Source organism: Silene latifolia, unplaced genomic scaffold (assembly GCF_048544455.1).
Source record: "Silene latifolia isolate original U9 population unplaced genomic scaffold, ASM4854445v1 scaffold_106, whole genome shotgun sequence".
In the NCBI taxonomy this organism is placed as follows: domain Eukaryota; kingdom Viridiplantae; phylum Streptophyta; class Magnoliopsida; order Caryophyllales; family Caryophyllaceae; genus Silene; species Silene latifolia.
Genome location: NW_027413125.1, coordinates 488,067 through 632,245, shown reverse-complemented (window position 1 = coordinate 632,245; position 144,179 = coordinate 488,067). Strand labels below are relative to the sequence as shown.

Below are 144,179 nucleotides of genomic sequence, written 5' to 3'. Positions count from 1 at the left end.
ACACAACGAGTCACAAGGACTAATAAACAAGGACAAATAGTTCACACAACGAGTCACATTTACTAATAAACAAGGACAAATGGTTCACACAACGAGTCACAAGGGCTAATGAACAAGGACAAATGGTTCACACAACGAGTCACAAGGACTAATGAACAAGTACAATTGTTTAACACAAGGAGTCACAAGAACTAATGAACAAGGACAAATGGTTCACACAACGAGTCACATGGACTAATGAAGAATTACAATTGTTTACATAACGAGTCACGAAGACTAAAGAACAAGGACAAATATTTCACACAACGAGTCACATTTACTAATAAACAAGGACAAATGGTTCACACAACGAGTCACAAGGGCTAATAAACATGGACAAATGGTTCACACAACGAGTCACTTGGACTAATGAACAAGTACAATTGTTTAAGATAAGGAGTTACAAGGACTAATGAACAAGAACAAATGGTTCACACAACGAGTCACATTTACTAATAAACAAGGACAAATGGATCACACAATGAGTCACAAAAGCTAATGAACAAGGACAAATGGTTCACACAACGAATCACATGGACTAATTTACAAGTACAATTAATTTAACACAACGAGACACAAGGACTAATGAACAAGGACAAATGGTTTACATAACGAGTCACAAGGACTTATGAACGAGGACAAACGGTTCACCCAACGAGTCAAATGGACTAATGAGCAAGTATAATTGTTTAACCCAACGAATCACATGGACAAATGAACAAGTACAATTGTTTAACACAACGAGTCACAAGGACTAATGAACAAGGACAAATGGTACAATTGCTTAACATAACGAGTTACAAGGACTAATGAACAAGAACAAATGGTTCACACAACGAGTCACATTTACTAATAAACAAGTACAAATGGATCACACAATGAGTCACAAAAGCTAATGAACAAGGACAAATGGTTCACACAACGAATCACATGGACTAATGAACAATTACAATTGTTTAACACAACGAGTCACAAAGACTATTGAACAAGGACAAATGGTTCACACAACGAGTCACAAGGGCTAATGAACAAGGACAAATGGTTTACACAACGAGTCAGAAGGACTAATGAACAAGGACAAACGGTTCACCCAACGAGTCAAATGGACTAATGAGAAAATACAATTGTTTAACACAACGAGTCACAAGGACTAATGAACAAGGACAAACGGTTCACACAACGAGTCACAAGGACTAATGAACAATTACAATTGTTTAACACAACGAGTCACAAAGACTAATGAACAAGGAAAAATGGTTCACACAAGGAGTCACATTTACTAATAAACAAGGGCAAATTGTTCACACAACGAGTCACAAGGGCTAATGAACAAGGACAAATAGTTCACACAACGAGTCACATGGACTAGTGAACAAGTACAATTATTTTAACACAACGAGTCACAAGGACTAAAGAACAAGGACAAATGGTTTACAAAACGAGTCACATGGACTAATGAACAATTACAATTGCTTAACATAACGAGTCACGAAGACTAATGAACAAGGACAAATGGTTCACACAACGAGTCACCAAGACTAATGAACAAGGACAAACGGTTCACACAACGAGTCACAAGGACTAATGAACAATTACAATTGTTTAACACAACGAGTCACAAAGACTATTGAACAAGGACAAATGGTTCACACAACGAGTCACAAGGGCTAATGGACAACGACAAATGGTTCACACAACGAGTCACATTGACTAATAAACAAGGACAAATGGTTCACACAACGCCTCACAAGGGCTAATGAACAAGGACAAATGGTTCACACAACGAGTCACATGAACTAATGAACAAGTACAATTGTTTAACACAACCACTCACAAGTACTAATGAAGAACGATAAATGGTTTACACAACGAGTCACAAGGACTAATGAACAAGGACAAATGGTTCACACAACGAGTCACATGGACTAATGAACAAGTACAATTGTTTAACACAACGAGTCACATGGACTAATGAACAAGGACAAATGGTTCACACAAAGAGTCATATGGACTAATGAACAATTACAATTGCTTAACATAACGAGTTACAAGGACTAATGAACAAGAACAAATGGTTCACACAACGAGTCACATTTACTAATAAACAAGTACAAATGGATCACACAATGAGTCACAAAAGCTAATGAACAAGGACAAATGGTTCACACAACGAATCACATGGACTAATTTACAAGTACAATTAATTTAACACAACGAGACACAAGGACTAATGAACAAGGACAAATGGTTTACACTACGAGTCAGAAGGACTAATGAACGAGGACAAACGGTTCACCCAACGAGTCAAATGGACTAATGAGCAAATACAATTGTTTAACACAACGAGTCACAAGGACTAATGAACAAGGACAAACGGTTCACACAACGAGTCACAAGGACTAATGAACAATTACAATTGTTTAACACAACGAGTCACAAAGACTAATGAACAAGGGAAAATGGTTCACAAAAGGAGTCACATTTACTAATAAACAAGGACAAATTGTTCACACAACGAGTCACAAGGGCTAATGGATAAGGACAAATGGTTCACAGAACGAGTCGAATGGACTAATGAACAGGTACAATTGTTTAACACAACCACTCACAAGGAATAATGAACAAGGATAAATGGTTTACACAACGAGTCACAAGGACTAATGAACAAGGACAAATAGTTCACACAACGAGTCACATGGACTAATGAACAATTACAATTGTTTAACATAACGAGTCACGAAGACTAAAGAACAAGGACAAATAGTTCACACAACGAGTCACATTTACTAATAAACAAGGACAAATGGTTCACACAACGAGTCACAAGGGCTAATAAACAAGGACAAATGGTTCACACAACGAGTCACTTGGACTAATGAACAAGTACAATTGTTTAAGATAAGGAGTTACAAGGACTAATGAACAAGAACAAATGGTTCACACAACGAGTCACATTTACTAATAAACAAGGACAAATGGATCACACAATGAGTCACAAAAGCTAATGAACAAGGACAAATGGTTCACACAACGAATCACATGGACTAATTTACAAGGACAAATGGTTAACACAACGAGACACAAGGACTAATGAACAAGGACAAATGGTTTACATAACGAGTCACAAGGACTTATGAACGAGGACAAATGGTTCACACAAAGAGTCACATGGACTAAAGAATAAGTACAATTGTTTAACACAACGAGTCACAAGGACTAATGACAAAGGATAAATGGTTTACACAACGAGTCACAAGGACTAATGAACAAGGACAAATGGTTCACACAACGAGTGACATGGACTAATGAACAAGTACAATTGTTCAACACAACGAGTCACAAGGACTAATGAACAAGGACAAATGGTTCACACAACGAGTCACATGGACTAATGAACAATTACAATTGCTTAACATAACGAGTCACGAAGACTAATGAACAAGGACAGATGGTTCACACAACGAGTCACATTTACTAATAAACAAGGATAATTTGTTCACACAACGACTCACAAGGGCTAATGAACAAGGACAAATAGTTCACACAATGAGTCACATGGACTATTGAACAAGTACAATTATTTTAACACAACGAGGCACAAAGACTAATGAACAAGGACAAATGGTTCACACAACGAGTCACGTGGATTAATGAACAAGTAAAATTGTTTAACACAACGACTCACAAGGACTAATGAAAAAGGATAAATGGTTTACAAAACGAGTCACAAGGACTAATGAACAAGGACAAATGGTTCACACATCGAGTCACATTGACTAATGAACAAGTACAATTGTTCAACACAACGAGTCACAAGGACTAATGAACAAGGACAAATGGTTCACACAACGAGTCACATGGACTAATGAACAATTACAATTGCTTAACATAACGAGTCACGAAGACTAAGGAACAAGGACAGATGGTTCACACAACGAGTCACATTTACTAATAAACAAGGATAATTTGTTCACACAACGACTCACAAGGGCTAATGAACAAGGACAAATAGTTCACAGAATGAGTCACATGGACTAGTGAACAAGTACAATTATTTTAACACAACGAGGCACAAGGATTAATGAACAAGGACAAATGGTTCACACAACGAGTCACATGGACTAATGAACAAGTAAAATTGTTTAACACTACGACTCACAAGGACTAATGAAAAAGGATAAATGGTTTAGACAACGAGTCACAAGGACTAATGAACAAGGACAAATGGTTACCACAACGAGTCACATGGATTAATGAACAAGTACAATTGTTTAACACAACGAGTCACAAGGACTAATGAACAAGGACAAATAGTTCACACAACGAGTCACATTTACTAATAAACAAGGACAAATGGTTCACACAACGAGTCACAAGGGCTAATAAACAAGGACAAATGGTTCACACAACGAGTCACTTGGACTAATGAATAAGTACAATTGTTTAAGATAAGGAGTTACAAGGACTAATGAACAAGAACAAATGGTTCACACAACGTGTCACATTTACTAGTAAACAAGGACAAATGGATCACACAATGAGTCACAAAAGCTAATGAACAAGGACAAATGGTTCACACAATGAATCACATGGACTAATTTACAAGTACAATTAATTTAACACAACGAGACACAAGGACTAATGAACAAGAACAAATGGTTTACATAACGAGTCACAAGGACTTATGAACGAGGACACGGTTCACCCAACGAGTCAAATGGACTAATGAGCAAGTACAATTGTTTAACCCAACGAGTCACATGAACAAGTGAACAAGTACAATTGTTTAACACAACGAGTCACAAGGACTAATGAACAAGGAAAAATGGTTTACACAACATATCATAAGGACTAATGAACATGGACAAATGGTTCACACAAGGCACTTGGACTAATGAACAAGTATAATTGTTTAACACAACGAGTCACAAGGACTAATGAACAAGGATAAATGGTTTACACAACGAGTCACAAGGACTAATGAACAAGGACAAATGGTTCACACAACGAGTCACATGGACTAATGAACAAGTACAATTGTTTAACACAACGAGTCACAAGGACTAATGAACAAGGACAAATGGTTCACACAACGAGTCACAAGGGCTAATAAACAAGGACAAATGGTTCACACAACGAGTCACTTGGACTAATGAACAAGTACAATTGTTTAAGATAAGGAGTTATAAGGACTTATGAACAAGAACAAATGGTTCACACAACGAGTCACATTTACTAATAAACAAGGACAAATGGATCACACAATGAGTCACAAAAGCTAATGAACAAGGACAAATGGTTCACACAACGAATCACATGGACTAATTTACAAGTACAATTAAGTTAACACAACGAGACAAAAGGACTAATTAACAAGGACAAATGGTTTACATAACGAGTCACAAGGAGTTATGAACGAGGACAAATGGTTCACCCAACGAGTCAAATGGACTAATGAGCAACTACAATTGTTTAACCCAACGAGTCACATGGACAAGTGAACAAGTACAATTGTTTAACACAACGAGTCACAAGGACTAATGAACAAGGACAAATGGTTTACACAACATATCACAAGGACTAATGAACATGGACAAATGGTTCACACGAGGCACTTGGAATAATGAACAAGTATAATTGTTTAACACAACGAGTCACAAGGACTAATGAACAAGGATAAATGGTTTACACAACGAGTCACATTGACTAATGAACAATTACAATTGCTTAACATAACGAGTCACGAAGACTAATGAACAAGGACAAATGTAACACAACGAGTCACATTTACTAATAAACAAGGATAAATTGTTCACACAACGAGTCACAAGGGCTAATGAACAAGGACAAATAGTTCACACAACGAGTCACATTTACGAATAAACAAGGACAAATGGTTCACACAACGAGTCACAAGGGCTAATAAACAAGGACAAATGGTTCACACAACGAGTCACTTGGACTAATGAACAAGTACAATTGTTTAAGATAAGGAGTTACAAGGACTAATGAACAAGAACAAATGGTTCACACAACGAGTCACATTTACTAATAAACAAGGACAAATGGATCACACAATGAGTCACAAAAGCTAATGAACAAGGACAAATGGTTCACACAACGAATCACATGGACTAATTTACAAGTACAATTAATTTAACACAACGAGACACAAGGACTAATGAACAAGGACAAATGGTTTACATAACGAGTCACAAGGACTTATGAACGAGGACAAACGGTTCACCCAACGAGTCAAATGGACTAATGAGGAAGTACAATTGTTTAACCTAACGAGTCACATGGACAAGTGAACAAGTACAATTGTTTAACACAACGAGTCACAAGGACTAATGAACAAGGAAAAATGGTTTACACAACATATCATAAGGACTAATGAACATGGACAAATGGTTCACACAAGGCACTTGGACTAATGAACAAGTATAATTGTTTAACACAACGAGTCACAAGGACTAACGAACAAGGATAAATGGATTACACAACGAGTCACAAGGTCTAATGAACAAGGACAAATGGTTCACACAACGAGTCACATGGACTAATGAACAAGTACAATTGTTTAACACAACGAGACACAAGGACTAATGAACAAGGACAAATGGTTCACACAACGAGTCACATGGACTAATGAACAATTACAATTGCTTAACATAACGAGTCACGAAGACTAATGAACAAGGACAAATGGTTCACACAACGAGTCACATTTACTAATAAACAAGGATAAATTATTCACACAACGAGTCACAAGGGCTAATGAACAAGGACAAATAGTTCACACAACGAGTCACATGGACTAGTGAACAAGTACAATTATTTTAACACAACGAGTCACAAGGACTAAAGAACAAGGACAAATGGTTTACACAACGAGTCACAAGGACCAATGAACGAGGACAAATGGTTCACCCAACGAGTCACATGGACAAGTGAACAAGTACAATTGTTTAACACAACAAGTCACAAGGACTAATGAACAAGGACAACTGGTTTACACAACATGTCACAAGGACTAATGAACATGGACAAATGGTTCACACGAGGCACTTGGACTAATGAACAAGGACAAATGGTTCACACAACGAGTCACATGGACTAATGAACAATTACAATTGCTTAACATAACGAGTCATGAAGACTAATGAACAAGGACAAATGGTTCACACAACGAGTCACATTTACTAATAAACAAGGATAATTTGTTCACACAACGACTCACAAGGGCTAATGAACAAGGACAAATAGTTCACACAATGAGTCACATGGACTAGTGAACAAGTACAATTATTTTAACACAATGAGGCACAAGGACTAATGAACAAGGACAAATGGTTCACACAACGAGTCACATGGACTAATGAACAAGTAAAATTGTTTAACACAACGACTCACAAGGACTAATGAAAAAGGATAAATGGTTTACACAACGAGTCACAAGGACTAATGAACAAGGACAAATGGTTACCACAACGAGTCACATGGATTAATGAACAAGTACAATTGTTTAACACAACGAGTCACAAGGACTAATGAATAAGGACAAATAGTTCACACAACGAGTCACATTTACTAATAAACAAGGACAAATGGTTCACACAACGAGTCACAAGGGCTAATGAACAAGGACAAATGGTTCACACAACGAGTCACATTTACTAATAAACAAGGATAAATTGTTCACACAACGAGTCACAAGGGCTAATGAACAAGGACAAATAGTTCACACAACGAGTCACATGGACTAGTGAACAAGTACAATCATTTTAACACAACGAGTCACAAGGACTAAAGAACAAGGACAAATGGTTTACACGAGTCACAAGGACCAATGAACGAGGACAAATGGTTCACCCAACGGGTCACATGGACAAGTGAACAAGTACAATTGTTTAACACAACAAGTCACAAGGACTAATGAACAAGGACAAATGGTTTACACAACATGTCACAAGGACTAATGAACATGGACAAATGGTTCACACGAGGCACTTGGACTAATGAACAAGGACAAATGGTTCACACAACGAGTCACATGGACTAATGAACAATTACAATTGCTTAACATAACGAGTCATGAAGACTAATGAACAAGGACAAATGGTTCACACAACGAGTCACATTTACTAATAAACAAGAATAATTTGTTCACACAACGACTCACAAGGGCTAATGAACAAGGACAAATAGTTCACACAATGAGTCACATGGACTAGTGAACAAGTACAATTATTTTAACACAACGAGGCACAAGGACTAATGAACAAGGACAAATGGTTCACACAACGAGTCACATGGACTAATGAACAAGTAAAATTGTTTAACACAACGACTCCTAAGGCCTAATGAAAAAAGGATAAATGGTTTACACAACGAGTCACAAGGACTAATGAACAAGGACAAATGGTTACCACAACGAGTCACATGGATTAATGAACAAGTACAATTGTTTAACACAACGAGTCACAAGGGCTAATGAACAAGGACAAATGGTTCACACAACGAGTCACAAGGACTAATGAACAAGTACAATTGTTTAACACAAGGAGCCACAAGAACTAATGAACAAGGACAAATGGTTCACACAACGAGTCACATGGACTAATGAACAATTACAATTGTTTAACATAACGAGTCACGAAGACTAAAGAACAAGGACAAATAGTTCACACAACGAGTCACATTTACTAATAAACAAGGACAAATGGTTCACACAACGAGTCACAAGGGCTAATAAACAAGGACAAATGGTTCACACAACGAGTCACTTGGACTAATGAACAAGTACAATTGTTTAAGATAAGGAGTTACAAGGACTAATGAACAAGAACAAATGGTTCACACAACGAGTCACATTTACTAATAAACAAGGACAAATGGATCACACAATGAGTCACAAAAGCTAATGAACAAGGACAAATGGTTCACACAACGAATCACATGGACTAATTTACAAGTACAATTAATTTAACACAACGAGACAAAAGGACTAATGAACAAGGACAAATGGTTTACATAACGAGTCACAAGGACTTATGAACGAGGACAAATGGTTCACCCAACGAGTCAAATGGACTAATGAGCAACTACAATTGTTTAACCCAACGAGTCACATGGACAAGTGAACAAGTACAATTGTTTAACACAATGAGTCACAAGGACTAATGAACAAGGACAAGTGCTTTACACAACATATCACAAGGACTAATGAACATGGACAAATGGTTCACACGAGGCACTTGGACAAATGAACAAGTATAATTGTTTAACACAACGAGTCACAAGGACTAATGAACAAGGACAAATGGTTCACACAACGAGTCACATGGAGTAATGAACAAGTACAATTGTTTAACACAACGAGTCACAAGGACTAATGAACAAGGACAAATGGTTCACACAATGAGTCACATTGACTAATGAACAATTACAATTGCTTAACATAACGAGTTACGAAGACTAATGAACAAGGACAAATGGTTCACACAACGAGTCACATTTACTAATAAACAAGGATAAATTGTTCACACAACGAGTCACAAGGGCTAATGAACGAGGACAAATAGTTCACACAACGAGTCACATGGACTAGTGAACAACTACAATTATTTTAGCACAACGAGGCACAAGGACTAATGAACAAGGACAAATGGTTCACACAACGAGTCACATGGACTAATGAACAAGTAAAATTGTTTAACACAACGACTCCTAAGGCCTAATGAAAAAAGGATAAATGGTTTACACAACGAGTCACAAGGACTAATGAACAAGGACAAATAGTTACCACAACGAGTCACATGGATTAATGAACAAGTACAATTGTTTAACACAACGAGTCACAAGGACTAATACTTAAGGACAAATAGTTCACACAACGAGTCACATTTACTAATAAACAAGGACAAATGGTTCACACAACGAGTCACAAGGGCTAATGAACAAGGACAAATGGTTCACATAACGAGTCACAAGGACTAATGAACAAGTACAATTGTTTAACACAAGGAGTCACAAGAACTAATGAACAAGGACAAATGGTTCACACAACGAGTCACATGGACTAATGAACAATTACAATTGTTTAACATAACGAGTCACGAAGACTAAAGAACAAGGACAAATAGTTCACACAACGAGTCACATTTACTAATAAACAAGGACAAATGGTTCACACAACGAGTCACAAGGGCTAATAAACAAGGACAAATGGTTCACACAACGAGTCACTTGGACTAATGAACAAGTACAATTGTTTAAGATAAGGAGTTACAAGGACTAATGAACAAGAACAAATGGTTCACACAACGAGTCACATTTACTAATAAACAAGGACAAATGGATCACACAATGAGTCACAAAAGCTAATGAACAAGGACAAATGGTTCACACAACGAATCACATGGACTAATTTACAAGTACAATTAATTTAACACAACGAGACACAAGGACTAATGAACAAGGACAAATGGTTTACATAACGAGTCACAAGGACTTATGAACGAGGACAAATGGTTCACCCAACGAGTCAAATGGACTAATGAGCAACTACAATTGTTTAACCCAACGAGTCACATGGACAAGTGAACAAGTACAATTGTTTAACACAATGAGTCACAAGGACTAATGAACAAGGACAAGTGGTTTACACAACATATCACAAGGACTAATGAACATGGACAAATGGTTCACACGAGGCACTTGGACTAATGAACAAGTATAATTGTTTAACACAACGAGTCACAAGGACTAATGAACATGGATAAATGGTTTACACAACGAGTCACAAGAACTAATGAACAAGGACAAATGGTTCACACAACGAGTCACATGGAGTAATGAACAAGTACAATTGTTTAACACAACGAGTCACAAGGACTAATGAACAAGGACAAATGGTTCACACAATGAGTCACATTGACTAATGAACAATTACAATTGCTTAACATAACGAGTTACGAAGACTAATGAACAAGGACAAATGGTTCACACAACGAGTCACATTTACTAATAAACAAGGATAAATTGTTCACACAACGAGTCACAAAGGCTAATGAACAAGGACAAATAGTTCACACAACGAGTCACATGGACTAGTGAACAACTACAATTATTTTAGCACAACGAGTCACAAGGACTAAAGAACAAGGACAAATGGTTTACACAACGAGTCACAAGAACTAATGAACGAGGACAAATGGTTCACCCAACGAGTCACATGGACTAATGAACAAGGACAAATGGTTCACACAACGAGTCACAAGGACTAATGAACAAGTACAATTGTTTAAGATAAGGAGTTACAAGGACTAATGAACAAGGACAAATGGTTCACACAACGAGTCACATTTACTAATAAACAAGGATAAATTGTTCACACAACGAGTCACAAGGGCTAATGAACAAGGACAAATAGTTCACACAACGAGTCACATGGACTAGTGAACAAGTACAATTATTTTAACACAACGAGTCACAAGGACTAAAGAACAAGGACAAATGGTTTACACGAGTCACAAGGACCAATGAACGACGACAAATGGTTCACCCAACGAGTCACATGGACAAGTAAACAAGTACAATTGTTTAACACAACAAGTCACAAGGACTAATGAACAAGGACAAATGGTTTACACAACATGTCACAAGGACTAATGAACATGGACAAATGGTTCACACGAGGCACTTGGACTAATGAACAAGGACAAATGGTTCACACAACGAGTCACATGGACTAATGAACAATTACAATTGCTTAACATAACGAGTCATGAAGACTAATGAACAAGGACAAATGGTTCACACAACGAGTCACATTTACTAATAAACAAGGATAATTTGTTCACATAACGACTCACAAGGGCTAATGAACAAGGACAAATAGTTCACACAATGAGTCACATGGACTAGTGAACAAGTACAATTATTTTAACACAACGAGGCACAAGGACTAATGAACAAGGACAAATGGTTCACACAACGAGTCACATGGACTAATGAACAAGTAAAATTGTTTAACACAACGACTCCTAAGGCCTAATGAAAAAAGGATAAATGGTTTACACAACGAGTCACAAGGACTAATGAACAAGGACAAATGGTTACCACAACGAGTCACATGGATTAATGAACAAGTACAATTGTTTAACACAACGAGTCACAAGGACTAATGAATAAGGACAAATAGTTCACACAACGAGTCACATTTACTAATAAACAAGGACAAATGGTTCACACAACGAGTCACAAGGGATAATGAACAAGGACAAATGGTTCACACAACGAGTCACAAGGACTAATGAACAAGTACAATTGTTTAACACAAGGAGTCACAAGAACTAATGAACAAGGACAAATGGTTCACACAACGAGTCACATGGACTAATGAACAATTACAATTGTTTAACATAACGAGTCACGAAGACTAAAGAACAAGGACAAATAGTTCACACAACGAGTCACATTTACTAATAAACAAGGACAAATGGTTCACACAACGAGTCACAAGGGCTAATAAACAAGGACAAATGGTTCACACAACGAGTCACTTGGACTAATGAACAAGTACAATTGTTTAAGATAAGGAGTTACAAGGACTAATGAACAAGAACAAATGGTTCACACAACGAGTCACATTTACTAATAAACAAGGGCAAATGGATCACACAATGAGTCACAAAAGCTAATGAACAAGGACAAATGGTTCACACAACGAATCACATGGACTAATTTACAAGTACAATTAATTTAACACAACGAGACACAAGGACTAATGAACAAGGACAAATGGTTTACATAACGAGTCACAAGGACTTATGAACGAGGACAAATGGTTCACCCAACGAGTCAAATGGACTAATGAGCAACTACAATTGTTTAACCCAACGAGTCACATGGACAAGTGAACAAGTACAATTGTTTAACACAATGAGTCACAAGGACTAATGAACAAGGACAAGTGGTTTACACAACATATCACAAGGACTAATGAACATGGACAAATGGTTCACACGAGGCACTTGGACTAATGAACAAGTATAATTGTTTAACACAACGAGTCACAAGGACTAATGAACAAGGATAAATGGTTTACACAACGAGTCACAAGGACTAATGAACAAGGACAAATGGTTCACACAACGAGTCACATGGAGTAATGAACAAGTACAATTGTTTAACACAACGAGTCACAAGGACTAATGAACAAGGACAAATGGTTCACACAATGAGTCACATTGACTTATGAACAATTACAATTGCTTAACATAACGAGTTACGAAGACTAATGAACAAGGACAAATGGTTCACACAACGAGTCACATTTACTAATAAACAAGGATAAATTGTTCACACAACGAGTCACAAGGGCTAATGAACAAGGACAAATAGTTCACACAACGAGTCACATGGACTAGTGAACAACTACAATTATTTTAGCACAACGAGTCACAAGGACTAAAGAACAAGGACAAATGGTTTACACAACGAGTCACAAGAACTAATGAACGAGGACAAATGGTTCACCCAACGAGTCACATGGACTAATGAACAAGTACAATTGTTTAAGATAAGGAGTTACAAGGACTAATGAACAAGGACAAATGGTTCACACAACGAGTCACATTTACTAATAAACAAGGATAAATTGTTCACACAACGAGTCACAAGGGCTAATGAACAAGGACAAATAGTTCACACAACGAGTCACATGGACTAGTGAACAAGTACAATTATTTTAACACAACGAGTCACAAGGACTAAAGAACAAGGACAAATGGTTTACACGAGTCACAAGGACCAATGAACGACGACAAATGGTTCACCCAACGAGTCACATGGACAAGTGAACAAGTACAATTGTTTAACACAACAAGTCACAAGGACTAATGAACAAGGACAAATGGTTTACACAACATGTCACAAGGACTAATGAACATGGACAAATGGTTCACACGAGGCACTTGGACTAATGAACAAGGACAAATGGTTCACACAACGAGTCACATGGACTAATGAACAATTACAATTGCTTAACATAACGAGTCATGAAGACTAATGAACAAGGACAAATGGTTCACAAAACGAGTCACATTTACTAATAAACAAGGATAATTTGTTCACACAACGACTCACAAGGGCTAATGAACAAGGACAAATAGTTCACACAATGAGTCACATGGACTAGTGAACAAGTACAATTATTTTAACACAACGAGGCACAAGGACTAATGAACAAGGACAAATGGTTCACACAACGAGTCACATGGACTAATGAACAAGTAAAATTGTTTAACACAACGACTCCTAAGGCCTAATGAAAAAAGGATAAATGGTTTACACAACGAGTCACAAGGACTAATGAACAAGGACAAATGGTTACCACAACGAGTCACATGGATTAATGAACAAGTACAATTGTTTAACACAACGAGTCACAAGGACTAATGAATAAGGACAAATAGTTCACACAACGAGTCACATTTACTAATAAACAAGGACAAATGGTTCACACAACGAGTCACAAGGGCTAATGAACAAGGACAAATGGTTCACACAACGAGTCACAAGGACTAATGAACAAGTACAATTGTTTAACACAAGGAGTCACAAGAACTAATGAACAAGGACAAATGGTTCACACAACGAGTCACATGGACTAATGAACAATTACAATTGTTTAACATAACGAGTCACGAAGACTAAAGAACAAAGACAAATAGTTCACACAACGAGTCACATTTACTAATAAACAAGGACAAATGGTTCACACAACGAGTCACAAGGGCTAATAAACAAGGACAAATGGTTCACACAACGAGTCACTTGGACTAATGAACAAGTACAATTGTTTAAGATAAGGAGTTACAAGGACTAATGAACAAGAACAAATGGTTCACACAACGAGTCACAATTACTAATAAACAAGGACAAATGGATCACACAATGAGTCACAAAAGCTAATGAACAAGGACAAATGGTTCACACAACGAATCACATGGACTAATTTACAAGTACAATTAATTTAACACAACGAGACACAAGGACTAATGAACAAGGACAAATGGTTTACATAACGAGTCACAAGGACTTATGAACGAGGACAAATGGTTCACCCAACGAGTCAAATGGACTAATGAGCAACTACAATTGTTTAACCCAACGAGTCACATGGACAAGTGAACAAGTACAATTGTTTAACACAATGAGTCACAAGGACTAATGAACAAGGACAAGTGGTTTACACAACATATCACAAGGACTAATGAACATGGACAAATGGTTCACACGAGGCACTTGGACTAATGAACAAGTATAATTGTTTAACACAACGAGTCACAAGGACTAATGAACAAGGATAAATGGTTTACACAACGAGTCACAAGGACTAATGAACAAGGACAAATGGTTCACACAACGAGTCACATGGAGTAATGAACAAGTACAATTGTTTAACACAACGAGTCACAAGTGAAGGAAATGTAGATTCATATACATTTTAACATACTCATATATGTCTAAAATAATTTGTCATAAAATTAAAACGGATTTTATGCATGCAAACAATAATATAAAAGAAGAGAAATAATGTCCTTACATTCAATATTTCGGCTATATTGGGCACAAGAGAGATCACCTTTCTCTCTTGTTCTTGAGCTATTCCAATGGATGAACAAGATCTAAGTAGAAGATCTCTCCCCAAGCTTTATACCCAAGGCTTAACACTTAATCTAATTAATATTATAAATACTAGTATAATATTAATCTAGTGAAAATTGAACCAAAACTTTTATAAAAACACTCATATGTTTCGGTTTTTGTGAGAGAAGAAGAGAGGATTTTTCTTCTCACTAGAACTCTATGTTTTGGATGATGGAATTAGAATGAATAATAATACTACACTTAGTATATTATTAGGTAAAATTATAAGAAAAACAATGATAGTTTTTCTTCCCAAAAAACGTGTAAGAGGAGTGCTATTGGGGAGCCAATGCATGGTAAATTTGTTCTTCACAATGAACCATAGGCTTGCATGGCTAGTGACTAGTGCAATCATCATGCCTTCCACTAATTACAATCAATATATAATTAGCTCAATAACCCTCTAATTTTCGGCCCACTTAATAATATGGATTCCATATTATTTTTGTCAATTGTCAATATGTCACATGTCATATGTGACATAAATTTGTTATGTATTTTTAACATATTAAAAATCAACGTATTAATAAAAAATACGTCACATACAACAATCGACTTAGTAATTTCATAATTACTTGTGCCAAAATATTTTACCATTTATAAATCACAACAGATTGTATTTATAATAATTCATTCAATTTAATTGTTACATTAAACAATTATTTCATCCGAGTAATGATACAATTCAATTACTCAGACCGTATCTCATTTAATCACATTTCAATTTGATACGTAAATTTTACTTCAAAATCGTCCGTCAATTTTCAAGTAATTTAATTAACTCGCAACATTATACGATTAATTAAATAATCAATTAAGTGTATTGCCCTTTAGGTATGACCTAGGGGTCAATCGATCACCACACCTGCACGACGAAGAATGTCAAACTCTAGTCACCAATCATTACCGATATATGTTGACCATTGATAACAATAATTACTTCCCAATTGTATTCTTAAAATGAGATTTAATAATGATATTTAAATCATATGATCGCACTATTGTTGAGGACACATTTCCCAACAATCTCCCACTTGTCCTCGACAAGTGTGCGTCACCAATTCTCTTGTCCTATTACTATCTCCCACTCAATGCAAGGTGTCTTTCAGGTCGTACTTGCAAGTGATCATATCGAGAGTGGTTTCCTCGATCTGGAGAATAACTGATTGACCGGATTTATCCACTCTGGATACCTTCCGAGCGTGGCCACGCATTTCCAGTTCATTACTCCTCGAGTGGCCCTGAGATATTGTTTTAACCCTGACAAGGGGATGGACAATTCCTATCGCACTCATTCCCTTCGACTAGCCACAGCCATCATAACCCAAAATATGCCCATTTGACCCCATTTACGAAGGTCGTAGTAACACAAATCAAAGTTAATCTGAAACTGTGCCATCTTAGGTGAATAGTCTTTAGTCAAAAGAATCGACTCATTTGAATACTATAGCAGCTCTCGCCACGACCAGGCTATATAAATTTGCCAGAACTCTATAAGCGGTCATAAGGCCCGACAAAATGTTCCTAACATCTGCCTATGTGATCGACTAGTCATCTCACATGACTGTATGGCACTTGAACTTGCCATCAATCGCATCACACTCTAGTCACTTCGAGACGTCACCTCATACAAGTGACTATGGGCGAATACAATGTTAATCCGTGTTCACTTTAACGGGGTTCAATTGTCTCTACAACCCGTTTGGATGTGACAAAGTATAATAAAAGAGTTTTAAAGATAAAACTCGAACGACAAATGCGATTATCACACATGAATAGTCAATGCCTGATTACTATTCCATGTTCTATAATCTGATTTGATCTTGTACGTAGTTGTTTATTTCAATTCAATTGAAATGACATGACTCATCATGTTTAGCCTTTGAGAAGGCTTTGGTTAGTAGGTTTTATCAACTTCTTGTACCTTACTCAACCTTACTACATACTCGTTTTCCTTTGTAATGTATACATTTGCATTACAAAACTTTCCGAGTACATGTCGAGATTCAATCAAGACATAGGCCCTCTAGCCTAAGAATAGCTCCCACTGTTTTCACAGTGTGCGGGACTCATCCTTTTGCACATCTCATGATTGCAAGTGTACTTAATTTCCGTTATAAATATCTCTCATTGTTCTTTATTTCCTAGAACGATTCTAGAAAATCTACTTCTTAATTAACATTGCCACAATGGTATCTTAACCATCCTAATGTGTTTTGATTATGGTTTTGTCGGAAACCATGCGCAATCTCAATTGTCAATTGTCACTTGTGTAACACCCTTACACAATATTGCATCATAAACACTTTGCATCATAGCCTTAATGCTTCTGCAAGCACTTAAGGGTAATCTTTATAGCTCACTTGGTAAAGATTACTTAAATTCGATTTTGAAAACAATTCAACATACTCAAAGCATATGAAGTGTTATACATCATTTCTTTTTAATTGATTCGCAGCGAAGCAAATGAAATCAATCAAATATGTTCAATTTAATTGAACTAGTCATGAATCTTATCAACATAAGACTTCTTACTGACGCTAATATCATGTGAATTTATCTTCATAAATCCAGATATTCAAGATGTATTATAATACTCCAAAAGTCTCATATCATTCGCAATGATCAATATGTCATCCACATATTGGACTAATTAAAAATTCCGTAACTCCCACTAAACTCCATGTATAAACACAACTTCTCGACTTATCGAGAAAAGTTTTATCACATGATCAAAATGTTGACTCCAACTCATTTATGTCCTACTTAAGATTCTCTCTTAGGTATCACATTATCTTAGGATTGCAAGAATCTATAAAACTCATGACATGTATTGAATACATTCCTTCTATTGAAGAAGTGAGTTTTAGATTCACTCGCTATGTATTTCATAACCTCATAATGAAACACAATCCCTAAGAAGATCCAAATAGACTTAAGCATTTCAACTAGTGCAAAACCCTTTGCAACCAATCTTGCTTTGAAATATCTCTTTATTAGTGCAAAAACCCTTTGTCACTAATCAAGCCTTTTATTTCGGATTCTCATGGCTCTAAGCCTTGTATTGAGTTGTGACTTGAACACTCTTATGTAAGTCATATGTTCATTACTTTCCTGAAGTAATCAACTTGAATCAAACAATTTCTTTGTAAGTTATAAGCTTTTTACTTTCTTAAAGTAGCATGAATTCATCATTTTTAACAAGTGACGAATTTAACCTCCTAGGTTCTGAAGAAACAATGCCTTACACAAAACGTCTCATGTAGCCAAGAAAGACCAGTTTCTTGCGACATAACATTCTTTGTGGCTCTTGAATAATTTCTCCCACTCTGTCTTCTAGAAATAAACTTGTATTTTAGAAAGACAAATGCTTCACGAGCCAAAAACCCGTCGTACTCGTGATAATTGAAAAAAGGGAAAAATGAGCATTTGTTTCTTGTGAAAACTTACAAACATGGTACCCTTACCATTTCATATCTCATATGATTCGATTTAGTGGAAAAATAATTTAGACAAAAAATGATAATATCCCCAAAAGGATCAAGTAACTCAAAGTAACTTGATTGAAATCCAAACCATATCGAATAGCGTTTGATTTCTTATCCAATCATACATTATTCCATAATGCGTGCTAAGAGAGATTAACTTGTGATTCTATATCACATTTCCTTTGGCTTATATCAAAGTCTTCACTTTGATAACCCCATCACGACTAAATCGTGATTCCTTGAACTCTTGAACCTCTTCAAAGATTTCTCTATTTACCTTATTAAGTGAACATATTAGTGTCAACTTAAATCGTTGGTAAAAGATGATGATCAAACTATTTTGGATTTATGATTTATAACCTCGATCTCCTTTTCAACCAAAAGGCACGAGACATCTTGCTTTGAATACAAGATATGCATATACCATTAACAATCTAATGGTTTCAAGAGTACTCGATAACTCTTTGCGTTCATCATTCCAAAATTTTTAAGGTTTAATCTTGGGTTGCCAATTTTGAGTCTTGCATCATCTTCATGATATATTATTCTAGTTTGGTTTAGAATATTATCACCTTCATAATGGGCTAGCCATATATCAATTCGTGGTGTAAAGGGTCACAAAAGTGAAACCTCTTTTGTATCTTTAACAAATTGTATTCTTATTTAGAGTTTATGTACTTAATAGTCACAATTAAGTATAACTCCAAACCCAAAAACTAGATTGAGTACACAATTACTCTATCCCTCAATATTATTGTTGCTAGTCGTCATATTCTAATCATCCTATGTATCAAGTACAATGATGAAAACCTCCACTGGTTTCTAATATTGACGAAGAAGTACTAGCAAAATTTATGTCAATCATATAAACATTTAAAGAAGAAGATCCCATTAGATGTCCCACAACTAACTTGTTGATTCTTCAATAATTTGGGGTAGTTTCCTTTCTCGTGTCCAACATTTAAGACAATGGAAACTCTATCGGTTGGGATTGATAGGTTTAGTATCGTTATTCTCAACAACTTTACCTTTAACATTACCTTGTATCAATTCCATTATAATCTTTACTTCTTGAACCTCGTCCTCATCTTAACGGTTTAAGAGAATGCTCCCACTAAATTCAATGAGTCTTTGCTTTCAGAAACAAAATTGAATTCATGAAGATTGCTCTTCATTTGTTCGTTTTAGTCTTAAAACTTTCATTGAAGTGGTTGCGTTATTTTGGTCAATTACGAATTCTGACAAAACTAATTACCAAAACAATTTATCGCTTCAAGGTACTTAATTCAATTAAGTATATGAATAATAATCCATTGTAAGTAGATGTGTTAGTCAAGTATCAAAAACCTGTTTGATAATGAATAACTTTAATCTATACTCTTTGCAAGAGATCCTTAGCAATGGTTCATTTGAGGTTTTAGAAGCAAACTCATTTTTGTCTTAAGTTACGATGTTTTAATGGAGATTTGAATCAAAATCGAAAAGGATATCGTATATGAATTGTGGTAAAGAAATAGAACAATATGATAACGGAATAATGGAAAACTTAACATTTATCGTTTTAATAATACTTGTAAATAACAAGTAAAGCATTTACATAGTGACCTCTACCCAACTATGATAAATGATTCCAAGACCCAAATTCATATCAACTTGGGCACGGTAGGGCCGATTCATCCCTTATCAATATAACTCGGTGGATTAACGTTTAATCGATTCTACTTTTAGAACTCTTGGTCGATAATATTACATTAACAATTATCTATAGCCCAAAACACATCCGACAAGGGCACGGTAGGGCCGATACATCCCTTATCAGAAACTTTTGTTGAGTTCAATCCAAATTTCGAATAAATGTGTCCATGATCCAAATCCACATCAACTTGGGCACGGTAGGGCCGATTCATCCCTTATCAACATGAATTCGGTGGATAGACATTTATCACCCACTTCCCCTACGTAACAAGGTTTGTACCCCGGTAGGGCCGAGTGCACTCCCTCGCGAAATAGGTTTTCATGGTTTCTACTATTTGGTAAGGCTATATCTCAATTAATTGTTTTAGCGAGAGGTCATGTCAATTTATTATCTATCACGTTTTAAGTGAACTAAAGCGGTGAACTACGATAATTCTAATTGACACGGTCGATGAACTCGATAAAATGACGATGCATGTTTAGTTATGGCGATTTAGCAATGCATGTGACATATAAATAAAATGCAAGCATAAAAGAATAAATAAATCCTAGTATGGCCTTTCCTAAAATAGAAAAACTCTTTAACTATTACAAATTCGGAAACCAACTCCATTGGTCCCTTGAACTTCGGTTGTGGCACGCATCTCGATGTAACACCGTCTTTATGTATCGCCATTCTTGAAGAAATCCGTCTTTAGGAACTCCGGAATGAATAAAATTACATAATAAATTACATAATTCCTATTATACATTTGTAACTAAAATAAAATAAATCTATTAAATTACAAAACGGTGATACGAGATCACAATAAAAATTACAACCGAATCGATACTCCCATACATTTCGGGAAATACCAATTAAAATCTAAGGCCATACTAAGTAAAATTACATAATTCAAAATTACATAAATTAAAATTATGACAATCATAAAGAAAAATGCAGCATTATAATATGTATGAACATGCTCAATTTTTTATGCTAAATCGCCTTTTAATTAGCCAATATCATATATTACTCGGTTTTTACGGATTTGCGTGATTTCAACATTTTATAATCACAAAAATACATAAACTCATATTTATGCATAAGTTAATTACCCTAACCTCTTAGGACTCAAAATATAGTCTTCACTAATAATTTGACCATAATTAACTTTTATTTACAAAATTGTTCATAAATGGGCCAAAAAATACAAAATTAAGCTATTAAACTTCAAATAAATCCAAAAATTCCAAATAAATTCAAAATTTGAAATTTAAATTCATGAACATTCTGGAAAAATTCCATGACACTCATAATGTTCAAAATCTTAGGTTAAAAATTTCGAAAATTTTTCCGGAAAAACAATGTTGCGGTTTATCAATTTATAATAAAATAATCATAAAAACATGGAAAAATTATTTTCACTAACTTTTCAATTTTAGATCTGAAAAAGATAATAAAATGCAACATTATACGTTTTTCCTAAGTCATAGATTATATTTTATTAACTTTCACTAATAATGTCACTATTTATGCCATTTTTCTTCAAAAATTCATAAATCATGCTAAAAGACTTCTTTATAGCCAATTATTTTACACACATCTTGTAAAATTGCATGTGACAACATATAAGATTTCTATGACCAGATTCGAAATTTAACTCATATTAACCTATTTTTCTCTTAAATCCATATTTAATAATGAAAAATTCATTTTTCGAGCATAACAAGTGCAAAAATTATGAAAAATTACAGGTTATCTCAAAATAATATGTGTGACAACATATCCAAAAACCAACTTAAAATTCGAAGTATAGCTAATTTTCGACCAAAAATGACATTTTTACTCATAAAATCACATTTAAATGCCATTATTATTAAATATGAACAATAAAAATCCGAAAAATTAACCAAAATATCCTAAAACACTTTAGGACCAGAAATATTAACATGCATGTAATTATTTCGTGATATATCATAATAACACAAATTTTACAAGTTTTATTTTGTTATTCATATAACTCGGAAAAACTTTTAACCAATTTGCATGCAAACAACCGTGGCTCATGATACCGATTGAAGGAAATGTAGATTCATATACATTTTAACATACTCATATATGTCTAAAATAATTTGTCATAAAATTAAAACGGATTTTATGCATGCAAACAATAATATAAAAGAAGAGAAATAATGTCCTTACATTCAATATTTCGGCTATATTGGGCACAAGAGAGATCACCTTTCTCTCTTGTTCTTGAGCTATTCCAATGGATGAACAAGATCTAAGTAGAAGATCTCTCCCCAAGCTTTATACCCAAGGCTTAACACTTAATCTAATTAATATTATAAATACTAGTATAATATTAATCTAGTGAAAATTGAACCAAAACTTTTATAAAAACACTCATATGTTTCGGTTTTTGTGAGAGAAGAAGAGAGGATTTTTCTTCTCACTAGAACTCTATGTTTTGGATGATGGAATTAGAATGAATAATAATACTACACTTAGTATATTATTAGGTAAAATTATAAGAAAAACAATGATAGTTTTTCTTCCCAAAAAACGTGTAAGAGGAGTGCTATTGGGGAGCCAATGCATGGTAAATTTGTTCTTCACAATGAACCATAGGCTTGCATGGCTAGTGACTAGTGCAATCATCATGCCTTCCACTAATTACAATCAATATATAATTAGCTCAATAACCCTCTAATTTTCGGCCCACTTAATAATATGGATTCCATATTATTTTTGTCAATTGTCAATATGTCACATGTCATATGTGACATAAATTTGTTATGTATTTTTAACATATTAAAAATCAACGTATTAATAAAAAATACGTCACATACAACAATCGACTTAGTAATTTCATAATTACTTGTGCCAAAATATTTTACCATTTATAAATCACAACAGATTGTATTTATAATAATTCATTCAATTTAATTGTTACATTAAACAATTATTTCATCCGAGTAATGATACAATTCAATTACTCAGACCGTATCTCATTTAATCACATTTCAATATGATACGTAAATTTTACTTCCAAAATCGTCCGTCAATTTTCAAGTAATTTAATTAACTCGCAACATTATACGATTAATTAAATAATCAATTAAGTGTATTGCCCTTTAGGTATGACCTAGGGGGTCAACTGATCACCACCGTCTGAAACAAATCAAACCGAGAAAGGCCACATTTCACCCGGTTTTGGACCTTGCACTAGATTGAGGTCTAACATGAATTCCGTCTAAGAAGTCGTGCCATTTTCCAGCATGGGATTAATCTTTGGTGAGTTTGGGACGTTTTTGTGTAGGAACTTATATCCCAAAGCCGTTCCTATCATAGAGTTTGCCAAGCTTTTTGAACCGCGCGCAATCAGGACCATGGCTGGAACAAGCTTAGTTTTTTGTGCATTATGTCGCTATCAACCTTCCTCTTTTGAACCAACAAAGCTCAAGGGACTTTATGGCTGCAACAAGGACTCTTACACGGTTTCCTCAAGCCCCATTTCAGTCCATATAATCATAAATAAGAAGTTGAGCTACAAACAAGGAAGTTTGGACTATTAGTTTACTTTCTTTGCTTTATGTCCTTTTCATTTCAGATTTGTCATAGTCCTTGGCTGCCGTTTTTCTTGGTCTTTAGCTGCTATTTTTGTGGCCCTTAGATGTAACTAGTAATCAAGGGTCAAGATTGTAAGCCTTGGTCTATATAAACCAAGCTAAACACTTGAGAACTTCAGATTTGAATGAACATTAATACAAGTGAAAACCTAGTTTTCTCTCTTATAATTCTTTGCTTAGTGCTAGAAGAACCTCCTTTGCTTAGTGCTAGGGGCTGAGTAAGTTCATTGCTTTGTGCTTGAACCAACTCTTAGTCTTAAACCTTGGCTTTGTGCTTGGTTTAGGTCATATCCCCATACTCAATCCTTAGCATTTGGCAATCGTTTTAGCACTCAAATTCTGTCCAATTTCGAGTTCTTAGAGTTTTATTCCAAATTGTTATCAGAGCTTTGGTTAACAACAAAATCCTTTCTTTGTGAGTTCATTATACCCTAACCACATTAAAAACACAAAAAACAACCATGAGTGAAGAAAGGATTGCTGGAATTGAAACACAAGTTACTCAACTTTCTGAAAAATGTGATTTGTTGCTAGAATCTCTCAATGTTATCATGGCTAATATTCCAACACCACCACCAAGAGGAGGACAACCACCTAGAGGCAGGGGTAGAGGCCGTGGCTTCATGGGTAGAGGACGAGCTCATGGTGGCCGTGAGGAGGAAGAGCTTTCTGATTCGGAGGAGTCCATGGCCGAGGCCTTTCATGGAGAGCCCAACAAAGACTTAAAGGTAGAAATTCCTGATTTTCATGGTAGTTTAAATCCCGAGGATTTGTTAGATTGGTTTAGGACCATTGAAAGAGTCTTTGAGTTTAAAGGTTATTCTGATGGCAAAGCTTTTAAAGTTGCAATCTTGAAACTCAAAGGCTATGCTTCCCTTTGGTATGAGAACTTAAAAATCAGAGAAGAAGGGATGGTAAGGAACCTATTAAGTCTTGGTTAAAACTGAAAAAGAAGCTTAATGAGAAGTTTATACCTAAAGAGTACACTCAAGACATTTTCATTAAGCTCACACAACTTAAACAAGACCAACAACCACTTGAGTCATATCTTAGAGACTTTGAACAACTTACTTTGCAATGTGAACTCAATGAGAAGCCCGAACAGAAAATTGCTAGATTTGTTGAAGGGTTAGATACTAAGATTGCTCATAGGGTTAGAATGCAACAAGTATGGTCCTTTGATGAAGCCGTTAATTTGGCTTTAAGGGTTGAGAAAATGGGTAAAGGGAAGGCTACAACCACCAAACCAACCACCAAAACCGCCACTTTTAGACCCCCAACCAGTTTCAAAATTAATGAACCACCCTCTCAAAACAAAACCACCATACTTGACAAAGGAAAAGCAGCCGAAACCTCACAAAAAAAGACCATGCCTCTCAAAAAATGTTACCAATGCCAAGGTTATGGTCACTTTGCCAAAGAATGCCCAACCAAGAGAGCCCTTAGTAGCTTTGAAGTGGTTCATTGGGGAGATGATGAGATTCTTGTGTGTGATGAGGAAATGGAGGGAACGGACCATGAAGAGGATGATGTGGTTATGCCGGATGCGGGTCTTAGCTTGGTTACTTGGAGAGTGATGCATACCCAACCCCAACCCTTGGAAATGGATCAAAGACAACAAATCTTTAGGTCTAGGTGCACCATTAAGGGAAGAGTTTGCAATCTTATCATTGATGGAGGGAGTTGTACCAATGTAGCCTCTAGTACTCTCATTGAAAAGCTATCTTTACCCACACAAGACCACCCTAGTCCTTATAAATTAAGGTGGCTTAACAAGGGGGCAGAAGTTAGAGTGGATAAGCAATGCCTTGTAACCTTCTCCATTGGCAAGAACTATTCGGATGAGGCCCTTTGTGATGTTCTACCTATGGATGCTTGTCATCTTCTTCTTGGGAGACCTTGGGAGTTTGATAGGGATTCGGTACACCATGGGAGAGACAACACTTACACCTTCAAGTTTGGCTCAAGAAAGGTCATTCTAACACCACTTCCACCCGTCCTTAAGCATACTACACCACCATCCATGCTTGAGCCTTCAAAAGAGGTATTATTGATCAATGAGGCCGAGATGCTCCAAGAGTTAAAGGGTGATGAAGATGTCTATGCTCTTATTGCAAAAGATGTGGTTTTTGGGCAGAATGTTTCACTTCCTAAGGAGGTCCAAGAGCTCCTCCAATCCTATGAAGATGTGTTCCCAAATGAGCTCCCAAGTGGCTTGCCTCCTCTTAGGGGCATTGAGCATCAAATTGATTTCATTCCGGGGGCTACATTACCAAACAAGGCTGCCTATAGAAGTGATCCTAAAGCTACTCAAGAGTTACAACAACAAATTGGAGAACTTGTGAGCAAGGGCTTTGTGAGAGAGTCCCTTAGTCCGTGTGCTGTCCCGGCCCTCTTAGTGCCAAAGAAAGATGGGTCTTGGAGGATGTGTACGGATAGTAGAGCTATCAACAACATTACCATCAAGTATAGGTTTCCCATACCTAGGCTTGATGACATCTTGGATGAGCTTAGTGGAGCTCAATTGTTTTCAAAGATTGATTTAAGGCAAGGCTATCACCAAGTAAGAATCAAAGAAGGAGATGAGTGGAAAACCGCATTCAAAACAAAGCATGGGTTGTATGAATGGCTTGTCATGCCATTTGGTCTTTCTAATGCACCAAGTACCTTCATGAGGCTCATGACCGAGGTACTTAGACCTTATTTGGGCAGATTTGTGGTTGTTTACTTTGATGATATCTTGGTTTATAGTCCTTCCAAGGAAGAGCACCTCAAGCATTTGCAAGTGTTGTTTGAAACTCTTAGGGAACACAAGTTGTATGGCAAGCTAGAGAAGTGTTCTTTTATGCAAAATGAAGTCCAATTCTTGGGCTTTATCATTTCTGACCGTGGCATATTGGTTGATCAAGAGAAGGTTAAGGTAATCAAATCATGGCCTATACCTAAGAATATCACGGATGTAAGGAGTTTTCATGGGTTGGCATCATTCTATAGGAGGTTCATCAAAGATTTTAGCACACTTATGGCTCCTATAACCGAATGTATGAAGAAAGGGGAGTTCAAATGGGGAGATAAGGCTGAATCATCCTTCAATATTATCAAAGAGAAGCTTTGTGAGTCTCCTATTCTTACTTTGCCAAATTTCAATAAGTTGTTTGAAGTTGAGTGTGATGCTAGTGGCATTGGCATTGGGGCTGTCCTTGTTCAAGAGCACAAGCCAATTGCTTACTTTAGTGAGAAATTGAGTGGTGCCAAGCTCAATTACTCAACTTATGATAAGGAGTTCTATGCTATTGTTCGGGCCTTAACCCATTGGAGTCACTACTTGAAACCACGACCATTCGTCCTACATTCTGATCATGAGGCTCTCAAATACATTAATGGTCAACACAAGCTCAATCATAGGCATGCTAAATGGGTGGAGTTCTTACAATCCTTCAACTTCTCAAGCAAGTACATAGAGGGGAAAGATAACATAGTGGCTGATGCATTGTCTAGGAGATTCATTATGTTGAGTTTCATGGAGCAAAGGGTCCTTGGGTTTGAGTACATGAAAGAATTATATGTGGAAGATCCGGATTTTAAAGGAGAATGGGAGCTCCTTCAATCTGGCCAAATCAAGCTCAAGAGCAAATACTTGGTTCAAAATGGGTTCTTATTCTTTGGAAACAAGTTGTGTGTGCCTAGGGGACCTTATAGAAACTTATTGATAAGGGAAGTTCACTCCAATGGTCTTGCCGGGCACTTTGGCATTCAAAAGACCTATGACATACTCCAAGAGCAATTCTATTGGCCTAAGATGCTTGGGGATGTCCAAGATGTGATCAAGAGGTGTGCTCCTTGTCAACAATCAAAATCCTATTTCCAAACAGGCCCCTACACTCCTTTGCCGGTTCCAAATCAGCCATGGGAAGACATAAGCATGGATTTCATTGTTGCTTTACCAAGAACTCAAAGAGGGAAGGATTCAATCATGGTGGTTGTGGATAGATTCAGCAAAATGGCTCATTTCATTGCTTGCAAGAAAACCGAAGATGCAACTAGTGTGGCCGAGCTCTATTTCAAAGAAGTGGTCAAGCTACATGGTATTCCTAAGTCCATTGTCTCGGATAGGGATTCCAAGTTCATGAGTCATTTTTGGAGAACCTTATGGAAGCTACTCAAAACAAGGCTCTTGTTTAGCACCTCCCATCACCCCCAAACTGATGGGCAAACGGAAGTCACCAACAAGACCTTGGGGAGGATCCTTAGGTGCACGGTTGCAAGGTCATTGAAAGATTGGGACCTCAAACTAGCTCAAGCCGAGTTTGCCTTCAACCGAGCCCCTTCCACAACCACGGGCAAGTCTCCATTTGAGGTGGTATATGGCGTGAATCCTATGATGCCTACTGATTTGGCACCCATCAAAAGAAATACCATTGATTATGATGCTAAGAAAAGGGTTGAACAAATGCTCCATGTCCATGAACAAGTCAAGAAGCAAATTGAGAAGGCTAATGAGGCTCACAAGGCCAAATCCAAGGGTGTTAAGGGAACCAAAAGCTTTGAACCCGGAGATCTTGTTTGGATACACTTGAGGAAAGAAAGATTTCCAGGAAAAAGGAAGAATAAGCTCATGCCTAGAGCTGATGGTCCATTCGAAGTACTTGAGAAGTTTGGGTCCAATGCATACAAGATAAACCTTCCCGGAGAATATGGGGTCCATGGAACTTTCAATGTTGGGGATTTAAGTCCTTATTATGAAGAGATTGAGGAGGATAAGCTCGAGGATTTGAGGGCAAATCCTTTTCAAGAAGGGGAGATTGAAACAAATCAAACCGAGAAAGGCCACATTTCACCCGGTTTTGGACCTTGCACTAGATTGAGGTCTAACATGAATTCCGTCTAAGAAGTCGTGCCATTTTCCAGCATGGGATTAATCTTTGGTGAGTTTGGGACGTTTTTGTGTAGGAACTTATATCCCAAAGCCGTTCCTATCATAGAGTTTGCCAAGCTTTTTGAACCGCGCGCAATCAGGACCATGGCTGGAACAAGCTTAGTTTTTTGTGCATTATGTCGCTATCAACCTTCCTCTTTTGAACCAACAAAGCTCAAGGGACTTTATGGCTGCAACAAGGACTCTTACACGGTTTCCTCAAGCCCCATTTCAGTCCATATAATCATAAATAAGAAGTTGAGCTACAAACAAGGAAGTTTGGACTATTAGTTTACTTTCTTTGCTTTATGTCCTTTTCATTTCAGATTTGTCATAGTCCTTGGCTGCCGTTTTTCTTGGTCTTTAGGTGCTATTTTTGTGGCCCTTAGATGTAACTAGTAATCAAGGGTCAAGATTGTAAGCCTTGGTCTATATAAACCAAGCTAAACACTTGAGAACTTCAGATTTGAATGAACATTAATACAAGTGAAAACCTAGTTTTCTCTCTTATAATTCTTTGCTTAGTGCTAGAAGAACCTCCTTTGCTTAGTGCTAAGGGCTGAGTAAGTTCATTGCTTTGTGCTTGAACCAACTCTTAGTCTTAAACCTTGGCTTTGTGCTTGGTTTAGGTCATATCCCCATACTCAATCCTTAGCATTTGGCAATCGTTTTAGCACTCAAATTCTGTCCAATTTCGAGTTCTTAGAGTTTTATTCCAACCGTCACACGACAGTAATGTCAAACTCTAGTCAGCCAATCATTACCGATATATGTTGACCAGTTGACAGTAACAATATTACTTCCCAATTGTATTCTTAAAATGAGATTTAATAATGATATTTAAATCATATGATCGCACTATTGTTGAGGACACATTTCCCAACAACAAGGACTAATGAACAAGGACAAATGGTTCACACAATGAGTCACATTGACTAATGAACAATTACAATTGCTTAACATAACGAGTTACGAAGACTAATGAACAAGGACAAATGGTTCACACAACGAGTCACATTTACTAATAAACAAGGATAAATTGTTCACACAACGAGTCACAAGGGCTAATGAACAAGGACAAATAGTTCACACAATGAGTCACATGGACTAGTGAACAACTACAATTATTTTAGCACAATGAGTCACAAGGACTAAAGAACAAGGACAAATGGTTTACACAACGAGTCACAAGAACTAATGAACGAGGACAAATGGTTCACCCAACGAGTCACATGGACTAATGAACAAGGACAAATGGTTCACACAACGAGTCACAAGGACTAATGAACAAGTACAATTGTTTAAGATAAGGAGTTACAAGGACTAATGAACAAGGACAAATGGTTCACACAACGAGTCACATTTACTAATAAACAAGGATAAATTGTTCACACAACGAGTCACAAGGGCTAATGAACAAGGACAAATAGTTCACACAACGAGTCACATGGACTAGTGAACAAGTACAATTATTTTAACACAACGATTCACAAGGACTAAAGAACAAGGACAAATGGTTTACACGAGTCACAAGGACCAATGAACGACGACAAATGGTTCACCCAACGAGTCACATGGACAAGTGAACAAGTACAATTGTTTAACACAACAAGTCACAAGGACTAATGAACAAGGACAAATGGTTTACACAACATGTCACAAGGACTAATGAACATGGACAAATGGTTCACACGAGGCACTTGGACTAATGAACAAGGACAAATGGTTCACACAACGAGTTACATGGACTAATGAACAATTACAATTGCTTAACATAACGAGTCATGAAGACTAATGAACAAGGACAAATGGTTCACACAACGAGTCACATTTACTAATAAACAAGGATAATTTGTTCACACAACGACTCACAAGGGCTAATGAACAAGGACAAATAGTTCACACAATGAGTCACATGGACTAGTGAACAAGTACAATTATTTTAACACAACGAGGCACAAGGACTAATGAACAAGGACAAATGGTTCACACAACGAGTCACATGAACTAATGAACAAGTAAAATTGTTTAACACAACGACTCCTAAGGCCTAATGAAAAAAGGATAAATGGTTTACACAACGAGTCACAAGGACTAATGAACAAGGACAAATGGTTACCACAACGTGTCACATGGATTAATGAATAAGTACAATTGTTTAACACAACGAGTCACAAGGACTAATGAATAAGGACAAATAGTTCACACAACGAGTCACATTTACTAATAAACAAGGACAAATGGTTCACACAACGAGTCACAAGGGCTAATGAACAAGGACAAATGGTTCACACAACGAGTCACAAGGACTAATGAACAAGTACAATTGTTTAACACAAGGAGTCACAAGAACTAATGAACAAGGACAAATGGTTCACACAACGAGTCACATGGAGTAATGAACAATTACAATTGTTTAACATAACGAGTCACGAAGACTAAAGAACAAGGACAAATAGTTCACACAACGAGTCACATTTACTAATAAACAAGGACAAATGGTTCACACAACGAGTCACAAGGGCTAATAAACAAGGACAAATGGTTCACACAACGAGTCACTTGGACTAATGAACAAGTACAATTGTTTAAGATAAGGAGTTACAAGGACTAATGAACAAGAACAAATGGTTCACACAACGAGTCACATTTACTAATAAACAAGGACAAATGGATCACACAATGAGTCACAAAAGCTAATGAACAAGGACAAATGGTTCACACAACGAATCACATGGACTAATTTACAAGTACAATTAATTTAACACAACGAGACACAAGGACTAATGAACAAGGACAAATGGTTTACATAACGAGTCACAAGGACTTATGAACGAGGACAAATGGTTCACCCAACGAGTCAAATGGACTAATGAGCAACTACAATTGTTTAACCCAACGAGTCACATGGACAAGTGAACAAGTACAATTGTTTAACACAACGAGTCAGAAGGACTAATGAACAAGGACAAGTGGTTTACACAACATATCACAAGGACTAATGAACATGGACAAATGGTTCACACGAGGCACTTGGACTAATGAACAAGTATAATTGTTTAACACAACGAGTCACAAGGACTAATAAACAAGGATAAATGGTTTACACAACGAGTCACAAGGACTCATGAACAAGGACAAATGGTTCACACAACGAGTCACATGGACTAATAAACAAGTACAATTGTTTAACACAACGAGTCACAAGGAATAATGAACAAGGACAAATGGTTCACACAACGAGTCACATTGACTAATGAACAATTACAATTGCTTAACATAACGAGTTACGAAGACTAATGAACAAGGACAAATGGTTCACACAACGAGTCACATTTACTAATAAACAAGGATAAATTGTTCACACAACGAGTCACAAGGGCTAATGAACAAGGACAAATAGTTCACACAACGAGTCACATGGACTAGTGAACAAGTACAATTATTTTAACACAACGAGTCACAAGGACTAAAGAACAAGGACAAATGGTTTACACAACGAGTCACAAGAACTAATGAACGAGGACAAATGGTTCACCCAACGAGTCACATGGACTAATGAACAAGGACAAATTGTTCACACAACGAGTCACAAGGACTAATGAACAAGTACAATTGTTTAAGATAAGGAGTTACAAGGACTAATGAACAAGAACAAATGGTTCACACAACGAATCACATTTACTAATAAACAAGGACAAATGGATCACACAATGAGTCACAAAAGCTAATGAACAAGGACAAATGGTTCACACAACGAATCACATGGACTAATTTACAAGTACAATTAATTTAACACAACGAGACACAAGGACTAATGAACAAGGACAAATGGTTTACATAACGAGTCACAAGGACTTATGAACGAGGACAAACGGTTCACCCAACGAGTCAAATGGACTAATGAGCAAGTACAATTGTTTAACCCAACGAGTCACATGGACAATTGAACAAGTACAATTGTTTAACACAAAGAGTCACAAGGACTAATGAACAAGGACAAATGGTTTACACAACATATCACAAGAACTAATGAACATGGACAAATGGTTGACACGAGGCACTTGGACTAATGAACAAGTATAATTGTTTAACACAACGAGTCACAAGGACTAATGAACAAGGATAAATGGTTTAAACAACGAGTCACAAGGACTAATGAACAAGGACAAATGGTTCACACAACGAGTCACATGGACTAATGAACAAGTACAATTGTTTAACACAACGAGTCACAAGGACTAATGAACAAGGACAAATGGTTCACACAACGAGTCACATGGACTAATGAACAATTACAATTGCTTAACATAACGAGTCACGAAGACTAATGAACAAGGATAAATGGTTCACACAACGAGTCACATTTACTAATAAACAAGGATAAATTGTTCACACAACGAGTCAAAAGGGCTAATGAACAAGGACAAATAGTTCACACAACGAGTCACATGGACTAGTGAACAAGTACAATTATTTTAACACAACGAGTCACAAGGACTAAAGAACAAGGACAAATGGTTTACACAACGAGTCACAAGGACTAATGAACGAGGACAAATGGTTCACCCAACGAGTCACATGGACAAGTGAACAAGTGAACAAGTACAATTGTTTAACACAACAAGTCACAAGGACTAATGAACAAGGACAAATGGTTTACACAACATGTCACAAGGACAAATGAACATGGACAAATGGTTCACACGAGGCACTTGGACTAATGAACAAGGACAAATGGTTCACACAACGACTCACATGGACTTTGTGTGAACCATTTGTCCTTGTTTATTAGCCCTTGTGACTCGTTGTGTGAACCATTTGTCCTTGTTTATTAGTAAATGTGACTCGTTGTGTGAACCATTTATCCTTTTTCATTAGTCTTCCTGACTCGTTATGTTAAGCAATTGTAATTGTTCATTAAGAACAAATGGTTCACACAACGAGTCACATTTACTAATAAACAAGGACAAATGGATCACACAATGAGTCACAAAAGCTAATGAACAAGGCTAAATGGTTCACACAACGAATCACATGGACTAATTTACAAGTACAATTAATTTAACACAACGAGACACAAGGACTAATGAACAAGGACAAATGGTTTACATAACGAGTCACAAGGACTTATGAACGAGGACAAATGGTTCACCCAACGAGTCAAATGGACTAATGAGCAACTACAATTGTTTAACCCAACGAGTCACATGGACAAGTGAACAAGTACAATTGTTTAACACAATGAGTCACAAGGACTAATGAACAAGGACAAGTGGTTTACACAACATATCACAAGGACTAATGAACATGGACAAATGGTTCACACGAGGCACTTGGACTAATGAACAAGTATAATTGTTTAACACAACGAGTCACAAGGACTAATGAACAAGGATAAATGGTTTACACAACAAGTCACAAGGACTAATGAACAAGGACAAATGGTTCACACAACGAGTCACATGGAGTAATGAACAAGTACAATTGTTTAACACAACGAGTCACAAGAACTAATGAACAAGGACAAATGGTTCACACAATGAGTCACATTGACTAATGAACAATTACAATTGCTTAACATAACGAGTTACGAAGACTAATGAACAAGGACAAATGGTTCACACAACGAGTCACATTTACTAATAAACAAGGATAAATTGTTCACACAACGAGTCACAAGGGCTAATGAACAAGGACAAATAGTTCACACAACGAGTCACATGGACTAGTGAACAACTACAATTATTTTAGCACAACGAGTCACAAGGACTAAAGAACAAGGACAAATGGTTTACACAACGAGTCACAAGAACTAATGAACGAGGACAAATGGTTCACCCAACGAGTCACATGGACTAATGAACAAGGAAAAATGGTTCACACAACGAGTCACAAGGACTAATGAACAAGTACAATTGTTTAAGATAAGGAGTTACAAGGACTAATGAACAAGGACAAATGGTTCACACAACGAGTCACATTTACTAATAAACAAGAATAAATTGTTCACACAACGAGTCACAAGGGCTAATGAACAAGGACAAATAGTTCACACAACGAGTCACATGGACTAGTGAACAAGTACAATTATTTTAATACAACGAGTCACAAGGACTAAAGAACAAGGACAAATGGTTTACACGAGTCACAAGGACCAATGAACGACGACAAATGGTTCACCCAACGAGTCACATGGACAAGTGAACAAGTACAATTGTTTAACACAACAAGTCACAAGGACTAATGAACAAGGACAAATGGTTTACACAACATGTCACAAGGACTAATGAACATGGACAAATGGTTCACACGAGGCACTTGGACTAATGAACAAGGACAAATGGTTCACACAACGAGTCACATGGACTAATGAACAATTACAATTGCTTAACATAACGAGTCATGAAGACTAATGAACAAGGACAAATGGTTCACACAACGAGTCACATTTACTAATAAACAAGGATAATTTGTTCACACAACGACTCACAAGGGCTAATGAACAAGGACAAATAGTTCACACAATGAGTCACATGGACTAGCGAACAAGTACAGTTATTTTAACACAACGAGGCACAAGGGCTAATGAACAAGGACAAATGGTTCACACAACGAGTCACATTTACTAATAAACAAGGATAATTTGTTCACACAACGACTCACAAGGGCTAATGAACAAGGGCAAATAGTTCACACAATGAGTCACATGGACTAGCGAACAAGTACAGTTATTTTAACACAACGAGGCACAAGGACTAATGAACAAGTAAAATTGTTTAACACAACGACTCACAAGGACTAATGAAAAAGGATAAATGGTTTACACAACGAGTCACAAGGACTAATGAACAAGGACAAATGGTTACCACAACGAGTCACATGGATTAATGAACAAGTACGATTGTTTAACACAACGAGTCACAAGGACTAATGAACAAGGACAAATAGTTCACACAACGAGTCACATTTACTAATAAACAAGGACAAATGGTTCACACAACGAGTCACAAGGGCTAATGAACAAGGACAAATGGTTCACACAACGAGTCACAAGGACTAATGAACAATTACAATTGTTTAACACAAGGAGTCACAAGAACTAATGAACAAGGACAAATGGTTCACACAACGAGTCACATGGGCTAATGAACAATTACAATTGTTTTAACATAACGAGTCACGAAGACTAAAGAACAAGGACAAATAGTTCACACAACGAGTCACATTTACTAATAAACAAGGACAAATGGTTCACACATCGAGTCACAAGGGCTAATAAACAAGGACAAATGGTTCACACAACGAGTCACTTAGACTAATGAACAAGTACAATTGTTTAAGATAAGGAGTTACAAGGACTAATGAACAAGAACAAATGGTTCACACAACGAGTCACATTTACTAATAAACAAGGACAAATGGATCACACAATGAGTCACAAAAGCTAATGAACAAGGACAAATGGTTCACACAACGAATCACATGGACTAATTTACAAGTACAATTAATTTAACACAACGAGACACAAGGACTAATGAACAAGGAAAAATGGTTTACATAACGAGTTACAAGGACTTATGAACGAGGACAAAAGGTTCACCCAACGAGTCAAATGGACTAATGAGCAAGTACAATTGTTTAACCCAACGAGTCACATGGACAAGTGAACAAGTACAATTGTTTAACACAACGAGTCACAAGGACTAATGAACAAGGACAAATGGTTTACACAATATATCACAAGGACTAATGAACATGGACAAATGGTTCACACGAGGCACTTGGACTAATGAACAAGTACAATTGTTTAACACAACGAGTCACAAGGACTAATGAACAAGGACAAATGGTTCACACAACGAGTCACATGGACTAATGAACAATTACAATTGCTTAACATAACGAGTCACGAAGACTAATGAACAAGGACAAATGGTTCACACAACGAGTCACATTTACTAATAAACAAGGATAAATTGTTCACACAACGAGTCACAAGGGCTAATGAACAAGGACAAATAGTTCACACAACGAGTCAGATGGACTAGTGAACAAGTACAATTATTTTAGCACAACGAGTCACAAGGACTAAAGAACAAGGACAAATGGTTTACACAACGAGTCACAAGGACTAATGAACGAGGACAAATGGTTCACCCAACGAGTCACATGGACTAGTGAACAAGTACAATTGTTTAACACAACAAGTCATTAGGACTAATGAACAAGGACAAATGGTTTACACAACATGTCACAAGGACTAATGAACATGGACAAATGGTTCACACGAGGCACTTGGACTAATGAACAAGGACAAATGAACAAGGACAAATGGTTCACACAACGAGTCACATTTACTAATAAACAAGGATAAATTGTTCACACAACGAGTCACAAGGGCTAATGAACAAGGACAAATAGTTCACACAACGAGTCACATTTACTAATAAACAAGGAGAAATGGATCACACAATGAGTCACAAAAGCTAATGAACAAGGACAAATGGTTCACACAACGAATCACATGGACTAATTTAGAAGTACAATTAATTTAACACAATGAGACACAAGGACTAATGAACAAGGACAAATGGTTTACATAACGAGTCACAAGGACTTATGAACGAGGACAAACGCTTCACCCAACGAGTCAAATGGACTAATGAGCAAGTACAATTGTTTAACCCAACACAAGTGAACAAGTGCAATTGTTTAACACAACGAGTCACAAGGACTAATGAACAAGGACAAATGGTTTACACAATATATCACAAGGACTAATGAACATGGACAAATGGTTCACACGAGGCACTTGGACTAATGAACAAGTACAATTGTTTAACACAACGAGTCACAAGGACTAATGAACAAGGACAAATGGTTCACACAACGAGTCACATGGACTAATGAACAATTACAATTGCTTAACATAACGAGTCACGAAGACTAATGAACAAGGACAAATGGTTCACACAACGAGTCACATTTACTAATAAACAAGGATAATTTGTTCACACAACGACTCACAAGGGCTAATGAACAAGGGCAAATAGTTCACACAATGAGTCACATGGACTAGCGAACAAGGACAAATTATTTTAACACAACGAGGCACAAGGACTAATGAACAAGTAAAATTGTTTAACACAACGACTCACAAGGACTAATGAAAAAGGATAAATGGTTTACACAACGAGTCACAAGGACTAATGAACAAGGACAAATGGTTACCACAACGAGTCACATGGATTAATGAACAAGTACGATTGTTTAACACAACGAGTCACAAGGACTAATGAACAAGGACAAATAGTTCACACAACGAGTCACATTTACTAATAAACAAGGACAAATGGTTCACACAACGAGTCACAAGGGCTAATGAACAAGGACAAATGGTTCACACAACGAGTCACAAGGACTAATGAACAATTACAATTGTTTAACACAAGGAGTCACAAGAACTAATGAACAAGGACAAATGGTTCACACAACGAGTCACATGGGCTAATGAACAATTACAATTGTTTTAACATAACGAGTCACGAAGACTAAAGAACAAGGACAAATAGTTCACACAACGAGTCACATTTACTAATAAACAAGGACAAATGGTTCACACATCGAGTCACAAGGGCTAATAAACAAGGACAAATGGTTCACACAACGAGTCACTTAGACTAATGAACAAGTACAATTGTTTAAGATAAGGAGTTACAAGGACTAATGAACAAGAACAAATGGTTCACACAACGAGTCACATTTACTAATAAACAAGGACAAATGGATCACACAATGAGTCACAAAAGCTAATGAACAAGGACAAATGGTTCACACAACGAATCACATGGACTAATTTACAAGTACAATTAATTTAACACAACGAGACACAAGGACTAATGAACAAGGAAAAATGGTTTACATAACGAGTTACAAGGACTTATGAACGAGGACAAACAGTTCACCCAACGAGTCAAATGGACTAATGAGCAAGTACAATTGTTTAACCCAACGAGTCACATGGACAAGTGAACAAGTACAATTGTTTAACACAACGAGTCACAAGGACTAATGAACAAGGACAAATGGTTTACACAATATATCACAAGGACTAATGAACATGGACAAATGGTTCACACGAGGCACTTGGACTAATGAACAAGTACAATTGTTTAACACAACGAGTCACAAGGACTAATGAACAAGGACAAATGGTTCACACAACGAGTCACATGGACTAATGAACAATTACAATTGCTTAACATAACGAGTCACGAAGACTAATGAACAAGGACAAATGGTTCACACAACGAGTCACATTTACTAATAAACAAGGATAAATTGTTCACACAACGAGTCACAAGGGCTAATGAACAAGGACAAATAGTTCACACAACGAGTCACATGGACTAGTGAACAAGTACAATTATTTTAGCACAACGAGTCACAAGGACTAAAGAACAAGGACAAATGGTTTACACAACGAGTCACAAGGACTAATGAACGAGGACAAATGGTTCACCCAACGAGTCACATGGACTAGTGAACAAGTACAATTGTTTAACACAACAAGTCATTAGGACTAATGAACAAGGACAAATGGTTTACACAACATGTCACAAGGACTAATGAACATGGACAAATGGTTCACACGAGGCACTTGGACTAATGAACAAGGACAAATGAACAAGGACAAATGGTTCACACAACGAGTCACATTTACTAATAAACAAGGATAAATTGTTCACACAACGAGTCACAAGGGCTAATGAACAAGGACAAATAGTTCACACAACGAGTCACATTTACTAATAAACAAGGAGAAATGGATCACACAATGAGTCACAAAAGCTAATGAACAAGGACAAATGGTTCACACAACGAATCACATGGACTAATTTAGAAGTACAATTAATTTAACACAATGAGACACAAGGACTAATGAACAAGGACAAATGGTTTACATAACGAGTCACAAGGACTTATGAACGAGGACAAACGCTTCACCCAACGAGTCAAATGGACTAATGAGCAAGTACAATTGTTTAACCCAACACAAGTGAACAAGTGCAATTGTTTAACACAACGAGTCACAAGGACTAATGAACAAGGACAAATGGTTTACACAATATACCACAAGGACTAATGAACATGGACAAATGGTTCACACGAGGCACTTGGACTAATGAACAAGTACAATTGTTTAACACAACGAGTCACAAGGACTAATGAACAAGGACAAATGGTTCACACAACGAGTCACATGGACTAATGAACAATTACAATTGCTTAACATAACGAGTCACGAAGACTAATGAACAAGGACAAATGGTTCACACAACGAGTCACATTTACTAATAAACAAGGATAAATTGTTCACACAACGAGTCACAAGGGCTAACGAACAAGGACAAATAGTTCACACAACGAGTCACATGGACTAGTGAACAAGTACAATTATTTTAGCACAACCAGTCACAAGGACTAAAGAACAAGAACAAATGGTTTACACAACGAGTCACAAGGACTAATGAACGAGGACAAATGGTTCACCCAACGAGTCACATGGACTAGTGAACAAGTACAATTGTTTAACACAACAAGTCATAAGGACTAATGAACAAGGACAAATGGTTTACACAACATGTCACAAGGACTAATGAACATGGACAAATGGTTCACACGAGGCAGTTGGACTAATGAACAAGGACAAATGAACAAGGACAAATGTTTCACACAACGAGTCACATTTACTAATAAACAAGGATAAATTGTTCACACAACGAGTCACAAGGGCTAATGAACAAGGACAAATAGTTCACACAACGAGTCACATATACTAATAAACAAGGACAAATGGATCACACAATGAGTCACAAAAGCTAATGAACAAGGACAAATGGTTCACACAACGAATCACATGGACTAATTTACAAGTACAATTAATTTAACACAACGAGACACAAGGACTAATGAACAAGGACAAATGGTTTACATAACGAGTCACAAGGACTTATGAACGAGGACAAACGGTTCACCCAACGAGTCAAATGGACTAATGAGCAAGTACAATTGTTTAACCCAACGAGTCACATGGACAAGTGAACAAGTACAATTGTTTAACACAACCAGTCACAAGGACTAATGAACAAGGACAAATGGTTTACACAACATATCACAAGGACTAATGAACATGGACAAATGGTTCACACGAGGCACTTGGACTAATGAACAAGTACAATTGTTTAACACAACGAGTCACAAGGACTAATGAACAAGGACAAATGGTTCACACAACGAGTCACATGGACTAATGAACAATTACAATTGCTTAACATAACGAGTCACGAAGACTAATGAACAAGGACAAATGGTTCACACAACGAGTCACATTTACTAATAAACAAGGATAAATTGTTCACACAACGAGTCACAAGGGCTAATGAACAAGGACAAATAGTTCACACAACGAGTCACATTTACTAATAAACAAGGACAAATGGATCACACAATGAGTCACAAAAGCTAATGAACAAGGACAAATGGTTCACACAACGAATCACATGGACTAATTTACAAGTACAATTAATTTAACGCAATGAGACACAAGGACTAATGAACAAGGACAAATGGTTTACATAACGAGTCACAAGGACTTATGAACGAGGACAAAAGGTTCACCCAACGAGTCAAATGGACTAATGAGCAAGTACAATTGTTTAACCCAACGAGTCACATGGACAAGTGAACAAGTACAATTGTTTAACACAACGAGTCACAAGGACTAATGAACAAGGACAAATGGTTTACACAATATATCACAAGGACTAATGAACATGTACAAATGGTTCACACGAGGCACTTGGACTAATGAACAAGTACAATTGTTTAACACAACGAGTCACAAGGACTAATGAACAAGGACAAATGGTTCACACAACGAGTCACATGGACTAATGAACAATTACAATTGCTTAACATAACGAGTCACGAAGACTAATGAACAAGGACAAATGGTTCACACAACGAGTCACATTTACTAATAAACAAGGATAAATTGTTCACACAACGAGTCACAAGGGCTAATGAACAAGGACAAATAGTTCACACAACGAGTCACATGGACTAGTGAACAAGTACAATTATTTTAGCACAACCAGTCACAAGGACTAAAGAACAAGGACAAATGGTTTACACAACGAGTCACAAGGACTAATGAACGAGGACAAATGGTTCACCCAACGAGTCACATGGACTAGTGAACAAGTACAATTGTTTAACACAACAAGTCATAAGGACTAATGAACAAGGACAAATGGTTTACACATGTCACAAGGACTAATGAACATGGACAAATGGTTCACACGAAGCACTTGGAATAATGAACAAGGACAAATGGTTCACAAAATGACTCACATGGACTAATGAACAATTACAATTGCTTAACATAACGAGTCACGAAGACTAATGAACAAGGACAAATGGTTCACACAACGAGTCACATTTACTAATAAACAAGGATAAATTGTTCACACAACGAGTCACAAGGGCTAATGAACAAGGACAAATAGTTCACACAACGAGTCACATTTACTAATAAACAAGGACAAATTGATCACACAATGAGTCACAAAAGCTAATGAACAAGGACAAATGGTTCACACAACGAATCACATGGACTAATTTACAAGTACAATTAATTTAACACAACGAGACACAAGGACTAATGAAGAAGGACAAATGGTTTACATAACGAGTCACAAGGACTTATGAACGAGGACAAACGGTTCACCCAACGAGTCAAATGGACTAATGAGCAAGTACAATTGTTTAACCCAACGAGTCACATGGACAAGTGAACAAGTACAATTGTTTAACACAACGAGTCACAAGGACTAATGAACAAGGACAAATGGTTTACACAACATATCACAAGGACTAATGAACATGGACAAATGGTTCACACGAGGCACTTGGACTAATGAACAAGTACAATTGTTTAACACAACGAGTCACAAGAACTAATGAACAAGGACAAATGGTTCACACAACGAGTCACATGGACTAATGAACAATTACAATTGCTTAACATAACGAGTCACGAAGACTAATGAACAAGGACAAATGGTTCACACAACGAGTCACATTTACTAATAAACAAGGATAAATTGTTCACACAACGAGTCACAAAGGCTAATGAACAAGGACAAATAGTTCACACAACGAGTCACATGGACTAGTGAACAAGTAAAATTATTTTCGCACAACGAGTCACAAGGACTAAAGAACAAGGACAAATGGTTTACACAACGAGTCACAAGGACTAATGAACGAGGAATAATGGTTCACCCAACGAGTCACATGGACTAGTGAACAAGTACAATTGTTTAACACAACAAGTCATAAGGACTAATGAACAAGGACAAATGGTTTACACAACATGTCACAAGGACTAATGAACATGGACAAATGGTTCACACGAGGCACTTGGACTAATGAACAAGGACAAATGGTTCACACAACGACTCACATGGACTAATGAACAATTACAATTGCTTAACATAACGAGTCACGAAGACTAATGAACAAGGACAAATGGTTCACACAATGAGTCACATTTACTAATAAACAAGGACAAATTGTTTAACACAACGAGTCACAAGGGCTAATGAACAAGGACAAATAGTTCACACAACGAGTCACATTTACTAATAAACAAGGACAAATGGATCACACAATGAGTCACAAAAGCTAATGAACAAGGACAAATGGTTCACACAACGAATCACATGGACTAATTTCCAAGTAGAATTAATTTAACACAACGAGACACAAGGACTAATGAACAAGGACAAATGGTTTAAATAACGAGTCACAAGGACTTATGAACGAGGACAAACGGTTCACCCAACGAGTCAAATGGACTAATGAGCAAGTACAATTGTTTAACCCAACGAGTCACATGGACAAGTGAACAAGTACAATTGTTTAACACAACGAGTCACAAGGACTAATGAACAAGGACAAATGGTTTACACAACATATCACAAGGACTAATGAACATGGACAAATGGTTCACACGAGGCACTTGGACTAATGAACAAGTACAATTGTTTAACACAACGAGTCACAAGGACTAATGAACAAGGACAAATGGTTCACACAACGAGTCACATGGACTAATGAACAATTACAATTGCTTAACATAACGAGTCACGAAGACTAATGAACAAGGACAAATGGTTCACACAACGAGTCACATTTACTAATAAACAAGGATAAATTGTTCACACAACGAGTCACAAGGGCTAATGAACAAGGACAAATAGTTCACACAACGAGTCACATGGACTAGTGAACAAGTAAAATTATTTTAGCACAACGAGTCACAAGGACTAAAGAACAAGGACAAATGGTTTACACAACGAGTCACAAGGACTAATGAACGAGGAATAATGGTTCACCCAACGAGTCACATGGACTAGTGAACAAGTACAATTGTTTAACACAACAAGTCATAAGGACTAATGAACAAGGACAAATGGTTTACACAACATGTCACAAGGACTAATGAACATGGACAAATGGTTCACACGAGGCACTTGGACTAATGAACAAGGACAAATGGTTCACACAACGACTCACATGGACTAATGAACAATTACAATTGCTTAACATAACGAGTCACGAAGACTAATGAACAAGGACAAATGGTTCACACAATGAGTCACATTTACTAATAAACAAGGATAAATTGTTCGCACAACGAGTCACAAGGGCTAATGAACAAGGACAAATAGTTCACACAACGAGTCACATTTACTAATAAACAAGGACAAATGGATCACACAATGAGTCACAAAAGCTAATGAACAAGGACAAATGGTTCACACAACGAATCACATGGACTAATTTCCAAGTAGAATTAATTTAACACAACGAGACACAAGGACTAATGAACAAGGACAAATGGTTTAAATAACGAGTCACAAGAACTTATGAACGAGGACAAACGGTTCACCCAACGAGTCAAATGGACTAATGAGCAAGTACAATTGTTTAACCCAACGAGTCACATGGACAAGTGAACAAGTACAATTGTTTAACACAACGAGTCACAAGGACTAATGAACAAGGACAAATGGTTTACACAACATATCACAAGGACTAATGAACATGGACAAATGGTTCACACAAGGCACTTGGACTAATGAACAAGTACAATTGTTTAACACAACGAGTCACAAGGACTAATGAACAAGGACAAATGGTTCACACAACGAGTCACATGGACTAATGAACAATTACAATTGCTTAACATAACGAGTCACGAAGACTAATGAACAAGGACAAATGGTTCACACAACGAGTCACATTTACTAATAAACAAGGATAAATTGTTCACACAACGAGTCACAAGGGCTAATGAACAAGGACAAATAGTTCACACAACGAGTCACATGGACTAGTGAACAAGTAAAATTATTTTAGCACAACGAGTCACAAGGACTAAAGAACAAGGACAAATGGTTTACACAACGAGTCACAAGGACTAGTGAACGAGGAATCACCCAACGAGTCACATGGACTAGTGAACAAGTAAAATTGTTTAACACAACAAGTCATAAGGACTAATGAACAAGGACAAATGGTTTACACAACATGTCACAAGGACTAATGAACATGGACAAATGGTTCACACGAGGCACTTGGACTAATGAACAAGTACAATTGTTTAACACAACGAGTCACAAGGACTAATGAACAAGGACAAATGGTTCACACAACGAGTCACATGGACTAATGAACAATTACAATTGCTTAACATAACGAGTCACGAAGACTAATGAACAAGGACAAATGGTTCACACAATGAGTCACATTTACTAATAAACAAGGATAAATTGTTCGCACAACGAGTCACAAGGGCTAATGAACAAGGACAAATAGTTCACACAACGAGTCACATTTACTAATAAACAAGGACAAATGGATCACACAATGAGTCACAAAAGCTAATGAACAAGGACAAATGGTTCACACAACGAATCACTTGGACTAATTTCCAAGTAGAATTAATTTAACACAACGAGACACAAGGACTAATGAACAAGGACAAATGGTTTAAATAACGAGTCACAAGAACTTATGAACGAGGACAAACGGTTCACCCAACGAGTCAAATGGACTAATGAGCAAGTACAATTGTTTAACCCAACGAGTCACATGGACAAGTGAACAAGTACAATTGTTTAACACAACGAGTCACAAGGACTAATGAACAAGGACAAATGGTTTACACAACATATCACAAGGACTAATGAACATGGACAAATGGTTCACACAAGGCACTTGGACTAATGAACAAGTACAATTGTTTAACACAACGAGTCACAAGGACTAATGAACAAGGACAAATGGTTCACACAACGAGTCACATGGACTAATGAACAATTACAATTGCTTAACATAACGAGTCACTAAGACTAATGAACAAGGACAAATGGTTCACACAACGAGTCACATTTACTAATAAACAAGGATAAATTGTTCACACAACGAGTCACAAGGGCTAATGAACAAGGACAAATAGTTCACACAACGAGTCACATGGACTAGTGAACAAGTAAAATTATTTTAGCACAACGAGTCACAAGGACTAAAGAACAAGGACAAATGGTTTACACAACGAGTCACAAGGACTAATGAACAGGAATCACCCAACGAGTCACATGGACTAGTGAACAAGTAAAATTGTTTAACACAACAAGTCATAAGGACTAATGAACAAGGACAAATGGTTTACACAACATGTCACAAGGACTAATGAACATGGACAAATGGTTCACACGAGGCACTTGGACTAATGAACAAGTACAATTGTTTAACACAACGAGTCACAAGGACTAATGAACAAGGACAAATGGTTCACACAACGAGTCACATGGACTAATGAACAATTACAATTGCTTAACATAACGAGTCACTAAGACTAATGAACAAGGACAAATGGTTCACACAACGAGTCACATTTACTAATAAACCAGGATAAATTGTTTACACAACGAGTCACAAGGGCTAATGAACAAGGACAAATAGTTCACACAACGAGTCACATTTACTAATAAACAAGGACAAATGGATCACACAATGAGTCACAAAAGCTAATGAACAAGGACAAATGGTTCACACAACGAATCACTTGGACTAATTTCCAAGTAGAATTAATTTAACACAACGAGACACAAGGACTAATGAACAAGGACAAATGGTTTAAATAACGAGTCACAAGGACTTATGAACGAGGACAAACGGTTCACCCAACGAGTCAAATGGACTAATGAGCAAGTACAATTGTTTAACCCAACGAGTCACATGGACAAGTGAACAAGTACAATTGTTTAACACAACGAGTCACAAGGACTAATGAACAAGGACAAATGGTTTACACAACATATCACAAGGACTAATGAACATGGACAAATGGTTCACACGAGGCACTTGGACTAATGAACAAGTACAATTAATTAACACAACGAGTCACAAGGACTAATGAACAAGGACAAATGGTTCACACAACGAGTCACATGGACTAATGAACAATTACAATTGCTTAACATAATGAGTCACGAAGACTAATGAACAAGGACAAATGGTTCACACAACGAGTCACATTTACTAATAAACAAGGATAAATTGTTCACACAACGAGTCACAAGGGCTAATGAACAAGGACAAATAGTTCACACAACGAGTCACATTTACTAATAAACAAGGACAAATGGATCACACAATGAGTCACAAAAGCTAATGAACAAGGACAAATGGTTCACACAACGAATCACTTGGACTAATTTCCAAGTAGAATTAATTTAACACAACGAGACACAAGGACTAATGAACAAGGACAAATGGTTTAAATAACGAGTCACAAGGACTTATGAACGAGGACAAACGGTTCACCCAACGAGTCAAATGGACTAATGAGCAAGTACAATTGTTTAACCCAACGAGTCACATGGACAAGTGAACAAGTACAATTGTTTAACACAACGAGTCACAAGGACTAATGAACAAGGACAAATGGTTTACACAACATATCACAAGGACTAATGAACATGGACAAATGGTTCACACGAGGCACTTGGACTAATGAACAAGTACAATTGTTTAACACAACGAGTCACAAGGACTAATGAACAAGGACAAATGGTTCACACAACGAGTCACATGGACTAATGAACAATTACAATTGCTTAACATAATGAGTCACGAAGACTAATGAACAAGGACAAATGGTTCACACAACGAGTCACATTTACTAATAAACAAGGATAAATTGTTCACACAACGAGTCACAAGGGCTAATGAACAAGGACAAATAGTTCACACAACGAGTCACATTTACTAATAAACAAGGACAAATGGATCACACAATGAGTCACAAAAGCTAATGAACAAGGACAAATGGTTCACACAACGAATCACATGGACTAATTTAAAAGTACAATTAATTTAACGCAATGAGACACAAGGACTAATGAACAAGGACAAATGGTTTACATAACGAGTCACAAGGACTTATGAACGAGGACAAACGGTTCACCCAACGAGTCAAATGGACTAATGAGCAAGTACAATTGTTTAACCCAACGAGTCACATGGACAAGTGAACAAGTACAATTGTTTAACACAACGAGTCACAAGGACTAATGAACAAAGACAAATGGTTTACACAACATATCACAAGGACTAATGAACATGGACAAATGGTTCACACGAGGCACTTGGACTAATGAACAAGTACAATTGTTTAACACAACGAGTCACAAGGACTAATGAACAAGGACAAATGGTTCACACAACGAGTCACATGGACTAATGAACAATTACAATTGCTTAACATAACGAGTCACTAAGACTAATGAACAAGGACAAATGGTTCACACAACGAGTCACATTTACTAATAAACAAGGATAAATTGTTCACACAACGAGTCACAAGGGCTAATGAACAAGGACAAATAGTTCACACAACGAGTCACATGGACTAGTGAAGAAGTAAAATTATTTTAGCACAACGAGTCACAAGGACTAAAGAACAAGGACAAATGGTTTACACAACGAGTCACAAGGACTAATGAACGAGGAATAATGGTTCACCCAACGAGTCACATGGACTAGTGAACAAGTACAATTGTTTAACACAACAAGTCATAAGGACTAATGAACAAGGACAAATGGTTTACACAACATGTCACAAGGACTAATGAACATGGACAAATGGTTCACACGAGGCACTTGGACTAATGAACAAGGACAAATGGTTCACACAACGACTCACATGGACTAATGAACAATTACAATTGCTTAACATAACGAGTCACGAAGACTAATGAACAAGGACAAATGGTTCACACAATGAGTCACATTTACTAATAAACAAGGATAAATTGTTCGCACAACGAGTCACAAGGGCTAATGAACAAGGACAAATAGTTCACACAACGAGTCACATTTACTAATAAACAAGGACAAATGGATCACACAATGAGTCACAAAAGCTAATGAACAAGGACAAATGGTTCACACAACGAATCACATGGACTAATTTCCAAGTACAATTAATTTAACACAACGAGACACAAGGACTAATGAACAAGGACAAATGGTTTACATAACGAGTCACAAGGACTTATGAACGAGGACAAACGGTTCACCCAACGAGTCAAATGGACTAATGAGCAAGTACAATTGTTTAACCCAACGAGTCACATGGACAAGTGAACAAGTACAATTGTTTAACACAACGAGTCACAAGGACTAATGAACAAGGACAAATGGTTTACACAACATATCACAAGGACTAATGAACATGGACAAATGGTTCACACGAGGCACTTGGACTAATGAACAAGTACAATTGTTTAACACAACGAGTCACAAGGACTAATGAACAATGACAAATGGTTCACACAACGAGTCACATGGACTAATGAACAATTACAATTGCTTAACACAACGAGTCACAAGACTAATGAACAAGGACAAATGGTTCACGCAAAAGAGTCACATTTACTAATAAACAAGGATAAATTGTTCACACAACGAGTCACAAGGGCTAATGAACAAGGACAAATAGTTCACACAACGAGTCACATTTACTGATAAACAAGGACAAATGGATCACACAATGAGTCACAAAAGCTAATGAACAAGGACAAATGGTTCACACAACGAATCACATGGACTAATTTACAAGTACAATTAATTTAACGCAATGAGACACAAGGACTAATGAACAAGGACAAATGGTTTACATAACGAGTCACAAAGACTTATGAACGAGGACAAACGGTTCACCCAACGAGTCAAATGGACTAATGAGCAAGTACAATTGTTTAACCCAACGAGTCACATGGACAAGTGAACAAGTACAATTGTTTAACACAACGAGTCACAAGGACTAATGAACAAGGACAAATGGTTTACACAATATATCACAAGGACTAATGAACATGTACAAATGGTTCACACGAGGCACTTGGACTAATGAACAAGTACAATTGATTAACACAACGAGTCACAAGGACTAATGAACAAGGACAAATGGTTCACACAACGAGTCACATGGACTAATGAACAATTACAATTGCTTAACATAACGAGTCACGAAGACTAATGAACAAGGACAAATGGTTCACACAACGAGTCACATTTACTAATAAACAAGGATAAATTGTTCACACAACGAGTCACAAGGGCTAATGAACAAGGACAAATAGTTCACACAACGAGTCACATTTACTAATAAACAAGGACAAATTGATCACACAATGAGTCACAAAAGCTAATGAACAAGGACAAATGGTTCACACAACGAATCACATGGACTAATTTACAAGTACAATTAATTTAACACAACGAGACACAAGGACTAATGAACAAGGACAAATGGTTTACATAACGAGTCACAAGGACTTATGAACGAGGACAAATGGTTCACACAACGAGTCAAATGGACTAATGAACAAGTACAATTGTTTAACCCAACGAGTCACATGGACAAGTGAACAAGTACAATTGTTTAACACAACGAGTCACAAGGACTAATGAACAAGGACAAATGGTTTACACAACATATCACAAGGACTAATGAACATGGACAAATGGTTCACACAAGGCACTTGGACTAATGAACAAGTACAATTGTTTAACACAACGAGTCACAAGGACTAATGAACAAGGACAAATGGTTCACACAACGAGTCACATGGACTAATGAACAATTACAATTGCTTAACATAACGAGTCACTAAGACTAATGAACAAGGACAAATGGTTCACACAACGAGTCACATTTACTAATAAACAAGGATAAATTGTTCACACAACGAGTCACAAGGGCTAATGAACAAGGACAAATAGTTCACACAACGAGTCACATTTACTAATAAACAAGGACAAATGGATCACACAACGAGTCACAAAAGCTAATGAACAAGGACAAATGGTTCACACAACGAATCACATGGACTAATTTACAAGTACAATTAATTTAACGCAATGAGACACAAGGACTAATGAACAAGGACAAATGGTTTACATAACGAGTCACAAGGACTTATGAACGAGGACAAATGGTTCACCCAACGAGTCAAATGGACTAATGAACAAGTACAATTGTTTAACATAACGAGTCACATGGACCAATGAACAAGTACAATTGTTTAACACAACGAGTCACATGGACTAATGAACAAGGACAAATGGTTTACACAATATATCACAAGGACTAATGAACATGTACAAATGGTTCACACAACGAGGCACATGGACTAATGAACAAGTACAATTGTTTAACACAACGAGTCACAAGGACTAATGAACAAGGACAAATGGTTCACACAACGAGTCACATGGACTAATGAACAATTACAATTGCTTAACATAACGAGTCACTAAGACTAATGAACAAGGACAAATGGTTCACACAACGAGTCACATTTACTAATAAACAAGGATAAATTGTTCACACAACGAGTCACAAGGGCTAATGAACAAGGACAAATAGTTCACACAACGAGTCACATTTACTAATAAACAAGGACAAATGGATCACACAATGAGTCACAAAAGCTAATGAACAAGGACAAATGGTTCACACAACGAATCACATGGACTAATGAACAAGTACAATTAATTTAACGCAATGAGACACAAGGACTAATGAACAAGGACAAATGGTTTACATAACGAGTCACAAGGACTAATGAACAAGGACAAATGGTTCACCCAACGAGTCACATGGACTAATGAACAAGTACAATTGTTTAACCCAACGAGTCACATGGACAAGTGAACAAGTACAATTGTTTTACACAACGAGTCACATGGACTAATGAACAAGGACAAATGGTTTACACAATATATCACAAGGACTAATGAACAAGTACAAATGGTTCACACAACGAGTCACAAGGACTAATGAACAAGTACAATTGTTTAACACAACGAGTCACAAGGACTAATGAACAAGGACAAATGGTTCACACAACGAGTCACATGGACTAATGAACAATTACAATTGCTTAACATAACGAGTCACTAAGACTAATGAACAAGGACAAATGGTTCACACAACGAGTCACATTTACTAATAAACAAGGATAAATTGTTCACACAACGAGTCACAAGGACTAATGAACAAGGACAAATAGTTCACACAACGAGTCACATGGACTAATGAACAAGTACAATTATTTTACACAACCAGTCACAAGGACTAAAGAACAAGGACAAATGGTTTACACAACGAGTCACAAGGACTAATGAACAAGGACAAATGGTTCACACAACGAGTCACATGGACTAATGAACAAGTACAATTGTTTAAGACAACAAATCATAAGGACTAATGAACAAGGACAAATGGTTTACACAACATGTCACAAGGACTAATGAACAAGGACAAATGGTTCACACAACGAGTCACTTGGACTAATGAACAAGGACAAATGGTTCACAAAACGAGTCACATGGACTAATGAACAATTACAATTGTTTAACATAACGAGTCACGAAGACTAATGAACAAGGACAAATGGTTCACACAATGAGTCACATTTACTAATAAACAAGGATAAATTGTTTAACACAACGAGTCACAAGGACTAATGAACAAGGACAAATAGTTCACACAACGAGTCACATTTACTAATAAACAAGGACAAATGGATCACACAATGAGTCACAAGAACTAATGAACAAGGACAAATGGTTCACACAACGAATCACATGGACTAATGAACAAGTACAATTAATTTAACTCAATGAGACACAAGGACTAATGAACAAGGACAAATGGTTTACACAACGAGTCACAAGGACTAATGAACAAGGACAAATGGTTCACCCAACGAGTCAAATGGACTAATGAACAAGGACAATTGTTTAACCAACGAGTCACATGGACTAATGAACAAGTACAATTGTTTAACACAACGAGTCACAAGGACTAATGAACAAGGACAAATGGTTTACACAATATATCACAAGGACTAATGAACAAGTACAAATGGTTCACACAACGAGGCACTTGGACTAATGAACAAGTACAATTGTTTAACACAACGAGTCACAAGGACTAATGAACAAGGACAAATGGTTCACACAACGAGTCACATGGACTAATGAACAATTACAATTGTTTAACATAACGAGTCACGAAGACTAATGAACAAGGACAAATGGTTCACACAACGAGTCACATTTACTAATAAACAAGGATAAATTGTTCACACAACGAGTCACAAGGGCTAATGAACAAGGACAAATAGTTCACACAACGAGTCACATGGACTAATGAACAAGGACAAATTTTAGCACAACCAGTCACAAGGACTAAAGAACAAGGACAAATGGTTTACACAACGAGTCACAAGGACTAATGAACGAGGACAAATGGTTCACCCAACGAGTCACACGGACTAGTGAACAAGTACAATTGTTTAACACAACAAATCATAAGGACTAATGAACAAGGACAAATGGTTTACACAACATGTCACAAGGACTAATGAACATGGACAAATGGTTCACACGAGGCACTTGGACAAATGAACAAGGACAAATGGTTCACAAAATGACTCACATGGACTAATGAACAATTACAATTGCTTAACATAACGAGTCACGAAGACTAATGAACAAGGACAAATGGTTCACACAACGAGTCACATTTACTAATAAACAAGGATAAATTGTCCACACAACGAGTCACAAGGGCTAATGAACAAGGACAAATAGTTCACACAACGAGTCACATTTACTAATAAACAAGGACAAATTGATCACACAATGAGTCACAAAAGCTAATGAACAAGGACAAATGGTTCACACAACGAATCACATGGACTAATTTACAAGGACAAATGGTACAATTAATTTAACACAACGAGACACAAGGACTAATGAACAAGGACAAATGGTTTACATAACGAGTCACAAGGACTAATGAACAAGGACAAATGGTTCACACAACGAGTCACATGGACTAATGAACAAGTACAATTGTTTAACACAACGAGTCACATGGACTAATGAACAAGTAAAATTGTTTAACACAACGAGTCACAAGGACTAATGAACAAGGACAAATGGTTTACACAACATGTCACAAGGACTAATGAACAAGGACAATTGTTTAACACAACGAGTCACAAGGACTAATGAACAAGGACAATTGTTTAACACAACGAGTCACAAGGACTAATGAACAAGGACAAATGGTTCACACAACGAGTCACATGGACTAATGAACAATTACAATTGCTTAACATAACGAGTCACGAAGACTAATGAACAAGGACAAATGGTTCACACAACGAGTCACATTTACTAATAAACAAGGATAAATTGTTCACACAACGAGTCACAAGGGCTAATGAACAAGGACAAATAGTTCACACAACGAGTCACATTTACTAATAAACAAGGACAAATGGTTCACACAATGAGTCAAAAGGACTAATGAACAAGGACAAATGGTTCACACAACGAATCACATGGACTAATGAACAAGTACAATTAATTTAACACAATGAGACACAAGGACTAATGAACAAGGACAAATGGTTTACATAACGAGTCACAAGGACTAATGAACAAGGACAAATGGTTCACAAAACGAGTCACATGGACTAATGAGCAAGGACAATTGTTTAACACAACGAGTCACATGGACTAATGAACAAGGACAATTGTTTAACACAACGAGTCACAAGGACTAATGAACAAGGACAAATGGTTTACACAATATATCACAAGGACTAATGAACAAGGACAAATGGTTCACACAATGGGTCACATGGACTAATGAACAAGTACAATTGTTTAACACAACGAGTCACAAGGACTAATGAACAAGGACAAATGGTTCACACAACGAGTTACATGGACTAATGAACAATTACAATTGTTTAACATAACGAGTCACGAAGACTAATGAACAAGGACAAATGGTTCACACAACGAGTCACATTTACTAATAAACAAGGATAAATTGTTCACACAACGAGTCACAAGGGCTAATGAACAAGGACAAATAGTTCACACAACGAGTCACATTTACCAATAAACAAGGACAAATGGATCACACAATGAGTCACAAAAGCTAATGAACAAGGACAAATGGTTCACACAACGAATCACATGGACTAATTTACAAGTACAATTAATTTAACGCAATGAGACACAAGGACTAATGAACAAGGACAAATGGTTTACATAACGAGTCACAAGGACTAATGAACAAGGACAAATGGTTCACACAACGAGTCACATGGACTAATGAACAAGGACAATTGTTTAACACAACGAGTCACATGGACTAATGAACAAGTACAATTGTTTAACACAACGAGTCACAAGGACTAATGAACAAGGACAAATGGTTTACACAATATATCACAAGGACTAATTGAAACAAATCAAACCGAGAAAGGCCACATTTCACCCGGTTTTGGACCTTGCACTAGATTGAGGTCTAACATGAATTCCGTCTAAGAAGTCGTGCCATTTTCCAGCATGGGATTAATCTTTGGTGAGTTTGGGACGTTTTTGTGTAGGAACTTATATCCCAAAGCCGTTCCTATCATAGAGTTTGCCAAGCTTTTTGAACCGCGCGCAATCAGGACCATGGCTGGAACAAGCTTAGTTTTTTGTGCATTATGTCGCTATCAACCTTCCTCTTTTGAACCAACAAAGCTCAAGGGACTTTATGGCTGCAACAAGGACTCTTACACGGTTTCCTCAAGCCCCATTTCAGTCCATATAATCATAAATAAGAAGTTGAGCTACAAACAAGGAAGTTTGGACTATTAGTTTACTTTCTTTGCTTTATGTCCTTTTCATTTCAGATTTGTCATAGTCCTTGGCTGCCGTTTTTCTTGGTCTTTAGCTGCTATTTTTGTGGCCCTTAGATGTAACTAGTAATCAAGGGTCAAGATTGTAAGCCTTGGTCTATATAAACCAAGCTAAACACTTGAGAACTTCAGATTTGAATGAACATTAATACAAGTGAAAACCTAGTTTTCTCTCTTATAATTCTTTGCTTAGTGCTAGAAGAACCTCCTTTGCTTAGTGCTAGGGGCTGAGTAAGTTCATTGCTTTGTGCTTGAACCAACTCTTAGTCTTAAACCTTGGCTTTGTGCTTGGTTTAGGTCATATCCCCATACTCAATCCTTAGCATTTGGCAATCGTTTTAGCACTCAAATTCTGTCCAATTTCGAGTTCTTAGAGTTTTATTCCAAATTGGTATCAGAGCTTTGGTTAACAACAAAATCCTTTCTTTGTGAGTTCATTATACCCTAACCACATTAAAAACACAAAAAACAACCATGAGTGAAGAAAGGATTGCTGGAATTGAAACACAAGTTACTCAACTTTCTGAAAAATGTGATTTGTTGCTAGAATCTCTCAATGTTATCATGGCTAATATTCCAACACCACCACCAAGAGGAGGACAACCACCTAGAGGCAGGGGTAGAGGCCGTGGCTTCATGGGTAGAGGACGAGCTCATGGTGGCCGTGAGGAGGAAGAGCTTTCTGATTCGGAGGAGTCCATGGCCGAGGCCTTTCATGGAGAGCCCAACAAAGACTTAAAGGTAGAAATTCCTGATTTTCATGGTAGTTTAAACCCCGAGGATTTGTTAGATTGGTTTAGGACCATTGAAAGAGTCTTTGAGTTTAAAGGTTATTCTGATGGCAAAGCTTTTAAAGTTGCAATCTTGAAACTCAAAGGCTATGCTTCCCTTTGGTATGAGAACTTAAAAATCAGAGAAGAAGGGATGGTAAGGAACCTATTAAGTCTTGGTTAAAACTGAAAAAGAAGCTTAATGAGAAGTTTATACCTAAAGAGTACACTCAAGACATTTTCATTAAGCTCACACAACTTAAACAAGACCAACAACCACTTGAGTCATATCTTAGAGACTTTGAACAACTTACTTTGCAATGTGAACTCAATGAGAAGCCCGAACAGAAAATTGCTAGATTTGTTGAAGGGTTAGATACTAAGATTGCTCATAGGGTTAGAATGCAACAAGTATGGTCCTTTGATGAAGCCGTTAATTTGGCTTTAAGGGTTGAGAAAATGGGTAAAGGGAAGGCTACAACCACCAAACCAACCACCAAAACCGCCACTTTTAGACCCCCAACCAGTTTCAAAATTAATGAACCACCCTCTCAAAACAAAACCACCATACTTGACAAAGGAAAAGCAGCCAAACCTCACAAAAAAAGACCATGCCTCTCAAAAAATGTTACCAATGCCAAGGTTATGGTCACTTTGCCAAAGAATGCCCAACCAAGAGAGCCCTTAGTAGCTTTGAAGTGGTTCATTGGGGAGATGATGAGATTCTTGTGTGTGATGAGGAAATGGAGGGAACGGACCATGAAGAGGATGATGTGGTTATTCCGGATGCGGGTCTTAGCTTGGTTACTTGGAGAGTGATGCATACCCAACCCCAACCCTTGGAAATGGATCAAAGACAACAAATCTTTAGGTCTAGGTGCACCATTAAGGGAAGAGTTTGCAATCTTATCATTGATGGAGGGAGTTGTACCAATGTAGCCTCTAGTACTCTCATTGAAAAGCTATCTTTACCCACACAAGACCACCCTAGTCCTTATAAATTAAGGTGGCTTAACAAGGGGGCAGAAGTTAGAGTGGATAAGCAATGCCTTGTAACCTTCTCCATTGGCAAGAACTATTCGGATGAGGCCCTTTGTGATGTTCTACCTATGGATGCTTGTCATCTTCTTCTTGGGAGACCTTGGGAGTTTGATAGGGATTCGGTACACCATGGGAGAGACAACACTTACACCTTCAAGTTTGGCTCAAGAAAGGTCATTCTAACACCACTTCCACCCGTCCTTAAGCATACTACACCACCATCCATGCTTGAGCCTTCAAAAGAGGTATTATTGATCAATGAGGCCGAGATGCTCCAAGAGTTAAAGGGTGATGAAGATGTCTATGCTCTTATTGCAAAAGATGTGGTTTTTGGGCAGAATGTTTCACTTCCTAAGGAGGTCCAAGAGCTCCTCCAATCCTATAAAGATGTGTTCCCAAATGAGCTCCCAAGTGGCTTGCCTCCTCTTAGGGGCATTGAGCATCAAATTGATTTCATTCCGGGGGCTACATTACCAAACAAGGCTGCCTATAGAAGTGATCCTAAAGCTACTCAAGAGTTACAACAACAAATTGGAGAACTTGTGAGCAAGGGCTTTGTGAGAGAGTCCCTTAGTCCGTGTGCTGTCCCGGCCCTCTTAGTGCCAAAGAAAGATGGGTCTTGGAGGATGTGTACGGATAGTAGAGCTATCAACAACATTACCATCAAGTATAGGTTTCCCATACCTAGGCTTGATGACATCTTGGATGAGCTTAGTGGAGCTCAATTGTTTTCAAAGATTGATTTAAGGCAAGGCTATCACCAAGTAAGAATCAAAGAAGGAGATGAGTGGAAAACCGCATTCAAAACAAAGCATGGGTTGTATGAATGGCTTGTCATGCCATTTGGTCTTTCTAATGCACCAAGTACCTTCATGAGGCTCATGACCGAGGTACTTAGACCTTATTTGGGCAGATTTGTGGTTGTTTACTTTGATGATATCTTGGTTTATAGTCCTTCCAAGGAAGAGCACCTCAAGCATTTGCAAGTGTTGTTTGAAACTCTTAGGGAACACAAGTTGTATGGCAAGCTAGAGAAGTGTTCTTTTATGCAAAATGAAGTCCAATTCTTGGGCTTTATCATTTCTGACCGTGGCATATTGGTTGATCAAGAGAAGGTTAAGGCAATCAAATCATGGCCTATACCTAAGAATATCACGGATGTAAGGAGTTTTCATGGGTTGGCATCATTCTATAGGAGGTTCATCAAAGATTTTAGCACACTTATGGCTCCTATAACCGAATGTATGAAGAAAGGGGAGTTCAAATGGGGAGATAAGGCTGAATCATCCTTCAATATTATCAAAGAGAAGCTTTGTGAGTCTCCTATTCTTACTTTGCCAAATTTCAATAAGTTGTTTGAAGTTGAGTGTGATGCTAGTGGCATTGGCATTGGGGCTGTCCTTGTTCAAGAGCACAAGCCAATTGCTTACTTTAGTGAGAAATTGAGTGGTGCCAAGCTCAATTACTCAACTTATGATAAGGAGTTCTATGCTATTGTTCGAGCCTTAACCCATTGGAGTCACTACTTGAAACCACGACCATTCGTCCTACATTCTGATCATGAGGCTCTCAAATACATTAATGGTCAACACAAGCTCAATCATAGGCATGCTAAATGGGTGGAGTTCTTACAATCCTTCAACTTCTCAAGCAAGTACATAGAGGGGAAAGATAACATAGTGGCTGATGCATTGTCTAGGAGATTCATTATGTTGAGTTTCATGGAGCAAAGGGTCCTTGGGTTTGAGTACATGAAAGAATTATATGTGGAAGATCCGGATTTTAAAGGAGAATGGGAGCTCCTTCAATCTGGCCAAATCAAGCTCAAGAGCAAATACTTGGTTCAAAATGGGTTCTTATTCTTTGGAAACAAGTTGTGTGTGCCTAGGGGACCTTATAGAAACTTATTGATAAGGGAAGTTCACTCCAATGGTCTTGCCGGGCACTTTGGCATTCAAAAGACCTATGACATACTCCAAGAGCAATTCTATTGGCCTAAGATGCTTGGGGATGTCCAAGATGTGATCAAGAGGTGTGCTCCTTGTCAACAATCAAAATCCTATTTCCAAACAGGCCCCTACACTCCTTTGCCGGTTCCAAATCAGCCATGGGAAGACATAAGCATGGATTTCATTGTTGCTTTACCAAGAACTCAAAGAGGGAAGGATTCAATCATGGTGGTTGTGGATAGATTCAGCAAAATGGCTCATTTCATTGCTTGCAAGAAAACCGAAGATGCAACTAGTGTGGCCGAGCTCTATTTCAAAGAAGTGGTCAAGCTACATGGTATTCCTAAGTCCATTGTCTCGGATAGGGATTCCAAGTTCATGAGTCATTTTTGGAGAACCTTATGGAAGCTACTCAAAACAAGGCTCTTGTTTAGCACCTCCCATCACCCCCAAACTGATGGGCAAACGGAAGTCACCAACAAGACCTTGGGGAGGATCCTTAGGTGCACGGTTGCAAGGTCATTGAAAGATTGGGACCTCAAACTAGCTCAAGCCGAGTTTGCCTTCAACCGAGCCCCTTCCACAACCACGGGCAAGTCTCCATTTGAGGTGGTATATGGCGTGAATCCTATGATGCCTACTGATTTGGCACCCATCAAAAGAAATACCATTGATTATGATGCTAAGAAAAGGGTTGAACAAATGCTCCATGTCCATGAACAAGTCAAGAAGCAAATTGAGAAGGCTAATGAGGCTCACAAGGCCAAATCCAAGGGTGTTAAGGGAACCAAAAGCTTTGAACCCGGAGATCTTGTTTGGATACACTTGAGGAAAGAAAGATTTCCAGAAAAAAGGAAGAATAAGCTCATGCCTAGAGCTGATGGTCCATTCGAAGTACTTGAGAAGTTTGGGTCCAATGCATACAAGATAAACCTTCCCGGAGAATATGGAGTCCATGGAACTTTCAATGTTGGGGATTTAAGTCCTTATTATGAAGAGATTGAGGAGGATAAGCTCGAGGATTTGAGGGCAAATCCTTTTCAAGAAGGGGAGATTGAAACAAATCAAACCGAGAAAGGCCACATTTCACCCGGTTTTGGACCTTGCACTAGATTGAGGTCTAACATGAATTCCGTCTAAGAAGTCGTGCCATTTTCCAGCATGGGATTAATCTTTGGTGAGTTTGGGACGTTTTTGTGTAGGAACTTATATCCCAAAGCCGTTCCTATCATAGAGTTTGCCAAGCTTTTTGAACCGCGCGCAATCAGGACCATGGCTGGAACAAGCTTAGTTTTTTGTGCATTATGTCACTATCAACCTTCCTCTTTTGAACCAACAAAGCTCAAGGGACTTTATGGCTGCAACAAGGACTCTTACACGGTTTCCTCAAGCCCCATTTCAGTCCATATAATCATAAATAAGAAGTTGAGCTACAAACAAGGAAGTTTGGACTATTAGTTTACTTTCTTTGCTTTATGTCCTTTTCATTTCAGATTTGTCATAGTCCTTGGCTGCCGTTTTTCTTGGTCTTTAGCTGCTATTTTTGTGGCCCTTAGATGTAACTAGTAATCAAGGGTCAAGATTGTAAGCCTTGGTCTATATAAACCAAGCTAAACACTTGAGAACTTCAGATTTGAATGAACATTAATACAAGTGAAAACCTAGTTTTCTCTCTTATAATTCTTTGCTTAGTGCTAGAAGAACCTCCTTTGCTTAGTGCTAGGGGCTGAGTAAGTTCATTGCTTTGTGCTTGAACCAACTCTTAGTCTTAAACCTTGGCTTTGTGCTTGGTTTAGGTCATATCCCCATACTCAATCCTTAGCATTTGGCAATCGTTTTAGCACTCAAATTCTGTCCAATTTCGAGTTCTTAGAGTTTTATTCCACTAATGAACATGTACAAATGGTTCACACGAGGCACTTGGACTAATGAACAAGTACAATTGTTTAACACAACGAGTCACAAGGACTAATGAACAAGGACAAATGGTTCACACAACGAGTCACATGGACTAATGAACAATTACAATTGCTTAACATAACGAGTCACGAAGACTAATGAACAAGGACAAATGGTTCACACAACGAGTCACATTTACTAATAAACAAGGATAAATTGTTCACACAACGAGTCACAAGGGCTAATGAACAAGGACAAATAGTTCACACAACGAGTCACATGGACTAGTGAACAAGTACAATTATTTTAGCACAACCAGTCACAAGGACTAAAGAACAAGGACAAATGGTTTACACAACGAGTCACAAGGACTAATGAACGAGGAAAAATGGTTCACCCAACGAGTCACATGGACTAGTGAACAAGTACAATTGTTTAAGACAACAAATCATAAGGACTAATGAACAAGGACAAATGGTTTACACAACATGTCACAAGGACTAATGAACATGGACAAATGGTTCACACGAGGCACTTGGACTAATGAACAAGGACAAATGGTTCACAAAATGACTCACATGGACTAATGAACAATTACAATTGCTTAACATAACGAGTCACGAAGACTAATAAACAAGGACAAATGGTTCACACAATGAGTCACATTTACTAATAAACAAGGATAAATTGTTCGCACAACGAGTCACAAGGGCTAATGAACAAGGACAAATAGTTCACACAACGAGTCACATTTACTAATAAACAAGGACAAATTGATCACACAATGAGTCACAAAAGCTAATGAACAAGGACAAATGGTTCACACAACGAATCACATGGACTAATTTCCAAGTACAATTAATTTAACACAACGAGACACAAGGACTAATGAACAAGGACAAATGGTTTACATAACGAGTCACAAGGACTTATGAACGAGGACAAACGGTTCACCCAACGAGTCAAATGGACTAATGAGCAAGTACAATTGTTTAACCCAACGAGTCACATGGACAAGTGAACAAGTACAATTGTTTAACACAACGAGTCACAAGGACTAATGAACAAGGACAAATGGTTTACACAACATATCACAAGGACTAATGAACATGGACAAATGGTTCACACGAGGCACTTGGACTAATGAACAAGTACAATTGTTTAACACAACGAGTCACAAGGACTAATGAACAAGGACAAATGGTTCACACAACGAGTCACATGGACTAATGAACAATTACAATTACTTAACATAACGAGTCACGAAGACTAATGAACAAGGACAAATGGTTCACACAACGAGTCACATTTACTAATAAACAAGGATAAATTGTTCACACAACGAGTCACAAGGGCTAATGAACAAGGACAAATAGTTCACACAACGAGTCACATTTACTAATAAACAAGGACAAATGGATCACACAATGAGTCACAAAAGCTAATGAACAAGGACAAATGGTTCACACAACGAATCACATGGACTAATTTACAAGTACAATTAATTTAACTCAATGAGACACAAGGACTAATGAACAAGGACAAATGGTTTACATAACGAGTCACAAGGACTTATGAACGAGGACAAACGGTTCACCCAACGAGTCAAATGGACTAATGAGCAAGTACAATTGTTTAACCCAACGAGTCACATGGACAAGTGAACAAGTACAATTGTTTAACACAACGAGTCACAAGGACTAATGAACAAGGACAAATGGTTTACACAATATATCACAAGGACTAATGAACATGTACAAATGGTTCACACGAGGCACTTGGACTAATGAACAAGTACAATTGTTTAACACAACGAGTCACAAGGACTAATGAACAAGGACAAATGGTTCACACAACGAGTCACATGGACTAATGAACAATTACAATTGCTTAACATAACGAGTCACGAAGACTAATGAACAAGGACAAATGGTTCACACAACGAGTCACATTTACTAATAAACAAGGATAAATTGTTCACACAACGAGTCACAAGGGCTAATGAACAAGGACAAATAGTTCACACAACGAGTTACATTTACTAATAAACAAGGACAAATGGATCACACAATGAGTCACAAAAGCTAATGAACAAGGACAAATGGTTCACACAACGAATCACATGGACTAATTTACAAGTACAATTAATTTAACGCAATGAGACACAAGGACTAATGAACAAGGACAAATGGTTTACATAACGAGTCACAAGGACTTATGAACGAGGACAAACGGTTCACCCAACGAGTCAAATGGACTAATGAGCAAGTACAATTGTTTAACCCAACGAGTCACATGGACAAGTGAACAAGTACAATTGTTTAACACAACGAGTCACAAGGACTAATGAACAAGGACAAATGGTTTACTCAATATATCACAAGGACTAATGAACATGTACAAATGGTTCACACGAGGCACTTAGACTAATGAACAAGTACAATTGTTTAACACAACGAGTCACAAGGACTAATGAACAAGGACAAATGGTTCACACAATGAGTCACATGGACTAATGAACAATTACAATTGCTTAACATAACGAGTCACGAAGACTAATGAACAAGGACAAATGGTTCACACAACGAGTCACATTTACTAATAAACAAGGATAAATTGTTCACACAACGAGTCATAAGGGCTAATGAACAAGGACAAATAGTTCACACAAGGAGTCACATTTACTAATAAACAAGGACAAATGGATCACACAATGAGTCAAAAAAGCTAATGAACAAGGACAAATGGTTCACACAACGAATCACATGGACTAATTTACAAGTACAATTAATTTAACGCAATGAGACACAAGGACTAATGAACAAGGACAAATGGTTTACATAACGAGTCACAAGGACTTATGAACGAGGACAAACGGTTCACCCAACGAGTCAAATGGACTAATGAGCAAGTACAATTGTTTAACCCAACGAGTCACATGGACAAGTGAACAAGTACAATTGTTTAACACAACGAGTCACAAGGACTAATGAACAAGGACAAATGGTTTACACAATATATCACAAGGACTAATGAACATGTACAAATGGTTCACACGAGGCACTTAGACTAATGAACAAGTACAATTGTTTAACACAACGAGTCACAAGGACTAATGAACAAGGACAAATGGTTCACACAACGAGTCACATGGACTAATGAACAATTACAATTGCTTAACACAACGAGTCACAAGGACTAATGAACAAGGACAAATGGTTCACACAATGAGTCACATTTACTAATAAACAAGGATAAATTGTTCGCACAACGAGTCACAAGGGCTAATGAACAAGGACAAATAGTTCACACAACGAGTCACATTTACTAATAAACAAGGACAAATGGATCACACAATGAGTCACAAAAGCTAATGAACAAGGACAAATGGTTCACACAACGAATCACATGGACTAATTTCCAAGTACAATTAATTTAACACAACGAGACACAAGGACAAATGAACAAGGACAAATGGTTTACATAACGAGTCACAAGGACTTATGAACGAGGACAAACGGTTCACCCAACGAGTCAAATGGACTAATGAGCAAGTACAATTGTTTAACCCAACGAGTCACATAGACAAGTGAATAAGTACAATTGTTTAACACAAGGACTAATGAACAAGGACAAATGGTTTACACAACATATCACAAGGACTAATGAACATGGACAAATGGTTCACACGAGGCACTTGGACTAATGAACAAGTACAATTGTTTAACACAACGAGTCACAAGGACTAATGAACAAGGACAAATGGTTCACACAACGAGTCACATGGACTAATGAACAATTTCAATTGCTTAACATAACGAGTCACGAAGACTAATGAACAAGGACAAATGGTTCACACAACGAGTCACATTTACTAATAAACAAGGATAAATTGTTCACACAACGAGTCATAAGGGCTAATGAACAAGGACAAATAGTTCACACAACGAGTCACATTTACTAATAAACAAGGACAAATGGATCACACAATGAGTCACAAAAGCTAATGAACAAGGACAAATGGTTCACACAACGAATCACATGGACTAATTTACAAATACAATTAATTTAACGCAATGAGACACAAGGACTAATGAACAAGGACAAATGGTTTACATAACGAGTCACAAGGACTTATGAACGAGGACAAACGGTTCACCCAACGAGTCAAATGGACTAATGAGCAAGTACAATTGTTTAACCCAACGAGTCACATGGACAAGTGAACAAGTACAATTGTTTAACACAACGAGTCACAAGGACTAATGAACAAGGACAAATGGTTTACACAATATATCACAAGGACTAATGAACATGTACAAATGGTCACACACGAGGCACTTAGACTAATGAACAAGTACAATTGTTTAACACAACGAGTCACAAGGACTAATGAACAAGGACAAATGGTTCACACAACGAGTCACATGGACTAATGAACAATTACAATTGCTTAACATAACGAGTCACGAAGACTAATGAACAAGGACAAATGGTTCACACAACGAGTCACATTTACTAATAAACAAGGATAAATTGTTCACACAACGAGTCATAAGGGCTAATGAACAAGGACAAATAGTTCACACAACGAGTCACATTTACTAATAAACAAGGACAAATGGATCACACAATGAGTCAAAAAAGCTAATGAACAAGGACAAATGGTTCACACAACGAATCACATGGACTAATTTACAAGTACAATTAATTTAACGCAATGAGACACAAGGACTAATGAACAAGGACAAATGGTTTACATAACGAGTCACAAGGACTTATGAACGAGGACAAACGGTTCACCCAACGAGTCAAATGGACTAATGAGCAAGTACAATTGTTTAACCCAACGAGTCACATGGACAAGTGAACAAGTACAATTGTTTAACACAACGAGTCACAAGGACTAATGAACAAGGACAAATGGTTTACACAATATATCACAAGGACTAATGAACATGTACAAATGGTTCACACGAGGCACTTAGACTAATGAACAAGTACAATTGTTTAACACAACGAGTCACAAGGACTAATGAACAAGGACAAATGGTTCACACAACGAGTCACATGGACTAATGAACAATTACAATTGTTTAACACAACGAGTCACAAGGACTAATGAACAAGGACAAATGGTTCACACAATGAGTCACATTTACTAATAAACAAGGATAAATTGTTCGCACAACGAGTCACAAGGGCTAATGAACAAGGACAAATAGTTCACACAACGAGTCACATTTACTAATAAACAAGGACAAATGGATCACACAATGAGTCACAAAAGCTAATGAACAAGGACAAATGGTTCACACAACGAATCACATGGACTAATTTCCAAGTACAATTAATTTAACACAACGAGACACAAGGACTAATGAACAAGGACAAATGGTTTACATAACGAGTCACAAGGACTTATGAACGAGGACAAACGGTTCACCCAACGAGTCAAATGGACTAATGAGCAAGTACAATTGTTTAACCCAACGAGTCACATGGACAAGTGAACAAGTACAATTGTTTAACACAACGAGTCACAAGGACTAATGAACAAGGACAAATGGTTTACACAACATATCACAAGGACTAATGAACATGGACAAATGGTTCACACGAGGCACTTGGACTAATGAACAAGTTCAATTGTTTAACACAACGAGTCACAAGGACTAATGAACAAGGACAAATGGTTCACACAACGAGTCACATGGACTAATGAACAATTACAATTGCTTAACATAACGAGTCACGAAGACTAATGAACAAGGACAAATGGTTCACACAACGAGTCACATTTACTAATAAACAAGGATAAATTGTTCACACAACGAGTCATATAGGCTAATGAACAAGGACAAATAGTTCACACAACGAGTCACATTTACTAATAAACAAGGACAAATGGATCACACAATGAGTCACAAAAGCTAATGAACAAGGACAAATGGTTCACACAACGAATCACATGGACTAATTTACAAGTACAATTAATTTAACGCAATGAGACACAAGGACTAATGAACAAGGACAAATGGTTTACATAACGAGTCACAAGGACTTATGAACGAGGACAAACGGTTCACCCAACGAGTCAAATGGACTAATGAGCAAGTACAATTGTTTAACCCAACGAGTCACATGGACAAGTGAACAAGTACAATTGTTTAACACAACGAGTCACAAGGACTAATGAACAAGGACAAATGGTTTACACAATATATCACAAGGACTAATGAACATGTACAAATGGTTCACACGAGGCACTTAGACTAATGAACAAGTACAATTGTTTAACACAACGAGCCACAAGGACTAATGAACAAGGACAAATGGTTCACACAACGAGTCACATGGACTAATGAACAATTACAATTGCTTAACATAACGAGTCACGAAGACTAATGAACAAGGACAAATGGTTCACACAACGAGTCACATTTACTAATAAACAAGGATAAATTGTTCACACAACGAGTCATAAGGGCTAATGAACAAGGACAAATAGTTCACACAACGAGTCACATTTACTAATAAACAAGGACAAATGGATCACACAATGAGTCAAAAAAGCTAATGAACAAGGACAAATGGTTCACACAACGAATCACATGGACTAATTTACAAGTACAATTAATTTAACGCAATGAGACACAAGGACTAATGAACAAGGACAAATGGTTTACATAACGAGTCACAAGGACTTATGAACGAGGACAAACGGTTCACCCAACGAGTCAAATGGACTAATGAGCAAGTACAATTGTTTAACCCAACGAGTCACATGGACAAGTGAACAAGTACAATTGTTTAACACAACGAGTCACAAGGACTTATGAACAAGGACAAATGGTTTACACAATATATCACAAGGACTAATGAACATGTACAAATGGTTCACACGAGGCACTTAGACTAATGAACAAGTACAATTGTTTAACACAACGAGTCACAAGGACTAATGAACAAGGACAAATGGTTCACACAACGAGTCACATGGACTAATGAACAATTACAATTGCTTAACACAACGAGTCACAAGGACTAATGAACAAGGACAAATGGTTCACACAATGAGTCACATTTACTAATAAACAAGGATAAATTGTTCGCACAACGAGTCACAAGGGCTAATGAACAAGGACAAATAGTTCACACAACGAGTCACATTTACTAATAAACAAGGACAAATGGATCACACAATGAGTCACAAAAGCTAATGAACAAGGACAAATGGTTCACACAACGAATCACATGGACTAATTTCCAAGTACAATTAATTTAACACAACGAGACACAAGGACTAATGAACAAGGACAAATGGTTTACATAACGAGTCACAAGGACTTATGAACGAGGACAAACGGTTCACCCAACGAGTCAAATGGACTAATGAGCAAGTACAATTGTTTAACCCAACGAGTCACATGGACAAGTGAACAAGTACAATTGTTTAACACAACGAGTCACAAGGACTAATGAACAAGGACAAATGGTTTACACAACATATCACAAGGACTAATGAACATGGACAAATGGTTCACACGAGGCACTTGGACTAATGAACAAGTACAATTGTTTAACACAACGAGTCACAAGGACTAATGAACAAGGACAAATGGTTCACACAACGAGTCACATGGACTAATGAACAATTACAATTGCTTAACATAACGAGTCACTAAGACTAATGAACAAGGACAAATGGTTCACACAACGAGTCACATTTACTAATAAACAAGGATAAATTGTTCACACAACGAGTCATAAGGGCTAATGAACAAGGACAAATAGTTCACACAACGAGTCACATTTACTAATAAACAAGGACAAATGGATCACACAATGAGTCACAAAAGCTAATGAACAAGGACAAATGGTTCACACAACGAATCACATGGACTAATTTACAAGTACAATTAATTTAACGCAATGAGACACAAGGACTAATGAACAAGGACAAATGGTTTACATAACGAGTCACAAGGACTTATGAACGAGGACAAACGGTTCACCCAACGAGTCAAATGGACTAATGAGCAAGTACAATTGTTTAACCCAACGAGTCACATGGACAAGTGAACAAGTACAATTGTTTAACACAACGAGTCACAAGGACTAATGAACAAGGACAAATGGTTTACACAATATATCACAAGGACTAATGAACATGTACAAATGGTTCACACGAGGCACTTAGACTAATGAACAAGTACAATTGTTTAACACAGTGAGTCACAAGGACTAATGAACAAGGACAAATGGTTCACACAACGAGTCACATGGACTAATGAACAATTACAATTGCTTAACATAACGAGTCACGAAGACTAATGAACAAGGACAAATGGTTCACACAACGAGTCACATTTACTAATAAACAAGGATAAATTGTTCACAAAACAAGTCACAAGGGCTAATGAACAAGGACAAATAGTTCACACAACGAGTCACATGGACTAGTGAACAAGTACAATTATTTTAGCACAACCAGTCACAAGGACTAAAGAACAAGGACAAATGGTTTACACAACGAGTCACAAGGACTAATGAACGAGGACAAATGGTTCACCCAACGAGTCACATGGACTAGTGAACAAGTACAATTGTTTAACACAACAAGTCATAAGGACTAATGAACAAGGACAAATGGTTTACACAACATGTCACAAGGACTAATGAACATGGACAAATGGTTCACACGAGGCACTTGGACTAATGAACAAGGACAAATGGTTCACAAAACGACTCACATGGACTAATGAACAATTACAATTGCTTAACATAACGAGTCACGAAGACTAATGAACAAGGACAAATGGTTCACACAACGAGTCACATTTACTAATAAACAAGGATAAATTGTTCACACAACGAGTCACAAGGGCTAATGAACAAGGACAAATAGTTCACACAACGAGTCACATTTACTAATAAACAAGGACAAATTGATCACACAATGAGTCACAAAAGCTAATGAACAAGGACAAATGGTTCACACAACGAATCACATGGACTAATTTACAAGTACAATTAATTTAACACAACGAGAGACAAGGACTAATGAACAAGGACAAATGGTTTACATAACGACTCACAAGGACTTATGAACGAGGACAAGCGGTTCACCCAACGAGTCAAATGGACTAATGAGCAAGTACAATTGTTTAACCCAACGAGTCACATGGACAAGTGAACAAGTACAATTGTTTAACACAACGAGTCACAAGGACTAATGAACAAGGACAAATGGTTTACACAACATATCACAAGGACTAATGAACATGGACAAATGGTTCACACGAGGCACTTGGACTAATGAACAAGTAAAATTGTTTAACACAACGAGTCACAAGGACTAATGAACAAGGAAAAATGGTTCACACAACGAGTCACATGGACTAATGAACAATTACAATTGCTTAACATAACGAGTCACGAAGACTAATGAACAAGGACAAATGGTTCACACAACGAGTCACATTTACTAATAAACAAGGATAAATTGTTCACACAACGAGTCACAAGGGCTAATGAACAAGGACAAATAGTTCACATAACGAGTCACATGGACTAGTGAACAAGTACAATTATTTTAGCACAACGAGTCACAAGGACTAAAGAACAAGGACAAATAGTTTACACAACGAGTCACAAGGACTAATGAACGAGGACAAATGGTTCACCCAACGAGTCACATGGACAAGTGAACAAGTACAATTGTTTAACACAACAAGTCATAAGGACTAATGAACAAGGACAAATGGTTTACACAACATGTCACAAGGACTAATGAACATGGACAAATGGTTCACACGAGGCACTTGGACTAATGAACAAGTATAATTATTTAACACAACGAGTCACAAGGACTAATGAACAAGGACAAATAGTTCACACAACGAGTTACTTGGACTAAAGAACAAGTATAATTGTTTAACACAACGAGTGACAAGACCTAATGACCAAGGACAAATGGTTTACACAACGAGTGACAAGGACTAATGAACGAGGACAAACGGTTCACCCAACGAGTCAAATGGACTAATGAGCAAGTACAATTTTTTAACACAACGAGTCACAAGGACTAATGAACAAGGACAAACGGTTCACACAACTAGTCACAAGGACTAATGAACAATTACAATTGTTTAACACAACGAGTCACAAAGACTATTGAACAAGGACAAATGGTTCACACAACGAGTCACATTTACTAATAAACAAGGATAAATTGTTCACACAACGAGTCACAAGGGCTAATGAACAAGGACCAATAGTTCACACAACGAGTCACAAGGACTAGTGAACAAGTACAATTATTTTAACACAACATATCACAAGGACTAATGAACATGGACAAATGGTTCACACGAGGCACTTGGACTAATGAACAAGTACAATTGTTTAACACAACGAGTCACAAGGACTAATGAACAAGGACAAATGGTTCACACAACGAGTCACATGGACTAATGAACAATTACAATTGCTTAACATAACGAGTCACGAAGACTAATGAACAAGGACAAATGGTTCACACAACGAGTCACATTTACTAATAAACAAGGATAAATTGTTCACACAACGAGTCATAAGGGCTAATGAACAAGGACAAATAGTTCACACAACGAGTCACATTTACTAATAAACAAGGACAAATGGATCACACAATGAGTCACAAAAGCTAATGAACAAGGACAAATGGTTCACACAACAAATCACATGGACTAATTTACAAGTACAATTAATTTAACGCAATGAGACACAAGGACTAATGAACAAGGACAAATGGTTTACATAACGAGTCACAAGGACTTATGAACGAGGACAAACGGTTCACCCAACGAGTCAAATGGACTAATGAGCAAGTACAATTGTTTAACCCAACGAGTCACATGGACAAGTGAACAAGTACAATTGTTTAACACAACGAGTCACGAGGACTAATGAACAAGGACAAATGGTTTACACAATATATCACAAGGACTAATGAACATGTACAAATGGTTCACACGAGGCACTTGGACTAATGAACAAGTACAATTGTTTAACACAACGAGTCACAAGGACTAATGAACAAGGACAAATGGTTCACACAACGAGTCACATGGACTAATGAACAATTACAATTGCTTAACATAACGAGTCACGAAGACTAATGAACAAGGACAAATGGTTCACACAACGAGTCACATTTACTAATAAACAAGGATAAATTGTTCACACAACGAGTCACTAGGGCTAATGAACAAGGACAAATAGTTCACACAACGAGTCACATGGACTAGTGAACAAGTACAATTATTTTAGCACAACCAGTCACAAGGACTAAAGAACAAGGACAAATGGTTTACACAACGAGTCACAAGGACTAATGAACGAGGACAAATGGTTCACCCAACGAGTCACATGGACTAGTGAACAAGTACAATTGTTTAACACAACAAGTCATAAGGACTAATGAACAAGGACAAATGGTTTACACAACATGTCACAAGGACTAATGAACATGGACAAATGGTTCACACGAGGCACTTGGACTAATGAACAAGGACAAATGGTTCACAAAACGACTCACATGGACTAATGAACAATTACAATTGCTTAACATAACGAGTCACGAAGACTAATGAACAAGGACAAATGGTTCACACAACGAGTCACATTTACTAATAAACAAGGATAAATTGTTCACACAACGAGTCACAAGGGCTAATGAACAAGGACAAATAGTTCACACAACGAGTCACATTTACTAATAAACAAGGACAAATTGATCACACAATGAGTCACAAAAGCTAATGAACAAGGACAAATGGTTCACACAACGAATCACATGGACTAATTTACAAGTACAATTAATTTAACGCAATGAGACACAAGGACTAATGAACAAGGACAAATGGTTTACATAACGACTCACAAGGACTTATGAACGAGGACAAGCGGTTCACCCAACGAGTCAAATGGACTAATGAGCAAGTACAATTGTTTAACCCAACGAGTCACATGGACAAGTGAACAAGTACAATTGTTTAACACAACGAGTCACAAGGACTAATGAACAAGGACAAATGGTTTACACAACATATCACAAGGACTAATGAACATGGACAAATGGTTCACACGAGGCACTTGGACTAATGAACAAGTACAATTGTTTAACACAACGAGTCACAAGGACTAATGAACAAGGACAAATGGTTCACACAACGAGTCACATGGACTAATGAACAATTACAATTGCTTAACATAACGAGTCACGAAGACTAATGAACAAGGACAAATGGTTCACACAACGAGTCACATTTACTAATAAACAAGGATAAATTGTTCACACAACGAGTCACAAGGGCTAATGAACAAGGACAAATAGTTCACATAACGAGTCACATGGACTAGTGAACAAGTACATTTATTTTAGCACAACGAGTCACAAGGACTAAAGAACAAGGACAAATAGTTTACACAACGAGTCACAAGGACTAATGAACGAGGACAAATGGTTCACCCAACGAGTCACATGGACAAGTGAACAAGTACAATTGTTTAACACAACAAGTCATAAGGACTAATGAACAAGGACAAATGGTTTACACAACATGTCACAAGGACTAATGAACATGGACAAATGGTTCACACGAGGCACTTGGACTAATGAACAAGTATAATTATTTAACACAACGAGTCACAAGGACTAATGAACAAGGACAAATAGTTCACACAACGAGTCACTTGGACTAAAGAACAAGTATAATTGTTTAACACAACGAGTGACAAGACGTAATGACCAAGGACAAATGGTTTACACAACGAGTGACAAGGACTAATGAACGAGGACAAACGGTTCACCCAACGAGTCAAATGGACTAATGAGCAAGTACAATTTTTTAACACAACGAGTCACAAGGACTAATGAACAAGGACAAACGGTTAACACAACGAGTCACAAGGACTAATGAACAATTACAATTATTTAACACAACGAGTCACAAAGACTATTGAACAAGGACAAATGGTTCACACAACGAGTCACATTTACTAATAAACAAGGATAAATTGTTCACACAACGAGTCACAAGGGCTAATGAACAAGGACCAATAGTTCACACAACGAGTCACAAGGACTAGTGAACAAGTACAATTATTTTAACACAACGAGTCACAAGGACTAATGAACGAGGACAAATGGTTCACTCAACGAGTCACATGGAAAAGTGAACAAGTACAATTGTTTAACACAACGAGTCACAAGAACTAATGAACAAGGACAAATGGTTTACACAACATGTCACACGGACGAACATGGACAAATGGTTCACACGAGGCACTTGGACTAATGAACAAGTATAATTGTTTAACACAACGAGTCACAAGGACTAATGAACAAGGATAAATGGTTTACACAACGAGTCACAAGGACTAATGAACAAGGACACATGGTTCAAACAACGAGTCACATGGACTAATGAACAAGTACAATTGTTTAACACAACGAGTCCCAAGGACTAATGAACAAGGACAAATGGTTCACACAACGAGTCACATAGACTAATGAACAATTACAATTGCTTAACATAACGAGTCACGAATACTAATGAACAAGGACAAATGGTTCACACAACGAGTCACATTTACTAATAAACAAGGATAAATTGTTCACACAACGAGTCACAAGGGCTAATGAACAAGGACAAATAGTTCACACAACGAGTCACATGGACTAGTGAACAAGTACAATTATTTTAACACAACGAGTCACAAGGATTAAAAAACAAGGACAAATGGTTTACACAACGAGTCACAAGGACTAATGAACGAGGACAAATGGTTCACCCAACAAGTCACATTGACAAGTGAACAAGTACAATTGTTTAACACAACAAGTCACAAGGACTAATGAACAACGACAAATGGTTTACACAACATGTCACAAGGACTAATGAACATGGATAAATGGTTCACACGAGGCACTTGGACTAATGAACAAGTATAATTGTTTAACACAACGAGTCACAAGGACTAATGAACAAGGACAAACAGTTCACACAACGAGTCACTTGGACTAAAGAACAAGTATAATTGTTTAACACAACAAGTGACAAGACCTAATGAACAAGGACAAATGGTTTACACAACGAGTCACAAGGACTAATGAACGAGGACAAACGGTTCACCTAACGAGTCAAATGGACTAATGAGCAAGTAAAATTGTTTAACACAACGAGTCACAAGGACTAATGAACAAGGACAAACGGTTCACACAACGAGTCACAAGGACTAATGAACAGTTACAATTGTTTAACACAACGAGTCACAAAGACTATTGAACTTACAAATGGTTCACACAACGAGTCACATTTACTAATAAACAAGGATAAATTGTTCACACAACGAGTCACAAAGGCTAATGAACAAGGACAAATAGTTCACACAACGAGTCACATGGACTAGTGAACAAGTACAATTATTTTAACACAACGAGTCCATGGGCTAAAGAACAAGGACAAATGGTTTACACAACGAGTCACAAGGACTAATGAACGAAGACAAATGGTTCACTCAACGAGTCACATGGACAAGTGAACAAGTACAATTGTTTAACACAACGAGTTACAAGGACTAATGAACTAGGACAAATGGTTTACACAACATATCACAAAGACTAATGAACATGGACAAATGGTTCACACGAGGCACTTGGACTAATGAACAAGTATAATTGTTTAACACAACGAGTCACAAGGACTAATGAACAAGGATAAATGGTTTACAGAACGAGTCACAAGGACAAATGAACAAGGACAAATGGTTCACACAACGAGTCACATAGACTAATGAACAAGTACAATTGTTTAACACAACGAGTCACAAGGTCTAATGAACAAGGACAAATGGTTCACACAACGAGTCACATGGACTAATGAACAATTACAATTGCTTAACATAACGAGTCACGAAGACTAATGAACAAGAGCAAATGGTTCACACAACGAGTCACATTTACTAATAAACAAGGATAAATTGTTCACACAACGAGTCACAAGGGCTAATGAACAAGGACAAATAGTTCACACAACGAGTCACATTTACTAATAAACAAGGACAAATTGATCACATAATGAGTCACAAAAGCTAATGAACAAGGACAAATGGTTCACACAACGAATCACATGGACTAATTTACAAGTACAATTAATTTAACACAACGAGAGACAAGGACTAATGAACAAGGACAAATGGTTTACATAACGACTCACAAGGACTTATGAACGAGGACAAGCGGTTCACCCAACGAGTCAAATGGACTAATGAGCAAGTACAATTTTTTAACACAACGAGTCACAAGGACTAATGAACAAGGACAAACGGTTCACACAACGAGTCACAAGGACTAATGAACAATTACAATTGTTTAACACAACGAGTCACAAAGACTATTGAACAAGGACAAATGGTTCACACAACGAGTCACATTTACTAATAAACAAGGATAAATTGTTCACACAACGAGTCACAAGGGCTAATGAACAAGGACCAATAGTTCACACAACGAGTCACAAGGACTAGTGAACAAGTACAATTATTTTAACACAACATATCACAAGGACTAATGAACATGGACAAATGGTTCACACGAGGCACTTGGACTAATGAACAAGTACAATTGTTTAACACAACGAGTCACAAGGACTAATGAACAAGGACAAATGGTTCACACAACGAGTCACATGGACTAATGAACAATTACAATTGCTTAACATAACGAGTCACGAAGACTAATGAACAAGGACAAGTGGTTCACACAACGAGTCACATTTACTAATAAACAAGGATAAATTGTTCACACAACGAGTCATAAGGGCTAATGAACAAGGACAAATAGTTCACACAACGAGTCACATTTACTAATAAACAAGGACAAATGGATCACACAATGAGTCACAAAAGCTAATGAACAAGGACAAATGGTTCACACAACAAATCACATGGACTAATTTACAAGTACAATTAATTTAACGCAATGAGACACAAGGACTAATGAACAAGGACAAATGGTTTACATAAAGAGTCACAAGGACTTATGAACGAGGACAAACGGTTCACCCAACGAGTCAAATGGACTAATGAGCAAGTACAATTGTTTAACCCAACGAGTCACATGGACAAGTGAACAAGTACAATTGTTTAACACAACGAGTCACAAGGACTAATGAACAAGGACAAATGGTTTACACAATATATCACAAGGACTAATGAACATGTACAAATGGTTCACACGAGGCACTTGGACTAATGAACAAGTACAATTGTTTAACACAACGAGTCACAAGGACTAATGAACAAGGACAAATGGTTCACACAACGAGTCACATGGACTAATGAACAATTACAATTGCTTAACATAACGAGTCACGAAGACTAATGAACAAGGACAAATGGTTCACACAACGAGTCACATTTACTAATAAACAAGGATAAATTGTTCACACAACGAGTCACTAGGGCTAATGAACAAGGACAAATAGTTCACACAACGAGTCACATGGACTAGTGAACAAGTACAATTATTTTAGCACAACCAGTCACAAGGACTAAAGAACAACGACAAATGGTTTACACAACGAGTCACAAGGACTAATGAACGAGGACAAATGGTTCACCCAACGAGTCACATGGACTAGTGAACAAGTACAATTGTTTAACACAACAAGTCATAAGGACTAATGAACAAGGACAAATGGTTTACACAACATGTCACAAGGACTAATGAACATGGACAAATGGTTCACACGAGGCACTTGGACTAATGAACAAGGACAAATGGTTCATAAAACGACTCACATGGACTAATGAACAATTACAATTGCTTAACATAACGAGTCACGAAGACTAATGAACAAGGACAAATGGTTCACACAACGAGTCACATTTACTAATAAACAAGGATAAATTGTTCACACAACGAGTCACAAGGGCTAATGAACAAGGACAAATAGTTCACACAACGAGTCACATTTACTAATAAACAAGGACAAATTGATCACACAATGAGTCACAAAAGCTAATGAACAAGGACAAATGGTTCACACAACGAATCACATGGACTAATTTACAAGTACAATTAATTTAACACAACGAGAGACAAGGACTAATGAACAAGGACAAATGGTTTACATAACGACTCACAAGGACTTATGAACGAGGACAAGCGGTTCACCCAACGAGTCAAATGGACTAATGAGCAAGTACAATTGTTTAACCCAACGAGTCACATGGACAAGTGAACAAGTACAATTGTTTAACACAACGAGTCACAAGGACTAATGAACAAGGACAAATGGTTTACACAACATATCACAAGGACTAATGAACATGGACAAATGGTTCACACGAGGCACTTGGACTAATGAACAAGTACAATTGTTTAACACAACGAGTCACAAGGACTAATGAACAAGGACAAATGGTTCACACAACGAGTCACATGGACTAATGAACAATTACAATTGCTTAACATAACGAGTCACGAAGACTAATGAACAAGGACAAATGGTTCACACAACGAGTCACATTTACTAATAAACAAGGATAAATTTTTCACACAACGAGTCACAAGGGCTAATGAACAAGGACAAATAGTTCACATAACGAGTCACATGGACTAGTGAACAAGTACATTTATTTTAGCACAACGAGTCACAAGGACTAAAGAACAAGGGCAAATAGTTTACACAACGAGTCACAAGGACTAATGAACGAGGACAAATGGTTCACCCAACGAGTCACATGGACAAGTGAACAAGTACAATTGTTTAACACAACAAGTCATAAGGACTAATGAACAAGGACAAATGGTTTACACAACATGTCACAAGGACTAATGAACATGGACAAATGGTTCACACGAGGCACTTGGACTAATGAACAAGTATAATTATTTAACACAACGAGTCACAAGGACTAATGAACAAGGACAAATAGTTCACACAACGAGTCACTTGGACTAAAGAACAAGTATAATTGTTTAACACAACGAGTGACAAGACGTAATGACCAAGGACAAATGGTTTACACAACGAGTGGCAAGGACTAATGAACGAGGACAAACGGTTCACCCAACGAGTCAAATGGACTAATGAGCAAGTACAATTTTTTAACACAACGAGTCACAAGGACTAATGAACAAGGACAAACGGTTCACACAACGAGTCACAAGGACTAATGAACAATTACAATTATTTAACACAACGAGTCACAAAGACTATTGAACAAGGACCAATGGTTCACACAACGAGTCACATTTACTAATAAACAAGGATAAATTGTTCACACAACGAGTCACAAGGGCTAATGAACAAGGACCAATAGTTCACACAACGAGTCACAAGGACTAGTGAACAAGTACAATTATTTTAACACAACGAGTCACAAGGACTAATGAACGAGGACAAATGGTTCACTCAACGAGTCACATGGAAAAGTGAACAAGTACAGTTGTTTAACACAACGAGTCACAAGGACTAATGAACAAGGACAAATGGTTTACACAACATGTCACACGGACGAACATGGACAAATGGTTCACACGAGGCACTTGGACTAATGAACAAGTATAATTGTTTAACACAACGAGTCACAAGGACTAATGAACAAGGATAAATGGTTTACACAACGAGTCACAAGGACTAATGAACAAGGACACATGGTTCAAACAACGAGTCACATGGACTAATGAACAAGTACAATTGTTTAACACAACGAGTCCCAAGGACTAATGAACAAGGACAAATGGTTCACACAACGAGTCACATAGACTAATGAACAATTACAATTGCTTAACATAACGAGTCACGAATACTAATGAACAAGGACAAATGGTTAACACAACGAGTCACATTTACTAATAAACAAGGATAAATTGTTCACACAACGAGTCACAAGGGCTAATGAACAAGGACAAATAGTTCACACAACGAGTCACATGGACTAGTGAACAAGTACAATTAATTTAACACAACGAGTCACAAGGATTAAAAAACAAGGACAAATGGTTTACACAACGAGTCACAAGGACTAATGAACGAGGACAAATGGTTCACCCAACAAGTCACATTGACAAGTGAACAAGTACAATTGTTTAACACAACAAGTCACAAGGACTAATGAACAACGACAAATGGTTTACACAACATGTCACAATGACTAATGAACATGGATAAATGGTTCACACGAGGCACTTGGACTAATGAACAAGTATAATTGTTTAACACAACGAGTCACAAGGACTAATGAACAAGGACAAACAGTTCACACAACGAGTCACTTGGACTAAAGAACAAGTATAATTGTTTAACACAACAAGTGATAAGACCTAATGAACAAGGACAAATGGTTTACACAACGAGTCACAAGGACTAATGAACGAGGACAAACGGTTCACCTAACGAGTCAAATGGACTAATGAGCAAGTACAATTGTTTAACACAACGAGTCACAAGGACTAATGAACAAGGACAAACGGTTCACACAACGAGTCACAAGGACTAATGAACAGTTACAATTGTTTAACACAACGAGTCACAAAGACTATTGAACTTACAAATGGTTCACACAACGAGTCACATTTACTAATAAACAAGGATAAATTGTTCACACAACGAGTCACAAAGGCTAATGAACAAGGACAAATAGTTCACACAACGAGTCACATGGACTAGTGAACAAGTACAATTATTTTAACACAACGAGTCCATGGGCTAAAGAACAAGGACAAATGGTTTACACAACGAGTCACAAGGACTAATGAACGAAGACAAATGGTTCCCTCAACGAGTCACATGGACAAGTGAACAAGTACAATTGTTTAACACAACGAGTTACAAGGACTAATGAATTAGGACAAATGGTTTACACAACATATCACAAAGACTAATGAACATGGACAAATGGTTCACACGAGGCACTTGGACTAATGAACAAGTATAATTGTTTAACACAACGAATCACAAGGACTAATGAACAAGGATAAATGGTTTACAGAACGAGTCACAAGGACTAATGAACAAGGACAAATGGTTCACACAACGAGTCACATAGACTAATGAACAAGTACAATTGTTTAACACAACGAGTCACAAGGACTAATGAACAAGGACAAATGGTTCACACAACGAGTCACATGGACTAATGAACAATTACAATTGCTTAACATAACGAGTCACGAAGACTAATGAACAAGAACAAATGGTTCACACAACGAGTCACATTTACTAATAAACAAGGATAAATTGTTCACACAACGAGTCACAAGGGCTAATGAACAAGGACAAATAGTTCACACAACGAGTCACATGGACTAGTGAACAAGAACAATTATTTTAACACAACGAGTCACAAGGACTAAAGAACAAGGACAAATGGTTTACACAACGAGTCACAAGGACTAATGAACGAGGACAAATGGTTCACCAAACAAGTCACATTGACAAGTGAACAAGTACAATTGTTTAACACAACAAGTCTTAAGGACTAATGAACAAGGACAAATGGTTTACACAACATGTCACAAGGACTAATGAACATGGACAAATGGTTCACACGAGGCACTTGGACTAATGACCAAGTATAATTGTTTAACACAACGAGTCACAAGGACTAATGAACAAGGACAAACAGTTCACACAACGAGTCACTTGGACTACAGAAGATGTATAATTGTTTAACACAACAAGTGACAAGACCTAATGAACAAGGACAAATGGTTTACACAACGAGTCACAAGGACTAATGAACGAGGACAAACGGTTCACCCAACGAGTCAAATGGACTAATGAGCAAGTACAATTGTTTAACACAACGAGTCACTAGGACTAATGAACAAGGACAAACGATTCACACAACGAGTCACAAGGACTAATGAACAATTACAATTGTTTAACACACGAGTCACAAAGACTATTGAGCAAGGACAAATGGTTCACACAACGAGTCACATTTACTAATAAACATGGATAAATTGTTCACAGAATGAGTCACAAGGGCTAATGAACAAGGACAAATAGTTCACACAACGAGTCACATGGACTAGTGAACAAGTACAATTATTTTAACACAACGAGTCCAAGGACTAAAGAACAAGGACAAATGGTTTACACAACGAGTCACAAGGACTAATGAACGAAGACAAATGGTTCACTCAACGAGTCACATGGACAAGTGAACAAGTACAATTGTTTAACACAACGAGTCACAAGGACTAATGAACTCGGACAAAAGGTTTACACAACATATCACAAGGACTAATGAACATGGACAAATGGCTCACACGAGGCACTTGGACTAATGAACAAGTATAATTGTTTAACACAACGAGTCACAAGGACTAATGAACAAGGATAAATGGTTTACAGAACGAGTCACAAGGACTAATGAACAAGGACAAATGGTTCACACAACGAGTCACATGGACTAATGAACAAGTACAATTGTTTAACACAACGAGTCACAAGGACTAATGAACAAGGACAAATGGTTCACACAACGAGTCACATGGACTAATGAACAATTACAATTGCTTAACATAACGAGTCACGAAGACTAATGAACAAGGACAAATGGTTCAAACAACGAGTCACATTTACTAATAAACAAGGATAAATTGTTCACACAACGAGTCACAAGGGCTAATGAACAAGGACAAATAGTTCGCACAACGAGTCACATAGACTAGTGAACAAGTACAATTATTTTAACACAACGAGTCACAAGGACTAAAGAACAAGGACAAATGGTTTACACAACGAGTCACAAAGACTAATGAACGAGGACAAATGGTTCTTCCAACGAGTCACATGGACAAGTGAACAAGTACAGTTGTTTCACACAACAAGTCACAAGGATTAATGAACAAGGACAAATGGTTTACACAACATGTCACGAGGACTAATGAATATGGACAAATGGTTCACACGAGGCACTTGGACTAATGAACAAGTATAATTGTTTAACACAACGAGTCACAAGGACTAATGAACAAGGACAATAGTTCACACAATGAGTCACTTGGACTAAAGAACAAGTATAATTGTTTAACACAACGAGTGACAAGACCTAATGAACAAGGACAAATGGTTTACACTACGAGTCACAAGGACTAATGAACGAGGACAAACGGTTCACCCAACGAGTCAAATGGACTAATGAGCAAGTACAATTGTTTAAAACAACGAGTCACAAGGACTAATGAACAAGGACAAACGGTTCACACAACGAGTCACAAGGACTAATGAACAATTATAATTATTTAACACAACAAGTCACAAACACTATTGAACAAGGACAAATGGTTCACACAACGAGTCACATTTACTAATAAACAAGGATAAATTGTTCACACAACGAGTCACAAGGGCTAATGAACAAGAACAAATAGTTCATACAACGAGTCACATGGACTAAAGAACAAGGAAAAATGGTTTACACAACGAGTCACAAGGACTAATGAACGAGGACAAATGGTTCACTGAACGAGTCACATGGAAAAGTGAACAAGTACAATTGTTTAACACAACGAGTCACAAGGACTAATGAACAATGACAAATGGTTTACACAACATGTCACAAGGACGAACATGGACAAATGGTTCACACGAGGCATTTGGACTAATGAACAAGTATAATTGTTTAACACAACGTGTCACAAGGACTAATGAACAAGGATAAATGGTTTACACAACGAGTCACAAGGACTAATGAACGAGGACAAATGGTTCACCAAACAAGTCACATTGACAAGTGAACAAGTACAATTGTTTAACACAACAAGTCTTAAGGACTAATGAACAAGGACAAATGGTTTACACAACATGTCACAAGGACTAATGAACATGGACAAATGGTTCACACGAGGCACTTGGACTAATGACCAAGTATAATTGTTTAACACAACGAGTCACAAGGACTAATGAACAAGGACAAACAGTTCACACAACGAGTCACTTGGACTACAGAAGATGTATAATTGTTTAACACAACAAGTGACAAGACCTAATGAACAAGGACAAATGGTTTACACAACGAGTCACAAGGACTAATGAACGAGGACAAACGGTTCACCCAACGAGTCAAATGGACTAATGAGCAAGTACAATTGTTTAACACAACGAGTCACTAGGACTAATGAACAAGGACAAACGATTCACACAACGAGTCACAAGGACTAATGAACAATTACAATTGTTTAACACACGAGTCACAAAGACTATTGAGCAGGACAAATGGTTCACACAACGAGTCACATTTACTAATAAACATGGATAAATTGTTCACAGAATGAGTCACAAGGGCTAATGAACAAGGACAAATAGTTCACACAACGAGTCACATGGACTAGTGAACAAGTACAATTATTTTAACACAACGAGTCCAAGGACTAAAGAACAAGGACAAATGGTTTACACAACGAGTCACAAGGACTAATGAACGAAGACAAATGGTTCACTCAACGAGTCACATGGACAAGTGAACAAGTACAATTGTTTAACACAACGAGTCACAAGGACTAATGAACTCGGACAAAAGGTTTTCACAACATATCACAAGGACTAATGAACATGGACAAATGGCTCACACGAGGCACTTGGACTAATGAACAAGTATAATTGTTTAACACAACGAGTCACAAGGACTAATGAACAAGGATAAATGGTTTACAGAACGAGTCACAAGGACTAATGAACAAGGACAAATGGTTCACACAACGAGTCACATGGACTAATGAACAAGTACAATTGTTTAACACAACGAGTCACAAGGACTAATGAACAAGGACAAATGGTTCACACAACGAGTCACATGGACTAATGAACAATTACAATTGCTTAACATAACTGGAATAAAACTCTAAGAACTCGAAATTGGACAGAATTTGAGTGCTAAAACGATTGCCAAATGCTAAGGATTGAGTATGGGGATATGACCTAAACCAAGCACAAAGCCAAGGTTTAAGACTAAGAGTTGGTTCAAGCACAAAGCAATGAACTTACTCAGCCCCTAGCACTAAGCAAAGGAGGTTCTTCTAGCACTAAGCAAAGAATTATAAGAGAGAAAACTAGGTTTTCACTTGTATTAATGTTCATTCAAATCTGAAGTTCTCAAGTGTTTAGCTTGGTTTATATAGACCAAGGCTTACAATCTTGACCCTTGATTACTAGTTACATCTAAGGGCCACAAAAATAGCAGCTAAAGACCAAGAAAAACGGCAGCCAAGGACTATGACAAATCTGAAATGAAAAGGACATAAAGCAAAGAAAGTAAACTAATAGTCCAAACTTCCTTGTTTGTAGCTCAACTTCTTATTTATGATTATATGGACTGAAATGGGGCTTGAGGAAACCGTGTAAGAGTCCTTGTTGCAGCCATAAAGTCCCTTGAGCTTTGTTGGTTCAAAAGAGGAAGGTTGATAGCGACATAATGCACAAAAAACTAAGCTTGTTCCAGCCATGGTCCTGATTGCGCGCGGTTCAAAAAGCTTGGCAAACTCTATGATAGGAACGGCTTTGGGATATAAGTTCCTACACAAAAACGTCCCAAACTCACCAAAGATTAATCCCATGCTGGAAAATGGCACGACTTCTTAGACGGAATTCATGTTAGACCTCAATCTAGTGCAAGGTCCAAAACCGGGTGAAATGTGGCCTTTCTCGGTTTGATTTGTTTCAATCTCCCCTTCTTGAAAAGGATTTGCCCTCAAATCCTCGAGCTTATCCTCCTCAATCTCTTCATAATAAGGACTTAAATCCCCAACATTGAAAGTTCCATGGACCCCATATTCTCCGGGAAGGTTTATCTTGTATGCATTGGACCCAAACTTCTCAAGTACTTCGAATGGACCATCAGCTCTAGGCATGAGCTTATTCTTCCTTTTTTCTGGAAATCTTTCTTTCCTCAAGTGTATCCAAACAAGATCTCCGGGTTCAAAGCTTTTGGTTCCCTTAACACCCTTGGATTTGGCCTTGTGAGCCTCATTAGCCTTCTCAATTTGCTTCTTGACTTGTTCATGGACATGGAGCATTTGTTCAACCCTTTTCTTAGCATCATAATCAATGGTATTTCTTTTGATGGGTGCCAAATCAGTAGGCATCATAGGATTCACGCCATATACCACCTCAAATGGAGACTTGCCCGTGGTTGTGGAAGGGGCTCGGTTGAAGGCAAACTCGGCTTGAGCTAGTTTGAGGTCCCAATCTTTCAATGACCTTGCAACCGTGCACCTAAGGATCCTCCCCAAGGTCTTGTTGGTGACTTCCGTTTGCCCATCAGTTTGGGGGTGATGGGAGGTGCTAAACAAGAGCCTTGTTTTGAGTAGCTTCCATAAGGTTCTCCAAAAATGACTCATGAACTTGGAATCCCTATCCGAGACAATGGACTTAGGAATACCATGTAGCTTGACCACTTCTTTGAAATAGAGCTCGGCCACACTAGTTGCATCTTCGGTTTTCTTGCAAGCAATGAAATGAGCCATTTTGCTGAATCTATCCACAACCACCATGATTGAATCCTTCCCTCTTTGAGTTCTTGGTAAAGCAACAATGAAATCCATGCTTATGTCTTCCCATGGCTGATTTGGAACCGGCAAAGGAGTGTAGGGGCCTGTTTGGAAATAGGATTTTGATTGTTGACAAGGAGCACACCTCTTGATCACATCTTGGACATCCCCAAGCATCTTAGGCTAATAGAATTGCTCTTGGAGTATGTCATAGGTCTTTTGAATGCCAAAGTGCCCGGCAAGACCATTGGAGTGAACTTCCCTTATCAATAAGTTTCTATAAGGTCCCCTAGGCACACACAACTTGTTTCCAAAGAATAAGAACCCATTTTGAACCAAGTATTTGCTCTTGAGCTTGATTTGGCCAGATTGAAGGAGCTCCCATTCTCCTTTAAAATCCGGATCTTCCACATATAATTCTTTCATGTACTCAAACCCAAGGACCCTTTGCTCCATGAAACTCAACATAATGAATCTCCTAGACAATGCATCAGCCACTATGTTATCTTTCCCCTCTATGTACTTGCTTGAGAAGTTGAAGGATTGTAAGAACTCCACCCATTTAGCATGCCTATGATTGAGCTTGTGTTGACCATTAATGTATTTGAGAGCCTCATGATCAGAATGTAGGACGAATGGTCGTGGTTTCAAGTAGTGACTCCAATGGGTTAAGGCCCGAACAATAGCATAGAACTCCTTATCATAAGTTGAGTAATTGAGCTTGGCACCACTCAATTTCTCACTAAAGTAAGCAATTGGCTTGTGCTCTTGAACAAGGACAGCCCCAATGCCAATGCCACTAGCATCACACTCAACTTCAAACAACTTATTGAAATTTGGCAAAGTAAGAATAGGAGACTCACAAAGCTTCTCTTTGATAATATTGAAGGATGATTCAGCCTTATCTCCCCATTTGAACTCCCCTTTCTTCATACATTCGGTTATAGGAGCCATAAGTGTGCTAAAATCTTTGATGAACCTCCTATAGAATGATGCCAACCCATGAAAACTCCTTACATCCGTGATATTCTTAGGTATAGGCCATGATTTGATTGCCTTAACCTTCTCTTGATCAACCAATATGCCACGGTCAGAAATGATAAAGCCCAAGAATTGGACTTCATTTTGCATAAAAGAACACTTCTCTAGCTTGCCATACAACTTGTGTTCCCTAAGAGTTTCAAACAACACTTGCAAATGCTTGAGGTGCTCTTCCTTGGAAGGACTATAAACCAAGATATCATCAAAGTAAACAACCACAAATCTGCCCAAATAAGGTCTAAGTACCTCGGTCATGAGCCTCATGAAGGTACTTGGTGCATTAGAAAGACCAAATGGCATGACAAGCCATTCATACAACCCATGCTTTGTTTTGAATGCGGTTTTCCACTCATCTCCTTCTTTGATTCTTACTTGGTGATAGCCTTGCCTTAAATCAATCTTTGAAAACAATTGAGCTCCACTAAGCTCATCCAAGATGTCATCAAGCCTAGGTATGGGAAACCTATACTTGATGGTAATGTTGTTGATAGCTCTACTATCCGTACACATCCTCCAAGACCCATCTTTCTTTGGCACTAAGAGGGCCGGGACAGCACACGGACTAAGGGACTCTCTCACAAAGCCCTTGCTCACAAGTTCTCCAATTTGTTGTTGTAACTCTTGAGTAGCTTTAGGATCACTTCTATAGGCAGCCTTGTTTGGTAATGTAGCCCCCGGAATGAAATCAATTTGATGCTCAATGCCCCTAAGAGGAGGCAAGCCACTTGGGAGCTCATTTGGGAACACATCTTCATAGGATTGGAGGAGCTCTTGGACCTCCTTAGGAAGTGAAACATTCTGCCCAAAAACCACATCTTTTGCAATAAGAGCATAGACATCTTCATCACCCTTTAACTCTTGGAGCATCTCGGCCTCATTGATCAATAATACCTCTTTTGAAGGCTCAAGCATGGATGGTGGTGTAGTATGCTTAAGGACGGGTGGAAGTGGTGTTAGAATGACCTTTCTTGAGCCAAACTTGAAGGTGTAAGTGTTGTCTCTCCCATGGTGTACCGAATCCCTATCAAACTCCCAAGGTCTCCCAAGAAGAAGATGACAAGCATCCATAGGTAGAACATCACAAAGGGCCTCATCCGAATAGTTCTTGCCAATGGAGAAGGTTACAAGGCATTGCTTATCCACTCTAACTTCTGCCCCCTTGTTAAGCCACCTTAATTTATAAGGACTAGGGTGGTCTTGTGTGGGTAAAGATAGCTTTTCAATGAGAGTACTAGAGGCTACATTGGTACAACTCCCTCCATCAATGATAAGATTGCAAACTCTTCCCTTAATGGTGCACCTAGACCTAAAGATTTGTTGTCTTTGATCCATTTCCAAGGGTTGGGGTTGGGTATGCATCACTCTCCAAGTAACCAAGCTAAGACCCGCATCCGGCATAACCACATCATCCTCTTCATGGTCCGTTCCCTCCATTTCCTCATCACACACAAGAATCTCATCATCTCCCCAATGAACCACTTCAAAGCTACTAAGGGCTCTCTTGGTTGGGCATTCTTTGGCAAAGTGACCATAACCTTGGCATTGGTAACATTTTTTGAGAGGCATGGTCTTTTTTTGTGAGGTTTCGGCTGCTTTTCCTTTGTCAAGTATGGTGGTTTTGTTTTGAGAGGGTGGTTCATTAATTTTGAAACTGGTTGGGGGTCTAAAAGTGGCGGTTTTGGTGGTTGGTTTGGTGGTTGTAGCCTTCCCTTTACCCATTTTCTCAACCCTTAAAGCCAAATTAACGGCTTCATCAAAGGACCATACTTGTTGCATTCTAACCCTATGAGCAATCTTAGTATCTAACCCTTCAACAAATCTAGCAATTTTCTGTTCGGGCTTCTCATTGAGTTCACATTGCAAAGTAAGTTGTTCAAAGTCTCTAAGATATGACTCAAGTGGTTGTTGGTCTTGTTTAAGTTGTGTGAGCTTAATGAAAATGTCTTGAGTGTACTCTTTAGGTATAAACTTCTCATTAAGCTTCTTTTTCAGTTTTAACCAAGACTTAATAGGTTCCTTACCATCCCTTCTTCTCTGATTTTTTAAGTTCTCATACCAAAGGGAAGCATAGCCTTTGAGTTTCAAGATTGCAACTTTAAAAGCTTTGCCATCAGAATAACCTTTAAACTCAAAGACTCTTTCAATGGTCCTAAACCAATCTAACAAATCCTCGGGGTTTAAACTACCATGAAAATCAGGAATTTCTACCTTTAAGTCTTTGTTGGGCTCTCCATGAAAGGCCTCGGCCATGGACTCCTCCGAATCAGAAAGCTCTTCCTCCTCACGGCCACCATGAGCTCGTCCTCTACCCATGAAGCCACGGCCTCTACCCCTGCCTCTAGGTGGTTGTCCTCCTCTTGGTGGTGGTGTTGGAATATTAGCCATGATAACATTGAGAGATTCTAGCAACAAATCACATTTTTCAGAAAGTTGAGTAACTTGTGTTTCAATTCCAGCAATCCTTTCTTCACTCATGGTTGTTTTTTGTGTTTTTAATGTGGTTAGGGTATAATGAACTCACAAAGAAAGGATTTTGTTGTTAACCAAAGCTCTGATAACCAATTTGGAATAAAACTCTAAGAACTCGAAATTGGACAGAATTTGAGTGCTAAAACGATTGCCAAATGCTAAGGATTGAGTATGGGGATATGACCTAAACCAAGCACAAAGCCAAGGTTTAAGACTAAGAGTTGGTTCAAGCACAAAGCAATGAACTTACTCAGCCCCTAGCACTAAGCAAAGGAGGTTCTTCTAGCACTAAGCAAAGAATTATAAGAGAGAAAACTAGGTTTTCACTTGTATTAATGTTCATTCAAATCTGAAGTTCTCAAGTGTTTAGCTTGGTTTATATAGACCAAGGCTTACAATCTTGACCCTTGATTACTAGTTACATCTAAGGGCCACAAAAATAGCAGCTAAAGACCAAGAAAAACGGCAGCCAAGGACTATGACAAATCTGAAATGAAAAGGACATAAAGCAAAGAAAGTAAACTAATAGTCCAAACTTCCTTGTTTGTAGCTCAACTTCTTATTTATGATTATATGGACTGAAATGGGGCTTGAGGAAACCGTGTAAGAGTCCTTGTTGCAGCCATAAAGTCCCTTGAGCTTTGTTGGTTCAAAAGAGGAAGGTTGATAGCGACATAATGCACAAAAAACTAAGCTTGTTCCAGCCATGGTCCTGATTGCGCGCGGTTCAAAAAGCTTGGCAAACTCTATGATAGGAACGGCTTTGGGATATAAGTTCCTACACAAAAACGTCCCAAACTCACCAAAGATTAATCCCATGCTGGAAAATGGCACGACTTCTTAGACGGAATTCATGTTAGACCTCAATCTAGTGCAAGGTCCAAAACCGGGTGAAATGTGGCCTTTCTCGGTTTGATTTGTTTCAATAACGAGTCACGAAGACTAATGAACAAGGACAAATGGTTCAAACAACGAGTCACATTTACTAATAAACAAGGATAAATTGTTCACACAACGAGTCACAAGGGCTAATGAACAAGGACAAATAGTTCGCACAACGAGTCACATAGACTAGTGAACAAGTACAATTATTTTAACACAACGAGTCACAAGGACTAAAGAACAAGGACAAATGGTTTACACAACGAGTCACAAAGACTAATGAACGAGGACAAATGGTTCTTCCAACGAGTCACATGGACAAGTGAACAAGTACAGTTGTTTCACACAACAAGTCACAAGGATTAATGAACAAGGACAAATGGTTTACACAACATGTCACGAGGACTAATGAATATGGACAAATGGTTCACACGAGGCACTTGGACTAATGAACAAGTATAATTGTTTAACACAACGAGTCACAAGGACTAATGAACAAGGACAATAGTTCACACAACGAGTCACTTGGACTAAAGAACAAGTATAATTGTTTAACACAACGAGTGACAAGACCTAATGAACAAGGACAAATGGTTTACACTACGAGTCACAAGGACTAATGAACGAGGACAAACGGTTCACCCAACGAGTCAAATGGACTAATGAGCAAGTACAATTGTTTAAAACAACGAGTCACAAGGACTAATGAACAAGGACAAACGGTTCACACAACGAGTCACAAGGACTAATGAACAATTATAATTATTTAACACAACGAGTCACAAACACTATTGAACAAGGACAAATGGTTCACACAACGAGTCACATTTACTAATAAACAAGGATAAATTGTTCACACAACGAGTCACAAGGGCTAATGAACAAGAACAAATAGTTCATACAACGAGTCACATGGACTAAAGAACAAGGAAAAATGGTTTACACAACGAGTCACAAGGACTAATGAACGAGGACAAATGGTTCACTGAACGAGTCACATGGAAAAGTGAACAAGTACAATTGTTTAACACAACGAGTCACAAGGACTAATGAACAATGACAAATGGTTTACACAACATGTCACAAGGACGAACATGGACAAATGGTTCACACGAGGCATTTGGACTAATGAACAAGTATAATTGTTTAACACAACGTGTCACAAGGACTAATGAACAAGGATAAATGGTTTACACAACGAGTCACAAGGACTAATGAACGAGGACAAACGGTTCACCCAACGAGTCAAATGGACTAATGAGCAAGTACAATTGTTTAACACAACGAGTCACAAGGACTAAAGAACAAGGACAAACGGTTCACACAACGAGTCACAAGGACTAATGAACAATTACAATTGTTTAACACAACGAGTCACAAAGACTATTGAACAAGGACAAATGGTTCACACAACGAGTCACATTTACTAATAAACAAGGATAAATTGTTCACACAACGAGTCACAAGGGCTAATGAACAAGGACAAATAGTTCACACAACGAGTCACATGGACTAGTGAACAAGTATAATTATTTTAACACAACGAGTCACAAGGACTAAAGAACAAGGACAAATGGTTACACAACGAGTCACAAGGACTAATGAACGAGGACAAATGGTTCACTCAACGAGTCACATGGACAAGTGAACAAGTACAATTGTTTAACACAACGAGTCACAAGGACTAATGAACAAGGACAAATGGTTTACACAACATGTCACAAGGACGAACATGGACAAATGGTTCACACGAGGCACTTGGACTAAAGAACAAGTATAATTGTTTAACACAAAGAGTCACAAGGACTAATGAACAAGGATAAATGGTTTACACAACGAGTCACAAGGACTAATGAACAAGGACAAATGGTTCACACAACGAGTCACATGGACTAATGAACAAGGACAAATGGTTCACACAACGAGTCACATGGACAAGTGAACAAGTACAATTGTTTAACACAACAAGTCACAAGGACTAATGAACAAGGACAAATGGTTTACACAACATGTCACAAGGACTAATGAACATGGACAAATGGTTCAAACGAGGCACTTGGACTAATGAACAAGTATAATTGTTTAACACAAGGAGTCACAAGAACTAATGAACAAGGACAAATAGTTCACACAACGAGTCACTTGGACTAAAGAACAAGTATAATTGTTTAACACAACGAGTGACAAGACCTAATGAACAAGGAGAAATGGTTTACACAACGAGTCACAAGGACTAATGAACGAGGACAAACGGTTCACCCAACGAGTCAAATGGACTAATGAGCAAGTACAATTGTTTAACACAACGAGTCACCAGGACTAATGAACAAGGACAAACAATTCACACAACGAGTCACAAGGACTAATGAACAATTACAATTGTTTAACACAACGAGTCACAAAGACTATTGAACAAAGACAAATGGTTCACACAACGAGTCATATTTACTAATAAACAAGGATAAATTGTTCACACAACGAGTCACAAGGGCTAATGAACAAGGACAAATAGTTCACACAACGAGTCACATGGACTAGTGAACAAGTACAATTATTTTAACACAACGAGTCACAAGGACTAAAGAACAAGGACAAATGGTTTACACAACGAGTCACAAGGACTAATGAACGAGGACAAATGGTTCACTAAACGAGTCACATGGACAAGTGAACAAGTACAATTGTTTAACACAACGAGTCACAAGGACTAATGAACAAGGACAAATGGTCCACACAACGAGTCACATAGACTAATGAACAATTACAATTGCTTAACATAACGAGTCACGAAGACTAATGAACAAGGACAAATGGTTCACACAACTAGTCACATTTACTAATAAACAAGGATAAATTGTTCACACAACGAGTCACAAGGGCTAATGAACAAGGACAAATAGTTCACACAACGAGTCACATGGACTAGTGAACAAGAACAATTATTTTAACACAACGAGTCACAAAGACTAAAGAACAAGGACAAATGGTTTACACAACGAGTCACAAGGACTAATGAACGAGGACAAATGGTTCACCCAACAAGTCACATTGACAAGTGAACAAGTACAATTGTTTAACACAACAAGTCTTAAGGACTAATGAACAAGGACAAATGGTTTACACAACATGTCACAAGGACTAATGAACATGGACAAATGGTTCACACGAGGCACTTGGACTAATGAACAAGTATAATTCTTTAACACAACGAGTCACAAGGACTAATGAACAAGGACAAACAGTTCACACGAGTCACTTGGACTAAAGAACAAGTATAATTGTTTAACACAACAAGTGACAAGACCTAATGAACAAGGACAAATGGTTTACACAACGAGTCACAAGGACTAATGAACGAGGACAAACGGTTCACCCAACGAGTCAAATGGACTAATGAGCAAGTACAATTGTTTAACACAACGAGTGATTAGGACTAATGAACAAGGACAAACGATTCACACAACGAGTCACAAGGACTAATGAACAATTACAATTGTTTAACACACGAGTCACAAAGACTATTGAACAAGGACAAATGGTTCACACAACGAGTCACATTTACTAATAAACAAGGATAAATTGTTCACAGAATGAGTCACAAGGGCTAATGAACAAGGACAAATAGTTCACACAACGAGTCACATGGACTAGTGAACAAGTACAATTATTTTAACACAACGAGTCCAAGGACTAAAGAAGAAGGACAAATGGTTTACACAACGAGTCACAAGGACTAATGAACGAACACAAATGGTTCACTCAACGAGTCACATGGACAAGTGAACAAGTACAATTGTTTAACACAACGAGTCCCAAGGACTAATGAAGTCGGACAAATGGTTTACACAACATATCACAAGGACTAATGAACATGGACAAATGGTTCACACGAGGCACTTGGACTAATGAACAAGTATAATTGTTTACCACAACGAGTCACAAGGACTAATGAACAAGGATAAATGGTTTACAGAACGAGTCACAAGGACTAATGAACAAGGACAAATGGTTCACACAACGAGTCACATGGACTAATGAACAAGTACAATTGTTTAACACAACGAGTCACAAGGACTAATGAACAAGGACAAATGGTTCACACAACGAGTCACATTTACTAATAAACAAGGATAAATTGTTCACACAACGAGTCACAAGGGCTAATGAATAAGGACAAATAGTTCACACAACGAGTCACATGGACTAGTGAACAAGTACAATTATTTTAACTCAACGAGTCACAAGGACTAATGAACAATGACAAATGGTTCACACAACGAGTCACATGGACTAAAGAACAAGGACAAATGGTTTACACAACGAGTCACAAAGACTAATGAACAAGGACAAATGGTTCTTCCAACGAGTCACATGGACAAGTGAACAAGTACAATTGTTTAACACAACAAGTCACAAGGACTAATGAACAAGGACAAATGGTTTACACAACATGTCACAAGGACTAATGAATATGGACAAATGGTTCACACGAGGCACTTGGACTAAAGAACAAGTATAATTGTTTAACACAAAGAGTCACAAGGACTAATGAACAAGGACAAATAGTTCACACAACGAGTCACATGGACTAGTGAACAAGTACAATTATTTTAACACAACGAGTCACAAGGACTAAAGAACAAGGACAAATGGTTTACAGAACGAGTCACAAAGACTAATGAACAAGGACAAATGGTTCTTCCAACGAGTCACATGGACAAGTGAACAAGTACAATTGTTTAACACAACAAGTCACAAGGACTAATGAACAAGGACAAATGGTTTACACAACATGTCACAAGGACTAATGAATATGGACAAATGGTTCACACGAGGCACTTGGACTAATGAACAAGTATAATTGTTTAACACAACGAGTCACAAGGACTAATGAACAAGGACAATAGTTCACACAACGAGTCACTTGGACTAAAGAACAAGTATAATTGTTTAACACAACGAGTGACTAGACCTATTGAACAAGGACAAATGGTTTACACTACGAGTCACAAGGACTAATGAACGAGGACAAACGGTTCACCCAACGAGTCAAATGGACTAATGAGCAAGTACAATTGTTTAAAACAACGAGTCACAAGGACTAATGAACAAGGACAAACGGTTCACACAACGAGTCACAAGGACTAATGAACAATTATAATTGTTTAACACAACGAGTCATAAAAACTATTGAACAAGGACAAATGGTTCAGACAACGAGTCACATTTACTAATAAACAAGGATAAATTGTTCACACAACGAGTCACAAGGGCTAATGAACAAGAACAAATAGTTCATACAACGAGTCACATGGACTAGTGAACAAGTACAATTATTTTAACACAACGAGTCACAAGGACTAAAGAACAAGGACAAATGGTTTACACAACGAGTCACAAGGACTAATGAACGAGGACAAATGGTTCACTGAACGAGTCACATGGAAAAGTGAACATGTACAATTGTTTAACACAACGAGTCACAAGGACTAATGAACAATGACAAATGGTTTACACAACATGTCACAAGGACGAACATGGACAAATGGTTCACACGAGGCACTTGGACTAATGAACAAGTATAATTGTTTAACACAACGTGTCACAAGGACTAATGAACAAGGATAAATGGTTTACACAACGAGTCACAAGGAGTAATGAACGAGGACAAACGGTTCACCCAACGAGTCAAATGGACTAATGAGCAAGTACAATTGTTTAACACAACGAGTCACAAGGACTAATGAACAAGGACAAACGGTTCACACAACGAGTCACAAGGACTAATGAACAATTACAATTGTTTAACACAACGAGTCACAAAGACTATTGAACAAGGACAAATGGTTCACACAACGAGTCACATTTACTAATAAACAAGGATAAATTGTTCACACAACGAGTCACAAGGGCTAATGAACAAGGACCAATAGTTCACACAACGAGTCACAAGGACTAGTGAACAAGTACAATTATTTTAACACAACGAGTCACAAGGAATAATGAACGAGGACAAATGGTTCACTCAACGAGTCACATGGAAAAGTGAACAAGTACAATTGTTTAACACAACGAGTCACAAGGACTAATGAACAAGGGCAAATGGTTTACACAACATGTCACACGGACGAACATGGACAAATGGTTCACACGAGGCACTTGGACTAATGAACAAGGATAATTGTTTAACACAACGAGTCACAAGGACTAATGAACAAGGATAAATGGTTTGCACAACGAGTCACAAGGACTAATGAACAAGGACAAATGGTTCACACAACGAGTCACATGCACTAATGAACAAGTACAATGGTTTAACACAACGAATCACAAGGACTAATGAACAAGGACAAATGGTTCACACAACGAGTCACATGGACAAATGAACAATTACAATTGCTTAACATAACGAGTCACGAAGACTAATGAACAAGGACAAATGGTTCACACAACGAGTCACATTTACTAATAAACAAGGATAAATTGTTCACACAACGAGTCACAAGGGCTAATGAACAAGGACAAATAGTTCACACAATGAGTCACATGGACTAGTGAACAAGTACAATTATTTTAACACAACGAGTCACAAGGACTAAAGAAAAAGGACAAATGGTTTACACAACGAGTCACAAGGACTAATGAACGAGGACAAATGGTTCACCCAACGAGTCACATGGACAAGTGAACAAGTACACTTGTTTAACACAACAAGTCACAAGGACTAATGAACAAGGACAAATGGTTTACACAACATGTCACAAGGACTAATGAACATGGACAAATGGTTCACACGAGGCACTTGGACTAATGAACAAGTATAATTGTTTAACACAACGAGTCACAAGGACTAATGAACAAGGATAAATAGTTCACACAACGAGTCACTTGGACTAAAGAAGAAGTATAATTGTTTAACACAACGAGTGACAAGACCTAATGAACAAGGACAAATGGTTTACACAATGAGTCACAAGGACTAATGAACGAGGACAAACGGTTCACCCAACGAGTCAAATGGATTAATGAGCAAGTACAATTGTTTAACACAACGAGTCACAAGGACTAATGAACAAGGACAAACGGTTCACACAACGAGTCACAAGGACTAATGAACAATTACTTTGGTTTAACACAACGAGTCACAAAGACTATTGAACAAGGACAAATGGTTCACACAACGAGTCACATTTACTAATAAACAAGGATAAATTGTTCACACAACGAGTCACAAGGGCTAATGAATAAGGACAAATAGTTCACACAACGAGTCACATGGACTAGTGAACAAGTACAATTATTTTAACTCAACGAGTCACAAGGACTAATGAACAAGGACAAATGGTTCACACAACGAGTCACATGGACTAATGAACAATTACAATTGCTTAACATAACGAGTCACGAAGACTAATGAACAAGGACAAATGGTTCACACAACGAGTCACATTTACTAATAAACAAGGATAAATTGCTCACACAACGAGTCACAAGGGCTAATGAACAAGGACAAATAGTTCACACAACGAGTCACATGGACTAGTGAACAAGTACAATTATTTTAACACAACGAGTCACAAGGACTAAAGAACAAGGACAAATGGTTTACACAACGAGTCACAAGAACTAATGAACGAAGACAAATTGTTCACTCAACGAGTCACATGGACAAGTGAACAAGTACAATTGTTTAACACAACGAGTCACAAGGACTAATGAACAAGGACAAATGGTTTACACAACATGTTACAAGGACGAACATGGACAAATGGTTCACACAACGAGTCACATTTACTAATAAACAAGGATAAATTGTTCACACAACGAGTCACAAGGGCTAATGAATAAGGACAAATAGTTCACACAACGAGTCACATGGACTAGTGAACAAGTACAATTATTTTAACACAACGAGTCACAAGGACTAAAGAACAAGGACAAATGGTTTACACAACGAGTCACAAGGACTAATGAACGAAGACAAATGGTTCACTCAACGAGTCACATGGACAAGTAAACAAGCATAATTGTTTAACACAACGAGTCTCAAGGACTAATGAACAAGGATAAATGGTTTACACAACGAGTCACAAGGACTAATGAACAAGGACAAATGGTTCACACAACGAGTCACATGCACTAATGAACAAGTACAATTGTTTAACACAACGAATCACAAGGACTAATGAACAAGGACAAATGGTTCACACAACGAGTCACATGGACTAATGAACAATTACAATTGCTTAACATAACGAGTCACGAAGACTAATGAACAAGGACAAATGGTTCACACAACGAGTCACATTTACTAATAAACAAGGATAAATTGTTCACACAACGAGTCACAAGGGCTAATGAACAAGGACAAATAGTTCACACAATGAGTCACATGGACTAGTGAACAAGTACAATTATTTTAACACAACGAGTCACAAGGACTAAAGAAAAAGGACAAATGGTTTACACAACGAGTCACAAGGACTAATGAACGAGGACAAATGGTTCACCCAACGAGTCACATGGACAAGTGAACAAGTACACTTGTTTAACACAACAAGTCCCAAGGACTAATGAACAAGGACAAATGGTTTACACAACATGTCACAAGGACTAATGAACATGGACAAATGGTTCACACGAGGCACTTGGACTAATGAACAAGTATAATTGTTTAACACAACGTGTCACAAGGACTAATGAACAAGGATAAATGGTTTACACAACGAGTCACAAGGAGTAATGAACGAGGACAAACGGTTCACCCAACGAGTCAAATGGACTAATGAGCAAGTACAATTGTTTAACACAACGAGTCACAAGGACTAATGAACAAGGACAAACGGTTCACACAACGAGTCACAAGGACTAATGAACAATTACAATTGTTTAACACAACGAGTCACAAAGACTATTGAACAAGGACAAATGGTTCACACAACGAGTCACATTTACTAATAAACAAGGATAAATTGTTCACACAACGAGTCACAAGGGCTAATGAACAAGGACCAATAGTTCACACAACGAGTCACAAGGACTAGTGAACAAGTACAATTATTTTAACACAACGAGTCACAAGGAATAATGAACGAGGACAAATGGTTCACTCAACGAGTCACATGGAAAAGTGAACAAGTACAATTGTTTAACACAACGAGTCACAAGGACTAATGAACAAGGGCAAATGGTTTACACAACATGTCACACGGACGAACATGGACAAATGGTTCACACGAGGCACTTGGACTAATGAACAAGGATAATTGTTTAACACAACGAGTCACAAGGACTAATGAACAAGGATAAATGGTTTACACAACGAGTCACAAGGACTAATGAACAAGGACAAATGGTTCACACAACGAGTCACATGCACTAATGAACAAGTACAATGGTTTAACACAACGAATCACAAGGACTAATGAACAAGGACAAATGGTTCACACAACGAGTCACATGGACTAATGAACAATTACAATTGCTTAACATAACGAGTCACGAAGACTAATGAACAAGGACAAATGGTTCACACAACGAGTCACATTTACTAATAAACAAGGATAAATTGTTCACACAACGAGTCACAAGGGCTAATGAACAAGGACAAATAGTTCACACAATGAGTCACATGGACTAGTGAACAAGTACAATTATTTTAACACAACGAGTCACAAGGACTAAAGAAAAAGGACAAATGGTTTACACAACGAGTCACAAGGACTAATGAACAAGGACAAATGGTTCACCCAACGAGTCACATGGACAAGTGAACAAGTACACTTGTTTAACACAACAAGTCACAAGGACTAATGAACAAGGACAAATGGTTTACACAACATGTCACAAGGACTAATGAACATGGACAAATGGTTCACACGAGGCACTTGGACTAATGAACAAGTATAATTGTTTAACACAACGAGTCACAAGGACTAATGAACAAGGATAAATAGTTCACACAACGAGTCACTTGGACTAAAGAAGAAGTATAATTGTTTAACACAACGAGTGACAAGACCTAATGAACAAGGACAAATGGTTTACACAATGAGTCACAAGGACTAATGAACGAGGACAAACGGTTCACCCAACGAGTCAAATGGATTAATGAGCAAGTACAATTGTTTAACACAACGAGTCACAAGGACTAATGAACAAGGACAAACGGTTCACACAACGAGTCACAAGGACTAATGAACAATTACTTTGGTTTAACACAACGAGTCACAAAGACTATTGAACAAGGACAAATGGTTCACACAACGAGTCACATTTACTAATAAACAAGGATAAATTGTTCACACAACGAGTCACAAGGGCTAATGAATAAGGACAAATAGTTCACACAACGAGTCACATGGACTAGTGAACAAGTACAATTATTTTAACTCAACGAGTCACAAGGACTAATGAACAAGGACAAATGGTTCACACAACGAGTCACATGGACTAATGAACAATTACAATTGCTTAACATAACGAGTCACGAAGACTAATGAACAAGGACAAATGGTTCACACAACGAGTCACATTTACTAATAAACAAGGATAAATTGCTCACACAACGAGTCACAAGGGCTAATGAACAAGGACAAATAGTTCACACAACGAGTCACATGGACTAGTGAACAAGTACAATTATTTTAACACAACGAGTCACAAGGACTAAAGAACAAGGACAAATGGTTTACACAACGAGTCACAAGAACTAATGAACGAAGACAAATTGTTCACTCAACGAGTCACATGGACAAGTGAACAAGTACAATTGTTTAACACAACGAGTCACAAGGACTAATGAACAAGGACAAATGGTTTACACAACATGTTACAAGGACGAACATGGACAAATGGTTCACACAACGAGTCACATTTACTAATAAACAAGGATAAATTGTTCACACAACGAGTCACAAGGGCTAATGAATAAGGACAAATAGTTCACACAACGAGTCACATGGACTAGTGAACAAGTACAATTATTTTAACACAACGAGTCACAAGGACTAAAGAACAAGGACAAATGGTTTACACAACGAGTCACAAGGACTAATGAACGAAGACAAATGGTTCACTCAACGAGTCACATGGACAAGTAAACAAGCATAATTGTTTAACACAACGAGTCTCAAGGACTAATGAACAAGGATAAATGGTTTACACAACGAGTCACAAGGACTAATGAACAAGGACAAATGGTTCACACAACGAGTCACATGCACTAATGAACAAGTACAATTGTTTAACACAACGAATCACAAGGACTAATGAACAAGGACAAATGGTTCACACAACGAGTCACATGGACTAATGAACAATTACAATTGCTTAACATAACGAGTCACGAAGACTAATGAACAAGGACAAATGGTTCACACAACGAGTCACATTTACTAATAAACAAGGATAAATTGTTCACACAACGAGTCACAAGGGCTAATGAACAAGGACAAATAGTTCACACAATGAGTCACATGGACTAGTGAACAAGTACAATTATTTTAACACAACGAGTCACAAGGACTAAAGAAAAAGGACAAATGGTTTACACAACGAGTCACAAGGACTAATGAACGAGGACAAATGGTTCACCCAACGAGTCACATGGACAAGTGAACAAGTACACTTGTTTAACACAACAAGTCCCAAGGACTAATGAACAAGGACAAATGGTTTACACAACATGTCACAAGGACTAATGAACATGGACAAATGGTTCACACGAGGCACTTGGACTAATGAACAAGTATAATTGTTTAACACAACGAGTCACAAGGACTAATGAACAAGGATAAATAGTTCACACAACGAGTCACTTGGACTAAAGAACAAGTATAATTGTTTAACACAACGAGTGACAAGACCTAATGAACAAGGACAAATGGTTTACACAATGAGTCACAAGGACTAATGAACGAGGACAAACGGTTCACCCAACGAGTCAAATGGATTAATGAGCAAGTACAATTGTTTAACACAACGAGTCACAAGGACTAATGAACAAGGACAAACGGTTCACACAACGAGTCACAAGGACTAATGAACAATTACAATTGTTTAACACAACGAGTCACAAAGACTATTGAACAAGGACAAATGGTTCACACAACGAGTCACAAGGGCTAATGAATAAGGACAAATAGTTCACACAACGAGTCACATGGACTAGTGAACAAGTACAATTATTTTAACTCAACGAGTCACAAGGACTAATGAACAAGGACAAATGGTTCACACAACGGGTCACATGGACTAATGAACAATTACAATTGCTTAACATAACGAGTCACGAAGACTAATGAACAAGGACAAATGGTTCACACAACGAGTCACATTTACTAATAAACAAGGATAAATTGTTCACACAACGAGTCACAAGGGCTAATGAACAAGGACAAATAGTTCACACAACGAGTCACATGGACTAGTGAACAAGTACAATTATTTTAACACAACGAGTCACAAGGACTAAAGAACAAGGACAAATGGTTTACACAACGAGTCACAAGGACTAATGAACGAAGACAAATTGTTCACTCAACGAGTCACATGGACAAGTGAACAAGTACAATTGTTTAACACAACGAGTCACAAGGACTAATGAACAAGGACAAATGGTTTACACAACATGTTACAAGGACGAACATGGACAAATGGTTCACACAACGAGTCACATTTACTAATAAACAAGGATAAATTGTTCACACAACGAGTCACAAGGGCTAATGAATAAGGACAAATAGTTCACACAACGAGTCACATGGACTAGTGAACAAGTACAATTATTTTAACACAACGAGTCACAAGGACTAAAGAACAAGGACAAATGGTTTACACAACGAGTCACAAGGACTAATGAACGAAGACAAATGGTTCACTCAACGAGTCACATGGACAAGTAAACCAGCATAATTGTTTAACACAACGAGTCTCAAGGACTAATGAACAAGGATAAATGGTTTACACAACGAGTCACAAGGACTAATGAACAAGGACAAATGGTTCACACAACGAGTCACATGCACTAATGAACAAGTACAATTGTTTAACACAACGAATCACAAGGACTAATGAACAAGGACAAATGGTTCACACAACGAGTCACATGGACTAATGAACAATTACAATTGCTTAACATAACGAGTCACGAAGACTAATGAACAAGGACAAATGGTTCACACAACGAGTCACATTTACTAATAAACAAGGATAAATTGTTCACACAACGAGTCACAAGGGCTAATGAACAAGGACAAATAGTTCACACAATGAGTCACATGGACTAGTGAACAAGTACAATTATTTTAACACAACGAGTCACAAGGACTAAAGAACAAGGACAAATGGTTTACACAACGAGTCACAAGGACTAATGAACGAGGACAAATGGTTCACCCAACGAGTCACATGGACAAGTGAACAAGTACACTTGTTTAACACAACAAGTCCCAAGGCTAATGAACAAGGACAAATGGTTTACACAACATGTCACAAGGACTAATGAACATGGACAATTGGTTCACACGAGGCACTTGGACTAATGAACAAGTATAATTGTTTAACACAACGAGTCACAAGGACTAATGAACAAGGATAAATAGTTCACACAACGAGTCACTTGGACTAAAGAACAAGTATAATTGTTTAACACAACGAGTGACAAGACCTAATGAACAAGGACAAATGGTTTACACATTGAGTCACAAGGACTAATGAACGAGGACAAACGGTTCACCCAACGAGTCAAATGGATTAATGAGCAAGTACAATTGTTTAACACAACGAGTCACAAGGACTAATGAACAAGGACAAACGGTTCACACAACGAGTCACAAGGACTAATGAACAATTACAATTGTTTAACACAACGAGTCACAAAGACTATTGAACAAGGACAAATGGTTCACACAACGAGTCACATTTACTAATAAACAAGGATAAATTGTTCACACAACGAGTCACAAGGGCTAATGAATAAGGACAAATAGTTCACACAACGAGTCACATGGACTAGTGAACAAGTACAATTATTTTAACACAACGAGTCACAAGGACTAAAGAACAAGGACAAATGGTTTACACAACGAGTCACAAGGACTGAAACAAATCAAACCGAGAAAGGCCACATTTCACCCGGTTTTGGACCTTGCACTAGATTGAGGTCTAACATGAATTCCGTCTAAGAAGTCGTGCCATTTTCCAGCATGGGATTAATCTTTGGTGAGTTTGGGACGTTTTTGTGTAGGAACTTATATCCCAAAGCCGTTCCTATCATAGAGTTTGCCAAGCTTTTTGAACCGCGCGCAATCAGGACCATGGCTGGAACAAGCTTAGTTTTTTGTGCATTATGTCGCTATCAACCTTCCTCTTTTGAACCAACAAAGCTCAAGGGACTTTATGGCTGCAACAAGGACTCTTACACGGTTTCCTCAAGCCCCATTTCAGTCCATATAATCATAAATAAGAAGTTGAGCTACAAACAAGGAAGTTTGGACTATTAGTTTACTTTCTTTGCTTTATGTCCTTTTCATTTCAGATTTGTCATAGTCCTTGGCTGCCGTTTTTCTTGGTCTTTAGCTGCTATTTTTGTGGCCCTTAGATGTAACTAGTAATCAAGGGTCAAGATTGTAAGCCTTGGTCTATATAAACCAAGCTAAACACTTGAGAACTTCAGATTTGAATGAACATTAATACAAGTGAAAACCTAGTTTTCTCTCTTATAATTCTTTGCTTAGTGCTAGAAGAACCTCCTTTGCTTAGTGCTAGGGGCTGAGTAAGTTCATTGCTTTGTGCTTGAACCAACTCTTAGTCTTAAACCTTGGCTTTGTGCTTGGTTTAGGTCATATCCCCATACTCAATCCTTAGCATTTGGCAATCGTTTTAGCACTCAAATTCTGTCCAATTTCGAGTTCTTAGAGTTTTATTCCAAATTGGTTATCAGAGCTTTGGTTAACAACAAAATCCTTTCTTTGTGAGTTCATTATACCCTAACCACATTAAAAACACAAAAAACAACCATGAGTGAAGAAAGGATTGCTGGAATTGAAACACAAGTTACTCAACTTTCTGAAAAATGTGATTTGTTGCTAGAATCTCTCAATGTTATCATGGCTAATATTCCAACACCACCACCAAGAGGAGGACAACCACCTAGAGGCAGGGGTAGAGGCCGTGGCTTCATGGGTAGAGGACGAGCTCATGGTGGCCGTGAGGAGGAAGAGCTTTCTGATTCGGAGGAGTCCATGGCCGAGGCCTTTCATGGAGAGCCCAACAAAGACTTAAAGGTAGAAATTCCTGATTTTCATGGTAGTTTAAACCCCGAGGATTTGTTAGATTGGTTTAGGACCATTGAAAGAGTCTTTGAGTTTAAAGGTTATTCTGATGGCAAAGCTTTTAAAGTTGCAATCTTGAAACTCAAAGGCTATGCTTCCCTTTGGTATGAGAACTTAAAAATCAGAGAAGAAGGGATGGTAAGGAACCTATTAAGTCTTGGTTAAAACTGAAAAAGAAGCTTAATGAGAAGTTTATACCTAAAGAGTACACTCAAGACATTTTCATTAAGCTCACACAACTTAAACAAGACCAACAACCACTTGAGTCATATCTTAGAGACTTTGAACAACTTACTTTGCAATGTGAACTCAATGAGAAGCCCGAACAGAAAATTGCTAGATTTGTTGAAGGGTTAGATACTAAGATTGCTCATAGGGTTAGAATGCAACAAGTATGGTCCTTTGATGAAGCCGTTAATTTGGCTTTAAGGGTTGAGAAAATGGGTAAAGGGAAGGCTACAACCACCAAACCAACCACCAAAACCGCCACTTTTAGACCCCCAACCAGTTTCAAAATTAATGAACCACCCTCTCAAAACAAAACCACCATACTTGACAAAGGAAAAGCAGCCGAAACCTCACAAAAAAAGACCATGCCTCTCAAAAAATGTTACCAATGCCAAGGTTATGGTCACTTTGCCAAAGAATGCCCAACCAAGAGAGCCATTAGTAGCTTTGAAGTGGTTCATTGGGGAGATGATGAGATTCTTGTGTGTGATGAGGAAATGGAGGGAACGGACCATGAAGAGGATGATGTGGTTATGCCGGATGCGGGTCTTAGCTTGGTTACTTGGAGAGTGATGCATACCCAACCCCAACCCTTGGAAATGGATCAAAGACAACAAATCTTTAGGTCTAGGTGCACCATTAAGGGAAGAGTTTGCAATCTTATCATTGATGGAGGGAGTTGTACCAATGTAGCCTCTAGTACTCTCATTGAAAAGCTATCTTTACCCACACAAGACCACCCTAGTCCTTATAAATTAAGGTGGCTTAACAAGGGGGCAGAAGTTAGAGTGGATAAGCAATGCCTTGTAACCTTCTCCATTGGCAAGAACTATTCGGATGAGGCCCTTTGTGATGTTCTACCTATGGATGCTTGTCATCTTCTTCTTGGGAGACCTTGGGAGTTTGATAGGGATTCGGTACACCATGGGAGAGACAACACTTACACCTTCAAGTTTGGCTCAAGAAAGGTCATTCTAACACCACTTCCACCCGTCCTTAAGCATACTACACCACCATCCATGCTTGAGCCTTCAAAAGAGGTATTATTGATCAATGAGGCCGAGATGCTCCAAGAGTTAAAGGGTGATGAAGATGTCTATGCTCTTATTGCAAAAGATGTGGTTTTTGGGCAGAATGTTTCACTTCCTAAGGAGGTCCAAGAGCTCCTCCAATCCTATGAAGATGTGTTCCCAAATGAGCTCCCAAGTGGCTTGCCTCCTCTTAGGGGCATTGAGCATCAAATTGATTTCATTCCGGGGGCTACATTACCAAACAAGGCTGCCTATAGAAGTGATCCTAAAGCTACTCAAGAGTTACAACAACAAATTGGAGAACTTGTGAGCAAGGGCTTTGTGAGAGAGTCCCTTAGTCCGTGTGCTGTCCCGGCCCTCTTAGTGCCAAAGAAAGATGGGTCTTGGAGGATGTGTACGGATAGTAGAGCTATCAACAACATTACCATCAAGTATAGGTTTCCCATACCTAGGCTTGATGACATCTTGGATGAGCTTAGTGGAGCTCAATTGTTTTCAAAGATTGATTTAAGGCAAGGCTATCACCAAGTAAGAATCAAAGAAGGAGATGAGTGGAAAACCGCATTCAAAACAAAGCATGGGTTGTATGAATGGCTTGTCATGCCATTTGGTCTTTCTAATGCACCAAGTACCTTCATGAGGCTCATGACCGAGGTACTTAGACCTTATTTGGGCAGATTTGTGGTTGTTTACTTTGATGATATCTTGGTTTATAGTCCTTCCAAGGAAGAGCACCTCAAGCATTTGCAAGTGTTGTTTGAAACTCTTAGGGAACACAAGTTGTATGGCAAGCTAGAGAAGTGTTCTTTTATGCAAAATGAAGTCCAATTCTTGGGCTTTATCATTTCTGACCGTGGCATATTGGTTGATCAAGAGAAGGTTAAGGCAATCAAATCATGGCCTATACCTAAGAATATCACGGATGTAAGGAGTTTTCATGGGTTGGCATCATTCTATAGGAGGTTCATCAAAGATTTTAGCACACTTATGGCTCCTATAACCGAATGTATGAAGAAAGGGGAGTTCAAATGGGGAGATAAGGCTGAATCATCCTTCAATATTATCAAAGAGAAGCTTTGTGAGTCTCCTATTCTTACTTTGCCAAATTTCAATAAGTTGTTTGAAGTTGAGTGTGATGCTAGTGGCATTGGCATTGGGGCTGTCCTTGTTCAAGAGCACAAGCCAATTGCTTACTTTAGTGAGAAATTGAGTGGTGCCAAGCTCAATTACTCAACTTATGATAAGGAGTTCTATGCTATTGTTCGGGCCTTAACCCATTGGAGTCACTACTTGAAACCACGACCATTCGTCCTACATTCTGATCATGAGGCTCTCAAATACATTAATGGTCAACACAAGCTCAATCATAGGCATGCTAAATGGGTGGAGTTCTTACAATCCTTCAACTTCTCAAGCAAGTACATAGAGGGGAAAGATAACATAGTGGCTGATGCATTGTCTAGGAGATTCATTATGTTGAGTTTCATGGAGCAAAGGGTCCTTGGGTTTGAGTACATGAAAGAATTATATGTGGAAGATCCGGATTTTAAAGGAGAATGGGAGCTCCTTCAATCTGGCCAAATCAAGCTCAAGAGCAAATACTTGGTTCAAAATGGGTTCTTATTCTTTGGAAACAAGTTGTGTGTGCCTAGGGGACCTTATAGAAACTTATTGATAAGGGAAGTTCACTCCAATGGTCTTGCCGGGCACTTTGGCATTCAAAAGACCTATGACATACTCCAAGAGCAATTCTATTGGCCTAAGATGCTTGGGGATGTCCAAGATGTGATCAAGAGGTGTGCTCCTTGTCAACAATCAAAATCCTATTTCCAAACAGGCCCCTACACTCCTTTGCCGGTTCCAAATCAGCCATGGGAAGACATAAGCATGGATTTCATTGTTGCTTTACCAAGAACTCAAAGAGGGAAGGATTCAATCATGGTGGTTGTGGATAGATTCAGCAAAATGGCTCATTTCATTGCTTGCAAGAAAACCGAAGATGCAACTAGTGTGGCCGAGCTCTATTTCAAAGAAGTGGTCAAGCTACATGGTATTCCTAAGTCCATTGTCTCGGATAGGGATTCCAAGTTCATGAGTCATTTTTGGAGAACCTTATGGAAGCTACTCAAAACAAGGCTCTTGTTTAGCACCTCCCATCACCCCCAAACTGATGGGCAAACGGAAGTCACCAACAAGACCTTGGGGAGGATCCTTAGATGCACGGTTGCAAGGTCATTGAAAGATTGGGACCTCAAACTAGCTCAAGCCGAGTTTGCCTTCAACCGAGCCCCTTCCACAACCACGGGCAAGTCTCCATTTGAGGTGGTATATGGCGTGAATCCTATGATGCCTACTGATTTGGCACCCATCAAAAGAAATACCATTGATTATGATGCTAAGAAAAGGGTTGAACAAATGCTCCATGTCCATGAACAAGTCAAGAAGCAAATTGAGAAGGCTAATGAGGCTCACAAGGCCAAATCCAAGGGTGTTAAGGGAACCAAAAGCTTTGAACCCGGAGATCTTGTTTGGATACACTTGAGGAAAGAAAGATTTCCAGGAAAAAGGAAGAATAAGCTCATGCCTAGAGCTGATGGTCCATTCGAAGTACTTGAGAAGTTTGGGTCCAATGCATACAAGATAAACCTTCCCGGAGAATATGGGGTCCATGGAACTTTCAATGTTGGGGATTTAAGTCCTTATTATGAAGAGATTGAGGAGGATAAGCTCGAGGATTTGAGGGCAAATCCTTTTCAAGAAGGGGAGATTGAAACAAATCAAACCGAGAAAGGCCACATTTCACCCGGTTTTGGACCTTGCACTAGATTGAGGTCTAACATGAATTCCGTCTAAGAAGTCGTGCCATTTTCCAGCATGGGATTAATCTTTGGTGAGTTTGGGACGTTTTTGTGCAGGAACTTATATCCCAAAGCCGTTCCTATCATAGAGTTTGCCAAGCTTTTTGAACCGCGCGCAATCAGGACCATGGCTGGAACAAGCTTAGTTTTTTGTGCATTATGTCGCTATCAACCTTCCTCTTTTGAACCAACAAAGCTCAAGGGACTTTATGGCTGCAACAAGGACTCTTACACGGTTTCCTCAAGCCCCATTTCAGTCCATATAATCATAAATAAGAAGTTGAGCTACAAACAAGGAAGTTTGGACTATTAGTTTACTTTCTTTGCTTTATGTCCTTTTCATTTCAGATTTGTCATAGTCCTTGGCTGCCGTTTTTCTTGGTCTTTAGCTGCTATTTTTGTGGCCCTTAGATGTAACTAGTAATCAAGGGTCAAGATTGTAAGCCTTGGTCTATATAAACCAAGCTAAACACTTGAGAACTTCAGATTTGAATGAACATTAATACAAGTGAAAACCTAGTTTTCTCTCTTATAATTCTTTGCTTAGTGCTAGAAGAACCTCCTTTGCTTAGTGCTAGGGGCTGAGTAAGTTCATTGCTTTGTGCTTGAACCAACTCTTAGTCTTAAACCTTGGCTTTGTGCTTGGTTTAGGTCATATCCCCATACTCAATCCTTAGCATTTGGCAATCGTTTTAGCACTCAAATTCTGTCCAATTTCGAGTTCTTAGAGTTTTATTCCAAGGACTAATGAAGGAAGACAAATGGTTCACTCAACGAGTCACGTGGACAAGTGAACAAGTACAATTGTTTAACACAACGAGTCACAAGGACTAATGAACAAGGACAAATGGTTTACACAACATGTCACAAGGACGAACATGGACAAATGGTTCACACAACGAGTCACATTTACTAATAAACAAGGATAAATTGTTCACACAACGAGTCACAAGGGCTAATGAATAAGGACAAATAGTTCACACAACGAGTCACATGAACTAGTGAACAAGTACAATTATTTTAACACAACGAGTCACAAGGACTAAAGAACAAGGACAAATGGTTTACACAACGAGTCACAAGGACTAATGAACGAAGACAAATGGTTCACTCAACGAGTCACATGGACAAGTGAACAAGCATTATTGTTTAACACAACGAGTCTCAAGGACTAATGAACAAGGATAAATGGTTTACACAACGAGTCACAAGGACTAATGAACAAGGACAAATGGTTCACACAACGAGTCACATGCACTAATGAACAAGTACAATTGTTTAACACAACGAATCACAAGGACTAATGAACAAGGACAAATGGTTCACACAACGAGTCACATGGACTAATGAACAATTACAATTGCTTAACATAACGAGTCACGAAGACTAATGAACAAGGACAAATGGTTCACACAACGAGTCACATTTACTAATAAACAAGGATAAATTGTTCACACAACGAGTCACAAGGGCTAATGAACAAGGACAAATAGTTCACACAATGAGTCACATGGACTAGTGAACAAGTACAATTATTTTAACACAACGAGTCACAAGGACTAAAGAACAAGGACAAATGGTTTACACAACGAGTCACAAGGACTAATGAAGGAAGACAAATGGTTCACTCAACGAGTCACGTGGACAAGTGAACAAGTACAATTGTTTAACACAACGAGTCACAAGGACTAATGAACGAGGACAAATGGTTCACCCAACGAGTCACATGGACAAGTGAACAAGTACAATTGTTTAACACAACGAGTCACAAGGACTAATGAACAACGACAAATGGTTTAGACAATATGTCACAAGGACTAATGAACAAGGATAAATGGTTCACACGAGGCACTTGGACTAATGAACAAGGACAAATAGTTCACACAACGAGTCACTTGGACTAAAGAACAAGTATAATTGTTTAACACAACTAGTGACAAGACCTAATGAACAAGGACAAATGGATCACACAACGAGTCACATGGTGTAATGAACATGTACAATTGTTTAAGACAACGAGTCACAAGGAGTAATGAACAAGGACAATTGGTTCGCACAACGAGTCACATGGATAAATGAACAAGTACAATTGTTTAACACAACGAGTCACAAGGACTAATGAACAAGGACAAATAGTTTACACAAAGAGTCACATTTACTAATAAACAAGGACAAATGGTTCACACAACGAGTCACAAGGGTTAATGAACAAGGACAAATGGTTCCCACAACGAGTCACATGGACTAAAGAACAAGTACAATTGTTTAACACAAGGAGTCACAAGAACTAATGAACAAGGACAAATGGTTCACACAACGAGTCACATGGACTAATGGACAATTACAACTGTTTAACATAATGAGTCACGAAGACTAATGAACAAGAACAAATAGTTCACACAACGAGTCACAAGGACTAATTGACAAGTGCAATTGTTTAACACAACGAGTCGCAAGGACTAATGAACAAAGATAAATGGTTCACACAACGAGTCACATGGACTAATGCACAATTACAATTGTTTAACACAACTAGTCACAAGGGCTAATGAACAAGGACAAATGGCTCATACCGCGAGTCATATGGACTAATGAACAAATTCAATTGTTTAACACAACGAGTCACAAGGGCTAATGAACAAGGAGAAATGGTTCACACAACGAGTCACATGGACTAATGAATAAGTACAATTGGTTAACACAACGAGTCGCAAGGACTAATGAACAAAGATAAATGGTTCACACAACGAGTCCCATGGACTAATGCACAATTACAATTGTTTAACACAACGAGTCACAAGGACTAATGAACAAGGACAAATGGCTCACACCACGAGTCACATGGACTAATGAACAAATACAATTGTTAAACACAACGAGTCACAAGGGCTAACGAACAAGGACAAATGGTTCACACAACGAGTCACATGGACTAATGAACAAGTACAATTGTTTAACACACGGAGTCACAAGGACTAATGAACAAGAACAAATGGTTTACACAACGAGTCACATTTACTAATAAACAAGGACAAATGGATCACACAATGAGTCACAAAAGCTAATGAATAAGGACAAATGGTTCACACAACGAATCACATGGACTAATGAACAAGTACAATCAACGTGTCACAAGGACTAATGAACAAGGACAAATGGTTCACACAACGAGTCACAAGGACTAATGAAAAAGGACAAACCGTTCACACAACGAGTAACAAAGACTATTGAACAAGGACAAATGGTTCACACAACGAGTCACATGGACTAATGAACTAGTCTAATTGTTTAACACAAGAAGTCACAAGAACTAATGAACAAAGACAAATGGTTCACACAACGAGTCACATGGACTAATTAACAATTACAATTGCTTCACATAACGAGTCACGAAGACTAATGAACAAGGACAAATGGTTCACACAACGAGTCACATGGACTAATGAACAATTACAATTGCTTAACATAACGAGTCACGAAGACTAATGAACAAGGACAAATGGTTCACACAACGAGTCACATTTACTAATAAACAAGGATAAATTGTTCACACAACAAGTCACAAGGGCTAATGAACAAGGACAAATAGTTCACACAATGAGTCACATGGACTAGTGAACAAGTACAATTATTTTAACACAACGAGTCACAAGGACTAAAGAACAAGGACAAATGGTTTACACAACGAGTCACAAGGACTAATGAACGAGGACAAATGGTTCACCCAATGAGTCACATGGAAAAGTGAACAAGTACAATTGTTTAACACAACGAGTCACAAGGACTAATGAACAACGACAAATGGTTTACACAACATGTCACAAGGACTAATGAACATGGACAAATGGTTCACACGAGACACTTGGACTAATGAACAAGTATAATTGTTTAACACAACGAGTCACAAGGACTAATGAACAAGGACAAATAGTTCACACAACGAGTCACTTGGACTAAAGAACAAGTATAATTGTTTAACACAACTAGTGACAAGACCTAATGAACAAGGACAAATGGATCACACAACGAGTCACATGGTGTAATGAACATGTACAATTGTTTAACACAACGAGTCACAAGGAGTAATGAACAAGGACAATTGGTTCGCACAACGAGTCACATGGATAAATGAACAAGTACAATTGTTTAACACAACGAGTCACAAGGACTAATGAACAAGGACAAATAGTTCACACAACGAGTCACATTTACTAATAAGACAAATGGTTCACACAACGAGTCACAAGGGTTAATGAACAAGGACAAATGGTTCACACAACGAGTCACATGGGCTAAAGAACAAGTACAATTGTTTAACACAAGGAGTCACAAGAACTAAAGAACAAGGACAAATGGTTCACACAACGAGTCACATGGACTAATGGACAATTACAAAATCGTTTAACATAACGAGTCACGAAGACTAATGAACAAGAACAAATAGTTCACACAACGAGTCACAAGGACTAATTGACAAGTACAATTGTTTAACACAACGAGTCGCAAGGACTAATGAACAAAGATAAATGGTTCACACAACGAGTCACATGGACTAATGCACAATTACAATTGTTTAACACAACGAGTCACAAGGGCTAATGAACAAGGACAAATGGCTCATACCACGAGTCATATGGACTAATGAACAAATTCAATTGTTTAACACAACGAGTCACAAGGGCTAATGAACAACGAGAAATGGTTCACACAACGAGTCACATGGACTAATGAATAAGTACAATTGTTTAACACAACGAGTCGCAAGGACTAATGAACAAAGATAAATGGTTCACACAACGAGTCCCATGGACTAATGCACAATTACAATTGTTTAACACAACGAGTCACAAGGACTAATGAACAAGGACAAATGGCTCACACCACGAGTCACATGGACTAATGAACAAATACAATTGTTAAACACAACGAGTCACAAGGGCTAACGAACAAGGACAAATGGTTCACACAACGAGTCACATGGACTAATGAACAAGTACAATTGTTTAACACACGGAGTCACAAGGACTAATGAACAAGAAAAAATGGTTTACACAACGAGTCACATTTACTAATAAACAAGGACAAATGGATCACACAATGAGTCACAAAAGCTAATGAATAAGGACAAATGGTTCACACAACGAATCACATGGACTAATGAACAAGTACAATCAACGAGTCACAAGGACTAATGAACAAGGACAAATGGTTCACACAACGAGTCACAAGGACTAATGAACAAGGACAAACTGATGCGTATACGTAGCGGAAGACTTAATTGTTTTGTTTTTGAGTTTTTGTTGTGCAAAAGATAAAGGATATTTGTTTCGATTCCTTGAGAAGAGATCGAAAACAATGGGATATTTGGTATCACTAGACCTATAGTGATAACAATGGGGAATTACTCAAACGCGTCAAGCAACTCAATCTCAAATCATGGAGCACGTCCTTAGTTTAAGGCAAGATTCGAAAGCCTCGACTCTTTGGAAAAAGATTGAAACCACCAAGTTTCTCTCTCTAAAATGTTTTTACTTCAACTTTTTGATGATTACAAATGAGGGAGGCTAGGTCCTTTTATAGTAAAAAGTCCTTGGCCTCCAAGCAAAGCATTAAATGCTAGTTGTAAGTTCTAGGATGATTAGGTGCATGGAACTTACAACCTAGACCTTTTATTCAAACTATGTTGAAAAATGCAAAAATCTAAACTTAGAATTCCTCTCCCTTGGTGCCGCCACATTCGGCCCTTCCCCCTTGTTCCCATTTAATTTTCTTTTGTTCCCACACGGCTTCAAGGGGTGTGCGGATCTCGAGCTTCAACCGCGCATAATACCTCTCTTTTACGCAAACCCATCCAATTTTCATGCATAAAAAATGTGTTATTTGGGCCTGGTTTTGATTGGTGCTCTATGTCGAGTACAACTTCTTCCATGGGGTCCATATCCGCGTCATCTCCTCCCTCTTGAAAAGGAATTGCCCTCAATTCCTTGATTCCATCATCGTCAATGTAAGGAGATAGATCCCCGACGTTGAAAGTGGCGTGTACCCCATACTCTCCGGGTAACTCGATCTTGTATGCGTTGTCGCCTACCTTTGATATTACCTTGTAGGGACCTTCTGCTCGCGGCATGAGTTTGTTTTTGCGTTTGTTTGGAAAACGCTCCTTCCTTAAGTGTAACCACACGAGGTCTCCTTCGCTTGAAAGATCTTGGGCGACGGGTTTTGTTTGCCTTGCGCTTGTACATTTCATTAATTTTCTCAATTCTTGCCCTGACTTGATCATGTAGTTTGATCATTGATTTCAATTTGGATTCCGCATCCTTGTGTATGATTTCATCCTTGGGTAGGGGAATGAGGTCTAGTGGTAAATACGGATTTATACCATATACGACCTCAAATGGGGAGTGCCTTGTTGCGTAAGTTGGGGAGCGGTTATAAGCGAACTCCGCGTGCGCGAGTTTCAAATCCCAATCTTTCTGTTTTACTCACCGGACTTCGCAAAGATCGTTCCCAAAGTGCGATTCGTGACCTCTGTTTGTCCGTCCGTCTGGGGGTGATGAGAAGTGCTGAACAAAAGCTTGGTTCCCACCCTTTTCCATAACGTTTTCCAGAAGTAGCTTAGGAATTTGGAATCTCGATCGGAAACGATTGTTCTTGGGATCCCGTGGAGTCGTAAGACTTCCCGAAAATACAAGTCCGCCACATTGCTGGCGTCATCAGTTTTGTGACAGGCGATAAAATGGGCCATCTTTGAGAATCGATCGACCACTACCATGATCGCATCTTTGCCTCTCTGTGTTCGCGGTAATGCCACGATGAAATCCATGGATATATCTTCCCAAGGTCGGCACGGGATAGGCAATGGTACATACTCCCCGGGTTGGAATTTGCTTTTGGCCATGTGACATGTGATGCACTTTCGCACTATCGCTTGCACGTCTCCTTGCAACTGTGGCCAATAAAAATGTTCCTTGAGGATATCCAAAGTTTTGTTTACTCCAAAATGTCCCCCAAGTCCACCTCCGTGGGCTTCTCGAATTAGGAGTTCTCGCATCGGGAGTTTCGGGACACAAAGTCTGTTTCCTTTGAAAAGAAAACCGTCTTGCGTAATGAATTCTTCATGAGCCCCGTTTTCGCAATTCTTGAAGATTTCCCCAAAGTCGGGATCGTTCTCGTAGGATTCCTTTAGTGCTTGAATCCCGAATCGGATATCGAGCACCGTTAATAATGAATATCGGCGCGAGAGAGCATCGGCCACCACGTTACTTTTGCCAGTCTTGTATTTGGAGGAGAAATGGAAAGATTGCAAAAATTCCACCCACTTGGCATGCCTTGAGTTCAACTTTTGTTGCCCATTGATATGTTTCAAGGATTCGTGGTCCGAGTGCAGGATGAAATGACTTGGACGGAGATAATGACTCCAATGTTGTAGGGCCCTTACGATCGCATAGAATTCCTTATCGTAAGTCGAGTAATTGAGCCTGGCCCCGTTCGGTTTCTCGTGAGAAGTAAGCGATGGGTCGCTTTCCTTGCACTAACACGGCTCCAATTCCAACACCGCTTGCGTCACATTCGACTTTGAACGGGCGGGTGAAATCCGGGAGTGCCAACAATGGTGCCTCACAAAGTTTTTGGATAATCGTCTCGAATGACTTTTGAGCAAATTGAGTCCATACGAAGGTTCCTTTCTTTGTACATTCAGTGATGGGGCTAGCGATGGTGCTAAAATCCCGAATGAATCTTCGATAGAATGAAGCAAGTCCGTGAAAGGATCGGACTTCCGTGACAGTCTTGGGAATAGGCCATGACTTGATTGCCTCAATCTTGGATTGGTCGACGGAAACCCCTTCTTTAGAGACCTTGTATCCAAGAAATATAACGCTCTCGACTAAGAATGAGCACTTCTCCTTCTTTCCATAGAGTTGTTGCTCCCGAAGTGTGTTGAACACCTTACGAAGATGTTGGAAGTGATCATCCTTGCTCCGATCAGAGATCAAGATATCGTCCAAGTAAACGACTACGAATCTGCCTATGAAAGGCTTGAGTACCTCGTTCATGAGCCGCATAAAGGTACTTGGAGCGTTTGTCAAGCCGAATGGCATAACCGTCCATTCGTATAATCCATGCTTAGTTTTAAACGCAGTTTTCCATTCGTCCCCTTCTCTCATCCGAATTTGGTGATAACCACTCCTCAAATCCACTTTAGAGAAGATCTCGGCTCCATGTAACTCATCGAGCATATCATCAAGCCTCGGAATTGGAAACCGATACTTGATAGTGATGTTGTTCACGGCTCGGCTATCGATGCACATTCGCCACGTTCCATCCTTCTTTGGAACAAGTAGTGTAGGAACGGCACATGGGCTCATGCTCTCACGTACATAGCCTCGTTCCATTAACTCTTCGATTTGACGTTGTAACTCCTTGGTCTCCATCGGGTTGCACCGATAGGCGGCTTTGTTTGGCAAAGGAGCTCCGGGCAGGAGGTCGATTTGGTGTTCGATCCCACGAATAGGTGGTAACCCAGCGGGTAATTCTTCGGGGAAAACATCCTTGAATTCTTCCAAGAGCGAGATTAATCGTCCATCCTTGCTTTCATTGCTAGGCATTTCATTGACCACCATTAGGTAAACCTGGTTGCCATTGACAATGGCCTCGTCCACTTCTTTCTCACTAGCGAGCATGGTCATGCTAGTAGTCGTTCTACGTTTGGCACTCATAGAACGTACTTCTCCTGGCGCCATTGGTTTTAGGACAATTCTTTTTCCCTTACTTACCAACTCGTACTCGTTGCTTCGACCGCGATGCACCACATCCCGGTCATATTGCCAGGGTCGTCCTAATAGGACATGACATGCATCCATTGGCACAACATCGCAGAGGATGTCGTCGTTGTAAGATCCCATGGTTAGTGTCACCTTTACTTGCTTAGTGATTTTCACTTTATTCTCGTCATCCAGCCAATGCAGGGCGTAAGGTTTTGGGTGAGGTGTCGTGGGTAGTTTCAATTTTTCCACCATCTCCTTTGAGGCGACGTTGGTGCAACTGCCTCCGTCAATGATTAGGCTACACCATTTGTCCTTCACTTGGCATTTGGTGTGGAATATTTGACTTCGTTGCTCTGTTTCAATGGACGACGTTTGAGCTTGCAGGGCTCGGAGAACCAAATTGCAATCATAACTAGGAGCGACGTAATCTTCGGCGTTCCCGGTGGGTGCCTCTTCCTCATCTCCATCTAAATTAAAAATACCCTTAGTTCTTTCCTCTTCTTCGAACAGTTCATCACGACAATTCACGGCCTCTCTTAGTGTGATGGTTCGCTGATTAGGGCACGCATTTTTGAAATGCCCAAACCCTTGACATTTAAAACACCGAATCTGCGTGTAGCTATTCTCCTTTGAGGCGGGTGGTTTGATAGCAGCACTGGGGGTAGGAGTCGTCTTGGGATCGGTGGTGTTTCCCGTTGTGCTTGTCCTTGGGTTGTTCTCATTTTTCCAAGTCCGGCTATTCTCACCATAGGTGGTTGCCACCTTCGTCTTTCCTTGCGCCTCCACTTTGAGACACATACTACACAAGGTATCGAAATCTGAGTAATTCTGTAACTCGACAACATGGGCGATGTTGCGGTTTAGACCTCGTAGGAATCGTGCCATCCTTATGTCTTCATCTTCCACCAAGTCTCCCATTAAGGCTAGATTCTCAAATTCGTTGATGTATTCCAGGACACTTAGCCTTCCTTGGGTAAGATCGGTGATCTTACGATAGGTTGTAAGCCTATGGGTGGCGGGTACATATCTTTTCCGTAATTTGAGTTTAAGCACGTGCCATGATGTTATTTTTGACTTTCCGGCTCGAACTCTTTTGGTCTTAAGGCTTTCATACCATAATGAAGCCCCATTTCTTAATTTCAAAATGGCGTACTTGCAGCTCTGTTCATCATCAAGTCCCTTAAAATCAAACATCCGATCTATTTGTCTTTCCCATTCAAGGTAAGACTCGGGATCCGTGCTTCCTGTGAACTCGGGTAGTTCACTCATTTTGAACTCGTCAATGACTCGTTCACGTCTAGGATGCCATTTGGGATCGTGTTCTTGTAAATTCTTTAAGGCCTTTTGAAGATCCTTGAGAAAGTTTGGATCGTCGAAGTTCATGTTTGGTGATTGGGGTTTTGAGTTTTGAAAAAAGAAGGAAGTTTTTTTTTTTTTTTTTTTTTTTGTCAGTGAACAGTACCGTGAACAGTGATTTTCGTTTTTTTTTTTTTTTTTTTTTTTGCTCAATTCGTGCCTTCAAGATCCAACCGATTAAACCTCAACTACCTCGCCGAGTTTAATCTTTGAATACCAAGCGCGTTGGATATTCAACTATCAACTGATTGGGACCTCCTTAGGACCGTCTTGATTTTTTTGGGGTGATCAAGAGCCGAAGCTCTGATACCATTTGATGCGTATACGTAGCGGAAGACTTAATTGTTTTGTTTTTGAGTTTTTGTTGTGCAAAAGATAAAGGATATTTGTTTCGATTCCTTGAGAAGAGATCGAAAACAATGGGATATTTGGTATCACTAGACCTATAGTGATAACAATGGGGAATTACTCGAAACGCGTCAAGCAACTCAATCTCAAATCTGAGAGCACGTCCTTAGTTTAAGGCAAGATTCGAAAGCCTCGACTCTTTGGAAAAAGATTGAAACCACCAAGTTTCTCTCTCTAAAATGTTTTTACTTCAACTTTTTGATGATTACAAATGAGGGAGGCTAGGTCCTTTTATAGTAAAAAGTCCTTGGCCTCCAAGCAAAGCATTAAATGCTAGTTGTAAGTTCTAGGATGATTAGGTGCATGGAACTTACAACCTAGACCTTTTATTCAAACTATGTTGAAAAATGCAAAAATCTAAACTTAGAATTCCTCTCCCTTGGTGCCGCCACATTCGGCCCTTCCCCCTTGTTCCCATTTGATTTTCTTTTGTTCCCACACGGCTTCAAGGGGTGTGCGGATCTCGAGCTTCAACCGCGCATAATACCTCTCTTTTACGCAAACCCATCCAATTTTCATGCATAAAAAATGTGTTATTTGGGCCTGGTTTTGATTGGTGCTCTATGTCGAGTACAACTTCTTCCATGGGGTCCATATCCGCGTCACAAACCGTTCACATAACGAGTAACAAAGACTATTGAACAAGGACAAATGGTTCACACAACGAGTCACATGGACTAATGAACTAGTCTAATTGTTTAACACAAGAAGTCACAAGAACTAATGAACAAAGACAAATGGTTCACACAACGAGTCACATGGACTAATGAACAATTACAATTGCTTCACATAACGAGTCACGAAGACTAATGAACAAGGACAAATGGTTCACACAACGAGTCACATGGACTAATGAACAATTACAATTGCTTAACATAACGAGTCACGAAGACTAATGAACAAGGACAAATGGTTCACACAACGAGTCACATTTACTAATAAACAAGGATAAATTGTTCACACAACAAGTCACAAGGGCTAATGAACAAGGACAAATAGTTCACACAATGAGTCACATGGACTAGTGAACAAGTACAATTATTTTAACACAACGAGTCACAAGGACTAAAGAACAAGGACAAATGGTTTACACAACGAGTCACAAGGACTAATGAACGAGGACAAATGGTTCACCCAATGAGTCACATGGAAAAGTGAACAAGTACAATTGTTTAACACAACGAGTCACAAGGACTAATGAACAACGACAAATGGTTTACACAACATGTCACAAGGACTAATGAACATGGACAAATGGTTCACACGAGACACTTGGACTAATGAACAAGTATAATTGTTTAACACAACGAGTCACAAGGACTAATGAACAAGGACAAATAGTTCACACAACAAGTCACTTGGACTAAAGAACAAGTATAATTGTTTAACACAACTAGTGACAAGACCTAATGAACAAGGACAAATGGATCACACAACGAGTCACATGGTGTAATGAACATGTACAATTGTTTAACACAACGAGTCACAAGGAGTAATGAACAAGGACAATTGGTTCGCTGAGTCACATGGATAAATGAACAAGTACAATTGTTTAACACAACGAGTCACAAGGACTAATGAACAAGGACAAATAGTTCACACAACGAGTCACATTTACTAATAAACAAGGACAAATGGTTCACACAACGAGTCACAAGGGTTAATGAACAAGGACAAATGGTTCCCACAACGAGTCACATGGACTAAAGAACAAGTACAATTGTTTAACACAAGGAGTCACAAGAACTAATGAACAAGGACAAATGGTTCACACAACGAGTCACATGGACTAATGGACAATTACAACTGTTTAACATAATGAGTAACGAAGACTAATGAACAAGAACAAATAGTTCACACAACGAGTCACAAGGACTAATTGACAAGTACAATTGTTTAACACAACGAGTCGCAAGGACTAATGAACAAAGATAAATGGTTCACACAACGAGTCACATAGACTAATGCACAATTACAATTGTTTAACACAACGAGTCACAAGGGCTAATGAACAAGGACAAATGGCTCATACCACGAGTCATATGGACTAATGAACAAATTCAATTGTTTAACACAACGAGTCACAAGGGCTAATGAACAACGAGAAATGGTTCACACAACGAGTCACATGGACTAATGAATAAGTACAATTGTTTAACACAACGAGTCGCAAGGACTAATGAACAAAGATAAATGGTTCACACAACGAGTCCCATGGACTAATGCACAATTACAATTGTTTAACACAACGAGTCACAAGGACTAATGAACAAGGACAAATGGCTCACACCACGAGTCACATGGACTAATGAACAAATACAATTGTTAAACACAACGAGTCACAAGGGCCAACGAACAAGGACAAATGGTTCACACAACGAGTCACAAGGGCTAATGAACAAGTACAATTGTTTAACACACGGAGTCACAAGGACTAATGAACAAGAACAAATGGTTTACACAACGAGTCACATTTACTAATAAACAAGGACAAATGGATCACACAATGAGTCACAAAAGCTAATGAATAAGGACAAATGGTTCACACAACGAATCACATGGACTAATGAACAAGTACAATCAACGAGTCACAAGGACTAATGAACAAGGACAAATGGTTCACACAACGAGTCACAAGGACTAATGAACAAGGACAAACCGTTCACACAACGAGTAACAAAGACTATTGAACAAGGACAAATGGTTCACACAACGAGTCACATGGACTAATGAACTAGTCTAATTGTTTAACACAAGAAGTCACAAGAACTAATGAACAAGGACAAATAGTTCACACAATGAGTCAGATGGACTAGTGAACAAGTACAATTATTTTAACACAACGAGTCACAAGGACTAAAGAACAAGGACAAATGGTTTACACAACGAGTCACAAGGACTAATGAACGAGGACAAATGGTTCACCCAATGAGTCACATGGAAAAGTGAACAAGTACAATTGTTTAACACAACGAGTCACAAGGACTAATGAACAACGACAAATGGTTTACACAACATGTCACAAGGACTAATGAACATGGACAAATGGTTCACACGAGACACTTGGACTAATGAACAAGTATAATTGTTTAACACAACGAGTCACAAGGACTAATGAACAAGGACAAATAGTTCACACAACGAGTCACTTGGACTAAAGAACAAGTATAATTGTTTAACACAACTAGTAACAAGACCTAATGAACAAGGACAAATGGATCACACAACGAGTCACATGGTGTAATGAACATGTACAATTGTTTAACACAACGAGTCACAAGGAGTAATGAACAAGGACAATTGGTTCGCACAACGAGTCACATGGATAAATGAACAAGTACAATTGTTTAACACAACGAGTCACAAGGACTAATGAACAAGGACAAATAGTTCACACAACGAGTCACATTTACTAATAAGACAAATGGTTCACACAACGAGTCACAAGGGTTAATGAACAAGGACAAATGGTTCACACAACGAGTCACATGGGCTAAAGAACAAGTACAATTGTTTAACACAAGGAGTCACAAGAACTAAAGAACAAGGACAAATGGTTCACACAACGAGTCACATGGACTAATGGACAATTACAACTGTTTAACATAACGAGTCACGAAGACTAATGAACAAGAACAAATAGTTCACACAACGAGTCACAAGGACTAATTGACAAGTACAATTGTTTAACACAACGAGTCGCAAGGGCTAATGAACAAGGACAAATGGCTCATACCACGAGTCATATGGACTAATGAACAAATTCAATTGTTTAACACAACGAGTCACAAGGGCTAATGAACAAGGAGAAATGGTTCACACAACGAGTCACATGGACTAATGAATAAGTACAATTGGTTAACACAACGAGTCGCAAGGACTAATGAACAAAGATAAATGGTTCACACAACGAGTCCCATGGACTAACGCACAATTACAATTGTTTAACACAACGAGTCACAAGGACTAATGAACAAGGACAAATGGCTCACACCACGAGTCACATGGACTAATGAACAAATACAATTGTTAAACACAACGAGTCACAAGGGCTAACGAACAAGGACAAATGGTTCACACAACGAGTCACATGGACTAATGAACAAGTACAATTGTTTAACACACGGAGTCACAAGGACTAATGAACAAGAACAAATGGTTTACACAACGAGTCACATTTACTAATAAACAAGGACAAATGGATCACACAATGAGTCACAAAAGCTAATGAATAAGGACAAATGGTTCACACAACGAATCACATGGACTAATGAACAAGTACAATCAACGAGTCACAAGGACTAATGAACAAGGACAAATGGTTCACACAACGAGTCACAAGGACTAATGAACAAGGACAAACCGTTCACACAATGAGTAACAAAGACTATTGAACAAGGACAAATGGTTCACACAACGAGTCACATGGACTAATGAACTAGTCTAATTGTTTAACACAAGAAGTCACAAGAACTAATGAACAAAGACAAATGGTTCACACAACGAGTCACATGGACTAATGAACAATTACAATTGCTTCACATAACGAGTCACGAAGACTAATGAACAAGGACAAATGGTTCACACAACGAGTCACATGGACTAATGAACAATTACAATTGCTTAACATAACGAGTCACGAAGACTAATGAACAAGGACAAATGGTTCACACAACGAGTCACATTTACTAATAAACAAGGATAAATTGTTCACACAACAAGTCACAAGGGCTAATGAACAAGGACAAATAGTTCACACAATGAGTCACATGGACTAGTGAACAAGTACAATTATTTTAACACAACGAGTCACAAGGACTAAAGAACAAGGACAAATGGTTTACACAACGAGTCACAAGGACTAATGAACGAGGACAAATGGTTCACCCAATGAGTCACATGGAAAAGTGAACAAGTACAATTGTTTAACACAACGAGTCACAAGGACTAATGAACAACGACAAATGGTTTACACAACATGTCACAAGGACTAATGAACATGGACAAATGGTTCACACGAGACACTTGGACTAATGAACAAGTATAATTGTTTAACACAACGAGTCACAAGGACTAATGAACAAGGACAAATAGTTCACACAACGAGTCACTTGGACTAAAGAACAAGTATAATTGTTTAACACAACTAGTGACAAGACCTAATGAACAAGGACAAATGGATCACACAACGAGTCACATGGTGTAATGAACATGTACAATTGTTTAACACAACGAGTCACAAGGAGTAATGAACAAGGACAATTGGTTCGCACAACGAGTCACATGGATAAATGAACAAGTACAATTGTTTAACACAACGAGTCACAAGGACTAATGAACAAGGACAAATAGTTCACACAACGAGTCACATTTACTAATAAACAAGGACAAATGGTTCACACAACGAGTCACAAGGGTTAATGAACAAGGACAAATGGTTCCCACAACGAGTCACATGGACTAAAGAACAAGTACAATTGTTTAACACAAGGAGTCACAAGAACTAATGAACAAGGACAAATGGTTCACACAACGAGTCACATGGACTAATGGACAATTACAACTGTTTAACATAATGAGTAACGAAGACTAATGAACAAGAACAAATAGTTCACACAACGAGTCACAAGGACTAATTGACAAGTACAATTGTTTAACACAACGAGTCGCAAGGACTAATGAACAAAGATAAATGGTTCACACAACGAGTCACATGGACTAATGCACAATTACAATTGTTTAACCTAACGAGTCACAAGGGCTAATGAACAAGGACAAATGGCTCATACCACGAGTCATATGGACTAATGAACAAATTCAATTGTTTAACACAACAAGTCACAAGGGCTAATGAAAAACGAGAAATGGTTCACACAACGAGTCACATGGACTAATGAATAAGTACAATTGTTTAACACAACGAGTCGCAAGGACTAATGAACAAAGATAAATGGTTCACACAACGAGTCCCATGGACTAATGCACAATTACAATTGTTTAACACAACGAGTCACAAGGACTAATGAACAAGGACAAATGGCTCACACCACGAGTCACATGGACTAATGAACAAATACAATTGTTAAACACAACGAGTCACAAGGGCCAACGAACAAGGACAAATGGTTCACACAACGAGTCACAAGGGCTAATGAACAAGTACAATTGTTTAACACACGGAGTCACAAGGACTAATGAACAAGAACAAATGGTTTACACAACGAGTCACATTTACTAATAAACAAGGACAAATGGATCACACAATGAGTCACAAAAGCTAATGAATAAGGACAAATGGTTCACACAACGAATCACATGGACTAATGAACAAGTACAATCAACGAGTCACAAGGACTAATGAACAAGGACAAATGGTTCACACAACGAGTCACAAGGACTAATGAACAAGGACAAACCGTTCACACAACGAGTAACAAAGACTATTGAACAAGGACAAATGGTTCACACAACGAGTCACATGGACTAATGAACTAGTCTAATTGTTTAACACAAGAAGTCACAAGAACTAATGAACAAGGACAAATAGTTCACACAATGAGTCACATGGACTAGTGAACAAGTACAATTATTTTAACACAACGAGTCACAAGGACTAAAGAACAAGGACAAATGGTTTACACAACGAGTCACAAGGACTAATGAACGAGGACAAATGGTTCACCCAATGAGTCACATGGAAAAGTGAACAAGTACAATTGTTTAACACAACGAGTCACAAGGACTAATGAACAACGACAAATGGTTTACACAACATGTCACAAAGACTAATGAACATGGACAAATGGTTCACACGAGACACTTGGACTAATGAACAAGTATAATTGTTTAACACAACGAGTCACAAGGACTAATGAACAAGGACAAATAGTTCACACAACGAGTCACTTGGACTAAAGAACAAGTATAATTGTTTAACACAACTAGTAACAAGACCTAATGAACAAGGACAAATGGATCACACAACGAGTCACATGGTGTAATGAACATGTACAATTGTTTAACACAACGAGTCACAAGGAGTAATGAACAAGGACAATTGGTTCGCATGACGAGTCACATGGATAAATGAACAAGTACAATTGTTTAACACAACGAGTCACAAGGACTAATGAACAAGAACAAATAGTTCACACAACGAGTCACATTTACTAATAAGACAAATGGTTCACACAACGAGTCACAAGGGTTAATGAACAAGGACAAATGGTTCACACAACGAGTCACATGGGCTAAAGAACAAGTACAATTGTTTAACACAAGGAGTCACAAGAACTAAAGAACAAGGACAAATGGTTCACACAACGAGTCACATGGACTAATGGACAATTACAACTGTTTAACATAACGAGTCACGAAGACTAATGAACAAGAACAAATAGTTCACACAACGAGTCACAAGGACTAATTGACAAGTACAATTGTTTAACACAACGAGTCGCAAGGGCTAATGAACAAGGACAAATGGCTCATACCACGAGTCATATGGACTAATGAACAAATTCAATTGTTTAACACAACGAGTCACAAGGGCTAATGAACAAGGAGAAATGGTTCACACAACGAGTCACATGGACTAATGAATAAGTACAATTGGTTAACACAACGAGTCGCAAGGACTAATGAACAAAGATAAATGGTTCACACAACGAGTCCCATGGACTAACGCACAATTACAATTGTTTAACACAACGAGTCACAAGGACTAATGAACAAGGACAAATGGCTCACACCACGAGTCACATGGACTAATGAACAAATACAATTGTTAAACACAACGAGTCACAAGGGCTAACGAACAAGGACAAATGGTTCACACAACGAGTCACATGGACTAATAAACAAGTACAATTGTTTAACACAACGAGTCACAAGGACTAATGAACAAGAACAAATGGTTTACACAACGAGTCACATTTACTAATAAACAAGGACAAATGGATCACACAATGAGTCACAAAAGCTAATGAATAAGGACAAATGGTTCACACAACGAATCACATGGACTAATGAACAAGTACAATCAACGAGTCACAAGGACTAATGAACAAGGACAAATGGTTCACACAACGAGTCACAAGGACTAATGAACAAGGACAAACCGTTCACACAATGAGTAACAAAGACTATTGAACAAGGACAAATGGTTCACACAACGAGTCACATGGACTAATGAACTAGTCTAATTGTTTAACACAAGAAGTCACAAGAACTAATGAACAAGGACAAATAGTTCACACAATGAGTCACATGGACTAGTGAACAAGTACAATTATTTTAACACAACGAGTCACAAGGACTAAAGAACAAGGACAAATGGTTTACACAACGAGTCACAAGGACTAATGAACGAGGACAAATGGTTCACCCAATGAGTCACATGGAAAAGTGAACAAGTACAATTGTTTAACACAACGAGTCACAAGGACTAATGAACAACGACAAATGGTTTACACAACATGTCACAAAGACTAATGAACATGGACAAATGGTTCACACGAGACACTTGGACTAATGAACAAGTATAATTGTTTAACACAACGAGTCACAAGGACTAATGAACAAGGACAAATAGTTCACACAACGAGTCACTTGGACTAAAGAACAAGTATAATTGTTTAACACAACTAGTAACAAGACCTAATGAACAAGGACAAATGGATCACACAACGAGTCACATGGTGTAATGAACATGTACAATTGTTTAACACAACGAGTCACAAGGAGTAATGAACAAGGACAATTGGTTCGCACAACGAGTCACATGGATAAATGAACAAGTACAATTGTTTAACACAACGAGTCACAAGGACTAATGAACAAGAACAAATAGTTCACACAACGAGTCACATTTACTAATAAGACAAATGGTTCACACAACGAGTCACAAGGGTTAATGAACAAGGACAAATGGTTCACACAACGAGTCACATGGGCTAAAGAACAAGTACAATTGTTTAACACAAGGAGTCACAAGAACTAAAGAACAAGGACAAATGGTTCACACAACGAGTCACATGGACTAATGGACAATTACAACTGTTTAACATAACGAGTCACGAAGACTAATGAACAAGAACAAATAGTTCACACAACGAGTCACAAGGACTAATTGACAAGTACAATTGTTTAACACAACGAGTCGCAAGGGCTAATGAACAAGGACAAATGGCTCATACCACGAGTCATATGGACTAATGAACAAATTCAATTGTTTAACACAACGAGTCACAAGGGCTAATGAACAAGGAGAAATGGTTCACACAACGAGTCACATGGACTAATGAATAAGTACAATTGGTTAACACAACGAGTCGCAAGGACTAATGAACAAAGATAAATGGTTCACACAACGAGTCCCATGGACTAACGCACAATTACAATTGTTTAACACAACGAGTCACAAGGACTAATGAACAAGGACAAATGGCTCACACCACGAGTCACATGGACTAATGAACAAATACAATTGTTAAACACAACGAGTCACAAGGGCTAACGAACAAGGACAAATGGTTCACACAACGAGTCACATGGACTAATAAACAAGTACAATTGTTTAACACAACGAGTCACAAGGACTAATGAACAAGAACAAATGGTTTACACAACGAGTCACATTTACTAATAAACAAGGACAAATGGATCACACAATGAGTCACAAAAGCTAATGAATAAGGACAAATGGTTCACACAACGAATCACATGGACTAATGAACAAGTACAATCAACGAGTCACAAGGACTAATGAACAAGGACAAATGGTTCACACAACGAGTCACAAGGACTAATGAACAAGGACAAACCGTTCACACAATGAGTAACAAAGACTATTGAACAAGGACAAATGGTTCACACAACGAGTCACATGGACTAATGAACTAGTCTAATTGTTTAACACAAGAAGTCACAAGAACTAATGAACAAAGACAAATGGTTCACACAACGAGTCACATGGACTAATGAACAATTACAATTGCTTCACATAACGAGTCACGAAGACTAATGAACAAGGACAAATGGTTCACACAACGAGTCACATGGACTAATGAACAATTACAATTGCTTAACATAACGAGTCACGAAGACTAATGAACAAGGACAAATGGTTCACACAACGAGTCACATTTACTAATAAACAAGGATAAATTGTTCACACAAGAAGTCACAAGGGCTAATGAACAAATAGTTCACACAATGAGTCACATGGACTAGTGAACAAGTACAATTATTTTAACACAACGAGTCACAAGGACTAAAGAACAAGGACAAATGGTTTACACAACGAGTCACAAGGACTAATGAACGAGGACAAATGGTTCACCCAATGAGTCACATGGAAAAGTGAACAAGTACAATTGTTTAACACAACGAGTCACAAGGACTAATGAACAACGACAAATGGTTTACACAACATGTCACAAGGACTAATGAACATGGACAAATGGTTCACACGAGACACTTGGACTAATGAACAAGTATAATTGTTTAACACAACGAGTCACAAGGACTAATGAACAAGGATAAATAGTTCACACAACGAGTCACTTGGACTAAAGAACAAGTATAATTGTTTAACACAACTAGTAACAAGACCTAATGAACAAGGACAAATGGATCACACAACGAGTCACATGGTGTAATGAACATGTACAATTGTTTAACACAACGAGTCACAAGGAGTAATGAACAAGGACAATTGGTTCGCACAACGAGTCACATGGATAAATGAACAAGTACAATTGTTTAACACAACGAGTCACAAGGACTAATGAACAAGGACAAATAGTTCACACAACGAGTCACATTTACTAATAAGATAAATGGTTCACACAACGAGTCACAAGGGTTAATGAACAAGGACAAATGGTTCACACAACGAGTCACATGGGCTAAAGAACAAGTACAATTGTTTAACACAAGGAGTCACAAGAACTAAAGAACAAGGACAAATGGTTCACACAACGAGTCACATGGACTAATGCACAATTACAATTGTTTAACACAACGAGTCACAAGGACTAATGAACAAGGACAAATGGCTCACACCACGAGTCACATGGACTAATGAACAAATACAATTGTTAAACACAACGAGTCACAAGGGCCAACGAACAAGGACAAATGGTTCACACAACGAGTCACAAGGGCTAATGAACAAGTACAATTGTTTAACACACGGAGTCACAAGGACTAATGAACAAGAACAAATGGTTTACACAACGAGTCACATTTACTAATAAACAAGGACAAATGGATCACACAATGAGTCACAAAAGCTAATGAATAAGGACAAATGGTTCACACAACGAATCACATGGACTAATGAACAAGTACAATCAACGAGTCACAAGGACTAATGAACAAGGACAAATGGTTCACACAACGAGTCACAAGGACTAATGAACAAGGACAAACCGTTCACACAACGAGTAACAAAGACTATTGAACAAGGACAAATGGTTCACACAACGAGTCACATGGACTAATGAACTAGTCTAATTGTTTAACACAAGAAGTCACAAGAACTAATGAACAAGGACAAATAGTTCACACAATGAGTCACATGGACTAGTGAACAAGTACAATTATTTTAACACAACGAGTCACAAGGACTAAAGAACAAGGACAAATGGTTTACACAACGAGTCACAAGGACTAATGAACGAGGACAAATGGTTCACCCAATGAGTCACATGGAAAAGTGAACAAGTACAATTGTTTAACACAACGAGTCACAAGGACTAATGAACAACGACAAATGGTTTACACAACATGTCACAAGGACTAATGAACATGGACAAATGGTTCACACGAGACACTTGGACTAATGAACAAGTATAATTGTTTAACACAACGAGTCACAAGGACTAATGAACAAGGACAAATAGTTCACACAACGAGTCACTTGGACTAAAGAACAAGTATAATTGTTTAACACAACTAGTAACAAGACCTAATGAACAAGGACAAATGGATCACACAACGAGTCACATGGTGTAATGAACATGTACAATTGTTTAACACAACGAGTCACAAGGAGTAATGAACAAGGACAATTGGTTCGCACAACGAGTCACATGGATAAATGAACAAGTACAATTGTTTAACACAACGAGTCACAAGGACTAATGAACAAGGACAAATAGTTCACACAACGAGTCACATTTACTAATAAGACAAATGGTTCACACAACGAGTCACAAGGGTTAATGAACAAGGACAAATGGTTCACACAACGAGTCACATGGGCTAAAGAACAAGTACAATTGTTTAACACAAGGAGTCACAAGAACTAAAGAACAAGGACAAATGGTTCACACAACGAGTCACATGGACTAATGGACAATTACAATTGTTTAACATAACGAGTCACGAAGACTAATGAACAAGAACAAATAGTTCACACAACGAGTCACAAGGACTAATTGACAAGTACAATTGTTTAACACAACGAGTCGCAAGGGCTAATGAACAAGGACAAATGGCTCATACCACGAGTCATATGGACTAATGAACAAATTCAATTGTTTAACACAACGAGTCACAAGGGCTAATGAACAAGGAGAAATGGTTCACACAACGAGTCACATGGACTAATGAATAAGTACAATTGGTTAACACAACGAGTCGCAAGGACTAATGAACAAAGATAAATGGTTCACACAACGAGTCCCATGGACTAACGCACAATTACAATTGTTTAACACAACGAGTCACAAGGACTAATGAACAAGGACAAATGGCTCACACCACGAGTCACATGGACTAATGAACAAATACAATTGTTAAACACAACGAGTCACAAGGGCTAACGAACAAGGACAAATGGTTCACACAACGAGTCACATGGACTAATGAACAAGTACAATTGTTTAACACACGGAGTCACAAGGACTAATGAACAAGAACAAATGGTTACACAACGAGTCACATTTACTAATAAACAAGGACAAATGGATCACACAATGAGTCACAAAAGCTAATGAATAAGGACAAATGGTTCACACAACGAATCACATGGACTAATGAACAAGTACAATCAACGAGTCACAAGGACTAATGAACAAGGACAAACCGTTCACACAATGAGTAACAAAGACTATTGAACAAGGACAAATGGTTCACACAACGAGTCACATGGACTAATGAACTAGTCTAATTGTTTAACACAAGAAGTCACAAGAACTAATGAACAAAGACAAATGGTTCACACAACGAGTCACATGGACTAATGAACAATTACAATTGCTTCACATAACGAGTCACGAAGACTAATGAACAAGGACAAATGGTTCACACAACGAGTCACATGGACTAATGAACAATTACAATTGCTTAACATAACGAGTCACGAAGACTAATGAACAAGGACAAATGGTTCACACAACGAGTCACATTTACTAATAAACAAGGATAAATTGTTCACACAACAAGTCACAAGGGCTAATGAACAAGGACAAATAGTTCACACAATGAGTCACATGGACTAGTGAACAAGTACAATTATTTTAACACAACGAGTCACAAGGACTAAAGAACAAGGACAAATGGTTCACACAACGAGTCACATGGACTAATGGACAATTACAACTGTTTAACATAACGAGTCACGAAGACTAATGAACAAGAACAAATAGTTCACACAACGAGTCACAAGGACTAATTGACAAGTACAATTGTTTAACACAACGAGTCGCAAGGGCTAATGAACAAGGACAAATGGCTCATACCACGAGTCATATGGACTAATGAACAAATTCAATTGTTTAACACAACGAGTCACAAGGGCTAATGAACAAGGAGAAATGGTTCACACAACGAGTCACATGGACTAATGAATAAGTACAATTGGTTAACACAACGAGTCGCAAGGACTAATGAACAAAGATAAATGGTTCACACAACGAGTCCCATGGACTAACGCACAATTACAATTGTTTAACACAACGAGTCACAAGGACTAATGAACAAGGACAAATGGCTCACACCACGAGTCACATGGACTAATGAACAAATACAATTGTTAAACACAACGAGTCACAAGGGCTAACGAACAAGGACAAATGGTTCACACAACGAGTCACATGGACTAATGAACAAGTACAATTGTTTAACACACGGAGTCACAAGGACTAATGAACAAGAACAAATGGTTTACACAACGAGTCACATTTACTAATAAACAAGGACAAATGGATCACACAATGAGTCACAAAAGCTAATGAATAAGGACAAATGGTTCACACAACGAATCACATGGACTAATGAACAAGTACAATCAACGAGTCACAAGGACTAATGAACAAGGACAAATGGTTCACACAACGAGTCACAAGGACTAATGAACAAGGACAAACCATTTCACACAATGAGTAACAAAGACTATTGAACAAGGACAAATGGTTCACACAACGAGTCACATGGACTAATGAACTAGTCTAATTGTTTAACACAAGAAGTCACAAGAACTAATGAACAAAGACAAATGGTTCACACAACGAGTCACATGGACTAATGAACAATTACAATTGCTTCACATAACGAGTCACGAAGACTAATGAACAAGGACAAATGGTTCACACAACGAGTCACATGGACTAATGAACAATTACAATTGCTTAACATAACGAGTCACGAAGACTAATGAACAAGGACAAATGGTTCACACAACGAGTCACATTTACTAATAAACAAGGATAAATTGTTCACACAACAAGTCACAAGGGCTAATGAACAAGGACAAATAGTTCACACAATGAGTCACATGGACTAGTGAACAAGTACAATTATTTTAACACAACGAGTCACAAGGACTAAATAACAAGGACAAATGGTTTACACAACGAGTCACAAGGACTAATGAACGAGGACAAATGGTTCACCCAATGAGTCACATGGAAAAGTGAACAAGTACAATTGTTTAACACAACGAGTCACAAGGACTAATGAACAACGACAAATGGTTTACACAACATGTCACAAGGACTAATGAACATGGACAAATGGTTCACACGAGACACTTGGACTAATGAACAAGTATAATTGTTTAACACAACGAGTCACAAGGACTAATGAACAAGGACAAATAGTTCACACAACGAGTCACTTGGACTAAAGAACAAGTATAATTGTTTAACACAACTAGTAACAAGACCTAATGAACAAGGACAAATGGATCACACAACGAGTCACATGGTGTAATGAACATGTACAATTGTTTAACACAACGAGTCACAAGGAGTAATGAACAAGGACAATTGGTTCGCACAACGAGTCACATGGATAAATGAACAAGTACAATTGTTTAACACAACGAGTCACAAGGACTAATGAACAAGGACAAATAGTTCACACAACGAGTCACATTTACTAATAAGAGAAATGGTTCACACAACGAGTCACAAGGGTTAATGAACAAGGACAAATGGTTCACACAACGAGTCACATGGGCTAAAGAACAAGTACAATTGTTTAACATAAGGAGTCACAAGAACTAAAGAACAAGGACAAATGGTTCACACAACGAGTCACATGGACTAATGGACAATTACAACTGTTTAACATAACGAGTCACGAAGACTAATGAACAAGAACAAATAGTTCACACAACGAGTCACAAGGACTAATTGACAAGTACAATTGTTTAACACAACGAGTCGCAAGGGCTAATGAACAAGGACAAATGGCTCATACCACGAGTCATATGGACTAATGAACAAATTCAATTGTTTAACACAACGAGTCACAAGGGCTAATGAACAAGGAGAAATGGTTCACACAACGAGTCACATGGACTAATGAATAAGTACAATTGGTTAACACAACGAGTCGCAAGGACTAATGAACAAAGATAAATGGTTCACACAACGAGTCCCATGGACTAATGCACAATTACAATTGTTTAACACAACGAGTCACAAGGACTAATGAACAAGGACAAATGGCTCAAACCACGAGTCACATGGACTAATGAACAAATACAATTGTTAAACACAACGAGTCACAAGGGCTAACGAACAAGGACAAATGGTTCACACAACGAGTCACATGGACTAATGAACAAGTACAATTGTTTAACACACGGAGTCACAAGGACTAATGAACAAGAACAAATGGTTTACACAACGAGTCACATTTACTAATAAACAAGGACAAATGGATCACACAATGAGTCACAAAAGCTAATGAATAAGGACAAATGGTTCACACAACAAATCACATGGACTAATGAACAAGTACAATCAACGAGTCACAAGGACTAATGAACAAGGACAAATGGTTCACACAACGAGTCACAAGGACTAATGAACAAGGACAAACCGTTCACACAACGAGTAACAAAGACTATTGAACAAGGACAAATGGTTCACACAACGAGTCACATGGACTAATGAACTAGTCTAATTGTTTAACACAAGAAGTCACCAGAACTAATGCACAAAGACAAATGGTTCACACAATGAGTCACATGGACTAATGAACAATTACAATTGCTTCACATAACGAGTCACGAAGACTAATGAACAAGGACAAATGGTTCACACAACGAGTCACATTTACTAATAAACAAGGATAAATTGTTCACACAACAAGTCACAAGGGCTAATGAACAAGGACAAATAGTTCACACAATGAGTCACATGGACTAGTGAACAAGTACAATTATTTTAACACAACGAGTCACAAGGACTAAATAACAAGGACAAATGGTTTACACAACGAGTCACAAGGACTAATGAACGAGGACAAATGGTTCACCCAATGAGTCACATGGAAAAGTGAACAAGTACAATTGTTTAACACAACGAGTCACAAGGACTAATGAACAACGACAAATGGTTTACACAACATGTCACAAGGACTAATGAACATGGACAAATGGTTCACACGAGACACTTGGACTAATGAACAAGTATAATTGTTTAACACAACGAGTCACAAGGACTAATGAACAAGGACAAATAGTTCACACAACGAGTCACTTGGACTAAAGAACAAGTATAATTGTTTAACACAACTAGTGACAAGACCTAATGAACAAGGACAAATGGATCACACAACGAGTCACATGGTGTAATGAACATGTACAATTGTTTAACACAACGAGTCACAAGGAGTAATGAACAAGGACAATTGGTTCGCACAACGAGTCACATGGATAAATGAACAAGTACAATTGTTTAACACAACGAGTCACAAGGACTAATGAACAAGGACAAATAGTTCACACAACGAGTCACATTTACTAATAAGACAAATGGTTCACACAACGAGTCACAAGGGTTAATGAACAAGGACAAATGGTTCACACAACGAGTCACATGGGCTAAAGAACAAGTACAATTGTTTAACACAAGGAGTCACAAGAACTAAAGAACAAGGACAAATGGTTCACACAACGAGTCACATGGACTAATGGACAATTACAACTGTTTAACATAACGAGTCACGAAGACTAATGAACAAGAACAAATAGTTCACACAACGAGTCACAAGGACTAATTGAAAAGTACAATTGTTTAACACAACGAGTCGCAAGGACTAATGAACAAAGATAAATGGTTCACACAACGAGTCACATGGACTAATGCACAATTACAATTGTTTAACACAACGAGTCACAAGGGCTAATGAACAAGGACAAATGGCTCATACCACGAGCCATATGGACTAATGAACAAATTCAATTGTTTAACACAACGAGTCACAAGGGCTAATGAACAAGGAGAAATGGTTCACACAACGAGTCACATGGACTAATGAATAAGTACAATTGTTTAACACAACGAGTCGCAAGGACTAATGAACAAAGATAAATGGTTCACACAACGAGTCACATGGACTAATGCACAATTACAATTGTTTAACACAACGAGTCACAAGGACTAATGAACAAGGACAAATGGCTCACACCACGAGTCACATGGACTAATGAACAAATACAATTGTTAAACACAACGAGTCACAAGGGCTAACGAACAAGGACAAATGGTTCACACAACGAGTCACATGGACTAATGAACAAGTACAATTGTTTAACACACGGAGTCACAAGGACTAATGAACAAGAACAAATGGTTCACACAACGAGTCACATTTACTAATAAACAAGGACAAATGGATCACACAATGAGTCACAAAAGCTAATGAATAAGGACAAATGGTTCACACAACGAATCACATGGACTAATGAACAAGTACAATCAACGAGTCACATGGACTAATGAACAAGGACAAATGGTTCACACAACGAGTCACAAGGACTAATGAACAAGGTAAAACGGTTCACACAACGAGTAACAAAGACTATTGAACAAGGACAAATGGTTCACACAACGAGTCACATGGACTAATGGACAATTACAACTATTTAACATAACGAGTCACGAAGACTAATGAACAAGAACAAATAGTTCACACAACGAGTCACAAGGACTAATTGACAAGTACAATTGTTTAACACAACGAGTCGCAAGGACTAATGAACAAAGATAAATGGTTCACACAACGAGTCACATGGACTAATGCACAATTACAATTGTTTAACACAACGAGTCACAAGGGCTAATGAACAAGGACAAATGGCTCATACCACGAGTCATATGGACTAATGAACAAATTCAATTGTTTAACACAACGAGTCACAAGGGCTAATGAACAAGGAGAAATGGTTCACACAACGAGTCACATGGACTAATGAATAAGTACAATTGTTTAACACAGCGAGTCGCAAGGACTAATGAACAAAGATAAATGGTTCACACAACGAGTCACATGGACTAATGCACAATTACAATTGTTTAACACAACGAGTCACAAGGACTAATGAACAAGGACAAATGGCTCACACCACGAGTCACATGGACTAATGAACAAATACAATTGTTAAACACAACGGGTCACAAGGGCTAACGAACAAGGACAAATGGTTCACACAACGAGTCACATGGACTAATGAACAAGTACAATTGTTTAACACACGGAGTCACAAGGACTAATGAACAAGAACAAAAGGTTCACACAACGAGTCACATTTACTAATAAACAAGGACAAATGGATCACACAATGAGTCACAAAAGCTAATGAATAAGGACAAATGGTTCACACAACGAATCACATGGACTAATGAACAAGTATAATCAACGAGTCACATGGACTAAGGAACAAGGACAAAAGGTTCACACAACGAGTCACAAGGACTAATGAACAAGGACAAACGGTTCACACAACGAGTAACAAAGACTATTGAACTAGGACAAATGGTTCACACAACGAGTCACATGGACTAATGAACTAGTCTAATTGTTTAACACAAGAAGTCACAAGAACTAATGAACAAAGACAAATGGTTCACACAACGAGTCACATGGACTAATGAACAATTACAATTGCTTAACATAACGAGTCACGAAGACTAATGAACAAGGACAAATGGTTCACACAACGAGTCACAAGGACTAATTGACAAGTACAATTGTTTAACACAACGAGTCGCAAGGGCTAATGAACAAGGACAAATGGCTCATACCACGAGTCATATGGACTAATGAACAAATTCAATTGTTTAACACAACGAGTCACAAGGGCTAATGAACAAGGAGAAATGGTTCACACAACGAGTCACATGGACTAATGAATAAGTACAATTGGTTAACACAACGAGTCGCAAGGACTAATGAACAAAGATAAATGGTTCACACAACGAGTCCCATGGACTAACGCACAATTACAATTGTTTAACACAACGAGTCACAAGGACTAATGAACAAGGACAAATGGCTCACACCACGAGTCACATGGACTAATGAACAAATACAATTGTTAAACACAACGAGTCACAAGGGCTAACGAACAAGGACAAATGGTTCACACAACGAGTCACATGGACTAATGAACAAGTACAATTGTTTAACACACGGAGTCACAAGGACTAATGAACAAGAACAAATGGTTTACACAACGAGTCACATTTACTAATAAACAAGGACAAATGGATCACACAATGAGTCACAAAAGCTAATGAATAAGGACAAATGGTTCACACAACGAATCACATGGACTAATGAACAAGTACAATCAACGAGTCACAAGGACTAATGAACAAGGACAAATGGTTCACACAACGAGTCACAAGGACTAATGAACAAGGACAAACCATTTCACACAATGAGTAACAAAGACTATTGAACAAGGACAAATGGTTCACACAACGAGTCACATGGACTAATGAACTAGTCTAATTGTTTAACACAAGAAGTCACAAGAACTAATGAACAAAGACAAATGGTTCACACAACGAGTCACATGGACTAATGAACAATTACAATTGCTTCACATAACGAGTCACGAAGACTAATGAACAAGGACAAATGGTTCACACAACGAGTCACATGGACTAATGAACAATTACAATTGCTTAACATAACGAGTCACGAAGACTAATGAACAAGGACAAATGGTTCACACAACGAGTCACATTTACTAATAAACAAGGATAAATTGTTCACACAACAAGTCACAAGGGCTAATGAACAAGGACAAATAGTTCACACAATGAGTCACATGGACTAGTGAACAAGTACAATTATTTTAACACAACGAGTCACAAGGACTAAATAACAAGGACAAATGGTTTACACAACGAGTCACAAGGACTAATGAACGAGGACAAATGGTTCACCCAATGAGTCACATGGAAAAGTGAACAAGTACAATTGTTTAACACAACGAGTCACAAGGACTAATGAACAACGACAAATGGTTTACACAACATGTCACAAGGACTAATGAACATGGACAAATGGTTCACACGAGACACTTGGACTAATGAACAAGTATAATTGTTTAACACAACGAGTCACAAGGACTAATGAACAAGGACAAATAGTTCACACAACGAGTCACTTGGACTAAAGAACAAGTATAATTGTTTAACACAACTAGTAACAAGACCTAATGAACAAGGACAAATGGATCACACAACGAGCCACATGGTGTAATGAACATGTACAATTGTTTAACACAACGAGTCACAAGGAGTAATGAACAAGGACAATTGGTTCGCACAACGAGTCACATGGATAAATGAACAAGTACAATTGTTTAACACAACGAGTCACAAGGACTAATGAACAAGGACAAATAGTTCACACAACGAGTCACATTTACTAATAAGAGAAATGGTTCACACAACGAGTCACAAGGGTTAATGAACAAGGACAAATGGTTCACACAACGAGTCACATGGGCTAAAGAACAAGTACAATTGTTTAACACAAGGAGTCACAAGAACTAAAGAACAAGGACAAATGGTTCACACAACGAGTCACATGGACTAATGGACAATTACAACTGTTTAACATAACGAGTCACGAAGACTAATGAACAAGAACAAATAGTTCACACAACGAGTCACAAGGACTAATTGACAAGTACAATTGTTTAACACAACGAGTCGCAAGGGCTAATGAACAAGGACAAATGGCTCATACCACGAGTCATATGGACTAATGAACAAATTCAATTGTTTAACACAACGAGTCACAAGGGCTAATGAACAAGGAGAAATGGTTCACACAACGAGTCACATGGACTAATGAATAAGTACAATTGGTTAACACAACGAGTCGCAAGGACTAATGAACAAAGATAAATGGTTCACACAACGAGT

At 38.1% G+C, this 144,179-nt stretch overlaps 1 protein-coding gene across 1 annotated transcript; it reads right to left on the bottom strand.

The window, feature by feature from the left end:
- Window positions 1-119,412: 119,412 nt before the first annotated feature.
- LOC141637408 (uncharacterized) lies at window positions 119,413-122,106 on the bottom strand. The gene has a single exon (XM_074446891.1). The coding sequence runs from the start codon at window positions 122,104-122,106 to the stop codon at window positions 119,413-119,415; it is 2,694 nt and encodes an 897-aa protein (XP_074302992.1).
- Between the last annotated feature and the right edge of the window lie 22,073 nt (window positions 122,107-144,179).

What these genes read in the sequence shown, in the direction of transcription:
- LOC141637408 (XM_074446891.1), bottom strand. Translation starts at nt 122,106, where the DNA reads ATGAACTTCGACGATCCAAACTTTCTCAAGGATCTTCAAAAGGCCTTA.